Source organism: Arctopsyche grandis, chromosome 9, assembly GCF_051622035.1.
Source record: "Arctopsyche grandis isolate Sample6627 chromosome 9, ASM5162203v2, whole genome shotgun sequence".
Classification (NCBI taxonomy): Eukaryota; Metazoa; Arthropoda; class Insecta; order Trichoptera; family Hydropsychidae; genus Arctopsyche; species Arctopsyche grandis.
In genome coordinates, this window is record NC_135363.1 from 6,309,058 (window position 1) to 6,453,236 (window position 144,179).

General features: G+C 34.1%; 3 protein-coding genes and 3 non-coding genes across 7 annotated transcripts; 5 read left to right on the forward strand and 1 right to left on the reverse strand.

The window, feature by feature from the left end:
• The first annotated feature begins 1,235 nt into the window (after window positions 1-1,235).
• LOC143917462 (beta-hexosaminidase subunit beta-like) lies at window positions 1,236-10,451 on the forward strand. The gene is made up of 10 exons (XM_077439035.1): window positions 1,236-1,357; window positions 1,436-1,651; window positions 4,947-5,169; window positions 5,252-5,367; window positions 6,007-6,215; window positions 6,433-6,545; window positions 7,868-8,072; window positions 9,538-9,754; window positions 9,835-10,031; window positions 10,105-10,451. Exons 2-10 carry the CDS (start codon window positions 1,457-1,459, stop codon window positions 10,262-10,264), a joined length of 1,635 nt encoding a protein of 544 aa, XP_077295161.1. The 5' UTR covers window positions 1,236-1,357; window positions 1,436-1,456; the 3' UTR covers window positions 10,265-10,451.
• A 2,554-nt stretch (window positions 10,452-13,005) lies between these two features.
• LOC143916515 (neuronal acetylcholine receptor subunit beta-3-like) lies at window positions 13,006-18,785 on the forward strand. Its single transcript, XM_077437652.1, has 9 exons — window positions 13,006-13,115; window positions 13,187-13,353; window positions 13,429-13,473; window positions 13,547-13,656; window positions 16,307-16,511; window positions 16,587-16,761; window positions 16,835-16,987; window positions 18,101-18,267; window positions 18,344-18,785. Exons 1-9 carry the CDS (start codon window positions 13,055-13,057, stop codon window positions 18,509-18,511), a joined length of 1,251 nt encoding a protein of 416 aa, XP_077293778.1. The 5' UTR covers window positions 13,006-13,054; the 3' UTR covers window positions 18,512-18,785.
• TRNAL-UAA (transfer RNA leucine (anticodon UAA)) lies at window positions 15,749-15,832 on the reverse strand. Its single transcript has one exon. It is a non-coding gene; the product is annotated as a tRNA-Leu (tRNA).
• Window positions 18,003-18,074, forward strand: TRNAA-CGC (transfer RNA alanine (anticodon CGC)). Its single transcript has one exon. It is a non-coding gene; the product is annotated as a tRNA-Ala (tRNA).
• TRNAP-AGG (transfer RNA proline (anticodon AGG)) lies at window positions 18,618-18,689 on the forward strand. Its single transcript has one exon. It is a non-coding gene; the product is annotated as a tRNA-Pro (tRNA).
• Window positions 18,786-21,603: 2,818 nt separating the features above from the next.
• LOC143917461 (angiogenic factor with G patch and FHA domains 1) lies at window positions 21,604-71,417 on the forward strand. 2 transcript variants are annotated; one of them, XM_077439033.1, is made up of 11 exons: window positions 21,604-21,997; window positions 22,072-22,302; window positions 22,379-22,546; window positions 22,749-23,145; window positions 24,549-24,715; window positions 24,782-24,910; window positions 24,987-25,092; window positions 25,177-25,399; window positions 25,474-25,573; window positions 70,757-70,956; window positions 71,069-71,417. In XM_077439033.1, exons 1-11 carry the CDS (start codon window positions 21,758-21,760, stop codon window positions 71,142-71,144), a joined length of 2,037 nt encoding a protein of 678 aa, XP_077295159.1. In that variant the 5' UTR covers window positions 21,604-21,757; the 3' UTR covers window positions 71,145-71,417. The 2 variants fall into 2 exon arrangements, with proteins under 2 accessions (XP_077295159.1, XP_077295160.1); XM_077439034.1 differs by lacking the exon at window positions 22,749-23,145 and adding an exon at window positions 22,619-22,697 and having other exon boundaries at window positions 21,641-21,997; window positions 71,069-71,150.
• Window positions 71,418-144,179: the final 72,762 nt, after the last annotated feature.

The following is a 144,179-nucleotide window of genomic DNA, read 5'->3' on the forward strand; positions in this document are numbered from 1 at the left end:
TGGATGTGAAACTTGGACACTGAACGCCAAAATTTGCTACACAAAATCCAATGCACTCGAGTATGGAACGTTGTATGCTTGGCATAAAGAGGGCAGGCTGGAAGCGGAATATGTGGGTGAGAAGTATGACAAGGGTAGTGGACATAGTGGATAGAGTAAAGAGATTAAAATGGCAATGGGTGGGCCACGTGGCTAGAAGAATGGACGAAAGACGGACAAAAGAAGCGCCAGAATGGTACCCGAGAGAATGCAAAAGGGTAAAAGGAAGACCACAGGAAAGATGGGTAGTAGTAAGTACAAAATAAACAACAACGCATGAACACATAAAGCGTACATGCGTTAGGAATTAATACCCGAAATATGCCGTGCGAATGCACGCACACCTCAGGTAAACATAAAATGTACTAGTGATTTTAGTGGTTAATAAGTGTACGCTGGCCAATAAGAGCGAAATCACACAGGGAAGAACGGCACGTCGCGTGCTTGGCTCCCCGCTGTGGGGGTTCTCCTACATTTCTTCAAATATTGGATACACCGTTATCGATCACTGTCAAGCAAGGATAAATACAAGGATAACATTTTACCGAAAACACTCCAGGGGGTGATTTTAGGATGGTGTGTGCTGGGCGTTCCATGAATATATGCAAGGCACGGCCCATTTTTTTCGCATGTTTAAAAGCAGGGCTTTTTTCCCACGTAACGCGGTGGAACGGCGTTCCGGCACCTTTTTGTATCGGAATTTTTATGTTTCAAATGGATATTCTATATAATATAATCTTTTTCAATAAAAAAACTAGACAATAAGTGAGTTCAGGCACCTTTTTTTTTCAAAAATAAGCCCTGCAATATCTAAAAAAAACCACGTGCCACGTGCATCGCTGTGTGTTTTCGCCCTAAGTCTGCTGATGACTTACACCCAGTCCACATTATCTTGAAGACATCTACTTGAATAAAATCGTACATATATGCCGCATATTTTTCGCATGTTTAAAAGTATCTAAAAAAAACCATATGTCGCGTTCCTTCCTGTGTGATTTTGCCCTAGCTGTAGCGTTTCACCTAAACTGATTAAACTATTGTATGTATGTAGTTCGATTAAATGTTTAAACAAAGTCACGTTGAATTGATATCAAGTCACCTAATTAATTTTTGATTTTTCATTGCAATGTATTTTCCTACAACAAAATCAATAGCCATTATTTTGTCACATAATGTTATCGTCCACATTGATTCAGATATTAATTAAAACAACGTGACGCTCGATAATACGACGAGAATCGACTGGCATACATTTGTATATATATATATAATCTGGATGTAAACTTTGCGTTTTATTTATTTATAAGACGTTGCTGTGGTAAGTCGCGTTTGCTCGTCGCGTAGCACAGATTTGTGATCTGAGCACATACTCATCGTTATTTTTTTTAAACTTCAGATATACACACTGTCTTCCAAGATGGCGAACTTTAGTAATATGGTTCGCTGCGTTTTTCTGTTGACGACCCTGTTCGTTCCTATAATATTGGGGTCGTTCATTGAGAAGCCAGGACCAAGATACCCACCCACCAAGGGAGAAGTGTGGCCCAAGCCACAAAATCAAGTCAAAATTGGCATCAGGATGGCTTTTGAAATGGAACAGTTTCAGTTTAAGGTAATTATTTCATTTCATTTTTTAGATGGATTTTATTTTCATATGTACATATGTTTGGCTTGTAAAATTCATATACTTATTGATACTACCTACTACATACGTATATAAAGTTTGTTTGTTAGGTATGCATGTCTATGGTTATTTATTTTAAATTGCCAAATTTTATAAATTATGTATCTAACTTAAATCATTTTTAAAACGGTTTTGTACATTTTTTTTTATTTTTACTTTTTTCCCGTGGATTTCGTTTGAAATGTCCGGGAAATTTTAAGTTTTGGGCCAAAATTAAAATTGAAATATATGTATGTACTTTTGAAATAGAAAATATCAAACATTGAAAATTAACCACATATTAAAGCCGGAAATTTACACACTACAAATTATCAAAATTACTACAGACTACAACTGTAAATTTTTGAAATATTAATAATAACAAAAATTAATTACTTACAATTTGAAAAAAATCAATTCTTGTATACATAATTGAGGAGTCATTTATTTTTATACATTAAAATATTTATAATTTACAATAAAATGTTTTCTAAAATTATAATATCAAACTTCTCGGTACTCTATTTTGCAACGGGTTCTTATTTTAGAAAAAAATATTATCCAATAACGATATACTTTTTTTTGACCAAGAACTATAAAAGAAACAATTTTTATGAATAGAACAAACGAAATATGGTTAGAACTGTTTATCTTGAAAAATAGCTGCTACTATAATCATTTTATATATCGATATGATCTCTTCAAATAATGATTAACTGAGTTACATTATATATACATAATAAAAATGCATTCATATTTTATAATAAGAGAAACACTAGTCGTTGGCCGTGGTATGATCTTTGACTAGTAAGATTTCAAAATTAAAAATAAGATCTCTGTAAAATTACTCAGTACTAACTGTATCCTCGACGGTGCTCCCGTTCACTACTTATTGATAGCAACATATAAATTTAAAACTAATTGACGTCAATATATTGTATAAATCCAAACGACTATTACATGGCCAATGATTGTAATCTTTTCCTATATAACCTTTTCAACAAAATTTAGTAATAATTTCGAAAGTTATGGCTGAAATATTTGGAGAAGCATCGCATATAAAAAGCATTCGACCCGCATGCGGCCCGCGAGCCGCAGTTTGTATCACACCAAAGTAAATTAATTTTGTTGTGATTATACAAGATATATTTATACAAATATAGTAAGATATATAAAGTATTTATGTAAAAATCATTTATCATAAAAGTTTTCCAGTATGCATATTATCGCAAGCATGTTTACTGTAATCGATATCGATCCACAGAACTGTGGAAATCGGTTAGCCTAACGGGAAATTGTGATATTACACGCAATACAAAATTATAAAAGTAGGAATTTTAACCATAATCTCACCGACAAACACAAGAAGTTTTCGATTTTCTTTTCTCCGCTCTTTAAATAAAATTGCAATATATTTCAATATAAATTTTGGGGTCACTGGGTTACCGTTTGACCTCTAAATTGAACTGTGAGTTTCGTACAACGACTCGAATTACCGAGTGTTTAATATATAATTCGAAACCGGACACAAACACCCGACACAATTTAGTGTATCAAAAAGTATTTCAACCCTAAAGTGACTCGAACTATTAACCGATGTTGTTTCTAAGCGCAATCACATATAATTTTCACTTTCAATTATCGCTTATGGAGATTGGTTATCATTGATTGATCGTTCTTAAAAACAAACCGATCAATTACCTAATTGTGTGCTATCTGATGTGATTGATTTTTGATTTATGGAGTCGACCCCCCAAAGTGATAGTTTTATCTATTATATTGTATACAGATTGATTATTTTTCGTTTATTATATAATCAGTAAAAAATATAAAAATGTATCTTATGTATAGTGCGATATAGCGTTTAAATATTATCTTATTGAATGAATCTTATAGAGTAAGTACACAAAGTTCTGATGATAGTGTAAGGTCAATAGATCACTGGGTAATCATAAAATTGATTATTCATTTGAATTCCACTATTATGATATTAGCTATGTATTTATTTAAAAATGAAAAAAAAAACGAGGGAAAGATTAGTGACGCAATAAAAAGCGTATGAAATAATAATTGCAACATTATTAATATGATTTTATTTTAAATGAATGAAAAAATCATTTTGCTTATTACTTGATTTGTTGAGTTTAATTTTTTTATCTTTAAAATCTCCGTACTTATGTATATATTATACTTTTTATGTATGTATATAGTATACTTTTTTGTATTGTCTGTACACATTTGCTCAAATATTATGCACGAAGGCGGATCGTACGGCACAGCATGTCTAGATAGACTCTAGCTGTGAGGGGCGTAGTCTCATGTCATTGATAATTCGTATGATCTTATTATTTAAACAGACATGGTTATTACCCTTATTAATTACTGTCACACCTATGTCAATACAAGGATAAAATATCACCGAAAACACTCAAGGGGGTGAATTTTGGCCTGGATCGCCATAGCATAGATTGTGCCTGCTAGCAGTTTCTTTACATGTGCAAAACTATCTAAAATAAACACATCTGTGTGTCTGCGCCCTTATGCTAATTTCTTCTTTGGACTTTGTTTTACCGATTAGTTGAATTCAGATGCATAACTGTTTACTTTTGTTTTTTTAAATGAATATAAATTTATTGTACAATTGAGTTGTCTTAATAAATATGTAGTAGAAAGTATTAACATTGGCAAAAGTTTTATCCAAGTTCTTAAAATGGTCAACAGGACATTGAAGTGTTATAACGGAAGTCGCGTACTGCACTCCCACAGCACTTGCATTCAACTTAATGTGTTCTTTAACTGTTCTTTTATTGGATTTTATAATAAAATTTTATATTTTTTTTAAATATAAGTATTAAATTTACATTAAAAACTTCTAAAATTTTATTGAAATCACCTCGAATTCTTCAAAAAAGTCATATTCTATTGTAATTGGTTGAAAAAATATCTTATTTTTAAATGAATATATCAATAATTCGTTTGTGAAGATGATATTCTGCACTTTAAAACACTTAAATATTATCGAATAGAAAATTCGGTAATATTTAGAACACGTGTTTGTACGTCGAACCATTACCATTTACGATAGTGTTGCCTCGTTTGAAGATATACACATATTATTTAAATAATTGCATAATAATTTAAACCAATTTGTCAATTCTACACTTACAACACTAATTGTATACACTCGATTACAAAACGATAAATAGTAAACGATATGCATGTAACGTATGTATGCATTGTTTAGATCGTTGGCAATAATTCTCCACTCATAGACGAAGCAATCGAAAGATACAGCTTCATTTTGAGTCTGCAAAGTGGTAGGAAGCACCAGAGGAAGCCATCCAATCGTAGAATGAAGAATGAGAGGAGAACTCGTTTGGCTGATGATGATCTTGTTATGAAAGTCCTCAACATCAACATGACAGGACAAGATGAAGCATGGCCCAGTTTGCAGATGGACGAATCATGTAAGTATTTTCTTCTTCTAAAACTACTCGAAACTTTCTCGATGAGTTTTGTTGAACCAACTGCTTTTTTCGATACTTTCAGACTGGCTGAACATTGATGATGTAACAGGAAACCTGATTAGTGCATCTCCTTGGGGAATTTTGAGAGGCTTAGAAACGTTTTCTCAGGCAATATACAGAGGAAGTCCTCTCAGTAAGGTCTGTACTGAAATTACCTACATAGTTTACTAGTGCATAAAAATATATTTTTAAAACCAAATTCAAATTGAAACAACAGAAAATTTGCTACATTTATGCTTTGTTCTAGTATTATTCATACGTATGATCAGAAATAATTTTCAATGACCTTTATGTGACATGCTTAGCTTTTACGATAACAATAATATTACCCAAAAGAGCATTAAAAACATTAAATATCATTCTTCATATGCAGATTGCAATGTTTTTGTTTACAATATCTACAAATTAAAAAGAATAGCTTTTAAAAATAGATATGTTTGTATCGAACTCAATAAGTTTTTGTTCAAATTTATGCATTTAAGATAAATAAAACTTAATTTTACTTTTGGGGGTTCAGAGGGGGCCATTTCTCTTTTCTAGATATTCGATTATTCGATCCAATTTGATCCAAATCGATCATTCATTACTGATAGTTTAGACCAAAAGAAACTGCAATAAGTTTAAACATGTCGATTAGAAGCTTCTTCAAGAAAAAAAATTGGTTTTATAAAAAACAACCACAAACTAGTCAATTTTTGCTCCCCCTTGGAAAAAGTTGAAATGATGTCTCTAATTTGTACAATACAAACTTACTTACATATTAAAACACTATTTTAGGACCTATTCATCAATCAAACTTTGATCTACGACTTCCCTCGATTTCCTCACCGTGGTCTACTTCTCGACACATCTAGACATTATACATCAGTCACCAAGATAATAAAGATGTTGGATGGAATGGCGTATAATAAGTTGAACGTTTTCCATTGGCATATTGTTGATGATCAAAGCTTTCCATATGTCAGTGCCAAATTCCCAACCATGAGGTAAGTTCCATGTCAAACTGTCAAACTGTACAAATCAAATCTGAAAGATACTAATACTGAAATACATAATGTAATAAGATTTTGATATAAAAAGTCTCATTTCGATGTTGGGATGTCTGACATCTCCAACCAATCCAAACGAGACTTTCAATTTTAAGTTCAAATCTTAGACATTTCCTGAATTTAATTTATTTTAATACAATCAATAATATTTCAGTCAGCTGGGCTCTTTCACTCCAGATCTCATTTACACTCCAGCCGATGTGCAAAGAATCATCCAATATGCCAGGAGACGAGGTATCAGAGTGATGCCTGAATATGATACACCCGGTAAGTGCATCAAATATTTATTTATTTATTTTAAACAGACCATTGTGGCATAACAGGAATTCCTAAAGCACCACAATGGTCAAAAAATATAACACAAAAAAGAAAAAAAACAAAATAACAATTAAACATAAACATAAATACATCCATACATAAACATAGAAAATAGCATTTAATAATAACAGATAAAGTAAAAATATCAAATAAAATATAGCATAAGGAATGCCTTGCACCTACAGCCAGTTTCAATAAATATGTAAGAAACAACTACAAATACAAAACATCCCTGTAAGGCCCAAATGGAAGAGAGTTAATCAAAATTTCACTCATAAATCACAATCAATCATGAAAACAATGATGAGCGCAGACTACCAGATAAATGGGTTAGAGTAATATCCGACAATTTACGCTCACTAAGGTGGAAAATATCACATTCAGTCTCGGCAGCAACGATTTCATTAAGAAGTCGGATAGCTCTTGGAATAGGAGCCATTCGAAAAAGGACTGTGCGGGCAGGAGGTACAGCCAGCAAATGATGATGTCTACCACGCACATAGTGATTAGGGACATAAAGTCCCAACTGCTCCAGCAACAACGGGCATGACGTATTACCACGTAAGAGCAGGAGAACGAAACGAATTAATGAGAAGTTTCTCCGAAGTTCAAGGGAATTATACCCAAGCATGCCCAAAAGGAAAGGAGTGGGGTAGAGATATGGGTAATACCCATATTCTTTCCTATATAGGAAACGAAGAAATGCTTTTTGCACTTTCTCAATCATCAGAGAGTAATTTGCTTCATGCGGATTCCACACAATCGCATTATACTCTAGCTTACTTCTCACAAGCGAATTGAAAAGCAAGCGAGAAGATAAAGGATTGGAGAATAATCTTGCATATCTCAAAACAAATCCAAGTCGACGAAAGAAAACGTCAGCGACTTTCTTGATATGGTTGTGAAAGGTGAGCTGAGGATCAAAAGTGATACCCAAATCGACAATAGATTCCACACGCTTCAACAAGACGGATCTAATGGAATATCCGTGACAATAGAGCGAATGTGCACGTCCATAGCTCATAATTGCACATTTGTTTAAATTAAGTTCAAGGCCTAAACTAGAACTGAACTCCAAGACAGCGTTAATATCAGCTTGAAGGAGAGAGGCTTGCCTCTCATCCTTGACAGCAAAAAATAATTTAACGTCGTCAGCAAACAAGAGACATGATGCATTACATAAAACTCTAGGGAGGTTATGGGTTAAATATATAGACACGTACTATGAAAAAGAGTCAAAGTTAATATTTTGTATAATTTTTTGATTTAAGGACACACAAGATCGTGGGGAGTTGCTTATCCGTCCCTTCTCACCCAGTGCTACACAGACGATAAACCCAATGGTGATTACGGTCCAATGAATCCTGCCAATCAAGATCTGTATCCTTTCATGAAAGATCTGCTTACTGAAATTGTCGACGTTTTCCCCGACAAATATGTGCATTTGGGTGGAGACGAGGTTGAATTTGATTGCTGGTAATTATATCAATTGCTAAAAGTGTTTGAGATAAAACAAAATTCCACCATAATAGTGCCATTTACGTATCCTTATGGCATTGATGAGGATACGTAATGCATATAATATAGCAAAGGTCGTTTCATTCACAAAGGCCTACCCCCACTCCCAGTAAAAGATGCGCAGTTTCAATGATCAGTACACGAATCTAGCATGCGCGTCTTTTCCGTGGAGTGCGGATGAGCCTTCATAAAATGAAACGACCTCTACCACTTTAATGAAGATACTTAACGCACGAATCAATAGAATCAAGCTGACATACATTTTGTGGTAGTTTCAGCCTAAAGTCAGTTTCGGCTTAGTGCGATTACATTATAAATCTTAAACAGATTATAGACATCCAGCCGTATGATATTTCAGGTTAATGGCATAAAATAGTCCAGTGCTAAAAATCTCCAATTATAATAATTGAAAGCTACATATGTCCAGAGTGACTTAAATTTTCGGTTAAAATAATTAGAAATTAACTACATATCGATTCCTTGTCTGCATATTCCAGTATTATTATGCAAGTACATAAAAATAATAAGGATTTAATTTGTGAAGAGACACTTGGTACAGGACATGATAAGACTCGGTTCGGTGATTATTGGTCACAAAGCGCTCGCCCAAAAGTCACTAAAATCTCTATAACGGAACATCTGGAATCCGGAAAGTCCATCATACTAACACGAACTTGAGTGCCAAATATTCCATATTCGCGATTTTCATAGCAAAAATTGTCTTTTGGACGATCGCCATGTGACTAATAATCCAATTACTATAAGACTCGTGTAGCGCTTTAAACCATTTTTTTACTCGACGTGTCGAAACTAAGTGCGAAAACACACGTGGTACGTGTTTTTTTAGATACTTTAAAACATGCGAAAAAAAGCAGCACCCCTAACCCATATACATAGTACACAGTCCAAAAAAACACCCCCTGGAGTGTTTTCGGTGATATTTTATCCTTGTATATATCCTTGCTTGAAAGTGATCGATAGCTGTGAATCCCATATTGTATGAAAGAGAAACTTCGCCCAAATTCGGTTTGGGGAACACCCACTGTCTCAGCGGGGAGCTAAGTATGTACATGACGTTCCGTACCACTCAGTGTGTCTTTCGCCCCAACTGTCACTTGGTCGCGGTATATTACGCAGTAGTTACGAGTTCATAGATTGATTGAATAAAATAAAATATACATACATATGTATTTATGTATGTACATATATACGTAAATCCACAGCGTAGTATACTGATAGAGCTATTGCATACCAGTAGATAAGTAGATCGTGGGTTCAAGCCCCGACCAAGAAAACTGCTGGCGGGGTTTTATGGTTATTAAAAAAACACATATCGATCGTCTTCTGTTAGAAATTTTAAGGATATTTATGTAAGCCTTTTTACCACATGGATTTCTAATGTCATAAATTTGAATGTTTACAGGAAAAGCAATCCTGAAATCAATGCATATATGGCCGCCATGAACATTACCACTTTCACCGGATTGGAAGAGGTATATATTCAGAAAATTGTGGACATGGTTAGAGATTTGGGAGCTTATTCTCTCGTCTGGCAGGAAGTATTCTTGAATGGAGTAAAATTACCACCAGGCACTGTAGTTCATGCTTGGACCGGCAACCAACAAATATTGATGTACAATGTTAGTAAATCTTGTCCAATTATAATACTCCATAATCTTAACAAGTAATACAATATAAATTTAAAAACTTTTATTACTAGATTACTTCTAAAGGATTCCCCGCATTGTTGAGCACGTGCTGGTATCTTGACCATCTTTCCAATGGAGGAGATTGGCAGAAGTTTTACAATTGCGATCCCCACAACTTCCCAGGAAATGAAGAGCAGAAAAAATTAGTCATGGGTGGTGAAGCTTGCATGTGGGGAGAAGTTATCGACGACAACAACGTTTTGCAAAGGTATTTCATGATGAAATACTATGTAAATAGACAATTTAATACAAATGATACTTACGTTTCTTAAATTTTGAAGGATATTCCCAAGAGTCAGTGCTACTGCTGAAAAATTATGGTCAGCTGCTGAGGTAAATGACATGGAGGAGGCCAGGTTCCGATTGGAGGAGCACTATTGTCGAATGAACAAGAGAGGAATTCCAGCACAGCCTCCCAGTGGTCCTGGTTTTTGCGTATAAAATATGACTATGGTACAATAAGATAAACGCAGCTGGGCAGTTTCGTGTCTATTCGAAATTTAGACTCGTACGTTTGAACATTGATTGCATTCAAATTTGTATCCAGTTTGTGATTATGCTGTTAATGTAATATATAATTTTATGTAGTATAAATAAAAAACAATTAAAATTAATATCTTTGTATATATATATTTGCCTTATCTTTACTTTTACCAAAATATTATTGTAGTTGAAGAATTGTTCTAATGACGATGAAATATAGATATTTAACGGAATGTAGAGTCTTTGTATGACTTTCAATAATGAGAAGTGGTTGAAAGAGGGTCCTATGGGTGAGAAATATTGGGATATCAAAATATTAAACTTTCAATAGGGTCATTGAATGTTGAATCACGTGTATATTAATTATTATCGCACATATGTACACACCAATACGTACATATGTATGTATTATATAATTAATATGGAGGTTCACTAGTGTTTTCCAAACTTTTGACGTTAATTAACTCTTTTTACAATAGAATTTACAGATGTTTGGTATTGTTTATGTTTATAATAGGCAATAGATTTAATTTAATTTTAAATATAAATATTCTTCTAACTAATAAATGTCTATTTGTTGGTTTGAATTATTACAATTTGGTTGACAATTACTTTTAACGTCTAAAAAATATAAATTTCCATTAATATAAACTAAATATGTCCGTACTAGCTAGAGGTTGTGATTTCTCGACTTTTTTTGATTCTCGAGATTCGAGAATCTCCTTTTCTCGGAATATTTGAATCCCGAGATTTGAGAATCTTATTTTCTCGGAATATTTGAATTTCGAGATTTGAGAATCTTATTTTCTCGAAATATTTGAATCTCGAGAATTCGAGATTTTCTTTTTTTGTTTCTCGAGATTCTCGAGAATTCTTAAGAAAGTATATATTTTTTTAATGTAGTGAATTGATTTTTTTAGCATATAAACTGGACTACATACAAAAATCAAAATTACACAAACACTACATATGTATATTATATCAGGGGTTTACAACTTTATTAAAGACATGACGAAAGAAAGATAAAGAGAGATACAATAGAACATTGAATAGAAAAAAAATAATAATACAAATAATAATTATAAAAGAAGGCATGAAAAGAAAATAAAAATATACAAAAGTAATTTAAAATAGTAAAAATAATATGTAAAAAAGAATTTTATAAAATTCCCAGTGTTGCTACCCGGCTTTGCCCGTGTTTTTGTGACCGGACAAATAATAAAAATACTGAGCATCTATGCATATTAAAATACTGACTATAAATTGATAAATATCTAAGGAACAAATACTCGAATAAATAAATAATGAATCAAAAATCTTTGTTTTATGTGTGTTAAGTGGGGTAATATTGTCAGTGAAAATATATTTTCACTAGCGTTTTAGTGATATCATAACCGAATAATTTCGCACTAGTGACTAGTACCTACATGCACATACATATATGTAACTTAAAAATGGTGCGATTTCGTTGTAACATGTTTATATGTACTTATATGATGACCGAATAATAACTTACCGGACAAATAATAAAAATACTGACCATCTATACATATTACAATACTTCACAAAATTATTTACGAGTTAACAAGTATACAAATCAGTCAGTTTATTGAGCAAAAACATGTAGTGATAAATTAAGAATATTCTCGATATTTTCGAGATTCTAATAAACGATTTCTCGAGATACGAGAATCTCGAATTTTCATAATAAAATATTCTCGAGAAATGAGAATCTCGAAATTTTACAATAAAATATTCTCGAGAAACGAGAATCAAAATTTCTCGAGAAATCTCGAGATGAGATTTCTCGATCACAACCTCTAGTACTAGCTGAACCCTACATGCATTGCAATGCCATAATAACGCATGCAATTCCTGTTCCCGTTCCCGTTCTCGTTCCGGTTCCCGCTCCCGCTCCCGTTCTCGTTCCCATTCTCGTTCCCGTTCCCATTTGTCGGAAAAACGCAAGCAGCGAACACATTTGAAATTATTGCATTGCAATGACACTCATTCCCGTTTTTCCCGTTTCCGTTCCCGTTTTTTCCCGTTTTTTTCACAGTAATCTTCCCGGACATGCATACAACAAATCCTGAAAGTTCCATCGTAATCGGTTCTGTGGTTTAGGAGCCTATTCGAGACACACACACAGACATTCATATATACATATACATATATATAGATTCCATAAATAAATTATTAATATCAACAACTTAACAAAATATTTTATATTAAAATTTTATTAATGTAAATATTTAAAAATACGAAATACGAACTGAAAACTAACAAAAAATAAAAGTCAAATTTTACCGACCGCTATTAGCATGAACAATGTGGTATTTCTTGACTAAAATACACTACGAAACTGAAACGAAATGTAATTGACCATCGCAGGTCGAGTGGGGGGAGGGGGGGGGGTGAATGCGATAGCATGTACATTTTACGTAAGACTCATGCTGGATCGATTCGACTTTAGAGTTATTAGCATCTCGAATTTGTTGAATATTAAAAAAATGCTACCTACATAACGCATTTTACGAAAATTTGCTGTTTATTTAAAATTTTGTCTATTGTCCATATACATATATTAATTTAAAATTATAATAAAAAAAATTGAGAAACCGAAACATCATCTTATCATAAGTGGGCGTAAAGTATCACGTTTCAGGGGGTGTTTTATTATATCAAAAATCTAAACGGAGCAGTTGTCCCACATGTAACTATTACTGTTTAGATATTGAACGTGTAAACATGTGGAATACTTTGAACGTTTCATTTGTCTTATTGCTTGGATTGTATTTAATGAGCAATGGTATGTATTTATATTTTTTTTGTATAATATTTTAAACGCTTGAGTCAGTATAACGCTGTTTCATAATTTAGTGGCAACGGCAGAAGAATGCGGAGACGTCGATTCGTCTTTTGAGATATCTCTGCAAAAGAAACTCTTGTGCAAATATGACAGTACAAATCGACCTGTAAAAAATCACAACACAGCAGTTAACGTCACTATAAGGATGCTCCTCAGAGGCTTGAGATATTCAGCAGCGGTGAGTTATTGAGTCACTGAAAATACCGAGATAAATTTGTATATTGTTTATTATTATAATATTTAATAATTTCAGTGGGCTCATTCGGAAGTTATCAATATTGAAAGTTGGATGAGTTTGGTGAGATACTGTTCCATTTCTTGTTGCTAAAATGTATTTATTTGAGTTGAATTTGAGATTGTTTTGTTTATAGAAATGGATAGATGAATATATGACTTGGAACCCTGACGAATTTGGTGGCTTAACTACTGTTTTGATTCAAAGCTCCAGATTATGGACACCAGATTTCTCAGTGTTTAATGGGTTTGTACATATCATTATGTTTATATTAATGTATCGCGTCTTTAGAGAACAATAGTCATTTGTCTACTACCAGACGCGTAATTACTATACCGCACGGGCATGCGGTACATGCAGGCCTTTTTCTTTCAAATAAAAATCTAGAAAGTCGTATACATTTTCTAAAAATGATTCGTATGACTAATAGTAAGCACTAGTTAAAAGTATATACTCAAAATTTAATACGCAACACTTGGCGTGTCGAATTTTCACGATTTTGTACTCGCGTCATTTAATAGGTTTCCATTATGGTATAGTAATAATGATTGTTTGCAATGATCTATAAAAAAGATGTTAAAAAAACACAGATAAAGTAAAAAAAACAATGGTTAGTAAAATATTTTCGTTTCATTTGTGCATTGTGAATCTCCAGTTTTCAGAAATGCTAGAGACACGTTCTCGAATTTGATATCGTTTGGGATTTTTGGATAGTTATTTTATTTTAAATGAACTATTCGATAACGTGATGTACTGGTGATTTTTTTCCAAACATAATTTTTGAATTGCTTTTCTAGTGTGCGAATAAAATTGAATGTAAACAAATAAACCAATTGTAATATAAAAGTAATTACAACAATTCAAAATGGATAGTTTGGAAAAACACCGAGTGGAGCACAGAAAATCAAAATGAAACAATAACATGAAGCATTTAATAACAATATTTCTAAAACTTGACCAATTTTTAGTGAGAAAACCAACATTTTAATTATCAAACTAAAATCAATTTAATTTTAATAAAAAAATACGTATCTACTTTGGTATGCGATCTACCTTCACGTTTTTACTTTAATATACGGTCTTACTGTCTCAGTTTTCGCGTGTGGCAGTGAGACTAATAATACCGACCCTAACAACCTAATCTTGAATGAATAGGGCCAACCCTAACTTAATCTAACCTAACCTGACCTTTAAATAAATAGGTTTTGGCTGCTAAGATATGTTTTTTTTTGTGAAAACATTGATGAAATTAAACTTAAAAAAAACATATCTTAGCAGCCAACATCTATTTATTTAAGGGTCCAACTAGGCAGTGGTGTCACCCCAATGGTTTCCACGGGTTTCCGGAAACCCGTTATTTAATCCAAAAATTCATATAATTTTTGTCAAAAACTATACAATTCTTAAAAATTTAATAAACTTTCATGCAATAGTGCCTTGGACGAAAAAAAAATTATAATATATTTATATTTTCAAAATAATTTTAATAATTATAATTATAATTTCAAAATAATTGGGGTGACACTACTGGCCCTAGTCATTTAAGATTAGGTTGTTAGTGTCGGTATTTTCTTCGCTGCTGACGATATTTTGATAGCTTCGACAACATTATGGGGCGGCAGGAAAAAATGAAAAATTATAATAAACAGGTCGTTGCTACGATACAAATAAAAATTTCAGTAACCGATACTAAGTTTCAGTTCGATAGGACTAACTATGTTCAAAAAATCCCCAAAATACACAGACACACACACACACATTTTTTTCTAGATCATGAAAACGTGATCAGTGATCGATTCTGAGTTCGAATCAGTCAAAATCTCGAGTTCGAATTTTCGCATGATCACAAAACGTCATCTATTGTTACTACGTACATAGATAAAGTAAAAAATAGTCCACTGCGATTCAAAGGTAGATCGCATGCTAAGGTAGAACGCATACTAAAGTAGCACCAAAAATCTTAAAGGGGGGCCTTTTCTTAACATTTGCATATGGCCCAATTTTTACATACCTCCTTTATTCTAGTTACGCCACTGTCTACTACATACATACATATGTATTTGGCAAAATTAAGTTATTAAAACGGCTTTGTTCCCTTTCATATTCTATTAGCCGATATTACAATGTACAAAAGTTCGAATTTTTATTTGTTTCTATTAATTGGGTCTTGTCAACATATCATTATTGCCTTTCAAAGATAGGATGTGAAATTCAAAATAATTGTGTAAATAAATATATATTTGTTTATTTTTATTTATTGCTGATGCTAAATATATGATTCTAAAAGTAGATAACATAAAATAAATATATTTAAATAAGTAAAAAAGAAAAAAAAGTTTGTCAGGTGTGGGGTTCGAACCCACGCTCCCTATCGGGAACCAGAGCTTAAATCTGGCGCCTTAGACCGCTCGGCCAACCTGACTAACGGTCAGATTGTTGATTTTAGGATTCATAAGCTCAATTTGCTATCTTCAAATAATAAACTCAAGGTTGATTACATAAAATGCGCTTTCAATGCTTCAAATGAAAAATATTTAAAAATAAAACAATTTGGAATAATATTGTTACATACACTCCAACTCCCTATTCCCGAATTTACTAAAAGTAGAATTATTATTTTTTTTGGATTATTATAATTTATAAATCATAAGTCAAATTATTGTTCATATGTTTCGTTTAATTGTGGCTCACATTTTGAATCTAATAATTGATGTCTATTGTTACGCGTCATATTATGTATTTCTTCATAGAAAATATATTGAGACATCTATGAACAAAAAAAAGTACTATCATAATTAAAATTATTTAATAAATACACAATATTTTTGTTTTTGTATACATATTTATATGCTATCAATTATTAATTATACAATATTATTTTAACATGGAATTTCAGTCCAAAAGGCAAAGCAGCTGCTTTTAGTTACCCTTGCCAAGTGACGAATAAGGGACTTGTGACTTGTATACCTCAGTTGTCATATACAGGATTTTGCAGCATGAATTACAAAAATTGGCCTTATGATCGTCAAAACTGCTCACTGCTCTTTGGAAGTTGGATGCACAAAGGCGAACAAGTCAATTACACAATGTCTAAAGAGCCGGTAGCTATCCGATCAATGCATTTCATTTGTACATGATCTAACTTCACATTTTCATGTACATATTCTTGATTACAGATCAGCTTGGTCGATTATCGCGCTAATAAATATTGGAAACTGATATCTGTGAACGCGACCAGGAATCCTGGAATATATAAAAATTTAAATGACACATATCCTTCATTCAAATTTTCTTTTTTGATAGAAAGACACACTGCTGTGATCGTTAACACTTTGATTGTCCCTGCTTTGGGTTGGTCTTTAGTTTAATCTATAAATATTCAACTCGGTTTTTGCATTGATTTAATTATATATTTCTTTTTCAGTTATGGTTTCTGTGACTGTAATATCGCTGTGCTTAAATATTGCCTCAACAGAACGGTTCGTTTTGATGTTATTCAACATAGCTTGTCATTTCTTTTACATGCTTTTTATTAAAAGTGAAGTTCCTGGTAATGGCGATGACTTACCAGATGCAAGTAAGTGATAATTTATATATAATTTGTGGCAATTTGTACAAAAACTTTATATTTTCACTATTTTACAAGCTTTTTATGAGCTTCATTCTGTTATTTCATGTATATTTTATTAGTGTGCGGTTTTATTTGATCACCGTTCTAATAATAGTATTTGTTTTAAAAAGGTTATATAGTAATTATTAAGAATTACATTTTGATATTTTAGTAGTTGATTTTGATTTTTAAATGCTTTTTATTATTACGAAATTATGTTCACAATACATCTTATATCTATTTTAATAGCTACTGATCTACTGAATATTTTCTATTTTACAATTTAATTTAATTTGCTTTGTAATCATAGTATTATATTATTCTAATGTTAATCTACAGCATAATAGGAAAAATAGCTCAAAAACCCTTTTACAATCCTTATAAATTTTCATAATACATCTAATACATAATATTAATTAAAGACTCACTAAAGTCGATGACCTAAAGCAGATTGTGTTTAGGTAATCTGTGTTTATACCTGAAGGGTATAGATATTTTGTTGTAATCATTGAGACTCTTCACAAGTGTGTTCGTATAGTTATTAGTGATTCTGTCATCGAATCTACTGGTTAATTTGTTAGTAATGTCTGTAACAAACGGAATATTATATATGGCATACAGTTTTTTCAAGTTAGTATATATGGGTGTATTATAAATTATTTTTAGGGATTTATTTTGTATTACTTGGAGCTTGGAAAGATTCGATTAGTAATTAGTAATTCGATTAGCTTGGAAAGATTAGTATTCGAGGCGTTATTCCATACAGGTGAAGCATAGGTTAATAATGGTAATATGAGCGCGCGATATAATTTTATTTTATTTTGAGTTGATAAAGAACTATGGCGATTAAATATTGGATATATTGAAGATATACCCCGCATCGCCTTGATAAATTTAATAGTATGTGAAGAAAAATGTTTATAATATCAATTGAAAATCGTACTTGTATTAATCTATGTTATTTGGGTCACTCGAGGTATTCGGGGGTGTAACTCAGTGGTAGAGTGTCTGCTTCGCATGCTGAAAGTCCTGGGTTCAAATCCCAGCTCCTCCATAATCTCTTTTTGCTTTTTTTTTCAGTGGTTTACTTCAGGGATTCCACGATACTGTCTTGTATAGTTTTATTTCATTGCATTATATTGAGAAATTTAGTTGTTTACACGAAAACCGTACCAGTCTGGGTCAACAGAGTAACCGGCCTTATGAACACAGGTGCTGGAAAGATCGTTTTTCACGAGTTTGATCCGGTCAGTATAATTTTCCAAAATGCGTACTGTGCATTAATTTTCAATTTTATATTATAATTAACGTTTTTTGTTACAGGCTGACAGTGCAACTATTGTTGAAGACGCAGAAGATTTGTCATCAAAGAATGAAAATAACACGTCGATAAACAGAGAGTGGAAACGTCTGGCGCTTTTCTTCAATAGAATATTTTTTCTGGTCGTCGTTCTTACATATTTTATATTAATTTTAAGATATCTTTTATAAACAAATATATATATATATATGTCTGTATGTGAGTATAAAATATAAAACTTTGTTTTAATTCTGAATTTTTTAAATCTACATATATTTTAGGATAAATTCGGCCAAAGGCTCGTTGGTCTAGGGGTATGATTTTCGCTTAGGGTGCGAGAGGTCCCGGGTTCAAATCCCGGACGAGCCCAAAGTCTCTTTTTTTTTGTCCAATTTAATTCATTAAAAATATAAAATAAATGCATTTTATTGTCACATTGACGTATTGAAAAAACATACATAACTTCATCAAAAATAATTCTATGAAATGTTTTTTTAATCTGAATCAGTGACATCTTTTAAATTATGAAAAAGTATTCATTAAATATATGTAGAAAAATGGGTTTTAAATTTTAAATAAAAATAGTATGCATATATTTACTTGCAGTGTTTTTTCAACGTTTGCAAATTAATTTGTTTTGTAATTAAATAATTCATGTATGTATGTGTTATCGTCAAAGTGTATTATTATTTCATCTGACGTTTTTGGTAATTCATTATCGAATACAAATTAGCTAGTTTATATTTATTTATTTATTTATTTAACATATTAGCCAAAGTGACATTACAGAGATCTCCAACGCGTCACTGTGGCCGGTCATTCAGTAATAATAACATCATAACAGTAATAATAACTTATAAAAATAACAATATTGACACAACATCATTAAAATCATAAAATCATAAAAAAAAAAACATAGATAAAGTAATAACAATCATTCATATTTATAATAGGCAAAATCAACCACTGGCATTCCTCAACAACCACTCAACCAGATTAGTATATTTTATATTGAAGAGGTCAATTTCACCAGAAATCCGGTTGAGCAGATATATAGCCCTAGATATAGGAGCCGTTGTCAACATATTTGTGCGAGCCACAGGAGGAACAAACAAATCACGATATCTCAAGTCCCTGAATTTGCTAGGTGCATTAAACCTAAATTCATTTAGAACCTGAGGATTGTGAATTATCCCATTCAACAGCTTAAAAAAGTGCCTTCCCAGTAACATATTCCGACGAGACTCCAATGAGTTGAAACCTAACGCCCCTAATAGGAATGCACTAGGATATAGCCAAGGATAATAACCATACTGTTTCAAATAAAGATATCTGAGAAACCGTTTTTGGATTCTCTCAATCTTCAATGAATGAGTTATATGGGTATATGTTATATATGTTTCTACAGGCGAAAATACAGTTTCATCGGCGCTCGCCAGTAATTATGAATTAGCTTTGGCAGTTGAGTTTTGACAGTTAATTTTTTTTATTAAAAAACTTACTGATTATTACGAATTATGAGAAAGAGTTGCATATTACAATAACCCTAAGGGCCGGGTCGCACCGTGCAACTTTGTCGGCCGACTAGTTGCGCGACACGAAAAAATGTATGGAAATGTGTGCGACAAACAAGTTGACGGGTGTAGCATGTCTCATCTACCTGCATGCATTGGTCTGATCGCCCTCAACCAAGTCGCTCGCAAGTCGCACGGTGCGGCCCGGCCCTAAGAATGTGTTCAAAACAAAAAAAATGTGACTTTCGACTGAAATTATTAGTCAAGTGACGTTTTCACGAAAAGCAGTACTGTGAATAAAATACATCAAAATCAGACCACATCGAAAGCCTAGGTTCTGTGAATTATATATTAAAAAAGTAAATGTTACATGTTGAATTTTGACTAATTCTGACCAGCATCGGTAAAAATTACACAATGCATTCAAAAACACACAATAAACAACATGGGATACATTATTATAAGTAAATTGATCCGATTGTATTCCGTGCGTTGTAGCGTATTTATAGAGACGTACCGCGTAATATTGACAACAATTATTTATTCTGTTATTATTACAATTCTCCGACTACAACTGTCTGCAAAATATAATGTTTAATAAAAATATGCACATAATTTTGTAAAAAAGCATTTAATCACAACGGTAAATATACATAGACATTGATTGTATGGATCTAACTAAAACAATCCACTTCATCATCATTTACACCCATTCACTTGGATGATAGATCTACAGCCATCATTGTTGGATGAAGGCCTCTACAACACGCTCGTCTCTGTTTTGCGCAAATCCCATCCATCTTACTCCACTCATTTTCCTAATTTCGTCTATCCATGTTCCTCGTGGCCTTTCTTTTACCCTTTCGCATTATCTCGGGTACCATTCTAGTACTTATTTTGTCCACCTTTCATCCATTCCATTTCATTTCAATTTCTTCACTCTATCCACTATGTATGTATATTCATTACCTTTGTCGTACTTCTCACCCACGTGTTCTGCTTTCTATCTTTCTTCGTTAAGCCGAGTATACGAGGAAATTGTGTAGTATCTTAGCGTTCAATGTCCAAGTTTCACATCGATTGTTCGGTGATTATTGGTCAAAGCGCTCGTCCAATTCTTGTGCCTCCATAAACTACTCATTGACATTCACCGAATGGACATACAGGTAAGCAAAACAATCACAAAACAAATATGGAAGATTCTTATTTAGCTACCAAATTGACGAAAAAAAATATTATATAAAATTTAAGAAAAAAAATCTTTCTATTGATTTCGGGAGTGCACTCTAGATTCTGATTAGTACGCTGGTCGTTCGAAACTACTGCGTAACTTAGAGGGAGCGTTGCTAATGACTACAATGTTCTATTTTAAAGTTGCACAATACAATGTTCTATTTAAAGTAAATGGTTCGGTGATTATTGGTCACAAAGCACTCGCCCAAAAGTCACTAAAATCTGTATAACGGAACATCTGGTAGCCGAAAAGTCCATTATACTAACGATAACTATCATACTAACGAGAACTCGATTGCCAAATATTCCATATACGCGATTTTCATGGCAAAAATTGTTTTTTGGGCGATCGTAATGTGACTAATAATCTAATTACCGAATCAAAGTGATGTTGCTGAAAATAAAGAAAATAGCTTTCCATGTTTAAAATCCAAGTTAATAATCAAAATGGGAATTGGAATCGGGCTAGATTTTTAAAATAATCCAAATAACGAATGAGCTCAAAATTTTATATCAAATAATGGTCGTAAATTTTTGATTTACGATTGGGATAAAATTCGTTTGACACTTTTTTGACAGTTGACAGTTGTAGTGTTGGCTGTAGAATGTCGGAATCGAGTGATTTATTTTTTTAAATAACTTAAATAGTTCAAAGCCATTTTAATTGCATACATTTAAATCAATTGTGAAATGGAGAAGGGCGATATAAATAGTTCAAAGGTTGACGGTATTCAACCTAACCTAAAAAAAGAAAAATGCAAAAGATCTCAAGGCGAGAAAACACAACAAAAAACCAAATACACTATTAATAAATTAACAAAAGAACTTGTATATAAACCACACATATTAAAGTTTATTCTATATTTACAAAAATGTCTCCGACGAAGAAAGCGATCCCTCAAATCATTGAAATTGAAATATAAAAACATGGTAAAACGACATATCAATTTTACATGATCATAAAATATGACGTATTCATACAAATCTATTTTATTTTTTATTAGATTTCTTTTAATATTACATCGAGTGATGCGTCAACTCAGACAGAGTCAACATCAGCGAACGAAATTGATGTAAATCTTTCGTGGAAAGTTAGTGACAACGTTGAAAATAGCGTCAGCTTAGCTGACCAAGTTAAAGAGGCTGCCGAGAATGCTCTTCAACAGACGGGTATGGTTTATGAAGAAACATCTGGAATGTATTATGATTACAATACCGGTTACTATTACAACGCTGTAAGTTGATTTATTTTGTTATGAACAATATTTCAAATGAAATTTGCTTTTATTAAATTGTGTATTGTATCGACAGGCGACTGGCCTCTACTATCACAATAGTACGGGATGCTACTATTACTATGATAAAGATCAAAATACATATACGTTTCATTCTCAAGCTGATGTAAGCGATTTTCCCAATCAGCAGGACGAAGCTAACTATAACCTTTCTAAAAAATCTAAATCTAAAAAGGCTAAGAAGGTATGTTGTGTTCATTACGTTGTATTTTTGAGATATTTATGCATATTTGTGCATATGTTTATTTATTTATAGGTGGGGTTATGTGAATCTTTTGAGGACATTTCTAATAGTATAGCAGCTATGTCTCTTCACGGCTGTCGTAATGCTTTAGGTATGTTCCTTTGTTAGTTCCTCATATTACCATTATTATTTACCGTTACAGGAGAAGCTGAAATCGAAAGAGGACTGCGATAAAAGTGTCGATCCGATCGAACCGAAGGCCGATGAAGAATTGCACAAGCGAACCAGGTCGAAGGACGATTGCGATGCGAATTGTAATAAAAAGCTTAAGCCCAATCAAGAGTGCGATGACAGCACCAAAGATAAAGAGATTTCTATGGAGGATGGAACTAAGTCGATCGAAAACACGTCAACAAAAGTTGATATCTTTTGTGATGGCGACGAGAGTCAGAGTTTGAACGTAGAAAGTTCTCTAGACGTCGATTCTGTGAATGCGAATAGTAATAATGACGAGTCTGATAATAATAGCAAAGCATATGTGAAAAGCGAAGGTGAATACAGTACTTCGGACGAGGAGTCGGATTCGTCCAGTTCAAACGGTGAATATTTGATGACGTAGAACAATCGATACACATTGATGTAATGTCGGTTCTTTTAATATATAAGAGTGCATTGAATTTGTGATCTAATTGTTTTGTATTCGTTATTTTTATCAGGGTTGTGGAGTCTTTTTAGAACCTATAGAATTATTCTCTATTTGTACCAAGTGCTATAATACACTTTGGTCGTCATGTTGTCTATTTTAAATTTGAGTCAATTATGATTGTGGTACTTTTCAGGTTGACAAAAACATATAATGAAATATTCTACTTATATTTCTTCTTTCCATTAAATCTCCGTGATTTTATTTATTTAGTATTTGATATGATTTACATATATGATCTGTTTCATATTGAGTCTAAATCTGTTGATGGATGTTTTTAAACACTTCGATAGCCTAGTTTTCATCATCATCATTCGCATCCATTTGCCATCCGCTACTAGTTGAAGACCTCTCCAACACACTTCTCTGTTTTGAGCAACTCTCATCCATCTCATCCCACAAATTTTTCTGATTTCATCCAACCATCTCCCTTATGGCCTTCCTTAACCCCTTTTAAATTCCCTCGGGTACTATTCGAGCATTTCTTTCGTCCATCTATCGTCCGTTCTTCTAGCTACGTGACCCGCTCACTGCCATTTCAATTTATTTACTCTCACCATTACATCAACCACCTTTGTCATACTTCTAAGCCATGTATTCAGTTTTCTATCTCTCTTCGTTATGCCCAGCATACAGCGTTCCATACTTCGTTAAGTGCACCGGACCTTATGCAGCATTTTGGGGTTCAATGCCCAAGTTTCGCAGCCATACGTCTAGTTTTAATCATTATATATATACAGTCCAAGTGTTCTCTCCACTTCGTTCATGAACATACTAGTTAGTTCATATATGTATGTACGAACTGTTGGTTTTAGTTTAAGTGCACAGTCAAAATCTTCAAATACACTCCCCTGGTGTCGCATGAAACTTTTTGCTGTCACAACTTTTGAGCTGTTAAAACCTTCGAGATGTCAAAACGCCAAATATTTAAAAGGGAAATCCTATGGAAACCGCATTAAAACGTTGCTATAATTTAAGTTTTCGCTAATTTTTAAATTGGAACCCAGGGTAAGTATACATACATAGAGAATGATACAAATGATTGAAAATACTTAAACTTCTGCCTAATAGTTTGTGCATGAATAAACTATGTAGTTCTTCTGTGTACACTACATATGACTGACCAGATTTGTTTGTGTATGAACAAACTAGTATGCTCATGAGCGAATGAAATGTACACTTGGACTCGTAACATATGCATATCTAATTATGTATAGTCTGTGTTTATTATTCATTTACTTTTAAATACTTGAATGTGTATCGAAACATTGTAAAATATGAATTTTATTACATTTGCAGAAAGCATCGCACCTCATCATCCACCTTGCATAAGAATCATCGTCAGCGAATCTTCTGTGGGGACATTAAAAGTCGGCTCTTTATTTATTTTGACGAAAGAAGGCGGCACCCTCGGTAGGGAAGGAACTAGTCATGCCATATTGATTCCGGAGGAAAATGTTTCTAGAGTATGTTTGAATCATACTATTATATAATATTTGAATTTAACGACTGTTAATGATGTGAAATTTCAGCATCATCTTACTTTCTCGTACGACGAAGACCTCTCATCGTATTATATAAAAGACGTCGGATCCCGGAACGGTACTATACTAAACGGCGTAAGGATATCGGAGACAAAAACAGAAAGCGATCTAGTTAAAGTAAACGCTTATTAACATTTGTACTAAATCTCAATGTATTTAAAATGCAATTTTTGATGTTTTTTCTACATTTCAGATTGTACACGGCAGTACGCTTCAGCTCGGAAGTACAAAACTCCTTTGCCATATACATAAAGGCAATGACACTTGCGGTCATTGCGAACCCGGTTTATTAATCAAAGGTATTGAAAGCACAGCTACATATAATAATTGCTACTTGTTGAACAACTCGTTCCTCATGCTGCGATTATGTTTTATTTGTTTAGAAACTGTCGCCGCTCCGAAAATTTACAAGACTATGAACATAAAAGCGTTGCATAAGCAAGAGCTACGCCGGTTGAGAGAGAAGTACAAAGTGAATCCTGGAAAGCCTGACGGCACCGACGAGAAGCTGATGCCGGAAGGTTACGAAGATAAAGCCCGGTTGCGACGTGAGAAAGTTGGATCGTCGCATCACGGAGCCAAAACTGAACAAGCCAGCTTGGACACGTACTTATTTCATAAGATTAATCTCGTACTTGGATTGATTTGCATATGTATAACCTTATGCTGTTAAATTCCAGGACGATAGCATCCACCAATAAAGGCTTCAAACTGCTGCAGAAAATGGGCTGGTCTGTTGGAGACGGCCTTGGAAAGACAGCTCAAGGAAATACAGATCCTGTAAGTATATATTATACTATATACCTTGTATAACTTGAACATTTAACGCCAAGATTTGCTACACAACGTTGAATGCACTCAAAGATGTATGGAACGATGTATGCTAACGAGGAAAGACAGGAAATGGAATATGTGGGTGAGAAGTATAACAAGAGTAGTGGATAGAGTGAATTGAGTGAAATGGCAATGAGTGAGCCAAGTGGCTAGAAAAATGGACGAAAGGTGGACAAAAGAAGTGCTAGAATGGTACCCGAGAGAATGCAAAAGGGTAAAAGGAAGATGGTGATGAGTCGAAATTAGGAAAATGTGTGGGGTGAGATGGATGAGAGTTGCACAAAACAGAGACGAGTGGAAACGTGTTGGAGAGGCCTTAATCTAGAAGTGGATGGTGAATGGCTGTAGATGATACCTTGATAGAGTATACATACATATATTGCAAAAGTCTATGGCTCATTTTAATTGACTCGGCAAATCTTTGCTGACTAATAGTAGGTTTGTTGGGGGTAAAATCTATCATACCCATTTTAAGCCCAACATATTGTATATCAATTGGTGTAAATGTCTTCATTAGTATGGCCGACCTCCATTGTCGGCCACGGCTGAAACTCTGTCGTGTCATTTACGCCTTTTTGTCTCCGGTCGGTTCGCCGGTGGCACCTGCTATTTCACCGGACGCGGTCGCAATCATTTATTTGTTTCGCCTTGTAATCAGCGGTCGGAACAGACGTACAAATGACGCCATTAAACCACCGTAACTGCATCTTGAACTTGGCCACCTCGAGCTCTCTCGACCAGCTGCGATTTAGAAGCTATCGTCGCCGTGTAATTGGCTCTGTGGCAATTTCAGCGGAGTTCTCCTCTCGCTAAAACCACCACCTCTGGACAAATTGCTTCTGCGAACCTCGGCAAGAGATGTGCACTGCGAAATTGTCGATAGAAGTCTTTGAAGTTCTCGCACTGCTTCAAAGTTGGCATTGCTTTATATGAGACACGGTACTGATGAAGTTATTAATTGAGCATTCGCCGAGTTTCCAGCCGGATGTATGATATTAAATGTGTTTCCCTAACGATCTACTATTACATATATCTTGAACATTGTGATAATAGTGTCGTCATTTATATCTGTGACTCGTTTTTCAGTTTTCAATTATGGTGGTCAATCTATAGCAACAAAACATTGTTTAGTAAAAAATACATAAAATTATTCATTAATTCAGAAGGCTTTGCGCCTGTCGCAGATATAGTACCTGCAAATAGGCAATAATTCGCAGATATAGTACCTGCAAATAGGCAATAATTCGCAGATATAGTACCTGCAAATAGCCACAACCTACATATTTTTAAATATTGTAAGACGCAAAACATTATGGACTCACGCCACTTTCAAATATAACGGCTCATATGTCAAATGCTACCTACAGCCGCTAGCGCAATTATAATGGCAAGGACACATTCAAAAGTGCGGTACGGCACGCCTATGTAGACACTAGCTGTGATAGGCGTTTTTTTAATGCATTATTAAAGGTATATTTATATCGAATTAAAAAAAAGTGATAACAATTTGTGAATTAAAACAGAAATAGTGTTTTTCGAACTAAAAATTGGACTTCCGCCACTTTCAAATATAACGGCTAATATGTATGTATGTAGGTTGTCAGTGATCGATGACGGTGATTCCCATTTTTGAAGGAATGTGAGAGAAACTTGAAATAATAAAATCGTACGAATTAATAATTACATGAAGTCACGCCTATCACAGCTGGAGTGTAACTAGGCGTGCCGTGCCGCCGACATATCCAGTTAAAAAAGTGATTTGTGAAATACGTCAAACAGAAGTATTTTTGAAACTAAAAATGTTGTGTTTTTGAAACTAAAAATTGGACTTGCGCCACTTTCAAATATAACGACTCATATGTAGCTAGCTACCACTGTCTCATTCTCTGACGTAAGACTACCAGACTGTATTCGTTGTAAGGGGTGGCGGCCTTATGTTGAGGATTGTATAGATTGGATTCATTCATCTTTAAAACGGCCTTAAAAGTATTTTTTTGCCAAAAATATTTTTTGTGAAATCGTATTTTTTTATGTTGTCTCATTTATTTATTTAATTGTAATATTATTATTGTACTGAATATACTTCCATACATATATTTATTCATTCAGTACAATCTACAAACTGTTTCGTTTTCTGCAAAAACCGAAACGCGTACAAGACATGTGATATTCAAAGTCAACAATATTTTTAAATTATTGTCAGTGCAAAACATAATTAGAATAAGGGTACGATTTAAGGTCTGTTCATACCTATCCAGCACGATCCGTATCCTGCAGGTGTCATGCAAGCGCGGATAGTATTCTTTGGTACATTATATGGACGTATTCATACTCCATTCGCGCATGCGCATTTACGCATTCTTGCGCGTCCATATAGAATGAACAGACCTTAAAACGACACGTAAAAAAACGCGGTGTAAAACTTAGGGTGAAAACACACCGAGTGGTATGGGACGTCACGTTTTTGGTTTGCCGCTGTGACCGTAAACAGTGGGTTTTCCCCAAACCGAATTCGGGTGTAATTGCACGTGCAGAATGCGTATGTTTGTGAGGTCCATATCCATATGCAACCGACAAGTTTCTTCTACATTTCTTCAAACACGGGATTCACCGTTATCGATCACTGTCAAGCAAGGATAAAATATCACCGAAAACACTCCAGGGGGTGATTTTTGGGACTGTGTACCATGTATATGGGTTAGGCGTGCTAAAAAAATACGTACCGCGTACTATTTAGTGTGTTTTCGCCCTTACTTGACTGATGCAGTGTGACTGCTGTCACCTAAGAGGGCTGGATACCCGAAACCTTAATTTTTTTTCCGTTCCTTTCTTCGATATATATATTGAGTGAATGCGACAATATGTATACCTATATATCAATATATATATTGAGTGAATGCGACAGTTGCGCTTCGACCAGATAATACCTATTTTAAATCGACAAAATCGAGGTTTCGTATTCTCCAGTTTTCTCCTACGAAACTGGACCAATTTAAAAAAAAAATTCATCATCGGTACGAGAAAGATATTTTCTATATTTGTGTCTTCGTATTTTTTTAAAAATCAACCGTTAAATTAGCACGTTGGTCTCTTTTCGTGGGGGTAAAAACGAGACGATTTTATAGATGTTTGGTGGCTCCTAGCTCCTATAAAAAATAACTAATCAAAAAAATAAAAAGATATAAACATGCCTATGGTGGATATCTATAGCACATTAAATAATAATTTCTCTAGTGCTATAATTTAGGAAGGGAGAATTGTAATACGTTTGTATGGACAAGGCGCTGGTGCCCAGCCCTCTTAAGAGGGCTGTACACCCGAAACCTTAATTTTGTTACCGTTCCTTTCTTCGATATATATATTGAGTGTATGTATATATTGAGTGAATGCGACAATATATATCAATATATATATTGAGTGAATGCGACAGTTGTGCTTCGACCAGATAAAACGTGTTTTAAATTGACAAAATCGAGGTTTCGTATTCTACTATTTTCTCCTCCAAAACTGGATCAATTTTTAAAAAAATTTCATCATCGGTATGAGAAAGATATTTTCTGTGCATCTATCGGCGTATTTTTTTTTAAATCGACCGTTAAATAACCACGCTAGACTCTTTTCGTGGGTGTAAAAAAGAGGCGATTTTATAAATGTTTGGCGGCTCCTAGCTCCTATAAAAAATAATTAATCAAAAAAATAAAACGATAGATGCACCCCAATGGTGGATATCCATAGCATATTAAAAAATAATTTCTCTAGTGCCATAATTGAGGTAGGGAGAAGTATAGTACGTTTGTATGGACAAGGCGCTGCTGTCCAGCCCTCTTAATGGCTCGATGAAATTTTGCTGTACAGTAGCAGCCCAACGAGACCGATTCATAGGAAGGTTAACTTGCGGTCTTTAGCCATCTCCGAAGACCTCAATAAAAAAAAATAATGGTACTTAAGACAACTCATTGAAGCATCCCTTTTTTCCCCACCGGCGCTGTTAACTTGATTACCTGCCAAGCCTTCGCCGATTACTTAATTGAGCTTTCGAACATCTGATCGACGACCAGTTCTCGACCTTCGGCTTCTGCATCAGGAGCGAAACGGTTCCGGGAAGTGCACCGACAAAAATGTCGATGCATTCGAATTATGTACACAGATACAATCCTACATATCTCCAATTGACGGATGCCGACGACCCTGGCGAGGCTGGTTAATTGTGGGAGCGGATGCTACTATTATCCTTAGACACCGTGGACTTGGACGTTTATCGTGTTATAATGTTGATATATACCGATATACAAATAAAAATAATTGACGATGCACTTTGATGTCGATCCGGCACTTATTCAGTTAACGTAACGATTGCCGGATCTGTTTCGTGATTTAGATATCTGTCTATTGGGTTATGGGTTTTTAGTGGACGTTGAGAAAGCCCGCATGTGTGTGTGTGTGTGTGCGTGTACGTTTGCTCTGTCGTCGGGGTGTGTGCTTTTGTCGAGTGAAGTTCACCAGGGTGTGTCCTTTGAAGCGTTTCCTTTCAAGTTCGAGGTCGTCGAAAACTTTGCAGACTTGACAAACAGCTCGACCCAGAACCTGGTGGGTTTAATTTTCCTAATTTGATGTGCGGTGTTGCCTTTTTAGGTGGTGTTGCATATTATAGTCTGGTTTGGTCGGACGTTTGTGGCTTAAAACAGCTTAATTGATAGGATGAAAATAAGTAAAAATTGTCTTTTCGGCGATCGCAATGTGACTAATAATCTAATTACCCTTGCATTTACAGCAAGCACCAATATATAGGTATAATATAAGAACCAGCCGTAAATGCGAAACATTCCTGCGAGGCCTGAATGGAAGAGGGAAGATCAAAATTCCACTCATACATCATATGCAATTATAAAAATATAGATGAGTGCAGGCTACCAGACAGATAGGTTAAAATAATCTCCGATAATCTACGCTTGCTAAGGTGGAAAATATCAGATTCAGGCTCAGCAGCAACGATTTCATTGAGAAGGCGGATAGCTCTTGGAGTAGGAGCCATTCGATAAAGAACTTTGCGAGCAGGAGGTACAACCATCAAATGATGATTTTTATACGCACATAATTATTAGGGACATGCAGTCCTAACTGCTCCACCATGACGTATTATCACGTATAACCTGTAGAACAAAACGAGTTAATGAGAAGTTTCTCAGAAGTTCAATACTCAAGCATGCTCAAAAAGAAAGGAGTAGGGTAGATATATGGGTATACCTATTCTCTTACCTATATAGGAAACGCTTTTTGCACTTTCTCAACCATCAGAGAGTAATTTGCTTCATGCGGATTCCACACAATCGCATTATACTCTAGCTTACTTCTCACAAGCGAATTGAAAAGCAAGCGAGAATACAAAGGGTTGGAAAATAACCTAGCATATCTCAAGACAAATCCAAGTCGACGAAAGGAAACGTTTTTGCAATTTCTCAATTATTTTGTATGTACTTGGTAATAACATATGTATGTACTTGGTAAGGATAAAGAGTTCAAATTTTGAATTGGAGTCGTTTTAAATGGTTTCTTAGAGCAATCACTTTTGTAGTAGAAGAGGATACTGATCTCGTAGTAGTACATTATTGTTATAAACATCATAATTTGATGGTTGTACCTCCTGCCCGCACAGTTCTTTGTCGGATGGCCTCCTATTCCAAGACCTATCTGAATTCTTAATGAAATCGTTGCTGCCGTGCCTGAAAGTGACATTTTCCACCTCGGTGTTATTAGAGATTATTTTACCTATTTGTCTGGTAGCTATTGTTATAGTTGGATGTGATGTTTGGGTGGAATTGGTACTGGTTATGAATGTAAGATATTCCCTACTAAGTATTCTGTTTATTTGAATTTTTTATTGCGCTTTTTTCTTTTATTAATTTTTATATGTTGTTTTTTCTCAATCACATTTTTTTGCTTTTGCTTTTTTAAACTTTTATTTTGTATATTTTTCTTGTTTTCTTATGTAGACCAATGTGGCACATTATGTTCTTCCTGTAATGCCACACTGGTCCAAAACTATAAACTATAAATCAATAATTGGATGTGACTTTTTTATCTAGACCTTATCTACGTTTCTAGGTTGTTTATTGCCTCAACACGAATTCATGAACATTTTTATATAGTCCTTTGCGAAAAAATACTCTTTTTTTTAAGTAAGCTAAGAGTAATGGGGATTATAGAGGAAGCAGTTCGTCTGTCGCAGAGATAGGTCTCTATGATATTAATTGATACGCTTGGTAATTGGTTTTGGAGAATTTTCGTCAAAATTTTTGTCGTATTTTGAGTTCACTTTGAAAATAAACTAGTTGTTTTACCCGGCTTCGCTCAGTATTTGTAATATAAACAGCTTAAACATGGCGAATCTAATAGTAAATATTCATTTGGTTTTTTATTAAATTTATTTGAATCGACAATAATATAATTTTCAACCAATTGAATTGTCATCATAGAAACTTTGTTTTGTTTACGAAATTCCCAACCAAATACACTTACATATATACATATTTACATATATACAAAGTCTCTTTCGAAATTATATATTAGAGACTAGTAACAAAATATATATATGTAATTGACAGTAATAAAGCTAAAGATTTATCAATTGATCTGCTACCTACTACCAAGTATGTAATTTGTAGGTTTTATTATCATTACGATAGATTGCCCAACAGATCACTGTACTTACATGTAAGGATATGTCTCAATGACATTCACGGTTTTACATACGTCCTTACGCATATAATATGTATACATTTATTATGATTTAACTTTTTGTCGTTTTTGCAACCGGTCTTGGTCTCCGGTTCCTGATGATTATTGGTCTGGACAACCGACCGGTTTCCTAAGAACCGTATTTCTCGCAATATGCACTCGTCGTATCATTGATAATTGCACATATTGAATCTGACTGCCTCGGGTTTTTCGTATTTGCATAATTTCAAAGATGCGTCGCATCCGCTCGTCGTTTTGCATCATTAGTGAGCAAAAATGACTCGGAAGCCTCGCAGAAAAATAAAGACTGTCATTTCTTTTTTTCCGCTGAGTTTTAACTATCGAGTAAGTTGGATTGAAATCGTAAATAGTGCTCTAATGAAGGATTTTGTTCAAATGCAGTTCGTCAGCACTTGATGGTGAAGAAACTGTTGTATAATGTGAAAATTGTTACGTCAAACTGAAAGCTGAAGGTTGAATCTACATATACGTACGCAAGTTGCCATGTAAATTTGTTTTGATTTTGACATAATTTTGAGTGTCATTCATATTCAAATCATTACTTCGATGGTGAAGGTTATCTACGTATGACAACCTTTCAATAATTGAAAAGTAGGATTTTAATTCAGAACTTTAAGCTTCTATCGACTATGCTACATACATATGTATAGCAGTATAGTTACATACATATGTATGTATGTGTATGAGGATTCTGGAGTCTGATCTTCCAGTCCACTGACAGTAATCAATAGTATCCAGAATGTGCTTATATTATTTACATTTTACCATGATGCCATTACGGGTTTTACCCCCGAGCGATACTTGGTATTAAACTTGTACATATATAAATTTATAGATTGTAAATTTGAAATCATATTCAAATAGTGGTGACCACTAGTGGGTTTCAATAATGAAATCAGATCAATTGGCAAACTCTGATAGGAAACGGTCGACTTAGAGTCACCAGTATCCAAATCAGACCAGGAGCATTGCAGAAATACTCAAAATAAATACTCGTCATTCGAGGTCAATCCCGGGTTTGAACCTGGGAACCTCTCGGTGGTTAAAATTAACACAACCACCGAGGTATACTACTGGCTAGGCTATTATATATATGCACATGTGTCTAAGGATAGCCCTTTTTTTACAAGGTTTTACTTAGTTTCACTTCGTTTGTTAGTCTGACAAATTTCTTACACTCTTCCGATCGCTTTGAAACTTTGCCATTTTGCAAGGTTTGGCTGCCGATAGAGATTTAAATTCGATGGTGAATTAAATATAATAATATAATCTTAATAAACAACATTTACGAATCCAAAAATTTTAGAGAAGGTGACAAGCTCACCCACTGCCAATAGCCGGTAGCCATGTTTATTTGAATTTCCACCCCCCCCCCCCCCCACTGGTTTTGTCAGCTTTTAATTATTTAAACGCCTATAAATTTATCATTTTCACACTACTATATCTTATAAAATTTGCATTATCTCTCATATATATTTTTTCTTCACTAACACGTTCTATCTATTCACTAAGTACACATATTATTTTGCTAATTTACACTTAAAATTAGATACTATTCACTTGATACGCCTTAGCTTTATTTGCATACAATACTGATACGTTAAATATCATGGGCTTAAATCTAGAAATTTTTGACATAGAATCATGAACTTTTAATTTGATAGTTTTCAGTTGGCAATGGAATGCTTGAGATTTTTTTGAAAAAAGACGATATAGTGTGAAATATTTCACTCACTTTCTGAATCATAATTATTGGCTAATTTAAGAATATCTTATGTCTTCCATCTATGATACAATATAAATTAATCAATTAATCTATAATATACGGGTCTACGTGACGAGACAGAATGTTAAACGACAGAAAACGCAAATATCGGAAGGCAAAGATCGAAAATCAAAAGATCTTAAGTCGAAAGATAAAAAAAAAAATGGTGCATGGTAAACGGTACATACTCACTTAATTTGCGCGAGCAGGATACAACAGGAACATGCTTTTCCTCCCGTATTCTGCGCGCGCACATTAATACGGGAGGAAAAGCCTGTTCCTCTTGTTCCTGTTGTATCCTGCTCGCGCAAATTAAGTGAGTATGTACGTGATTATGTACCGTTTACCATGCACCATTTTTTTTTTTGATCTTTCGACTTGAGATCTTTCGATTTTCGATCTTTGCCTTCCGATATTTGCGTTTTCTGTCGTTTAACATTCTGTCTCGTCACGGAGACCGATAATATACATATATAAGTTCGCTTACCAGGTCACTAATAAATAAAGCAACGTTCAGTTTGACGGACAGAAAGGAGTTTATGAACACATACGTACTTTATTGCAAATATAATATTGCCTGTAAAAGAAAAATTTGTTTGATTTAGTAATTTTAAAGTGCAAATAAATAAATTCCATTGATAATAATTTTTCTCATGTGCAATATATTTGTTTAATGTTGGAATAATTTACAATCAACGGTCGTATGTCTGCTCCAGGAAGCACTCGAGTGCTGAGATGAGGGAGCAAAGAGCTCCCGTTTCTCGAGAGCATTTGTGGTGACCCTGTTGCTGTGTTACTTTGTCTAGCAATTATTTGTCCGGCGACCGCGGCAGACTTTACACGCCCTCTACGATTTGTCTTATCCCCCTGGGTAATGAAGGGGCGGAGACCCTCATGGGGGCCTTGCCGCGGTTCCTGTGAGTGGCCTCCGCCCCCGCACTTGTTTTTCTTGTTTGCGGGAACTTTCGTGGGAGGTTTGCGGACAAATAGCCCCGCCGACGTTTTTCTAATGGGATGAATGTTTCTCCCTCTCTCTCTCTCACTGTCTTTATTATTAATTTTATGATGTCCAAAATGGTCTGCGGGCTTAATCCGTGGGTAGATATTCCCATCCCCTTTGTGGAGTGTGTGTAAAATTTGCTCCGAGATTAATCTGCCATACCGATTTAATTATACATAGCTGCATCCGCGCATATTCATCATTCTTCGTTTTCATCGCTTGTATAGGCTTTTGAATCAAGCATTTGTATATAATATGTTTAAAGCTTTAGGAGAGAATGAGTGAAATATATATTTTTTATAGTGAACTATGTATGTAATTGCAATCTTATATGCTTCACGAATTCAAAAGATTTACCTTTTGGAGCTCGTACATATATATGTATGTATACATACGGAAAGTTACTTTGAAAATGAAGATGATGTTTAGAGTGGAAGCTGATTCAAAATCTGAATTTAGTGTAATTTTTATTTTATTTTATTTTTATTTTACATATATACCAGGAAGGCCTTACAGGAAAATCCCAATGCGCCTTCCTGGCCAATTACAAATACAAATGCAGCATTTTTTTTATTATAAGTCGTTGAATTGCGAGACACTGAAAAAACTCGCAAATTAACGAGACATCTATGAATTGTACATAAATTCTTATTGTACATCCATCAAATTTCAAATAGTGGTGACATAGTAGGTAGGAAGGATTTTTAGCCAATTTTTTTTCCAGGAACCGTTTCAACAATGAAATCAGAGAAAATTGGCAAACTCTGATAGGAAACGATCAACCTGATGTCACAAATCCAGGTCTGACCAACAGCATACTCTGAAAAATTCATTTTCATTCAGGGATAGAACCCGGCACCTTCTTGACGGTAAGCAGAAGCTTAACGTCCGAGCTATGCTGCTATAATTCCTAGTTCCCTAATTAAAGGTCCAGCTTTAAATACTCAGCTAAACTTGTGCAGTATTTGTATATAATTTGTAGGTATGTATTACTGCATAATGCAAATTTTGGGTTTTTACAATATGTTCATTTGAGCTATTAAGCGAGTCATATCGCCTCGCGCTAGTGTGCACTTTTCTTCCGGGTTTGGTGCATCCGCTCTAAAATCGCCAGATTAACAGAACGGCAGCTTTAAACGTAATTCTCGTTTTCTAGACTGATAGCTTTGCACATCAGATGACGAGTAGCCTTTCGATGTGCACATATGCAATTATTAAAATTGAGTTGGATCTTTCTGGCGAGTTTAATAAGGCAAGGTTCGGAACTTATCGAATCTTCCCTTATTAAACTCGCCTGAAAGATCCAACTCAATTTTAATAATTACCATTTTAATAATTGCATCTGTGCACATCGAAAGGTTACCCGTCATCTGATGTGCAATCTATCATTCGATAAGACGAGAATTGCATTTAAAGCAGCCGTCCGTTAGTCTGTCGTTCAATTTGTCTGGCGATTTTAGAGCGGATGTACCGCATCATTTTCTTCCATGCCGCGTTGCATCACGTCGAGTCCCTCCAACATGCACGCGATATTAATGTTCATCATGATTAAGCGCACAGACACACATAGTAGTATGTGGTACATTTTTTTAGATAGTTTTGTACTAAAGCTAGCACGCCTGATATATGCTGTGACAATCCAGACCACAATTCACCCTCTGGAATGCTTTCGGTGATATTTTATCCTTGTATTGACATAATTTGACAGTGATCCGTAACAGTGATTTATATATTTGAAGATTGTAGGAGGAACTTGTCGAAATAATGAGATCGTACGAATTAGCAATGACGTGAGGATACGCCCATCACAGCTGAAGTCTAATTAGGCATGCTGTGCCGTACTACTAATTGTGATTAGGGCAAGGGCAAATAATACAAGTTCCAACAATGTATGTAAAGCAAAGCTTGTAAAAAAAGATTTTTGACCAAGTTAAGAATAGCTAAACCACATTGCCAACAAGTCCATTGGCCTGAAAAACGCCGATAGGCGTTGTATTTTGAGCATGTACAAAGTAAACAAGAATACTACCCGCTAAGCCTTTCCAGGTAGCATTGAAAAAATGCATTGAACATGCGTCGTGTAATCCGTATCAATGTTTATAAAGACTGTTTTACATCGGAATTTCTGAATTTATAACTATAGTAGAATTTCCCGATGGAAAACTGTTGAGTATTTTACATTGTGGCTTGGCATTTAGATTATGAGCATTACATTTTAACAACAATGAAGAAGATGGAACTAGTTTTGGAAAAATACATTCGTTAATAGACTTATTTTGTTTATTTTATATTGTTGCAAGATATATTAGAGAGTCTAAACACACCTTTACAAAACTCGAAATTCTCAGCGGTAGTTATGTTTGGGTTTGTTTGGACTAGCTACAATTTTTATTATACCTGCTTTCTATTGAAAATTTCCCACCTTTACAAAATTCGAAATCCTCGGCGGTAGCTATCTAGGGTAATGATCTAGGATTTGTTTGGATTATCTACAATTTTTATACCGGCTTTCTATTGGATGTCTAAATAATTCTAGTTGGCAAAATTTTCAGCGTGGCGGGCTTTCAACAGAAAATACGTCAGCACATAATACATGTCTATCCTGCCGAAAATCAATTATTTTCAAATCTATTGGAATGAAATCAATTTTGTAGCATATTGGGTCAGCCCAAAGTGTCCTCAGACCTTTCAGAGTACACAGGGTGGAAATAGGTCGTTCGAAGGCCGGCGTTTTGCTAATAAAATTAAATTTTAACCTAATTTGTCTCGATCCCCCCCCCCCTCCACCCACTGCCCCCTCTCAGCCGGCTTTCGTCGGCCATTGTTAACCCTTTGCGGTCCGACAGCGGCGGCTCGTAACTTTAAACCGGGCCAGACAGATGTAATAATTTCGAATTTTATCACCGGCAATATTTGATCGAGCTGTGGCGATTCGTGCTTTCAGCGTCTGGTCGACGCGATTCGGATCGTTCGTTTCGCCGAATTTACTGTAACGACCCAGCCTCCGGAACGATCTGAGTCGTTACGCCGAAATTATTGGGTCGTAATCCGTATCGGCATCGTCCTTCCTCTCGAAACGGGGTTTCGGACCCCTGACGGTGTGCAGAAGTCGCCAAGCGAGGGGTGGCGCTAATTTCCCTTCCACGAAAATATCTAGGTCAAATTTTGAAGATTTATCGCGGTCTGTGTCCAATATACCGATATCTACATATAAAGTTCAATGCAAATTTTCATTTTCATTGTCTATGTATATGTAGATGTTATTCAACGCAATATCGATACCAATAACACTTTTCGACACGAAAAATGGTTCAGAAACGAGATATGACTTTTTTTTATAGATCTATGCCCAGTAAACACGAATTTGGTAATAAAAATGTCGATTGGCTCGAGATTCGGAGATATATGTGTTTTTTAAATAGCGCGATTTTACTATATGTTGTTGTTCGGTCGATGTCTCAAAATCTGTCAATTTCCTGTTCAAAATGAATATTGAAATCTATAGTCGGGTATTTTATCTTCTATTTGTAGCACTTTTCAGCTTTCAAATCGTTTTAAGTAGTCGTCCAGTTCACATCAAAAGTAAAAAGTACATATTTTCCCTCGGGATTTTTTCCCACTTAATAGAAAATATTTTTTTCATCCAAAGATAAAAAGTCAGGTCTGTAAGGGTTAAATCATACTTTGGAACGTAGAAATGTATTTTTTACGACGCACCCCTTTTCTAAATTATACAAAATCTAATTAAAATAAATTTCTTGTAGTTCATTCTAGGAATACAAGAAATATAGGGTGTATAGCATTGAAAACCACATAGTTATTACGAAAAACGTAAAAATGGTGGCACTTGCATACCCCACTTCGGTGAGGGAGGGTTAACGTAGGTTGGGGTTATCTATCTCTTTCATCATAATGTATTTTTGCCTGTGTTTTTCTTTTAAAAGACATTCCCTTCTTTGTTGTTTTTTTTTTATAATTTGTAATTATTATTATTATTATCCGCTATTATATAGCTTATTATTTTTATTTATTATTGTTTGCTTTTTCGTGGAACCGTATATGTTGTGTCTCTGTTTATCGCTCGCGTCTTGTGTTTTGGCGTGCGCCTTCTGTCTTGTGTCTTTGTGCGCCTCTTGTATCCTTATTTAGACATAAATTAAATTATAAAATTTTCGAATCCCAACAATATTTCAATCTTAAACAAACGCCTTACCGATCAGTCTTGTTATTTAGATTTAGATTTATTTTATTTACATACATATATACAAATATACCAGGAAGGCTTAACAGGTAAACCCCAAATGCGCCTTCCTGGTCCACATAATTATTACATAGATGCATGTAAATCTAAACAATATCTGACATCTATGGTCAGATACTACAAACATCGTATTAATACGATAAATAACGATGAATAACTTTCATGTAACAATACGAATTTTATATTCGATAAACAACCACAGAAACATCTATGGTGAGCAATATGGCGAAACCTAAGATATAACAATAACTAAAGGTTCGCAACAGAAAATTGGGAAGGAAACGCCAATTTTACAGGAATCGTTTCAATGAAAATCAGAAAAATTGGCAAATTCTGATAAGAAACGATCGACCTTGACAAACCAAGGTCTCGCCAATAACGAGACTTAGCGGGAATCGAACTCGTAACATCAAGTACGAGATAATTCAACATTCACCACTAGACCACGCTACTGGTTAGGAAAATGGGTATGAAAATTATGTATGTAGTATGTATGTACATATGTATGTATGTCGGTCGTATATTAAGCAAGTGTATACTTTTTGTCTCGGTCGAGCACAATGTGATTTCTTCCTAGAAGCTTAAAGCGCGGGTTTGACTTTGCTCCAAGTCCTGAAGGATACGCCAAGGTTGTCCGGGATGTCCCTTTCACCATATCCGTCTGTGTTTATCCACAACACACACACGAAGTTGGCGCTCGCACTTTATTTATTATTAAAATTTAAATTGGATTAATATTAAATATGCTCTGGGGGGCATGTGTGGGGACGCCCTTTTACAACAATGGAGAGTTTAGTTGCGTCACGAACCGCCACTGTGTCACATTACTATATAATAATAGTTATATCGGGGGAAAGTTTGCTTCTACGCTTCAGAGGTCTAATTAAATAAAACAACGTTTGCTGTAACCGAGCGGGGAGTTTAATTTGAATGTGTGTTCATATTTGATCTTTAAAAGCTTTTTATTGTTCATATAAATATATACATATCAAAAACCTAATAACAATTCATTTTATACAAATACACTCAGTTTTACTATTTAAAGTTGATAACCTAAAGCATATAACGTTTTGGTAATTTGTGTTTATACTTGAAGGGTATATAGACATAGTGTATTCACCGAGACTCTTCACAAGTTTATTAATATGGTTGTTAGTGATTTTTTTTCATAGAATTTTTTGTTTAGTTTTTTAGTAATATCTAAGGACGGAGACACATATGTATATGGACGTGGCACGTGTTTTTTTTTTAATAGTTTTGCACATGTAAAAAATGCTAGCACGCATAATCTACACTATGACAAAAATCCTTGTATTGACATAGGCTTGAGAGTGATCGTTGACGGTGATTCCCATATTTGAAGAAATTTAAATTTCTTCAAATATGGGAATAAAACCCCTACTGTGCGAGACACGATTTTTCACCACGGGAGGCCAAGAACGCGCCCGTGCCGTTCGATTCAGTGTGTTTGCGCCTTAACAGTATGTTCATATTGGCAGCTACTTAACAGTGCCAAATTAGTGATATAACTCAGGAATAAAAAAACTTTATTTATGTAGTACGAGCTGAATTGCATGGTGTTGCTCTGGTGGATGAAACGAAATGAAGTAAACGAAAGAGATATCTCGTCTTTTTCATTCTTAAAATTCTTATTCTACGGACTGTCACTAGCCCGTTTGAGAAACATTGATGTAATACACATTCGTATACTTACCCTAACTTGTAAGTTTTGTAAGTTTTACATGGTAAGTTTTTATTTTATTTTATTTACATATATGAATATACCAGGAAAGCCTAGCAGGTAAACCCCAACGTGCCTTCTTAGTCAATTACAAATATTGCAGCATTTTTTATCACATTAATCGCTGAATTTCGAGATGCTGAAAAACACGTAGTTAACTATTAATTAATTAATTATTTAATTAATCCATAGACACATCTATGGATTGAGACTTGTACATAAATTTTTACATATTATAAATCAAATTCAGATATTGGTGACATAGTGGATAGGAAGGTTTTAACCAATTTGATGAAGGAATCGTTTCAACAATGAAAGCAGATAAATTCGCAAACTCTGATAGGAAACGATCGACTTGGAGCCACAAATATTGAAGTCTGACCAGCAGCATTATTAGCACGGGATCGAACTCGGTAACCTCTCGGTGCTTAACATAAACGCAACCACCGAGCCATACTGTTATCTTTTGACATTATAACCTTAAGTTTTATGTTAGCTTTTAGAAAAATTTTAAATTCAGTTTTATTTAACAATTTTAAAAGCATAACTAAAAATAAGATCGAAAAGGTAAAGTGGATTTACGAGGATTTCATGTTAGTGTACGATTTGTATACATATATGTATGTATATATCAGTGGTGTGCCGTGGAAATCTCTTCGTGACGTCTTACCGAGTCCCCTTGTGTCCTGCTCGCGCACACGTAAGTAAGGCTGAGCGACAAAAACAGATAGATTTCTATGACCCGCTTCTCATAAGTTTGTTTATTTCAAAATGATTATAGTAGTTATATTGCAAACCTAGAGTTATTGTTACATGAAGATTTCTCTCCATAGATGTCTCTGTGGATGAATGATTATTGAATCTAAAAAATCTTATTGTTATATGGAAAATGTTATTGATCGTATTGTTTACGATGTTTGTAATCTCTGACCATAGATGTCAGGTATTGTTTCGATTTACATGGGTATGCATGTAATAATTATGTATTTAATATATGTAATATACAATTTCTCGCGTCTTAATCTATGTAGCACACTCGCCGCTTTGGAGCAATCTGTTAGGCGAGTTGGCATGATTAAAAAATGTAGTATTAGCATTTGAGAATAATTTGAAAATGTTCTTTTGAGAATAATTTGAAAAGTTTATTTTATACTTAAACAGTTTCAATCTGGTACATTCTATTGCCGCCCTTCAGTTATAACTGTTCAGGATTTATCTACTTTCGTGACCAGATTTTAATTTTCTTCAATGACTGATCTATTTCCGTTTTATGCTTGTGATTTTATCTCATGAAATTATGAAGGGTGCAGAAGGGGGAGGGGAGGGATGGTTCATAACTTTTCATGACTCAATTTCGAACTGCATGCGTTTGAATTTTAATCGCGCCAAGTATGCAAGGAAAATTTATCTACTGTTGTTTTTTTCTTTGAATAGTTATTTGTTTTTGAACATGTTACAGATAATTTATTATGTGAATATGTATGTCTTTAAATTTAATTTAAATACAATTTATATGGTACAAGCATTTACGATTAGATACAAATGCGACAGACAACTCAAATAAGATCTATTATGGCAATAGTACACACAAACATACATACAATGATGGAGCGAAATCAATTGTGGGCGATTAGTGTTTTTTCTTTTGTTGTCTAGACTTCATGTCTGGCCTGCAACGCTATCGATGACTGTAATTATTTTTTAGCACTATTTTTCATTAACAGTTTCCGTGTCAAGTTCTAGACTGCCATAAATAGCCCTGTGTGACAGCATATACATATGTATATATATATATATATATATATATATATATATATATATATATATATATATATATATATACATATGTACGTATGTACATATGAATTAAATTAAGACCATACATACAAATTGTTTTCCTCAATGATATAGAATTTGCTTACTCAACTATATGTATATTTGGTTTAGTTAAAAAAAAATATGATTATATCAAAAAAAATCACTGGGCCTGGTATGGATAACATTTGTTTGTAAATTTAAGGAAGTTTAATTACAAAATATGTGGACGCATTTTCTATTTATAAGGCTTTTATATGTTTTTCACTATTTCGAAATAGTGAAAACGAACGAACGAACAGATCTAATCTTCGACATGTGGGATTACAAAATGGGATGACTTTAAAATCTATATATACATACATACATAATATTGAATGTCTGTTTGTCTGTTTGTCTATTTGTCTGTCTATCTGTCTGTCTCGTATAGGCTCCTAAACCACTCAACCGATTACGATGGAACTTTCCGGGTTTTGTTGTATACATGTCCGGGAAGCTTACTGGGAAAAAAAACCTCTTAATAATAATATTCGTAATTAAGATTTTACCGACGCGAAAGTTTGAAGCGCCATTGTGTAGTCTAGTAAATGTGTTCGTTGGTAACCACGTTACCAGTTGGTTTATGAAGACACGCCGTTGAAGAGACGTTGTTGAGCTCAAACCATCATTTGAAACGGGAACGGGAATTGCATGCCTTATTTTGGCATTGCAACCTATTTCCATGTTCATCTAGTGGTTTATAAAATCTAGTATGATAAAAGGTTCGTAAAATATCGCAGTATAAATATATCAAATCAAGCTAGAGAGAGCCGTATCCGAGATGTCAGGAGTGACGTGTTTGGCCGTAACACGTACGTATGTACGTACATATATCAGAATTATAAAATTAACATTTTAACATTCATTATATAACCTATTAGATAAGTAATATATATATATATATATATATATATATATATATATATATATATATATATATATATATATATATATATATATATATATATATATATATATATATATATATATATATATATATATATATATATATATATGTAATGAGAGCCTATAATGCAAATTAAATAAGATATAGTGTGAAAACGATAAAGTTATAGGCGCTTAAACAATTAAAATCCGAGAAGACGAGTGGGTGGCGGAAAGTAAAACATATAAGGCAACTAGCTATTAAACGCCATCGTGATAAATTGGATGTGTTTATTACAAGGGGTGTCACCCTAAAGGTTTCCAACTTTTGATTTTTAACTACGGGTTTCCGGAAACCTGTTATTGAATCTAAAAATCCATATAATTTTTGTCAAAAATTATGCAAATCTTGAGAATTTAATGAACTTTCATGTAATAGTGCTGTTCCGACTTTATATATCGATGTGTGGCACACAGTCTCATTAACTAATTTGTCGATTGGCGTCACTGATAGATCGAAGCGGAAGCCACTCGGGCAACCGGTCAGGTAGTCAGCATTCGGGCGGCGGACGAGAACGTTGTGTTTCTCGAACGCTTTGCGGATTCAAATTCCACATGTATTATTTTACATATCAATAAACTTCATCTAAACCATTAACGAAGTCTTTTCCAAGTGCCTTGGATGAAAAAAAATGGATGCTATATATTTATATATTTTCTTATATTTATATATTTTCAAAATAATTTCATTGAAAAAAAAATTTGAATTATTACGAATATTTTTCACCATCGAACTATAAAAATCGATTGAAATTTTCATCGTTGACCAAACCGCGCAAAATGGCAAAACAATCGGAAGACTAAGAATTTTAGTTCAATCGTTTGTGAAAGCATACATAAAAAAGCCTTGTTAAAAATCACAAGAGGTGCCATTATCTTCTTTGCTCGATTAATGAAATTACAATTTCTACACATTTCATAAAATCGGCAAATATTTTGCCTATTATTGCCTAATATTCGGCTTAATTCCTGAAAAAAGCAAACTGGTTTGTTCACGAATGGCATTTTTTTTTATTTCACGATATAACTAAATTCATGATGATATCACTCACGGATTATTATACAGTGTCGGGTATATAAGGAAATGTTCAATCGCAAATCATACTATTATCCGGGTCTTTAAGTGTTGCCTTTGGCTATAATTTAGGCACAATATTACATCGAGAATTGGCAATGCGACCCGTGGATAAAATTAAAAATTATAATACACATGAGAAGGTAAAATTTTAGCGTGTGTGTGTGATTCGGTGAAAATTAGCATATATGGCCGGCGAGCGGTCATAACTTGGCGCAAAATAAACGCAAACGTTCAATAAAATCGGGAATTGCGACGATTAGACGGGAACCCTAAAACAGGACGCTTTACGATCGGGACACTCGTTTATCGCGGATTTTCAACATAAGTTTCGCATTTGATGCGTGCAAATGGCGCATAAAACACGCTGCTAATTGGTCGTGTGTGCGAGGAAAATTTTCGAATGGTGGTTTTGTTCGTTTTCCAATTTTATTAATGTACGCGCCAGTTTTGGGTTTTACCCTGGCTGTGTCCAGACTTTTGATTGGTTTTGGTGAGTCAGGTCAAAGAGGTCTACTGAAAATAAAAAGTTTAAGGGCCATTGAAAAATCGTCTAAATTTTGATTCGAACAGATCATCAAATTTACTGAGCACATCATCCATGTTAGAAAAAGTGAATGAGTGAAAAAGTAATTGTTATAACCGGAGGAATCCCGGGCCCTGGGAAAAATAATTATGGGCTTTATGACGAACTAAAAAAGCCCTTTAGTTATAACTGTTCGACTGACCAGCAACATATGTATGAGCCGAGCCGTTATATTTGAAAGTGGCGGAAGTACAATTTTCCGTTCAAAAAACACTATTTCTGTTTGAATCATTTTTTGTGTGAAAAGAATCCATCCAACGCCGATCACTGGTCATCACTAGTGAGCGGAACGGAAGCGTGCTGTTCATTGTTAATTGTTGGCCGTGATATGTTAAAGGTTTGCCGAACCATTTTTTTTGCACTATAGCTTTTTAAAAATACCCAAAACGCCCAATTCCTGGAAAAAGCACGCTCCCTATCCGCCCTTTAGTCATCAATATATGTACAGTGGATAGTGAGTGGGGCAATATTTTTTGAATTATGGTTATTGGTAACTTTGTGGAAAACCTTTTTTTGCAATCTTGTATTCAACACTGTTGGAACGTGTATTGTGAATCTATTCCTCTAATCACCATCCGCCCTATAGCCATCACTAGTCACCGGACCCAGATGGTGCCGCGTATTGTTCAAAGGTTGTAAATGCATTGTTAAAGGTTTGCCGAACCTTTTTTACAAAGGATTTACAACAATGGAACAATGCATAGCACTGTGACTATCCTACCTCTAGTCATCACGTCGATCTGACAGATATTTATTAAAATTATCTAGCTTCATGTCGGATACATTTGTTTCCTTTAATGAGAGCTAACACCCGTATTTCGGTAAGATATTGTTGCGTAGGGGTGGGGGATCCAAATGAAAGGCCAATTGTCAAACTTCAACGTTTTCCAAAATTTTGAGTCGTTACATTTCTTTATTACGATTATTTTTCTCCATTGAACTATCAGACGCAATTTTAATTTCTATCGGCGATCAAATCGCTCAAAATGGCAAAGTTTCAAAGCGATCGGAAGAATGTAGGAATCATTAGCGAAGTGATACATATAAAAGCCTTGTAAAGAATGCGTTTTTCTGCATTTATTCTATCGGGTTTGGTGCAAACGATCGAAAAGCGCCAGGCAGATTGAACCGCAGATTAACTGGATGGCTACTTTAAACGCAATTCTCGACTTCACGAATAAAAAATTGCACATCAGATGACGAGTAACCTGTCGATGTGCACAGATGCAATTATTAAAATTGAGTTGGATCTTTCTGGTGAGTTTTTAATAATTTAATAAGGAAAAATTCGAAACTAAAGTATCAGAAGCACAGAACGTATACAGGGTAGGTGTATGTCGGGACTTCGGGTAGATTTCGCTTAGTGTAAGTGCGAGCAGTGCGCACGCATAAGGTACACGTGTCGTTAATCTGTGGTTCAGTCTGTCTGGTGCTTTTCGATCGTTTGCACCGCATCGATTCTATCATAGTCTGAAAAACACGCACGGCTTTTCCATTGTATAAGAAAATCTTTTTATAACAACTAGATTTATATTCTTCAAATGCATTATCGACTGAATCATTTCATCAGACTAACAATAAAAGCATCAAATTGCGCACTAATTCACCTTTTTGCAGTCGTTGTATAAAAACGCGTGATGAATTGACGTTTAAATCGCTCGATTTCCGGTTTTTCCTTTGCAAAGTGTTCACATTACATGTGAGCAGAGTTACATACATACCATGCATCGGTATTCGTGTCGAAAAACGAAAACGGCAAAACTCGATTTTGATTTATGGCCGATTGTTGCGGTCGAAACCTGCATTATTTTAATAGGCGAATTTGCATAAGCTTAGGTACGTATGTTTGTGTGTGTGTGTGCGATTCGACTTGCATTCTTTTCGATGCACTTTTTTTTCCAGCCGGTTTTGTTTGTTCGCGGTGATGCAATGTGTTATGTACGAGAGGGACGACGATCAATCATGGCCATGCACCAGACACGATTATGCATTCGTTTTTTTACTTATTTTTATAATTATTTTTACCATGTGCACGTATAATATGTATGACTATTTTAATTGCTCTGTAAATGTTTTATTTTTTTTTATTTATTTGAATTGTATGTTAACGCATATGATATTGGATTGTAGGGATACATACATACGATTATGAATCTTTTTTTTAATTAATTATAATTTTGAATAGTTTGTGAGTAGGCTTATAGATGTCACTGATTAAATTATTTATGTTAATTACAATATAACATTGTAATTTTTCGGTTTTATTTTTGGTTAGTTCTATAGTATAAAAAGTTATAATTATTATAACTATTATTTGAAGTTTGACTTTTAACTCGGAGACCTTCAAACTGTTCAAATTTTAATAATGGATTAAATTTTCATGGTCAACACGAAGTCTCCCTTTTTGATGTCTCTTTCTTTGACATAATATTTTATGTGGGTGAGGGCCTTATGTTGAGGGTTTAAGAGTCAAATTTATTTTAAGAAGGTTTTATTTTTTATGCAAATTTGCGTCTTCAAAAAGACGAATTTTTGACGGTTCAAATCGTAATTTTTTTTAAAAATATAATAAAGTATATACATATATAATTAATATGTTGCCGCTAGTGAATTTTCTTTTGCGTTATTTAAAAATATTTTGTAAAGGCAGATCAAAAGTGGTGTTGGTGTTGGTGTTGTACATATTTTCCAAAAGTATCAATTTTTTTAGTTCCCATTTTCTAAAATTAACCTCAATCTTTCAGAATAATAATAACAGCGTCACCATTTTTTAAAATATGAAATTAAATTTTTTATTGCGCTTATTTATTTATATACATATGTATTTTAGAATATAAAATTAACTATAATGACAGGTTGCCCTAAAGTGCCATTTTTTCTCAGAAATATGTAAATAAAATTCAATAAAAAATAATACAAGAAGTAATAATAAAAATAATAATAATAATAAAATTAATACAAAACAATATTAATAAAATTAATATAAAATAATAATAGCCAGCAGCATAGCTCGGTCTATAAGCTTCTGCCTAACACTGAGAGGCGCCGGGTTCGATCCCATGAGCTGACCTTGATTGAAAAGAATTTTTCTGAGTATATCTGTAGTGCTGCTGGTCAGACCTGGATATTTGTGACTCCTGATCGATCGTTTCCTATCAGAGTTTGCCAATTTTCTCTGATTTCATTGTTGAAACGGTTCTCGATTAAAAATTGGCTAAAATCATTCCTACCTACTATGTCACCACTTTTTGAGTATGATTAATGTACATTAAAATTTATGTGCAATTCATAGATGTCTCGTTAATTTGCGAGTTTTTAGTGACTCGTAATTCAGCGACTTTTATAAAAAAATGTTGTATTGTTTGTAATTGGCCAGGAAGGCGCATTGGGGTTTACCTGTAAGGCCTTCCTGGTATAAAATGTAATAAAAATAAAAATAAAAATAAAATAAAATACTAACACAAATTAAAAATTGAAATTTTGAACCATTAAATTTATGTAAGTAGCTACCATGGTGGTAAATTAGTATTATTGTTATTTTTGCTATTATTTTATTTAATTGTTATCATTATTGTTACTGTTATCATTATTATTACTTTTTTGTGCTAGTTTTATTTATATCTTATTTTGTATCTATTATATATGGGAAAATTTTTATAGATGGTTTAATTTTAAAAAGTATATACATATATATTTCAAGCATGCTTGTTATATTAACTGTTAATTATTTTAAATAAATAAATAAAATTAACTTTTACTTAGTTGCAATCATCCACCATAGTAACCAAATTATATAATTGAGTATTTTTAGGCTGAAATATTTTTAAAAAGAAAAACTAATACAAACCTTGTAAATAAAAAAAGAGCTCTTACTAACAACCTAAAACTGGGAGCGTCTACTCTCTCTCTCTCCTTTTTGTAAATGCAAATTTTCTTACTTTAACCTCTCCATTATGATGATCTTAAACATACAATGTTGGATAATTGCAATACCCACACATATTTCATACGAATTAAATTTTGACATTGAAGACACCTTGTCCATATGATTTATATATATAGAAGCTTAATTATTATCCTTCAAAGCAGACTATGTACATTATTAGCACTACCAGATAATCTACTTACGGTACAGAGAGTTGCTTAAAGATTTTTTGCCAATATTGAAACTCGCATAATCTATTATAAGCGAATTGTGTGTGTGCATGCATAAAGAGTTGGCTCACAACCTCGTCTATGGATTATACATATATATGTATATATATACTATAATAACAGTCTGGAGAGAGAGAGATATGAACCCAGCGTCTGGTCTAGTCTGAAACTTGTTTTTCGTCTTTCAGTGCAGAATTGTGATTAATGTTCCACCACCTCCGCTCCAGTTTCAAAAGGTTCCCGGTCTAAGAAACCCGACAAAAACCCAAACCACTGGTAGATTATTCGCGTACACGTCTTTTCGCACACTGTCTCGATTATAAAGAACCCATTATCGCTAATTAAGCTCGGTCTTCGAGTCTCGGCTCTGAAATAAACAATGAACTTAAAAAAAAGATACAGGCATGGGACTTTCAGTCAGTCGTAATTTTGATCGAATCGTCTGATAGTTTGGACTTCGCATAATTTCCGTACGTTTCGGGTCGTTAAGGCTTCCACTTCGTTAGGGGTTTAATTGGTTTTCGAGGGCCAAATGAAGACTAATTTTTGGCATAAATGTCGGTTTTGTCGCTTTCAGGTCGCCGTGTAATTGTTTTTTAATCGTTAAGGGGGGAACCGTTTAGGATTGTTGTAAATTGATTATAAATCATTGTTGATTTGTTTTCAATTTTAAGATACTGTAAATATTTAGGGCCTGTTTAATTTTTGTCTGTTTTTTAAGCCTTTTTTTTATTCAGGTACGTGTCTGTTCGTTTAAAATACCTATTGAATCATTTTAATTTTATTCGTTTCCAATTGGTTCTCTAAGTGTTTTTTAAATTCAATTCTCAAGGTGTCTAAGTTTTATATAAATGCTCATATTGTGATGGTTTTTTTTATCGCAAAGCCTTATACACACACGGTATGTCTTAAAACTTATATATGTTCATACGTATCCTGCTCGCGCACACGTAAGTTAGTCTGTGCGACTAAAACAGGGAAATTTTCAATGTTTGTAATTAGCCAGGAAGGCGCATTAAGGTTAACATGTTCCTGGTATATATGTATGTAAAAAAAAGTATAATGTAAATATGTAGTTGCATAGACCAAGAATGATGCTTTGGATTCTAAGACATTTCATCGCACGAACATTTCATAGTGGGGCCAACTCGCCAACAGATTCCAAGTATTTTTTAATTAAATCACACGGCAATAAAAATGTCGAACAAATTATATAATTAATTGTTTTGTTGATAAAAGAAAGCTATGTATTTAGAAATTAATTTTATTAAAATAGAGTAACTACATATGTATATGAATATGTATGATTCGAAAAATTATTACTCCAAATATTTGAATAGCGGTTTCAATATAAATTTCAAAAAGTACAGTCAACATATTTATTTATTTTTATTTTCCGCTATATGTAAATATAGCGGAAAATAATCTGTTTATTTAAAACACTATTTTTTTTCGGTTTAATTTGGATCAATTATATTACTTAGTGGTAACGTCCAATTTAGGTTATTTAGTGCCATTTTTTTTTACTAATTGAATCTGTCTGGTAAATTTGATGGTCTGAGCCTTTTTATCCTGGAGCCATCCATCTGCTCGTTTAGTAGGTCGATCGCCAGCCTATTCAAATGTTCAATTAACCCTTCAGTGGTTAACGGTTTCCATTTTTATTATTAACGAATCACGGGCGTTTACCAGCATTCTTAGAATTTTGGACTTCGGAAATTTCGACTGGAATCGTTCTAGGATGTCTATGTTTGAGATTGATGCAGTACCCCACAGCCAGCAGCATGGCTCGGTTTTTGGGACGTTACCTAGCACCGAGAGGTCGCAGGGTTCGATCCCATGAGTTGACATCGATTGAAAAGAATTTATTCCGAGTATATTATCTGTAATGCTGCTGGTAAGACTTGGATATTTGTGACTTCAAGTCGATCGTTTCCTATCAGAGTTTGTCAATTTTTCTGATTTCATTGTTGAAACGATTAATCCATTAAAAAAAATGGCTAAAAACCACCCTACCCACTATGTCACCACTATTTGAGTATGATTTATGTACAAGTTTAAAATTCATAGATGACTTTTTGATTTAGAGTTTTTCAGTGTCTCATAATTGGCCAGAAAGGCACATTGATGTTCTCCTGGTACGAATTCATTTTTCGAGTCTTCATCAACAAAAGGGGTCTATGACGTAAGGGCCACCGGCTAAAATGTATGCAGGTGTGCAGATGATCGTATGAAACGACATGTTTAATATAATTGCAATTTTGTCCCTTTCATGTCCTTGAGAAATTATAAGCTAGTGTGTACCAGAGAAATGTTATAATAATAATAGAAGTGGCTTTAGGCGTCATATTTTTGTCAAGTGAGGAATGTCCACCGACCTTTTCAAATAATTTTGACGTCAGTCGTATTTGATGCTTGTTGCTCGACGTACATATGTATATATGTATATGTCCGATAAAAACTTTTGTTTGTTTATATTACTCGCAAGATGGGCAAGTGCATCGTTAAAAATTGCACAATGTATTCAAAAACTCACAATAAACACTTACTTAAGTGAAATGATCATTTAAGTAACATATTATTCAATTAACATCGTAGTTTGACCGTTTTTAAAAGTGTCATGGCGATCGCCCGCATTCTACGTAAAATTTCAGGGGTGGCACCAGAGAAATGTAAAAAATATTTTTAAATAAATATAAAAACATTTCTCTTGGTGGCGCCGAATATTAATAACCAATTATTTAAGTTTAATTAATATAAACATCGTTCATTTTATATTATATATATTTTTGTTGAAACTATACATTACACGTTAGTTTAAGAGTTCCCAAGGACAGACAAATACAAAAAAGTGGATAAAAATAATCCGCCAACTGAGAAAAGAAACAGATTGGCCACCAACGCCCAACACCACCATATACTCAAATTATAAATATATATATCAAAATAAAACTTTAATTTCTGTAGTGAATATGTGATGACCCGGTGACCGTCACCGCAGCGAAAGTCGAAAAAAGTATTTTAAAAACATACCTCTTCTATAATTTATATATAAAATTATTATTTTGAATAAAAATACCTATAATTTTATTTTACCACCGCCATCTATGTTTAAAACTAAAAACTGGATTAACGTCAGGCAATTTTCAGAAATTAAAATTTCAAACGCGTCTAAAACGATTTTTTTCTCCATCGTAATGGCGGAGGATACATTTACTTATATTGATGACCAAAATGAGCAATTTGGCAAAGTATGAAAACGATCGGATAAAAGGCAATTTTTTTCCTGATTTGTAATCGTAAGTGAAGCTAAAAAGGATGTATGTAAAAAATGTTCATTTACCATGCATACATATGAAGAGCGGGTAGTATATATATCAGTGGCGTGCGGTAAAACTCTGTCTCCCCCATAGATATATAATACACATAGATCCGCCCTCACGTTTTATACTGGTCTCCCTTTTGGCGCATTCAAAATACATTGCGCATGCACAGTTTCTCTCAGTAGGTAGGTAGGTACCGCTGCGTCGTAGGGAAAAAAACCTTTTTTTTCCCAACCAACCCCCTGCTAGTTAAACCCCCCGCACCCCTCAGTTACTGAAGACAAGATCTCCGACCAAAATCACACGTCAGGGCCCGTCTAGTCTATTATACATCAATGCTCTCCCCCCGTCGTACAGCATCACTTAATTTGCGCGAGCAGGATACAAGTGGAACAAGAGGAACAGGCTATTTCTCCCGTATCCTGCCCGCGCACATTAAACAAGGCTGTACGACAAAAATAAAGATAATTTCACCGCACGCCACCGATATATATATATATATATATATATATATATATATATATATATATATATATATATATATATATATATATATATATATCTAATCTATAATTTGGAAAGAGACTTTGTATGTATGTAAATATCCTTGGTCGTCGTCGTCGTCGTCTTCGTCGTCTTCGTCGTCCGTAGATCGGTGACGTCATCGAACACGTGATTCGATTTTTTTTTTTTTTCGATCCATGGGCGCCGATTTTTTTTTTCGTTTCAATGGATTCACCCCCGCGGGGGCGCAAGGCGAGTAGTTTCATGGGGCCCCGCCAGGGGCGCCACAAGGGGCGCAGCCCCGTGGGGCTCAAAAGGGGGCGCCACAAGGGGCGCAGCCCCGTGGGGCCCCGAAGGGGGCCCGGGGGGCCCAGCCTCATGGGGCGCAGCCCCATGGGGCTCAAAAGGGGGCGCCACAAGGGGCGCAGCCCCGTGAAGCCCCGAAGGGGGCGCGGGGGGCCCAGCCTCATGGGGCGCAGCCCCATGGGGCTCAAAAGGGGGCGCCACAAGGGGCGCAGCCCCGTGGGGCCCCGAAGGGGGCCCGGGGGGCCCAGCCTCATGGGGCGCAGCCCCATGAGGCTCAAAAGGGGGCGCCACAAGGGGCGCAGCCCCGTGGGGCCCCGAAGGGGGCCCGGGGGCCCAGCCTCATGGGGCGCAGCCCCATGGGGCTCAAAAGGGGGCGCCACAAGGGGCGCAGCCCCGTGGGGCCCCGAAGGGGGCCCGGGGGGCCCAGCCTCATGGGGCGCAGCCCCTTGGGGCTCAAAAGGGGGCGCCACAAGGGGCGCAGCCCCGTGGGGCCCAGCCTCATGGGGCGCAAGCCCTAATAGGCATTAACTAAGGGGGGCGAAGCCCTAGACGGCAATTAATCATGGGGGCGCGGAGGGGCGAAGCCCTAAAAGGCAACTGATCATGGGGGCGAAGCCTTAGACGGCATTTAATCATGGGGGCGCGGAGGGGCGAAGCCCTAAAAGGCATTAACTAAGGGGGGCGAAGCCCTAAACGGCAATTAATCTTGGGGGCGCGGGGGGCGAAGCCCTAAAAGGCAACTGATCATGGGGGCGAAGCCTTAGACGGCATTTAATCATGGGGGCGCGGAGGGGCGAAGCCCTAAAAGGCATTAACTAAGGAGGGCGAAGCCCTAAACGGCAATTAATCTTGGGGGCGCGGGGGGCGAAGCCCTAAAAGGCAACTGATCATGGGAGCGAAGCCTTAGACGGCATTTAATCATGGGGGCGCGGAGGGGCGAAGCCCTAAAAGGCATTAACTAAGGGGGGCGAAGCCCTAAACGGCAATTAATCTTGGGGGCGCGGGGGGCGAAGCCCTAAAAGGCAACTGATCATGGGAGCGAAGCCTTAGACGGCATTTAATCATGGGGGCGCGGAGGGGCGAAGCCCTAAAAGGCATTAACTAAGGGGGGCGAAGCCCTAAACGGCAATTAATCTTGGGGGCGCGGGGGGCGAAGCCCTAAAAGGCATTAACTAAGGGGGGCGAAGCCCTAGACGGCATTTAATCATGGGGGTGCGGAGGGGCGAAGCCCTAAAAGGCATTAACTAAGGGGGGCGAAGCCCTAAACGGCAATTGCTCATGGGGCGTGGAGGGGCGAAGCCCTAGAAGGCAAAGGCTCAGGGGGGCGCCGAGGGCGAAGCCCTAGAAGGCAAAAAAAAATTTTGATTTTTTTTTTTGATTTTTTAAATTTTTTTTTTTAAATTTTTTTTAATTTTTTTTTTATTTTTTTTTTATTTTTTTTTTATTTTTTTTTTTAATTTTTAAATTTTTTTTTAATTTTTTTTTTTTTTAATTAAATTAGCTTAGTCATGTTTAAGCGGTTTATATTATAAACACTGAGCGAAGCCGGGTAATACAGCTAGTATATTATATATACATAGTACCGTTTACCGTTTAATATTATATATTCATAGTAAGATCTTTCGATTTTCGATCTTTGCTTTCTGATATTTACTTTTCGATCTTTCGACTTTCCAACCGTGAACCAGACCCGTGATGACCCTGATTATATTCTGTGTGTTGTAGCGTAGTTATGGAGACGTGCCGTAGACGTATTATTGGGGTTTGGTGCATCCGCTCTAAAATCGCCAGATAAACGAACGACAGATTAACAGAACGGCAAAAAAAAATGTACCACATACTACTCTGTGTGTCTGTGCGCTTAATCATGATGAACATTAATATTGCGTGCATGTTGGAGGGACTTGACGTGATGCAACGCGGCATGGAAGAAAAGGATGCGGTACATCCGCTCTAAAATCGCCAGACAAATTGAACGACAGACTAACGGACGGCTGCTTTAAATGCAATTCTCGTCTTATCGAATGATAGATTGCACATCAGATGACGGGTAACCTTTCGATGTGCACAGATGCAATTATTAAAATGGTAATTATTAAAATTGAGTTGGATCTTTCAGGCGAGTTTAATAAGGGAAGATTCGATAAGTTCCGAACCTTGCCTTATTAAACTCGCCAGAAAGATCCAACTCAATTTTAATAATTGCATATGTGCACATCGAAAGGCTACTCGTCATCTGATGTGCAAATCTATCAGTCTAGAAAACGAGAATTACGTTTAAAGCTGCCGTTCTGTTAATCTGGCGATTTTAGAGCGGATGCACCAAACCCGGAAGAAAAGTGCACACTAGCGCGAGGCGATATGACTCGCTTAATAGCTCAAATGAACATATTGTAAAAACCCAACTCGGAACTTATCGAATCTTGTCTTATTAAACTCGCCTGAAAGATCCAACTCAATTTTAATAATTACCATTTTAATAATTGCATCTGTGCACATCGAAAGGTTACCCGTCATCTGATGTGCAATCTATCATTCGAGAACACGAGAATTGCATTTAAAGCAGCCGTCCGTTAATCCGTCGTTCAATTTGTCTGGCGATTTTAGAGCGGATGCACCGCATCCGTATTATCGAGACCATTTATTTATTCGTAAAGGCACTTATATTATTATAACATTTCTCTGGTGTGTACGTATGTTTAAAAACAGCTGGTGAATTCACTTCTGATTTTGTCTTTAATTACATAGTTGGAGTTAATTAAATTAGGCAACGTTTAGAGACGCATTCGACGGTGCACCGGTGTGGTGCATCCGTTCGATCGGTTCGGTTCGGTTCGGTTCGGCCCGGTCCGGTTCCGGGCGCGCGCTAGCTAATTGCCGCGGCCGCCCGCAAGATTTATGACTTTATTATAAATATAATATATTTATGTATTATTTATGGTGTCGGCGGCGGCTGCGGCAATCGCCAGTCTGATTAATGGCTGCTCTCCCCCCTCCCCCCTCCTCCGGCCCGCTCTCCACCCACAATCTCATCCACCCCCACCTCCCTCTGCCGGGCCCCATAATAATAATGTGCTGAAAAAAAGATAATAATAAAAACAACCCGCGCCGCGTTTACGGTTCGACATTCCTGACTTGTGCCGGTCAGACTAATTGATTGTCTGGTGTCAGAATCGGCGGGATTTCGGACACACCGGCTGCTGCACTGCCCGACGAAGGCAGGCATCTTCAACCCGTCGTCAACCCCTGACTGCCATCGAAAACGTATTGATGATGTGTCTCTTCGACTTCGAAAGTAACTGCCTGCATCTTAGTCACACTATACCGCCTCCTGGAGCTTAGAAATGAAAATGAATCAAATTAGTATTAAATTTATTAATTTTTTTATTTTTTATTTTTTTATTTAATTTACACCAAGAAGGCCTATTAGGTAAACCCAATGCACCTTCCTGGTCAAAGACAATTATATAAACATATATGTACACCATCCATATATACACAAATTCTTACACGTATACACAAATACACATACATACATTCATAAATATAAAAATACACATATATACATATACATACATACACACCTACACATATATATATATATATATATATATATATATATATATATATATATATATATTCACATATACATACATACACATATACATATACATATACACATACACATACATTACATACATCCATAAACATACAAACATTATACATGCATATACACATAAACACATAAATACACATAAATAAAGATAAATTACTCATATATATATATATATATATATATATATATATATATATATATATATATATATATATATATATATATATATATATATATATATATATATATATATATATATATATATATATATATATAAATAAAAAATAGCATACATATATAAATAAAGATAAAACCAACATACATACACATTATGCTAAATAATAAAATTACAAAATGAAAACAACATGTGTAAATATGTATGTAGCTAGAAGTCATTTAAAATATGCTGCCTGACAGAACTGTATGATGAAGTAAAAACATCAAGGCTCCCAGAAAGCAGGTTAAATAGTCGAATGGCTCTTGGAAGGGGTGAGTCATCAAGCACATTAGTTCTGGCCCGAATAGGCAGGAATACAGTTCTGGAGCGAGATTCTCTCAGTTTCTCAGGTACTCTAAGTTTAAGATTACACAGAACTTCAGGAAGATGACATTCACCCTACATTAAATACATATCATTGACGTAAGCCATTACTAGAGATCGGATTTCAGTTGTTGTAAAATTGGAAATTAGTATAATATTAGTGCCAAGGAAATATCTCGGTTGATATACACAAGCAGGGGCGGTTGATGACTTTAAAAACAGATGGGACACCGGGAAGCTAAAGTCGCCTTTTTTTCTATCAAATTATGATTTTTTTTTATGAAATTATCGACTTTGTTCTTTATATATTCTAAAAAAGCAAAAATGTAATTTATAAAAAAATATAAAATTTTAATAATGACGGACTTGATTTCCACATATATTGATGACCAAACCTAGCAAAATGGGGACGATTGAAAACGATCGGAAGAGTGTGGAAAAAAACCTAAATTTTGTCAGACGAAAATCAAAAGTGAAGTAATATAAGAAGAGGAGCGTAAAAATGAAAGAGTTTTTTGATTGATTTTGGAACATATTTTGATTGACAATTTAATCAAACCTTGCAAAATAAAGTTTGAAATGTCGAATAACATTGACGGTCTCGTGTATTTTTCGAATCTTATATGAAGTATAGACGAACGGGTGAAGGCGTATTCTGCCCCAAAGAGACCTTTACGCAGGTAATCAAAAGCGATTCTCTGTAAACGGAAATACAGATCATTTTTCGACCTTGACTGTCCACACAGTACCACTCGCAAGTGCCAGAGCAGCAGGCAATCCCAGGCTGGCGACCACGGGACCACGGCAGATAAACGACTGCCCCGAACTGAATTACAAACAAAAATATTGCTAGGTGGGCAGGATAAATAAACACTTGTTGATTTTTGATGAGTCACACCAACAATATACAAAATTTATTATTTATTTTGGTTAAGAGAGTGTGTGTGTGTGTGTGACAGTGTCCCGGTTGCCATTACGACTTGCCCCTAAGTGACACCTATGGCATTAAACTTGTTCATATATAAATTTAAAGATTATAAATTTGAAATCATATTCAAATAGTGGTGGGTAGCATGGTTTTGCCAATTTGATGAGTTTCAACACTAAAATTTGATAAATTTGCAAACTCTGGTAAGAAATGATAGACTTGGAGTCACAAAATTCTAAGTATGACCAGTGGCACTACTAAAATACTTCCGAATAAATTATTTTCAATCAAGGATTTGAACCCAGGAACTTCTCGGCGTTAACATTAACGCAACTACCGAACTATAAAGCAGTATTTTTTAATTTAATTTAAATTTAAAAGCGGAATTTCGCTTGTTATTTGGCATTGACTTTCAAAGGTGAATGCTTTGATTTAAAACAAGGTGCAGTCCGATGCTGTCGCAATGACACACACTACTATCGAATCCGTCAGATTGGTGTAACGAGTCCTAAGACTTAGTCCACTTTATTAATGTGTAATGCATTGGTCAATATACCTTGTTTTGTGATTAATATTTATCTTATTGTGTTTGCACATGTCTGCCTGATTTTTATTCGATTCATACAAATTATTATTTTCTATACTTAGGTATGTTCTTCTCTTATAATAATTTCTAAATAACTTCTTTTCGCACAAATTAGAACGTGTTACGAAACGCTGCATCAAATTCTTCCGAGCCGTTGATTTTAAGTGGCTTCTCTTTATCCGTCCCTTGAGAATTACCTCACAAACCATTTCTTACCTTATATGCATATACATACATATGTACATATATAGATTCTGCGTAAGAAAGTTCCACTTCTGTATTGTGTAGTAAAAAAATACATACATACATACATGACCGATATTTTTTTAATTCAGCCGAGTCCGCCTTGTTACATTTACAATGTAAATCGAATATGACGGAATGCTTCACATGCGTACATTGTATGCGGTATGCACGTTGAATGTGCGGGCCCTAGTTGCAGCGCACCTGTCCGACTGCATCAGCAGGTGCAATCTGCATCGCGGTTCTCTCTCTCCCTTACCTGTGAACGGTTACATACTTCTCGTCGTGACTCACCTGGTCTCCAGACGGACAAACAACCCGTCTGGCCGAGTGCAAACCAACAGATGATGCATCCGATCCTCGAAAACCCTCCCATACAATACCATACTACATATGTATGTATGTATGTATATACGCGTCCTTAGAGCACAATGGTGATATGTCCACAAGGCTCGATCAATCGGCACTTAAAATCAAAAAGATTGATTATTAAAATAATCATCTTTCATTACTTTATTCCGAATGTAAATGTTTTTCGTAGCTAGAGGCTAGGTTTGTTAGGTAATTCTCAAGACAAGAAAAGGAAGTAGGTGTGGGGATTTGCTGGAGCCTTCCCAGGGTACCACTCTAGCTCATCGCTGCAGATTAATGGAGGTGTAACGTTTTGTAACACATAAAACCAGCAGAATAGACTAGTGGATAGCATATAGTGGTCACGGGCTTAAATCCCACTGGTTTCTGCTATCCAGACCTTGGATTTGTGACTCCAGGTCGATCGTTTACCAACTTATCTGATTTTCATTTAAATGGTTCCAACAAATTGGCAAACTTACCCATTTTCTCGCAAATTTCGCCGAATTGTATAAAATGCTGCAAATTTACAAATCGGACCATTAATGTATCTGCGAATGTTAATTTATATATATTTATTGAATTTCGCTGAATTGTTTTAAAATGTTCCAAATTCATAAATTTGACGATAGATGTATATGTGGGTGTTATTTGATATGTATTTAATTTGTATAATACTTGTATCAAATCTACAATGTTTCTGGCCAGGAAGGCGCATTGGGGTTACCTGTTAGGCATTCCTGGTATAGATTAAACATAAATAAATTAAAATCAGAGGTTATGACTAGTGGCCGGACCCACAGCGCGCCGTTTATTGTTCAATTGTTGTAAATGCTTTGTTAAAGGTTCGCTCAACCTTTTTTTTTGTACATAGAGCCAAACCGCCCCGATTCCTGGAAAAAGCATGGTCTCTATCCGCAGTCTAGTTATGACATCTACAGTTTATATTTGATATTGTAGCGTGACGTGTTGAGAAATTTTCGAGATCCGAGTTAAAGATGCAGCGGGTAATGGTAGAGGTCGTTTATTGTTGTTGATCCGTCGACCAGCTAGCTCTGAATGAAGCACGGAACAAAACCGCCGAGTGTTTATACACAGCGTGTGTCTCAGAACAGAGCGGCCATTAGTTGATGGGTCGCGAGACCTTATTGGTTGTTGTATACAGCTTGTTCATTCGTTGAGGCCTTTTTGGCGCGAACGTGCGATCAGGCGATTGTAAACCAGTGGTGTAAGAGCATCACTTACCTCATTTCTACGTTAAAATATGATATCCTTGTAAAGGTGCATACGAAAAAGTCTCTCGTAGGGTGTGTAGTTACGAAATTCGTCGTAGCTATGTAGATATGCTACGACAGATTACGAAAGTTGAATTTTTCGATTTTGATTTTGAAAATCTTTTATCAAATAAAAAAATTTACTTGTGGAGTAAATTTTTTGGAGTTGTCAGGAAAGTTTCTCGCAGGGCTTTCAGCTTCGAATTTTGTTTTGTACGGCTAGAGACGCTATGACAAACTCTACGAGAGACAAACATATCGGAAGAAAAATCAATTATGTTGCAAAAAAATGTGACTTTATTTTGAAAAGTTATCAGTCAGTTTTTAATGAAACTGAATTACGAACACAATTTGGTTAAATCGTGGACTTATCACTACTGTGGTCCAAGGGCGCGATATTATGTACGTAGAAGATTGATCGTCGCTCTTCGAATGATGTATTGCACGGTGAAAATTCTAGAAAATTCTCAATGACCCACTTTTGGGTTTGGGGAGGGATTTTTTTTATGTTTCGTCTCGGTTTTTGTCTCGTTTTGTGAGCTCGATTGGTCCGTCGACGAATTGATTTATCTCGAACGGTTGACGTGCAATACATCAAATTTCTTCGTTTGTTCGTTTTGCGATGCGAAAGATAGAATCCGAACACTCGAGTGGTATGTGTCTGTGTACAATGTATATTATTATACAATTATTATTATTGTTGTTTTTGTGTTCGATTTTATATTACTAGGAAAAACTTGCGGAAAGATTGTCGGGTAAAAAATTCGGATTTAATAATAAGAGGTTTTTTTTGTTTAATAAAGGATAATAAAATAATGGATAGTGTGCTAGATGTTGTCTGCATCTTAAGCTGATTTTATAGCGTCATATAAACCAGAAGATTTCAACCTTTTTTGTCTGGCCGTTTAAAAGGCGGTGTGTAATAAACGTTTTTTGGCAGCTTTTGTTTCTTTATAATAATGTATGTAGTTGCTTAACACCTGTGGTCGTCAAAATGTGTTTATTCTTTAAATGTACTGTGTATTAACGTGTGGCATTAATTGGCACATGTATTTTAACTAATTTTGTTTAGAAAATTACATATTGTACAAACAAGCTCTAATTTTCCTTTTCAATTTAATACTTATATTTGAAGTGAAGATATTGTCACTTAAAACGATTTTTAAAACAGACATACAAACACACATATTACTTTAAAAAATACTTCATCTGCGGCGTATTTTATTTTAATCGTCTCCCTTTTACCCTTAAGCAAAAAACTTATAGTTTTCCAGATTTTACAAATTTTGCAACTCTCCCCTCCTCTCCTCTAGTAGCTACTAACTTTGTTGTAATATATAAATTGTCACAAGTTATACCAATCTGATATATACCAATGTACATACATATATCATCCCATATACTTATGCATTCCATGCTATGGGGTAGCTAGTTTTTGCCGCCCCCCCCCCAATTTTCCCTCCATAAATGATGTAAAATTGAAAATTTGTGTATTTCGTGTGTGTTTGACAATACATTTGTACACTGATGTTTTTGTAGCTTTACGCGAAACACGTCCGAACGCGCGCACGCATCGCGCCCGTCTCTCCCTACTCTAGTAGGGAGAGACGGGTGCGTTGAAAATCCATTAGTTGAAAATCCATTAGTCAATGGTCTGTTTTATTTAGTTAATGGTTATGAAAGTAAACATGCTGAATGGAATATATGTAGTTTACATAAATCCTGTATATAACAATTTTTATTTGTTTATTACTTCTGAAATTTTTCATTTATTTTTTTAAATTTAGTTCCGAAAAATGTGTCAAACACAATATCAGACACAGCGTAGTGCACTGATACTGCAAATAGTACATGTGACAAAGCCACAGCGCAGCTCACTGGAAGGGCTATTGTTTGCTGGTAGGGAGGTCGTGGGTTTAAGTCCCGACCAAGATCTCAAGATCATAAGACCTCACTGCTGGTGACGTCTTATGTATAATATATTTAAAAAATACAGATCGACCGTCTCCTGTTAGAAATTTCCAATTTTTCCAACTTAATTGTTGTGTCGCATCCAATAAATCGGTATCCTCCTGTAAAATACATATGTAACATAAACTATAAACAGAAAGTCGATGTCTGGACCAGACAGTCTGGTACACACTGCAGCAATATTCAACAATGAACTATTTGTTTCTGTCTTATAATTTCTGGAGAACTGTGTGTAGAAGGGAGACAAAACATGTTTATTAGGCATCAATCAATTTATCTTGAATTAATAATTTTCTCACACTCAGAATGATTCAACAGTAATGAATCATTTATGTGTATATTATTTGTATTTTTTTAATTTAGATAATTATGGTAGCTTTTGTTGCTATTCGTTGGTTTATATTATATTGTCATTTTTTTTTAAATTAAAATTTTTATGACTGCTTTTGTTCCTATTAATAAAATAGCTGAATATAGATTTTATTCCTATTAATATGTTCATGTTAATGTATTTTTTTTAAATTTAGATGTTTATGAGTGCTTTTGTACCTATTTAAGAAATTAATTTTATTTAATATAAATTAAAAATTGTTTGATCTGATTTTTCTTTGGGAGGGGGGGGGGGGTGTCCCGGTTTGACTTGCATGAAATCTGACAACCTTATTAACACTATGGTGGCCGATGTTAACGATGTTAACGTTATGTCACAGTGAAATTATATTTCAAGTGAAAATATATTTTCACTGACGTTTCAGTGAAATTATTTATACTGAAATTTAAGATTAGATTATTAAGTTTGGTATTATTTAAGGGGTAAGATAGGTTAGGTTAAGTAAGGGTTGGCCCTATTCATTTAAGATTGGGTCGCTAGGGTTAAATTTATAGAGTTCAACGTTGTAAATTCATTGTTTGATACATTTTCACTGCTTGAATTGGTGAAAATATATTTTCTCTTGAAATATGCTTTCACTGTAACATATATAAAAGGCTTATTTCGGCTTATTACACTGATGATTGATCGTACATACGTTGCACCGACCATGCGCATGCGCATTCTCAGTCTGTACAAACGTGTCGCAATGACATCGTGCAATTTTTTAAACAGTGCTGACTTGTTATCAAGTACACCTGGTTACTATAAGTTGAGGGTATAACCAGTGGCGGCTCGTCCATACGCACTGCGGTACTGCAGAACCCCCAAGGAAATTGAGAAAAAATTAATATTATTATATACATAAATGTATGTATATTATATGAAAATATCAATATTATTTAAGCGTGTATTAAGCTCGCCCGCACACCGATACATCCAATAATGATCATACATCGCGGTACTAATATCAGAAAGTGAGGCATCATTTATGATTTTGTGCAGTACGGTTTTCGATGGAATATGCCGAGTGGACGAAGAAGGGGCGCGGGGGCAGCTAGAAGCTTGTTCCGTACTGCACTCCCAACAGTACACATTTCTTTTTGCGTTCGTGTGCGCGCCGCACGCTTGACACGCTTCTGACTTTTCTTCATTTCTTCTGCACCTTTTGTCTTTTCTTCTACACCTCTTACACTTCCTTCTTACACGTCACTTTAAGTATTTAAGATGGTATCAAAATCAAGAGAAGCTGCAATCTAGTAATATCGATGCATTTTCAATTAAAGAAAACTTAAAAAGTTAAAAACTACCTCTGAGCCAGAACGGTGTTCTTCATCAATAAATAGAATAAAGACATACATACATATATAAGAAACACAATGGTTCAAGAAAGATTGACGGCTTTGTCTATGCTATCAATTGAAAAAAAAAATGATTATGAACAGTGAAAAATTTAACGAAAAGGTGACAGAAGAATCAATTTTTTAATGAAATAAAATACATATAATATTTAATTTTGATAATTTTGTAAAATATAATCCAAATAAACATTTTTTTTATTTTTAATCAACCGCAGCACCCCCAGATATCTTATCCACGAGCCGCCACTGGGTATAACACAATTTCATACAACCCAAGTACATATACATGCATATATAAAGAAAGCTTAAAGATCGATTCGGTGATCATATTTATGAGTGAGACCCAACAGTTTTGGATTACTAGCTCATCTACGCATGCAGTTGCACAAGAGTTACACTGGCGATGATTGCGACGTTGATTCGGTTGGTCTGCGGCACTTGTCGAATTGTTTTTAAATGTTGTTGACCTTGAGATTGGCAATTACGCTCGTCTGCTTCTGCGGCTGCTGATGCTGCTGCCAGGGCTCGTTTAGTGGTCTCGAAGTCGAAGATCATGTGGCTAATGAAGCAGACGTTGCGGCGCCAGTCTCGTCGTATCAACAAATCCCAATCTACTATACACTATTACATACGTACATAAATATGGATGCAATAGCCATGCAGACGTCAAACCCCACACGATGTCAGCGACATGCTGCATATGCACAAATACCACTGATATTATATTGCTATATTTATAGTATTGTTATACATATGTATGTATTCTCGAATTGTCCATTTGTCCAAATTAGGTCGTTCGTTGCCGAATTGAAAGTTTCGTTTCAGCTTTTGAAATTTTATGGTGGGTGGTTCGTTTGGGTGGTCTGACTGCGCTTGCTAGTTCTCGCTGAAACGGTTAAAACGTTTTTTTTTTCATATATACATATGTACACAATTTCATGAGTTCATGAGCACGTTTGTTTTAGCCCTAATTGGCAACAAGATATCATGCTTTCGTAAAGTAATGGCTAAACCGTTGGAACCGTTTTTAATGAAAATCAGATAAATTGGCAAATTAAATGGGAAACGATCGGCAGTAACCAGTGGGACATCTAACTAGCCAGCAGTGTGGGGTAATGGTAGCGTGTATGTTTAGCACCAAGTGATTAGTGGGTTCGATCCGCCATACTGCTGGTGGTTAGATTTGGGGGTATTTGTGACTCCAAATCGATCGTTTATTATCAGAGTTTGCCAATTTTATCTGATCATTGTATGTTTACTTGAGGTGTGCGTGCATTCGCACGGCACATCTCAGGTTTTGTTTCCTACCGCATGCGCGCTTTATGTGTTCATGCGTTGTTGTTAATTTTGTACTTGGTTATGTACAGTGTGGTTTTTTTATTAGAACAGTGATGTGCGGTTGTTCTTGTGCGATATTCATGAACAACCGTCTCGTTCTCCGACGAAAGGGTCTCTTGGACTGTATTCGTCGAGGGGGGGTGGTGGCCTCATGTTGAGGGCTTTAAGGGTCAAATTCCGTGACCTTTAAAGCGGGCTTAGTATCTGATCATTGTTGAAACGGTTCCTCAAAATTGGCAAAAAATCATCTTTCCTGTTGTCACAAATGTTATGTATTTATTGTGTGTACAATTTGTAAAAATTATGTACAATTCTAAAATCCATAGATGTCTCAATGGATTAATTCTGTAATTAATTAATTAATTGTTATTTCGTGCTCTTCAGCTTCTGGAAATACATACAGTTATTTATGTAATAATAAAATGCTGCATTGTTTGTAATTAATTGTCCAGGAAGGTGCATTGGGGTCTTTCTGTCAAGCCTTCCTGGTATATCTCTATGTAAAAGTAAAATAAAATAAATATATGCCAGCAGTATGGCTCAGTGGTTGCGTTTATGTTTAGCACTAAGAGACTATTGGGCTCGATTCCGGGCTAATTTCAATACTGCTGGTTAGACTTGGATATTTGTGACTCCAAGTTGATCGTTTCTTATCATTTTTTGCAAATTTTATCTGATTACTAGCTGAACCCGGCATGCGTTGCAATGCCACAACATCGCATGCAATTCCCGTTCCCGAGCTTAAGTCGTGGACTTTCTGAATTATACATCTTTCGTTTATTTTACCCTAACAACGCAGGTGGAGACGCGAAAACATTTGAAATTATTGCGTTGCAATGCCACTCATTCCCGTTTTTCCCGTTTTCGTTCTTGTTTTTACAGAAACCATCGCAGACATACATACAATAACTCCTGTAAGTTTCATCGCAATCGGTTGAATGGTATAAGAACGCATACGTGACAGACAAACATTGATTTTTATATACATACATATATATATGTAGATTGTTGAAACGGTTTCTTAAAATTGGCAAAAATAAATCATTCTACCTGCTGTCACAAATCTTCTGTATTTAATGTATGTACAATTTGTAAAAAAATATGTGCATGTCTTAATCCATAGATGTCTCAATGGATTAATTAATTGTTAATTTTGTGTTCCTCAGTTTCTCGAAATACAGTGATTTATGTCATAAAAATGCTACATTCTTTGTAATTAATTGTCTAAGAAAGCGCATTGGGGTCTTCCTGTCAAGCCTTCCTGTTATATACATATCCATGTAAAATAAAATAAAAAATATAATAATATTAAATTGAAAAAATAAAACAATAAATTTGGTTTTCTTGGTACTTGTAAAACATTTTATATTCAACTTAATTTTTCTACTCAAAGTATCAAAACTGATTTTAGAATATTATAAATTATGTTATTGTATAAGTCAAATTTTCAGCTATCTGCTTTGTTTAAATGAAACGTTACGATGAATGTTTGAAAAACACTAGCTTATAGATAGATAGATATATTACATGATAAGTTCATTGTAAACTTGAGATCAGAGTTCGTCAGTGTACACAATGAATGCCCTATGCTAGTTGATGAGTTGCACTTAGCCAATTAGCGAAATGACCACATACGAGACTCTTCGAGTTTCGCAATTTAATTTGTACACATAATATCTTTTAATTTGAAAATTGCCGAAAACTCAGCGGCGGCGGGCAGATTAGATTAAATCTCTGAATATTTTTCGCATTCTGGAGACGCGGTCCTTTCGCCAGAATCGGCGTAAACCATTGCATCGGTCGTTGCGTACAAACCTTGAATTTTTATCAGCTGCAGGTTAATGAAATCGCTCGATTTATGTTATCACCGCTTTCGGACAGTTTATGTGACTTAGTTCAAAATTTAACTGTTGGAAATACGTACATATTGTCGTATCGCGTACATATGTTTCGTAGATTTATGTACGTGAGTGCTGTGAATGCTCATGCACGTTTTAAGGTCTATTCATACTATTGAGCACTCCACTAAACCTCAATGCGCCTTATGCAGTGGTTATTATTACTCAGATCGAGCGTATCCTGTTAGAATTTGGTCACCGATAGAAATTTAAATCGCTTCTGATAGTTCGATGGTGAAAAATAATCATAATAAAGACATGTAACGACTCAAACATGTTGAAGACTTTGACGTTTGATGGCGAGTAGCCTTATATGTATGTTTGACTTTACGCCACCCACTCGTTTTGTCAGATTTTAATTGTTTTAACGCTTATAACTTTATCTATTTCACACAATATCTTATACAATTAGCATTATAGGCTTTCATAATCTCCCATATATATTTTTACTTCACTAATTCTAGCTTGATTCTTGTAAAATATTCAATAAACCAATATCATCCCTCTAAGTTTCTCGCAAATTCGAGTTATTATTTGTTGAATCTTAAAATGCTACCTACATAATTTATTTCTCGCAAAATTTGTTGTGTATCAAAATTTTTGGTGATTGTCCATAAATGTTTCTATTGTATTCTATGTACTGTTGTTTGAAAAAATTGTTAGTACAAAAATAATCTAACCTTGGTGTAATTCCTGTCATAGCACATCTGATGTATGTAAGTAATAAAAATAAAAATATATGTACATATATTTAACCAGCAGAATAGACTAGTGGCTAGCATATAATACTTTGAACGAAGTGGTCACGGGTTCAAATCCCACTGGTTTCTGCTGTTTCTGTCCAGATCTTAGACTAACGCTTTCAAACCATGTGGTTCAATTCCTGTCCAGTGCTGCTGGCCAGATCTTGGATATGTGACTCCAGACCGATTGTTTCATATCAGAGTTACTAAATTATGTGATTTTCGTTGAAACGGTTCCAAAAAATTGGCGACCTTACCCATTTTCTCGCAAAATCTCGAGTTTTCAGCAATCTCGAATTTCGATGAATTGTATAAAATGCTGCAAATTTAAAAATTTGACCATAAATATCTCTGTGGATGTTAATTAATATGCATTTACTGTTAATTGATATGAGTTGTTTAAAAATCCTGCAAATTTAAAAATTTGACCATATATGTATGTCTCTGTTAATTGATATGTGTTTACTTTCTATAATACTAATAATACTTGTATAAAATGAACAATATTTCTGGCCAGAAAGACGCATTAGGGGTTCTTTGACGCATTGACGCATCTGTTAGACCTTTCTAGTATAAATTAAAAATAAATAAATAAATATTTGTTTGTAGGATTTTTGAACGTGCAGAACTAGCGGTTAGCGAACGTGCCTAGTGTGTATGGGTGGTGTGTTTGTGTACTATCTAGCATGTAACCGTATATGTACCACTTGTCCTTTAGCATGCCTGACGTAAATATGTATAACTAATGTTGATTTCAACGGGTAGTTTCGGAATGGAATTGATACATGAATTGGAATAAAGTTATATGCTATAAACAAATATAATGTAAGGTAATTTATAGGCGCTCGCGCACGTAATAGTGTGTCACACGTCGCTCGGCCTGCCGTCGCATATGCCTGTGGTCGCTCGGCCTGACGTCACATGACGCTCCACCCCCCCCCCCACTTCCCCGCGTTTCCTCGACCACTTGACTCTGATTGGCTGTCTCCACGCGTCCGCCACAAACATATCCACACACATCGCGTCCGTTTTTATATATCTATATATTATTAACGCTGTTTGGTCTAATCTGCGTGCACCATTTAGAATCCCCGCATCCTGATCCTACATGTACTATATGTACTATATCTACACTGAAATTGTATAGACTTAGCTATAATATGTACATCTGCGCAGTGGGGTATCCTCTGAAGCGTTTTATATTATAGTTCGGCCGGATTTTCCTCGAAATTTATCATTCACCATTAAACTTTTAATTGTAATGTATTTTTTACACAATTCTCACACATCTTATATTACGTTTTAAGACTTTTAATTTGTTTTGCTTTTATTTTCACGAAATTGTTTTCATTTGTCTCCGTCGATCGTAGAGACGGGTCAGCGTCGTCCATATAAAATGTTAACAAGGATCGTTTGCCGCTTTAAAAATTTCGACATGACGTCTCGCAGCCGCTTATCTCTCATCTGGCGCATACACATGCATACTTGCATATTCTTAAAATTGTCTCGTCCTCTTCAGACGGGAAAAAAGTCAAATTCGGCGACGGGTCGTTAAAATGCAGCGACAGCCTGGGACGCGACCAATGTAAAGCGAAAGTCTCATTTACGACAATTGATTTCATTTTTTATTTATTTCAGGTGAAGCTCTTGTCCAACGTGGGTACTTCGGGGCTGGGAGCTGTAAACTTGGAAACATTATCTAATCTGAGCCAGTCTGGTGTCAGTAATTCTCGTCGACAGGGGATCTGGTTGGCCGCTCAGAAACGTTACGACAAGGCGACCACTTCCTCGTTCTTCAACCTGGATGAAAGCGACGATGAAAATCCTGATGATAAGAAGTAAATTATGCGACGTGTATAGTTAGCGATATGTGTATTTTTTTTGAATAAAATATTCGATGAAGCATCCCGATTGAATGTATTCATATATACCTGTTTATCTCACAATCAGATCCGTCTTCGAGGATCCCAATCCTGGCGATTTTCACGGAATCGATGCAGTTTTTGAATTTTCAATCAGATCTTAATTCAGTGAATTATATTCAGTGACTCTCAACCATCAAATCACTCTAGTATCTCTATTTTTGTTTTTTTTTCTATACGTGTACATAACTCAAAACTAAGAAATGTACATGTGAAAAGGAATCTGTAATATATAGGTAAGTTTTGTATGGGCGTATACTTCTAACATAAAAAAATATAAGCATTTGGTTAAAAATAGAAATTTATGTTATGTACATATGTTGATCGCAAACTACTATCGTCCAGTGTCTTTGAACAAGTAGTACATACATACATTCATTTACGTTTTATTATTATTATATTTTTTTATCCAGCAAATTTTTATAATAATACCTCATGTAATGGTACAATTGCACGGATATGCCATCTTGACGATTGCACAGATTTGTTCTCTAACTCTATCAGTACCTTTAGGGCTAAGGTGAGGAAACAAAACTGTGGTTGAGTCATTGTTTTATTTATATTTACTTTGTTTTTGTAATTTTTTTTTATTATATAAACATTTATCATATAAACACTAGTGTTTATATTATAATTATTTTTTTTATTATATAAACACTAGTGTTGTACCCGATGATATATCATCGCATGGGTGTTGGCATATTAAGTTTTTAAATAAAAAAATAAATAAAAAAAAAGTGTCGTCGGTCATGTGTTCGATCTCCACGCGGTCGAATTTTTTTCAAATAACTTTCAAATATATTTAATTTAATTGTTTAATATGAAAAAAAGTTAATAACTACCTACCTACCTACATGAAAACAATATAAAACACCAATAGAAAAATTAATTATTTAAATAAATTTTCAATAGATGGCGGATAATTCTCTGCCAAGAGGAAACATTGGTAACCAACAGTATATAAAGAAGTTTTTTTCTTTTGTTATTGTATTCGTTTTGGCAGTGCTTTAGCTGTGACGTACACATGTATGTCGAATCGAAACGACTATTATAGTACGGCCAGCGTTATCTCAGACAGACACACAGAGTAGGGATATTATATATGTATATGACGCGGTGCTCACTTTAATAGGAATTGAAATATTTTCTTTTATGATTATATATTTTTTTCGCTCTATTTATCTTTTATTGTATTTAATTATAAAAAAATAAAATTGGCTTCACTCTGTTGGTTCGGTGACATTCTTGCCCGTCAAAAAATTGTGATCTGATTCAGATCGTTTTGATATTTTATCAAAATACGGGGGTTAGCAAACAGTGAAGTACATAACTTATTGTTTCCAACATGAAACTTAAGTTTCATTAAGAATCATCAACGAACTCATCAAAATTTATATCGGAATCTTGTGTCAGATCGAAGCGATGACAGCTAGCTATCTACACGTGGCTTTTTACCGTCCTTTTGCCACTCAATTAAACAGTGGTAAAAGTTACTTTTTTCTTTCTCATTTACTTTCAATTCAATATTACAAGCTTTTATACTTTCACATATTTATTTTTTAATTCACTAATAAATTAATTCCTACACGACCCTTCCTTACCAATATATTTTTTTAAATATTAGCTCATATTCTTCATTATTTATTTTATTTTATTTAATTCATAAAACATGAACACTCGCCTTTACAGATCGCTCCAAAGCGACGAGTGCACTTATACAGTCAATCAATATAAAATGCATTTTATACAATGCGAATTTATACAAACATCCACAGTGTCATCTAATGAAAAATTTTTGCAGCATTTTATAATAAAATTGGCGAACATCAAGACGCTGTATAACTTGATATTAGTAAAAGAGATAGGAAGGAGATGCCAATTATTACAGGACTGCTTCAATGAAAATCAGAAAAATTGTAAAACAGTCATAAGAGAGATGGACTTGGAGTCACAAACCAAGGTATGGCCAGCAGCGGGACTCTAATGGGACACGAACCTGTGACTACTCTGCCCGAAAGCATACTATGCTAATCACTAGTCCACGCCGCCGGACATAAGTCATATTACATAAGTTTTTCGTCTTTTAATAGCTGCAAAAATTTTCTTTGCCTATTCCGCCTTTGTCTTATTCAACCTGACCGTTTTCAGATTTCAATAATCAAAACGGTTGACCTTGAAAATAGCATACAATGAAAAAAACGCTACGCTCAAAGCAGAGTATGCAGAAAATGTTTGGCCACAACCTTGGCTGTTTTAAAACATTAACGATCTTCGTCACACATGGACCCTTAACAGGGTTGCCAAATTTCCAAAATCACAGATCGGGACATTCACTATTTCGGACGATCAAAAAAAAGTAAAAAGAAGTTTAAGAATTAATGAAGATATTAAAATAAAAATATTTTTAATTAAATTATAATATATGTAAATAAGTATATAAGTATGTATATATATACATATGTATGTAGATGAGAAAATATAACAAATAGTCCCTTAATGCTCCATAGAAATCAAAGTAATTAAAGTATATTGGATACAATTACAGGAATTACATTTTGGTTTAAGTGCGAAAATTTATACAATCAAAACAATTTTATTAAAAGTTTTTTTTTCCTAGCAATAGCTAAAGCCAAAAGGCTTGTTTCAAAATATGTTCGCCAGCTTTGCTTGATAAAATTTTTCTTAAGTTATTACAAATGCATTAATTCAGCTTCTACGGTTTTTAATAATAATCTATTCCTCTCCTTTCTCCAGGTTGCACTCATAAGACTAAATATTTTTTCGCAAATTGCAATGGAATGTAGAATTGAGATGGGGCCTACAATTTTATACAAATTATTGCAAGCGGAATGACCCTTTAAAAATATTATCCATTTTTCATACATTGTTTTTTTATGGTAAAAAATCTTCTATAGACGGTCAACATTACACATAATAAATAATTTTGCTCATTTCGATTTTCATGTTTGGTTTTAAGAGGGCTGTACACTCGAAACCTTAATTTTGTTACCGTTCCTTTCTTCGATATATATATTGAGTGTACATATGTACATATATATTGATTGAATGCGATAATATATATCAATATATATATATATATATTGAGTGAATGCGACAGTTGCGCTTCGACCAGATAAAACGTATTTTAAATTGACAAAATCGAGGTTTCGTATTTTCTCCTCGAAAACTGGACCAATTTTAAAAAAAATTTAATCATCGGTATGAGAAAGATACTTTCTGTGCATATATCGGCGTATTTTTTTTTAAATCGATCGTTAAATAAGCACGCTGGACTCGTTTCGTGGGTGTAAAAAAGACGCGATTTTATAGATGTTTGGCGGCTCCTACCTAGCTCCTATAAAAAATAATTAATCAAAGAAATAAATCGATAGATGCACCCCAATGGTGGATATCCATAGCATATTAAAAAATAATTTCTCTAGTGCCATAACTGAGGAAGGGAGAAGTATAGTACGTTTGTATGGACAAGGCGCTGCTGTCCAGCCCTCTTAAGGACAAGACTTAAATGAATTTAAATGTGTTACTTTTGAAATTTACCATTTCTATTTACGTACGATTGACAATTTTGTGATCATTCGAAAATTCGAACTCGAGATTTTGACTGATTCGCACACGGAATCGATTACTGATCACTAGAGGTAGGATAGTCACAGTGCTATCTATTGTTGCATTGTTGTAAATCCTTTGTAAAAAAGGTTCGGCAAACCTTTAACAATGCATTTACAACCTTTGAACAATACGCGGCACCTTCTGGGTCCGGTTACTACTGATCACGTTGTCTGTGTGTGGCTGTGTGCGTGGCTGTGTATTTTGGGGATTTTTTGAACATCGTTAGTCCTACCGAACTGAAACCTAGTATCGGTCACTGAAATTCTTATCGACACGACGTTAATTTTTTTTAAATTTTTAAGTTGACCGGAAATGCTACCTCCCTTGATAGGTGTCCTCTATTTTTTAACTTTTTGAATTCAATTATCTCTCAAACCGCTAACTGAATCGGACTGAAATTTTTTTACATGTAATATAAATTATAATATTTATAACCTAATATTTTTACCTGAACAGGAAGTAGTACTTTTACTCTAGTCTTATTATATTTGTCTAGTATTTGTCTGTTGAACTCGGGACAGTCCCGCTCAAATAGGGACGTCTGGCAACCCTGGCCCTTAAGTACATATGTACATATAATAACGAACTGCATATATCGTACCCAGCAGACATCTAGTCTATCTCATCCTGACGATGGAATGCCACAATGGTACTCCAATGGCATGGTCGTGGTATTTAGTTTTTAGACCTTGAACTTAAACTGAAAGCGTTGACCGCAGAGACGGCCCCGTAATACGTATTATACTACTTTTCTAGGAAATGCAAGCGGAAGGTAGCCTTCTTAGGACTCGCTGCATTATAGCACGCTTTCATCGCAGAGAACGGACCAGACCAGAATACTGAACCAACCACCTATTATTATTTATTATATTGCGAGTAATAATAATAAATATTATAGATGCGTGACCAATCGATCGTATCCTGTGAATAGAGTCGCGTTTTACGTATGGCGAATCGTCGATTCTGTGAAATCTCGCGGGTAGTACGCGGTCTCCGAGATGTTCAGTAGTGTTCACTACACTCAGGTATGTGCCGGTCAACGACCTATTTGATTTTTTTATTCAGGAAAGTTCCGAGAAATGATTCGCCTGATTTTTATTCTATAATATTATTTTGAAATGATTAATGAGCTTAAGTCGTTAATGCAGATGAGATGTTCCGTGAATTGTTTCGCATGTATGTATGGTTTGATTTCTAAGGATGCTGATCGCATCTCGAAAATAACTGAGCGACGGAGTCATAAAGAGCTGTCCGATTGAAATCATGTGGAGGTTTGAGTCCCAGTTCATATTTACAGCCATCTCATGACGATCTCAATGACACATGTAGAGAGGTCGCGGGTTCAAATCCCGGCCGATTTCTCGATGACTACAGCTGCGGGGAATATCTGGATGGTTATTAAATCTAAATCGACGTCTCTTGTTAGAGTTTATTTATCTTAAGTTAGAATTTATCTTGCTTTATTGTTGTGAGGATTTCAATTAACACATTGTATGCGGGAAACGGATATTACAGTCTTTAGCGTCTTGTTGCTTGACAGCGGGAGACTGTGATCTCTGTTAGTACCCATGCTCTCCGACTGTGATTTTCGTGGACAGGACTAGGTAACCAACATTTTTTTATACATTGAATTGAAAATCTAAAAATATATTTTAGTGCATATATTGCTATAAAATTCTAATCAGTGGTGTAGTGCTAAATGAAAAAGTACCAGGTCGGTGTTTAATTTTTACGACCCCCTTCCCCTGCTTTTTTCATTATTTAAAAAATAAGTATCCTAATATTGGTAGTACAAATATTTAAAAAAAATCAAATCAGAGTAAATGAGAGTGAAAAAAGTATCTGTTAAACTGCTTAGCATGTGAGTTGTGAAGGAGTGGTAGGGAGACGTGTTTGGATAGATAGCTGTCATAGCTTCAATTTGACACAAGATTCCGATGTAATTTTTAATGATTAAATTCATCTAGCTTCATTTCGAAGACATTAGCAATGTTAGCTAGCCCCCATATGTCGGTATGATGTCAAAAGGACCTGAAGAGAGGAAGTGGTTCAAAATCAGTTCACAATTTTTTAACAGGATGGAATGTCACTGAGCTAAGTAATATTAATCTTAAGTATATACATACATAGGTATCTTATTTTTCCTATATTTGGAGTCTACGACTCTATTTTGGACAATGACTCCTGGTCTGACTACAATTCCAACACCAACTTCAACTCCATTGAGACTGACAACGACCAGAAAAATTCTATTCGAATATATTACGTAAAATAAAATTTAATTTGTGCCCCCCCCTTTCTTAAAAAAAATTACAGTCGCCGAGGACGTACATATGTACGTGCAAAAACTAAATAAAAATAATACGTCTATTGCACTGTAGAGGCTATCAAACGTTCACTGTGTTTTTATTACATAATGAATACGGAAATTTAAATTTTCAGCACATGTATTTTAAGATACATACATATAATACATGTAAAACGATTGATTTATGTAATACAAGGAAAATCGAGTGTTTTATACGACCAAAGCTCTAAAGAAGAAGTGTATATGTACATAATTACCCATTTATTACTTCGAAGAACAATGTATCTAATTGAAAAATTCCTTTTCCACTGATGCCAACCAAATTGCACACTCGTTCTTAGAACTGCAATGTAATGGATACGATTAGGGATTGCAATTTACCGTAAAATTTCATAAACTGGTAAACGGTAAATTATTTTTTCTATTACTGGTATACCGGTATTTACCGGTAAATGAAAAAAAATCGCGGATTTGATAACTATGTGGTTACTCTTCCTGAAAACGTCAATCTATGTAGATTGAATCGTAAATAATTAGATATAAATGTCAGGTGAATAATTTCATATAAATGTATTATATTTAAGTAAATTCGTAATAATAAATAAATTTTATTTTTTATTTTTAACCAATCTATTTGAAAGGTTCATACTTGAAACAACCGTCCGATCGCATTTATTACCATTTGTTTAGTCCGTGTTGCCAGTGAATTTATCAATTTGAAATTGCCACATTTAATACTGAAAATTCCAAAAAACCTAAAGGCCAAATAACACAGAAAAGCACATGAATAATTTTAGATACTTTTAAACATGCGAAAAAAATGCAGCACACCTAGCACATATTCAAGGCCGTCACTCCGTCCCAAAGTCACCCCTTGGAGTGTTTTCGGCGATATTTTGTCCTTGTATTAATATAAAAGTGACAGTGATTGATAGCGGCAAATCCCATATTTGAAGAAATGTAGAAGAAATTTGTCGATATAATAAGATCGTACGAATTAATTTATTTATTATTAAATAGCAAATAGCTAATGAATTATATCAAAATTAACAATTTTAAACTAAAACCAAGAACTATAATATAATGTAGTTAACAGAACTATTAGTAACCCTAAAATGCTATAATATAATTCCAAACTTACATATCCGTCTAGTTACAGAGCCGTCTAGTTTCAAAACCAGATAGATCCATTTTTTTCAATTTTCATTTTATGTTATTTTTGTTAGGTCAAAATACGGATCCATATGTTGGCAAGTAGGAAAGTTCAAAGCAATTTACATCCTATTGAATTACTTAGCTAAAGTCAAGGTTTGTTTCAAAATCAGATAAGTCTCGAAGTTTGCAACAAAACCAGATAGATCGCCCAGTGGAGATTCCTTCGTGAGCCGCAAACTTATGCAAAAATTCATATAAATCAGATATAGTTTGTTTAAAAACAAGATAGATCCACAAAGTTGGTTGCAAAACCAGATACATTACTAAACTTGGTTGCAAAACCAGATAGATCCAAAATTATTTTTTTTTTTTTCAAAAACTAGTTATTGGTCAAAAGTGAAAATACAGTCAAGGATGTAAACATCTATGACCAGTTTATATAAAATATTTAAAAAAATCAAAATTAAAATTAAGCTAGTTTTAATTAATTAATTAATTATAAGTTTTTCCTTGTTCCTGAAAAGTTTCTAAAAACTGACTTATCTGGTTTTGAAACTAGACGGCTCATATATATTTACGACATCTTCTACAGAGGTATCCACTAACATCCCCAAGAAAGCACCAATGTTAGTAGCACCTCTAATGCTCTCAGGACGAGCATTGTATATTTGAGCATCTCTGTGGAAAACACGTGCAGTTTTTGCTTCCTTATATTTACCTATAATTTATTCCTATTTAGGATTAAATTATAATTTATTCCTAGTTTACCTATAATTTATTCCTAGTTTTAGAATTAAAGATGAACTGGGAACGCCCTTTCTTGACCGCGTGCCGTTTCGTTCATCATGTGTTTTTGCCCTTATCCACAATACGCCATCTGCATCGATTTTTAATGAAATATTATGCAATGATATGCCTGTATATGTACTGATTTCACGATCTGTACTGAATTCGCGAAATTTTGCCGATTTACCGGTAAACTAGTATAGTTGGTACTGGTATACGGTATTGCAAATCCCTAGACGATTCGCTCGATTTCCTCGTTTTATTTTCTCGCGATCTGGGAGCAGGTAGCTGGGACACATGTACGTAGATTTAGGAGTGTGGTCGCATTGTTTTTACCATTTGAGAAGCTGTGGTGTTGTCGGTATGCGGGTGTGAGGAAACGCGTTTGTTACGCAACGACCGAATTGTGATGCGTAATTGCGGGGGCCGCGACCGTCTAGCCGCCGTCTGCCGCCGGTCTAGCCTCAGTCTAGCCAGGGGCTCTCAAATGTAGGCTCGTAGAGGCACATTCAATACATCCAAATATTTTGGGTAAAAGTCGGAATTCTCGACAGGGCGGACCCTCTAGGCTCGGAAGCCAGGCTTTGCGAATACTTTAGTATTGACGTGCCCTGAATCAACTCGACTTTTACCTGATGAAATACTCCGGCATATACTGCCTGGTTCGCATATAATTTCGGACGGTTGGGCAACGTACTGAAATATTCCACATATTGCGAATGGAATATACACGCATTCGTTTGTGGTTCAATACAAATTCATCGAAATATGAATCAAAACGGGCACGCGCTGTGCCAAATTGACGCCTCATCTTTCTTTTCACACGCATCCACATATCTTCTACATTTTGTGTATGTTTTTCACTATCATTTGGATCCACGAAATTATAACCACTTTTACCGGAATTCGGAATATTTCCGTACGCTGCCCAACCGTTCGAAATTATATGCGAACCGGGCAGTACATGTTGGAGTATTTCATAAGGTAAAAGTCGAGTTAATTCAGGGCACGGCAATACTAAAGCAACCAATGACAGGAAGGAGCGAGTCAACCGAGCCGAGAGGGTCCGCCCTGTCGAGAATTCCGACTTTTACCATATTTTGTATATTCTATACACTCATATGTCTCGTTTATCCGCCTATTTGCTCGGTGAGCTGTGTCCAAATTAGGACTTCCTGAAACAAGGCTCCCAGGTTGGGATTTTTGGTGGGGCCCTCTACCTACAGCTATTATGAAATTGTGAATCAACATATTTAAGATTTTATTAATTCAATAAATTTTTCTAAAATAATATTATGCCGCTCTTGTAATTTCGTGAGTGATTTTTTTACGGAAAAGGTTTTTTTTTAAATAATCTTTAAATACATAATTAATTTCCATAATTCAATATGTAAAATAAAATAATATTAAATTAATTATACAAAATAATTTATTCAATAAATTAATTTATAACAAAGAAATAAATAAATAAATATTTAAACAATTAAATAAATAAATTAGTATTCAAACAATTTAAAAATATATTTCCTCAAGAATGTTGAAGTGTAGGGTGGCCAGATTTGCGAAATTATAATACGAAGCAATTTGGTGAAGTAATAATTTGTGTTTTCGTGTATCTTTACGTATCCTCTTATATCTCCGTGTGTAATGATTAGTACACGATTTTATACTTGAGGTACCAAATATTGTTATCGCCACCAAACTCAACATCCACTAAAATCATGATCCATTCTCATCTTCCGCTATTTTTCTAGTAAGCAGCGGGATCCTACTCGAGCTAAAAAAGGTTCCCAGAATAGTTTCATCATATGTATGACTTTTTTGAAATACAGGACATTATTTTTACTTACATACATGAATCGTGAGATTCGAAACATGATGACGAAAATGCCATATAAATAAACGGCAGGCGAATTAAATATATAACTGACGTTAAATTTATACATACAAATAGGATAAATAACATAAGTCCCGGATTTGATCCTTGAGGGACTCCAAAGCGGGTGAAATACATATTCGAACAATATGCCAATATACTAATGACGCAATGAAGTTTTCTTGGTAAAATTTTTTCTCCAATAGTTTCTTGTTGCCTTTGCGAGAGAGCGCAATAATTTCATAGTAAATTTGATCTCCTTTTTACAAGGTTTTTTCCTTTACTGATAATAAAAAGGGGTATGTTCAAAATGGACTTCATCAGGAATCAACCATATTTAGTCAAAATGGTTAGAATTTCCCATACCTTTGATTCATTTCCTTAGTATTTATGGTTGTGTAAGATATAAACCATACAATATACAACTATAAAACACAAAATCAAACTCACATGAACTCAAATACATACATATACTCTTTGAATACAAAATATATCCATTTACAGAACGCCTCCATATACGTAAGGATGTCATAAAATTGAACACATTTACAATCTGCAATATCCTTAAAGTCTGACAGTATCAATTGGCACGTCATTTGCATTTATATCAAGCAAGTCACCTGTATATGGATCGAATTTTATTATGCTGCCCTACGCCTACCCACGAGTTCAAATGCAGTTTCTCCATGACGAGACAGTTGAGCACACCTGTGCGGTATGTAGGATGATCGTGATGATGACGGTCATCCTGGCCGAGAAGAGCCGCCCCCACCTGAGACTTAGTGACTAAGACCCAACGATGTGTCCTCGCCATATACAGGAATAAGGACAGCTCTCATGTGGTATACGTAGGCTACAAATCACCCTTATCATTGCCCTTTGTTTGCGTATAAATTAACGAGTTCGAATTGAGTGTTCATTCAATATGTCATGTGTGTTTTATTTTATACTATTTTTGAATATGATTATGTATGCAAAGTATTCAATGAACGGCTTGCACGAATAAAGCCACGTGAATCCATTACGGTTGTTTATGTCTTGTATGTTATTATTTAAATTGTGTTTATTCAATTAGTCGTTTCAGTAATAGATTGGCAAGATTTGTTTCAAGCACGCGTCAAAGTATGTATTTGGTTCTGTCAAATTTAGAATTTGGTTAAGGGTTACAATTCAATCTGTTTTATTGTATGTAAAATGTCTTGAAGTATTTTTTTGTTTATATTATCTTCTAGAAAGGGCAGAGAGGAAACTAGAAAATGATAGTAATTCGGTGGGTAGCGTGAATAGTCATTCTTCATGACTGACAACTACTGAAATTACAATATTTAATAGAAGATTTGATTCAAATAATGTTCAGTATTCAGAAGGATCTCATGATAATTTTTTTTATAATTTTCCTCGTCTAAATATCAGATATCTTGAGATTTAAGATGAAAAACTTGATGAATATCGAAGGAAGTTATGAGACTATTTCTACTATTTCATTATATATTCATTATATATTTTCCATTTTTATTTATTTTACAAACCCATTTTTACATCCATATGTATACCTTATACATATATACCAGGAAGGTAAGGCATATACAATAAGAAATAACAGGTAAAACTTAATGCGCCTTCATGGCCAATTAATAACAATGCAGCATTTTTATTACATTTTTATTAAGTCGCTGAATTACGAGACACTGAAAACTCGCAAATGAACAAGACATCTATGAATTGTACATAAATTTTATTGTACATTAATCATACTCAAATAGTGGTGACATACATACTAGGTAGGAAGGTTTTTAGCCAATTTTAATCGGGAACCGTTTCAACAATGAAATCAGAGAAAATTGGCAAACTCTGATAGGAAACGATCGACCTGGAGTCACAAATATCCAGGTCTGACTAGCAGCACTTCAGATATACTCAGAAAAATTCTTTTCAATCGAAATCAGCTCATGGGATCGAACCCGGCGCCTCTCGGTGTTAGGCAGAAGCTCAACGACCGAGATATTCATATTATACATGTAAATCAAAATTATTATTCAATAAATAGCTGGAATGCGAATACTCAAGTTTGTCTCACCTGTATCATCAGGTTCGGCTCATCTGGGTCGAGGTCAGCCTCGGAGACATCCGGGCTTTGTGTCTGAGAAAAAACAAAAAACGCAAAAAAGCAATAACGAAACACAAAAATGGCCGAATAATCGCACGGTAGACGACCTCTCCTCTCGACACAGTGCGAATTCCGCGAATAGTTCGAATCGATTTTTTTCGCCTATCTTAAATGCGCTATTACGTGGGCAAAACGTTAGAATTCAAATATAGCGTCGATTTACTAAAAAAAAAAACACACTCACACTCACAAAATCAGGTCAACAACGGCGATTTTCGGCAAATCGATGACCGTTTGTTTTGCAAGGTCAAAAATCTACGCAATTTGCCGCGGAATGTGTTTGTAATTTTTTTCAGCTTATTTTATTATTCGATATAAAATCGTACGACGAGTAATAAACGTCGATTCGTACGCGAAGTTTCCAGTACGTGAAATTTTATCGAAGTGCCCATTTTTGGATAACCGAAGTCAAACTTTTATTGTGTGCTCATATTCCACATATATGTAAGTCCAAACTTTCATTCTACATAGACATATTAGATAGAATACAGCAATAAAATTAGATGTGCGCGATTGCTGACGCACGTCGAAGGGGTTATTCAGACATTGTACGATTAGTTGAATATGATAATAGATTTTAGTATCAGTCTTTTAAGGCTATAGTTTTATATTTATATTTTTATTATGTATATACGATATGTTTGGAATATTCCCAATTTAGAAAGTTTTGAAAATAAGTGAAATGATATTTTCTTAAACTTTCTTTTATAATCTACATACAAATTTTCCTGGATTAAACAGTCTTCATTAAAAGTTCTTCGTTTCTTATGGAAACGAGCTTATTATCCTTATTGCATCCACGCCATCAAACACTATGGGGTCACCACAGATTCATGTCAATTTTTTTATGGTTGAGAGTCTGGAATGGTTTACGACAAGATGAAGATTAAAGCAAGGAAGCTCTACCTTATGAACTAGAAACTTGTGTGGAAAAAAGTATGATGATTATGCAAGGTATGTAGATAGGAATAGAATATGACTGGAAAAAGCGTGACGTATACTTGAAGTTTGAAATGAGAATGTGCAAAATATGTAGTTGGTTGAATTGATGGAAATTGAATGGGGAAAATACTTAAATATTAGTTGAGAATACATACATATATAGCACTTTAGACAGAGTGAACGATGATCGAATGATTTTAAGAATATATGAGTAGAAGATGATTGGAAAAAGCGTTACATATTATAGTGGATATAGTTAAAAGTTTGAAACGAGAATTGGCAAGATATGTATTTTAAAGAATTGATGGAAAATGAATCGGGAAAATACTGGAATAGCACGTTAAACAGAGTGAACTATGATAGAATGCTTTTAAGAACATATGTATGTACATATGTATATGAAACAGTGGATGAAGATTGTGGAGGATATGATATCGATGATCGAATGCTTTTAAGAACATATGTATATGAAACAGTCTATTTTATTTTATTGTATTTTATATACGGTCGCAAGGACCATTGAACAATAATAATATAGAACATATGTACATATGTACATAATAATAATACATAGAACAATAAAACAAAAAAAAAACAATATTAATATAAGAAAAGAAAAGAAAAAATATGATTTTTAAAACTAATTGAATAAATAAATGAAAGAATTAAACAAATAAAATAAAATGCATTTAGCATTTGTATAAATTAGAAAAATAATGATGCAACAATTTTTTAAACTATGTTTACTAATATTAAAAAAATCAAATTGGCTAAATTCGTTTCCCAGTTTATGAAGTCGGGGTAACGTTGAATTTTTTTTAGTGGTATAATTTTTGAAGTGGAATAAATAGCTGCATCTGGTAAATCTCCCCGGTGTATGAAAATTTATAAATAAGTTCATCAGTCGATGAAGATTGTAGATGATATAGTGATCGAATGATTTTAATAACATACATATGTATGTATAATACATATGTGAAATGGTCGATGAAGATTGTGAAAGATAAGTAGGAATAGAACACTCAGTGATGATTCTTCATCTACCGAGTCCAATGACTAAGATGAGCCTCGTTTTTATTTCCTCCACGTCATCAACCATTAAAAATTGTCATATATTGATATGTAAATTCATAAATTTCATTTCATTTTCAAGTTTTTAGTTGGCGAACTGGCTTACGAGAAGATGCAGAATAAATCAAGGAAGATCTGAAAATCAATCAGATGAACGAATTATGGAACAGTGGATGAGGGTTATACACGGTAGATAGGAATAGATGTTTGAAAAAATAAACGTTTAAAAAGTATTACAGCAGATAAAGTAAAAAGTTTGAAGCAAGAATTGGCAAGATACATATTTATATAATTAAATTTGATAGCATTAACTGGAAAGACATCCGAGATAAAAGCAAAGAAGACATAGTAGACGATGATCGAATGAATATACTCGTATGTAAGAAACAGTCAAAATAGTCGATGTATGTAGATTGATAGAAATAGTAGACGAGATTATATGCTATGAACTCATGACGAAAGATGGAAAATGATGTTGATGTGTGTATATATGTATATGTATATATGTACATGTATCTATATTACTACGAATTACAAAAACTCTCATAAATTGATAAAATTCATGTTTCAGAGATTGCATGTTTCAGAATTAGTTCTTCAGATGGAAATTTGTAAAATTTTAAAAATAGATCCAACCGACTCTCAATGACGTACTATTTTATAAATTATACATACATCTAATTGAATGGTTTTTTTATATCTTGTGTTGCAATTAAAGGGGTCATTGAAACCGGAGGAGCAAACACGTTGAAAACGATCGTATCCTGTTCTTTGCACGTGTCTCGAGTTAAACTAGCAAGCTAGACAAATATACGGCCGGCCGAAAATCACTAGCTAATTATCGAGATTTATTTTTCAAACCGTCGAGAATCGCATAAAACTATAATATTATCGCCTTTTAAAAAGCTCCTATGGAATTTTAACTGATTTAACGTCAGTCGTTAATTATTTATGAAGGATGGCGTAATAAACCCATGTGTATACACACATATGTATAATATGTAAGTAAATAATAAATTTGAAAGTGAGAATTTTGTTCAAGTCCTTATATGGCGATTTATTATTTTCTTCTCATACGGCATGTATGTATCAGATGTATACAATATATTATACATATTATGTACAGAATGCAAATTTTCTTATACAGTATATTCTCGATTATCCGGGCGCCGATTACCCAGTTTGCAGATTATCGGTGCTTGAAGAGTATTAATTAATTTTTTTCTTATATGATTATGAGACGCATCGATTGATTGCGACCTTAAATACGCGTGTTTTTTGAAACAAACGATGTCACACAGAAATGCATTTCGTTCCCTTTTTAAATGTCTTTTACTTTTGCGTTAATTCTTTCAGTCGCTTTTGATCAGCGAAGAAGTAACAAGTGCGTGTATTAAGAACAGATTTTTTCGTAACATACGTATGTTTAATTATTTACAATTGACTGTCACGAACAAACAAACATATATACTAATTCTCTTTCGAAATTATATGTATACCAGAATCCGGCGGCCCCCCCCCGGCACCCTTCGGGGCCTTCGCCCCTGGCGTGAAGGTGTCTTCGCCCTCGGCGCCTTCGCCCCCGACATTTGGAAAATTTACAGTTATACCAGGAAGGCCTTACAGGTAAATCCCAATGCGCCTTCCTGGCCAATTACAAATTACAATTACAAATAAAAAATGCAGCATTTTTATTACAAGTCGTTGAATTGCGAGACACTGAAAAACTCGCAAATTAACGAGACATCTATGAATTGCACATAAATTTTATTGTACATTAATCATACTCAAATAGTGGTGACATACATACTAGGTAGGAAGATTTATAGCTAATTTTAATCGGGAACCGTTTCAACAATGAAATCAGAGAAAATTGGCAAACTCTGATAGGAAACGATCAACCTGGAGTCACAAATCCAGGTCTGACCAACAGCATACTCTGAAAAATTCATTTTCATTCAGGGATTTGAACCCGGCACCTTCTTGACGCTAAGCGGAAGCTTAACGACCGAGCTATGCTGCTGGCTGAATAGATAATAAAAAAAAATAATAACATTTAAGAGTAGTATAATCAATGATAGTAGTAAAAAATAATATTCATAATAACCTAGATTACATTTATAATAATAAACCAATTATAATAATAATTCAAATTAAGTAAAATAAAAAGATGGAATACAAGTACGGTAAAGTGTAGCTTAAAGTTGAACATTTACACGAAATCAAGTGAAAAAGCAAGTTCAGTCATTGAGACATTTTTGTAATCTTGCAAGTGAATCATTTACGTGCGCTTCACGTCAGTGGTGGGGGGCGTGACTCAGCCGAGTAAACCTCTTGTAAATCTGTTGGCTTTTATAGATATTTTAAGTAATCTTAAGCACTGCATCTTGACCAATTGTTGGTCACCCCCGTCAAGGTTTAATCTATGAAAATAAGAATGCATTTTAGCGACGCACATAAATCTGACGTGATTTGCAATGTCAAGTGTATAAATTATGGCGCATGCGCGGTGTCATGTTCAGTGACAGCTCGATGGCAAAACCACTCTTGTACCCACTCGCCATATACGATATGACAGGACAAATTAGACAGCGAGAACAAAAATGTTACACTTTTCGATTTATTTATGTCCCATGTAAGCGAATTCACTTCGTGCCCTGTGTGGGTGCGTACTACATATGTAAGTATGTATGGAACGTTAAAAAATACGGTGTACCAAAATGGGTGATTCGTTTTTGAAAATTTGTAACACTAAAAATAAAAATGTTGAAGCCATGAAATTTGCACTAAAATAAACTTCAACTGTCACTCTTTTTGATGATATAATAGTCTCGTATAATAAGAAATTTTTCTATGATGTAATTGATGTCTGAAAAAAGATGACTTTAAATAGGGCTGTCCCGGTGTCTCGAACAAATCACTCGGGACACCCAAATGTCCCGGTTTACTATTTTTTAAATTCCTATAAAATATATATTTGCCTCTGTCTTATACTTTCTGGAGAACTATGTGTAGAAGGGAGACAAAAAATGTGTATCAGGAATCAATCAATTTATCTTGAATCGATAATTAATTTTCACACACTTAGAATGATTCATCAGTGATTAATCATTTATATTTATGTGTATATTATTTGTATTTTTTTAAATTTAGATGTTTATGGTTGATTTTGTTCCTATTTAATTAATTAATATAATTTAATTATTTAATATAAATTAAACATTATTTGATCCAATATTTTTGAAGGGGGGGGGGGTGTCCCGGTTTGACTTGCATGCAATCTGACAACCCTACTTTATAATATAATATTGTTGGATTAAGGCTATTTTTTTATTATATTTTTTATTTATTTACCCACTCCTATTATTTTTAATCATAAACTATTGTGAACATCATATATAAGATTGAGCCGCAGGTAATTTTAAAATTTGCATGTGAGTAAACTTTAATTTAAAAATATGTACTTGTTATTTACATATTTTTTTAATAATGACTAATTAAACCCCAGGAATTTTTGTAAAATGGCTGTATTTTTAGTTCAATTACACTTTAAATTTAATTAATTATTTATGAATTGTTGTGGGATTTTGTTTTCTAACCTTGAAGTATGCATGTATGAATGATTACGTTGGCATGCATGAGTAGAATGAATGATGAGGTTGGTAGCATGTAATGTGTCGGAACAGTTTAGTCCGTTGTGGCTTTCAGATTAACAAACAATGATTTAAACCACCCAACAAGACTCGCCTTAACCGATTATTATATGATTATTTTCAAATATACATAAAAATTGTAATATAAAACGGTCAACTCATCAAATAATTGATTTCTTTCAGAAAGAAATCATTTATTTATGCAATTAAATAAATACTAAATAACAAGTGTCTACATACAGAACTTAATACGAATTTTTAAGAACTTATAAGTAGTCTTCGGTCGTTCGAGTGGAGCCCTAGGGGGCGCAGATGCCGGATTCTGGTATACATATAAATTTCGTATATATAATTTTTTTTATAAGAGACTTACTATACATATATGTTTGCTTGTTCGTGACAGTCAATTTAATAAAAAAACAAATGAGTATTCAAATAAATTTATATAAAATAAAACTATTCAAATAAATTTAACCAAACGTTTACTATTAGATTAGCCATGTTTAAGCGGTTTATATTACAAATACCGAGCGAAGCCGGGTAAAACCTCTAGTAACTTATAAAATAACTTAAGTATCATAAGTATATTGGTTGATTACGTGATACCACTTTGTGTTCATATTCGAACTCTTACTATTTAAAGATTTATGTGTTTGTTTGTCATACAAATCTACAGTTTTCAATTTTTTCATAAAAACATCAGTTAGTTAAATATTTTTTCAACCTCGAGTGATTCCGAGCAATTCGGTAAGTGTTTGAATACGTATAAAATATTAAACAGAGAAAATTGAGTCATATGTTGGTTATTTTTCAATTCAATAGATTTGCATTCCTTTTAATTCACCCAACATATAGGGATATCATATGGATTTTTATTATTTCGATTTTATTACACATCTGTGTGTTTTATAGCAATATTCGCTTTACGGGGGTCGTAAATATATTTCCTTTGTGTCCGGAAATTGTATTCAAGTACATTTTTCATGTACATATACATTTTTATGTACATATACATACATGTATATATACATATTTGTACATATGTATGTATATATACGGGCTTTCATTCGCTTTTGCGTAAGAATGTACACTTTTATGGCTTCTTATTATGGAAATGTAGGGGAAATGTTTTCGCGGTTTCACGGCATTACGGTTTTAGCACGTTCATTCCTACGGTCCTCAATCGGCGGAATTGTTTCGTTTCGTGTAATTTATGATGCCACTTGGAACGACCACGTTTCGAGATGAAAAACCGCATCCATCGGCGAAAACATCATTACGTATGCCGCAAGTGATCCCTTCTCTAGATTCGTAACGTGATTGTACGTTTAACGAGGATTTTATAGCCCCTAACTGACGATGTTACACAATGATCAGGGAAAGAGGTGGAGGAAAAGGCTGTATAATTGATATGTAACAATTTGCAAAACTGCGGTTGTTCCGCGAAACTCTTAGAATCGTCTCGAAAAGTTATATAATGTAGAATTTGTACTGTAACGTGACATTGGTGGATGCAAAAGTTGTATGGCAAGCTATTAAAGTGAAGTTTAACAACATTACAGATATGATCTAAAGTTGCAAATGTTACATGTATTTGTAGAAAGAGCTTTGAAATGTAGGACACTTAAAAGCGTAGACACACTGAATCTTACGGCACGGCATGCCTAGAAGACCCAAGCTGCGATGGGCGTATCCTCATGTAATTGGTTATTCGTAAAATTTTATTATTTTATAAAATTGAGCACGAGCTTATGGAATAATCTAATATGTAGTTGTAAAACAGTTTTTACTTCGATATGAGACATAAAAGCAGATGTTTCTTATCTACAGCTGGCTGCTTTTAGTCAAATCGCAAGAATCTCTACAAAAATCATAATTGACAAACAAAAACCTAAAGGCGCAAACACACTGAATCGTACGCCATGTACGTGTTCGTGGCTTCCAGCTGTGAAGGGCGTTTCTTCAGGTCGCTGTTAATTAAATCGATCTTATTATTTTGACAAATTACTCATATAATTCTTCAAATATGGGAACAACTGTTATCGATCACTGTCAACCTATGTCAAAACAAGAATAAAATATCACCGAAAACACTGCAGGGGGCCATTTTTGGCCTGATTTCAATGGGTGCAGTGGATTTAATTTAGGCATATATCAGGTGTGCTAGCGTTTTTTTACATGTGCAAAATGGCCATTATATATCAAAATGGCCATTAATGGTTAAATCAGTGCTTCCCAATTACTTTCATGTCACGACCCCCTAAATCTGAAAGAATTAATTCCCGGCCCCAAAAAAAATTTTTTTTCTAGTTAAAAGGTTTATTTGGCAGTGATTATTACAATTATAATACACATATTTATATTCAGCACAAAATTATAGGAACTTGCTTAAAAACATTTTTTTTAAATAAAAACTATACACATGAAACAATTTAATGCGATAGATGAGGTCGCATGTTTTTACATAACAAATCGATATCGGGTTCAATGTCAGAATCTTCCAAAGTCTCCGTGAAAAGGCATGACCTTTGCTTATTTTTTAATATAAGTAATGACGAAAATGCAGTTTCGCATAGGTACGTAGTCGCGAAAGGAATAAGAGTTACCAGGGCTTCTTTTCCAATAGCAGGATATTCTTGCTGTCGCCTTAACCAAAATTTTGAAATACTTTTATTGTTTAATTCCACTTCAAGCAAATTATTTGATCTGATATCGATCAACTCTTCTTGGGCTGTCCACGTAATATGATCATATTTTAAGGACTTGGCAAATGGTGTTATTATCCAATTGTTCCTTTCATCCTCATTCAAGTTTGGGAAATATTGCCTTAAATATATACATTCCCTAAATATGTAATGTGGAAAAATATTCATAAATTAATATTTGTACTTTCTATTGAATATTTTCGCGGCCCCCGCGAGAAATCCTACGGCCCCCCAGGGGGTCGCGACCCCCCAATTTGGGAAGCACTGGTTTAATCCATTGGATAGTATGACCGTGTTCAGTTAATATAAAAATGGTCTGTAATTCATTAATTCATTGTATGCACAATCACATGAATAGTTCGATTTAAGATAACTGGAAAACTTGAAAGCTGAAATCAAAACATTGTGCGATTTGAACATTCTTATAAAACAATACATAAAATATTGTTACAAAAGGGATTCCAGCTAAAAAACTATATCTTAAAAACATGATCAGTGATCGATTCTGAGTTCAAATCAGTCAAAATATCGAGTTCGAATTTTCTCATGATCACAAAACTTCATCTATTGTTACTACGCACATATATAAAGTAATAAAATGCAACTATCTAATTATTTCACATTATTAAACAAAACATATACGGAAATACGAAAATAAGTCTTAGAACAGTGGTGTTTGGACCATACTGAGATACCAGAATCAGAGAATTCAGCATGTCGTGTGTCTCACAAGTTTTTTACTGACCGTTTATTGTTTTTTATTGAACATTTATTGTTTTTTACTGATCACTTTTATTAATAATTACTGACCACGTTTATATTTAATTACTGACCATTTATGTCTTTAATTAGCCGACCAAAAAGTTTGTTGCTTTTAAAAACTCCTATTCGACTCTCGTTCTAAGAGGTTTGAAAACCTGTGCAATTATTTTAAGTAAAACTCTCCTCACATAATAGTAGCAGCTGCAGAATGGTAAATTTTTAAAGTACATTTATATATTTATATACATATGTATTTACAGGGCTTTCTTTTTGAAAAAAAAAGGTGCTGGAACTCACTTTTTGTCAAGTTTTTTATTAGAAAAAATTGTATTCAAATTATATTACATAGAATATGCGTTTGAAACATAAAAAATGCTGAGACAAAAAGGTGCCGGAACGCTGTTCCGCCGGGTTACATGGTCCTAAAAGTCCTGTGTATGTATGTATTTGTGTACATACATAGTAACATATGTAGATAATTAAATTTTCATGGCAATAAAGTTGCATCACATTCATATATATTTGGTGGATAATATATAATAATAAATCTTGAAATTAGAATTTTTCGAATATTAAGTTGTTCCAATGAAAAATACTATTTACATACATATCTATAGTTATTCTTATAATTACAGTAAAGAGTAATTAAGTAATGTAGTATATAACATATTTGATTTAATAGCATACTATTAACATTGCAGAATACGTTGAAAACATCAAAACTGATTGTTGGATAATTCTATATGTTTAAGAATAAGCAATTGAAATTGCGGTTTGATTAAGACGTTGAACAAATTAACTAGGCCATGACTGAAATTTTATTAAAATAGTTTCTACTCATATTGTAAAGCAATTGATGAAAAGAAAAGTAAATTTTTTCAACAGATATTTTACATAACATTGGAATTATTTAAAGATACGACACACTTTCTATCTTTATTATTACAGTCTATACTTAATCCTCAATAATTAATTTCGCCCATCAACGGCCATAAGATTTTATTTTTTAGTATCGAAATTTCAAGACGAGGAAATAATAAAAGTCGTTAGAGCGAGGATTGAATTTTCAATGCTCGAACAATTTCGTTTTTAGTGAACAATGAAACACTTTAAAGTTTCGGCAGTTCGTAGCAAGAATTATTTTGTTCAAGGTCTTTTAAATTAATTAAACGGTGACAATACGCCACCAGTGAAACTTCGGTCCCTTTTCTATGATTTAAATTTGATTAAAATCTGTTTTATAAAGATGTGCTGTATACGGTGTGGGATCAGATCCGGATTTGTTAGCCGTGGTATTTAGTTTGGGTGATGTTTTTCAATTTGGAATTGAAACGATGCTTTGAGGGATGGTCACCCTTTCGCCGTTGAACTTTATATGAGGAAAGCTCCAAAAAATCCTCAGTCCTCTTTCACGGCCTAACTCTGACAACGATTCAATTTCCATTTCAATAAAAGCCACTTTGCGAATGGTTAATAGGCTCCTGGAAGCGGAAAACTTTAAGACTGGCAAACTTAAACTTTAAACCGGAGACGAGGTCTCGAATTTTATTTGCGACGTAATAATTGAACACCCACCCCTCCACCCCTCGAACCGACTCCCAAAAAACGTTAAATTTTATCGTCGTGTCCTTCAATTAGGACCTCACTTCCTAGACAATAGACGGGCGGAAAATTCTCGACGCGCCCTTTGTTTCGGTTCCGGGGAAATTTTCGAGACACTAATTCGACTAGCTTTTCTTTTTTTTTAACTTGAGGTAATTGGACGTCCTTGGTGATTTGTTTCTTTGGCCTTTTAGCGAGTTTGTCAAATTGGAACTACTATGTTGAAAGCTCTACGTGACTCGAAGCCAAGGACCTCTGGCCCTATGCTAATTTAGCAGCTGAAAACTTTTCTTTGACAAAACGAAGTGGGAAATCGCTATTGGTGAAAATCAAATTTAGTTATCGAATTCGACGTTAGATTTTAAGGGTTAGTTTGAAAGCACTAAAAAAATAGTGAAAGACTTTCTCATTGAATTACAATTTGATCAAAATATATTATATACTAGCTGTATTACCCAGCTTCGCCCGGTATTTGTAATATAAACCGCTTAAACATGAAAAATATAATAGTAAACATGTTATTAAATTTATTTGAATACTCATTTGTTTTTTTTATTAAATTGACTGTCACGAACAAACAAACATACATATATAGTAAGTCTCTTATAAAAAATTATATGTACATATAGGAAATTATATGTATACGAAATTATATGTATACCAGAATCCAGCGCCTGCGCCCCCAGTGGCTGCGCCCCCCTAGAGTTTCGCCCTCGGCGTCTGCGCCCCCTAGGGCTCGGCTCCCGGCGTTTACGCCCCCGGTGGCTGCGCCCCCAGCGCGAAGGCGGCTTCGCCTTCGCGCCTTTGCCCCCGGGGACTTCGAATCCTTTGAATCGAAAAAAATCAAATCGGCGCCTATGAATCGAAAAAAAAATCGGATGTGTCGTCTACGAACGAAGGTCACATACATACATACAAAGTCTCTTTCGAAATTATATATTAGATAAGTACACATATTCCTAATATCACCTTCTATTATATAAATTTGTTTCTATGTAGTTTTGTAAGTATGTATGTAAAACTAATAAATTTAGTATATAATCTCACGGTAATGTAACTTACACACATAGACCGTAGACGAGTTTTGGAAAGGCTCAGAGCCCTTTAAAATTGCAACTTTCATTCATTTAAGTAATGCCAACAAAGTTCGGAATTCAATCTTGCCAGGCAACGCCGGCTGATATGTTTAGTAATATGAATAAAATATATTGTAGTAGATACAAAACCGAATATTGAATGGTTAAATTTCCACTCAATTGCGAAGATTTTTCAGAATAATTAAGATGCAAAATTAGCGAATCCTATTTGCATTGATTATAAAATTTTAATACGTACGTACGTACGTATATAATCAATGCAAAAAATGATTAAATCATTCATTTTTATTTTTCGGTACGTTACGAGAGAATCTTAAGTTTCCAAATGGCGATCTTATCTTGTTCGAAAATCTACAAGCTAAGCAAAATTATGCAATTTAAAACTCATAAGCATTAAAACAGCTTCTTTTTTTTTAAACTTTATCGCAAATCTGAGCGATGTCGGGTATTTAATTTTTTTTTAATTTATGATATAAAATAATACAACACAAGAATTTCGAAATTATTACCTGTCGTACACATTGTAAGCGAAAATTCATATAAATGTCAATTAAAATTCAATATAAGTAATTTCAGCAGCATTTATGAAGGCCATAACAAAATAAATCGATTTTTCATTGCTTTTTTACGACAGGCCTTATTCCTACAATTTATATTAACATACTAAATTGCGAGACGTTTATGTGAGTTTGGAAATTAACAATATATGCGAAATATCAATAGGTGTTATCAATTGTGAGAAATAACGTGAATGTCATAAAGATATAATATAATTTTTTTTAAAGTGCTGTTGGACAATCAGTTGGGCAATCTATCTACAATAATCACGACGATTTATCAAACCTACACATCACTTGATATTTGGTGGGTTTTTGACTGTTTTCTGGCGTCCACATAATTTAATTAAATTAAGCCAAAAATATGTTTAGAATATAATTTAGCAATACAATTAAATTTTAATCGAATAAGTTCAAAACAACACTTGTTTGTTGATTTCTTTCAGCTATTGATTTTTAAAAGGGCGGACGCCTGAAAATTTTAATTATCTTACGATTAAAATACGCCTATAATAATTCGTCGGATGTAAATACCTTCCGTACTTAATTTTAGCGCCCACGCCTTTGAAAACACTGAAAAATTGAAAGTTTTCCAATTAATTTCGATCAATTTATGCGAATATTTTTATGTGCGTGAATAAAATTGAAGAAATATCAGCCGTTGAATTTAAATTCGAGGTTGAATTTTTAATTGGAATTAAAAATGAATTGAAAATTTTGGAGGAAATAACACAACCCTTCGGTTATATTTATTTCTGAACCCGGCATAGGTTGCAATGCCACAATAACGCATGCAATTCCCGTTCCCGTTTCCAAGTGTGTTTCAATGTGTAAACGTTTCAGTTTCAAATTAATCCTTAATAATGTAATTTAACAGTAGTGATAATTTGTCGGAAAATGCAGGTGGCGAAAACATTTGAAATTATTCAATTGTTTGTTTATTTTACCCTAACAACGCTGGTGGCGACACTTTTGAAATTATTGTATTGCAATGCCACTCATTCCTGTTTTTCCGTTTTTGGGCGACACAATAATATAGATAACTCATCGCAATCGGTTGAATGGTATAGAAACGCATACGTGACAGACAAACATTGATTTTTATATATATATATATATACATAGATTACTACAATTTAGCCATAGTGTCATTATACATAGATATACTCCAGGGCGTTATTATACATAGCTATGCATATACATATGTATAGATAGAAAAACCATTAAATGATACAGACATAAAAATAAAATTTCGAAATATAATAAAATATAAATGAAAATAAACAGTATAAAAAACATGAAATGAAATGCGAGTTCTCAAATTAAACAATCCCTCGACCAGATAAGCATATTTTAAATTGAACAAATCCAAGTAAACAGAAATATGGTTGAGCGGCTTTATGTTATTTCCAACAGGCGACGAAACTATCAAATTGGTACGTGCGCCAGGAGAAGAGAACAAATTGCGGCATCTTTTTTTTATACATAACTAGTTGTTTTACCCGGCTTCGCTCAGTATTTGTAATATAAACAGCTTAAACATGGCGAATCTACATAATAGTAAATATTCATTTGTTTTTTTATTAAATTTATTTGAATCGAAAAAAATGTAATATTCAACCAATTGAATTGTCGTCATAGAAACTTTGTTTTGTTTACGAAGTTTCCAACCAAAGATACAAATTTACAGTCTCTTTCGAAATTATATATTAGATAAATAATAATAGTTTGAAAATCAGAATCAAAAAATATATAAATGTAAAAAAATTAAATAAAAGTTTAAATTTTAATAAACTTTCTTTTGTATTTATTGATACGTCTTGTAATTCATAGCTGCAGACATGAATCAGAAAATCCACATTCTTATGTATTTCATACTTTGATTTGATGTCGCCCCCGAATAGGATACTCGTGCCAGTCGCAAACTTATAGTTAATAATACATAGTTTATAGTTTAAAAACATAGGAGTGGATAGTTAAAAAAACCTCTTCATCCAACACTATTTTAAATTAAAAATCATCTTTTTTAGAGGAAAAATTGGAGGCGGCAAACTCAAACTCAAACCCCGGGCGGCAGATATCCTAGCCACTGAAACGAATATACGTACTTCAAAGTGACACTAAATAATAACCAGTATGAATTAGCGTCGACGAAAAGGTGTTAAACATGTATAGGTTTAGTCTTTCGCAGTCTCCGGTCCAGACGGCCGGTTTATTCGCATGGTCGTTAATTATGTACGATATCCGACGGAGGCACCGGCAGCCGGTTTCCCGTCCGGTTATTCTTCAATAACTAATTCGGATATGGCGGCCGCTCTTCCGTCAAATTTAATATCTACATACATTTTCACGGTCCAGATGCCACCCCCCTGATATTATTTGGATTTAATTATCGCATGTAAATTTTATCGGTATTTATAATGCGGATTGTCAGAACTTAGTATGTATAGGTACATATGTATATATCTAAAAGGAGAAATTTTTTACTTAAACTGAAATAATAAATAAAACCCTCTATCATATGTGTATTTTATAACTGAGTGAAGCTAATAAAAGCTTGTTAAAAAGGTATCATTTGTTCTCAACCACAAATTAATTCTATAAGATAAGCTATTGAAGTTTTTTTTTATAAATTACTAGCTGAACCCGGCATGCGTTGCAATGCCAGAATAAGGCATGCAATTCCCGTTCCCGTTCCCGTTCCCATCCCCGTTCCCGTTCCGGCTCCCGTTCCTGTTTCCGCTCCCGTTCTCGTTCCCGCTCCCGTTCTCGTTCCCGTTGCGTTCCCGTTCCCGTTCCCATTTCAAGTGATGGTTAGAGATCAAATAATGTCTCTTCAAAGACGTGTCTTCATAAACCAACTGGTAACGTGGTTACCAATGAACACATTTCCTTGACTACACAATGGCACTTCAAACTTTCGCGTTGGTAAAATCGTAATTACAAATATTATTATCAAGAGGCTTTTTCCCGTTTTTTTTTCACAGTAATCTTCCCGGACATGCATACAACAAATCCTGAAAGTTCCATCGTAATCAGTTGAGTGTTTTAGGAGCCTATACGAGACAGACAGACAAACAGTTGTGATTACAGAAAACAGAAATGTGAGTACATTTTTATTTTATTTTACATAGATATATGTATATACCAGGAAGGCTTGACAGGAAGACCTCAATGCGCCTTCCTGGACAATTAATAACAAACAATGCAGCATTTTATCTAATATATATATATATATATATATATATATATATATATATATATATATATATATATATATATATATATATATATATATATATATATATATATATATATATATATATATATATATATATATATATATATATATATATATATATTCGCTTGGTAAATGGAAATGAAATGAAAATCATGAAAAATCTTCATTTCTTTTTTATTTGAATCGAAAAAAAATTATAATTTTTAACGACCGACCAATCACAAATGTATTTGACCAATCCAGCCAATCAGAAAAGAATTACAGACGCCGTTTCGGTATTGGTTATGTGTATAATTATTTTTTTCATGCGATAATTCCTTTCTGTTAAATTTTGTTGGTGTTTTTGACAGTAGCTTTTCAGACGGTTTCAAATTTAGCCTATCCATCAAAATCATAATCCATTTTTTCAGTTCCAGTAGTCGAATAGGAAACCAATTGAGATAAAAAAAACCTTTTCAAGGCAGCTCGGTTAAGATATTTACAGTTTACGACAGATTTTGATGCAAAACATCAAATGCATATACATATATAATATGTATGTAAGTTTTCGTAAATTGGAAATTTTTCTAGCAATTCATTCATGAAAATTATTGCAGACAGTACTATAATTTTATTTTAAATTTAATTTCAACTGTTTTAATTGATTTTTTGTCAAAAAGCGTAGGAATGTCAACAAAGGTCAAAATTGTCATGACGTTGTCGTATTATACAATTCTGCGTCACCTGAATGACTGCTGTAATATACACATTGAGCTTAATGATCCAAGACCGACCCACTTCTTATTGCAATGCAGTTACATCTAATATATAATTTCAAAAGAGACTTTGTATGTAACTATGTATTGTTGGTTCGTAGAAAAACAAATGAATATTCAAATAAATTTAATAAAATGTTTACTATTAGATTTGCCATGTTCAAGCGGTTTATATTACTATTACCGAGCGAAGCCGGGTAAAAACACTAGCAGCTTATAATCGAAGCCTACGACTGCAAATAGTATATGTGACAAAGCTTCAGTGGAAAGGTCTTGGGTTCAAGTCCCGGCCAAATACGCTGCTGGCGAGATCTTGTGGTTATTAAAAAACGCAGATCGAAGGTCTCCTGTTCGAATTTTGTTGTGACGGATCCCATAAATATATATCCTCCCCCCTACTTTCTCGCAAATTCAGGTATTAGAATCTCGAATTTGTCGAATCTTACAAAATATGCTACCGACACAATGTATTTCTCGCAAATTTGCTGTGTATCAACAAATTTGTTGATTGTCCATATGTACTGCTGTGTTTGAAAATCGTTAGTAATTATTTACAAATCATAATTTAAACAAATGTGTTCCCCTGGGGTAATTTCTGTCATGGCACATATGATAGAAATGTATGTAATAAAAACATGTCAGGTTTGTTATGATATATGTATGTAGTCCGCTATGCTCGAAGTAGAGTGTGCATTAAAAACATAATAATGATAATGTGAGTTTGTTGGTTTTTTTTTATGGTGGGGTATCTACAAATGTTCGTATAGTATGGTGTCGGAAGTGCAGCGTGAATGCAGCCGGCAGACAGCGATGTGCATAATGGATGCAGTTCTTGGGTCCCGGCAGCTACAGCCTCCGGGCGGGAAGTGGGTCAGACGGTCGCTGCACATTCATGTTAAATCCCATCCCATTTGGGGCTCTATCCATTATTTTTACTTTCTCTGAATTTGAAGAAGTACATACATACATACATAAATACATATGAACGTTTTTGATTTTTAAATTTTATAAATTGTATACTTTTACTGTACAACACATCATAAAGGTAAAAACACGAAGAAATCTAGACACTTTTTTATTTTATTGTTTTGTACATGCGAAGCCTTTATAACGCAACTGCCGCTCGAGCTAGTACGTTTAGATAAAAAAAATATTGAGAATGAAAACCAATCCTTATTAACGCGGTGATATAAAAAACTGGCCAAATAAACGCATAATAGTGTTGCGTAGGGGTGGGTGGAGGATCCAAGTATGTAAAAGGCTAAAGTCGCTTCACAGCATTTATTGGTGATTCAGGAGATACATGCACCGCCAGTGCTTCTTCCAGAATGCCTTGATATCGCCTAAGTACCCGTTTATAAAGGACATGTCTCTCCATGCATATTCGACGTCCGGTTACTTCCCTATTGTTTAGGCACGTACCCGGATATGTTATTCCCACGGCACTCAGTCCCACGCTATCGCTGTCAGTTCTGAGAAGGGACCGGGTGCCGTTTCTAAGCCAATTCGGTGGTCATTGTTTAGCCTACTTGCACTTAGCCTGGAGATAATCCTCGAAACTAATTATATCGGCGGCTCCTTTTAGCATATGCTACAATAGCATGAAAAAAAAATGTGTAAAAAATATAAATGTATATATTTTTGACTTTTGAAATTCGATAGATAATTAATTATAAGCATTTTAAAGCAATGAAATATCACAATCAATTGGAAAAACATCTGATTATTGATTCCAATATTCATTTTGAACACAGCAATACTTGATTTTGAGTTAAAAGCCACAAAATCCAAAAAACTGTAAAAATTGCGCATTTTTTTAAACGCTCATATCTCGTAAACGAGAGCGAACCAATTGTCATATTCGAATTTAATGGGCCAAACTTAGTAAAGATTGATTAGTCTCCGCTCTGGTAACTCAAAAATGTTGATTTTTTGTTGCTAAGTGTAATCAACCAGCAGAATAGACTAGTGATTAGCATATAATGCTTTGAACAAAATGGTCATGGGCTCAAATCCCACTGGTTTCTGCTGGCCAGACCTTGGATTTGAGACTCCGGGTTGATAGTTTCCTATCAGAGTTTGCCAATTTATCTGATTTTCATTGAAACGGTTCCAAAAAATTGGCAACCCTACCCATTTTCTTGCAAATCTCGACTTTTCAGCAATCTAGAATTTCACTAAATTGTATAAAATGTTGCAAATTTACAAATTTGACCATAAATGTCTCTGTGGATATTAATTGATATGTATTTATTTTGTATAATAATACTTGTATTAAAATGTATGTACAATATTTCTGGCCAGGAAGGCGCAATTGGGCTACCTGTTAGGCTTTCCTGGTATAAATTAAAAAAATAAAATATTAAAAATAACGTTGGTTAACTATTTGAAAAAAATGTAGGAGAAACTTGTCGAAATAATAAAATCGTAACAATTAAAAATGACACGATCTTACCACTATAATTGCACTAGCGTCTGTTACGCAATGAATGTACTGTCCTTACTTCATTACTTATCTTTGTGTTTACATAGGTTGACAGTGATCGATAACGGTTATTCCCATATTTGAATAATTGTAAGAGAAACTCATTGAAATAATAAGATCATACGAATTAATAGTGACATGAACATACGCCTCTCACCACTGCAGTCTACCTACGCGGCCCGTGCCGCACTTTTGAGTGATTTCTTAGCATAAGTCTATTATGCGGATGATATAGTGCTCTCAGCGCAGTCTTCTTCAGAACTGTCTTCAGACTCTTTATAGTCTGTATTTTATAGACTAGTTACTTTATTTATTTATTTATTTATTTAAAGTTTGGACCGTTGTAGCATTACAGGAATTCCTAATGCGCCACAATGGTCAAAAATATAACAGAAAAGACAAGACTTTATAGTTCATATACTTTATCGTTTATATACTAGTATTTATGGTTTATTGTAAATGTGGGTAGTATGTAATTAATATGTTTTTTAATAAAAAGTAATATACAACAGTTAAACACATTTTCTATTAGATTCCATCAAACTTTCCAAAAAGTTGTGGTCGTTATGGCAAACGACCACTTTTCCTTATTGTTTATAGAGGCAGTAAAAACCATTCCGAAAATCAGCCAACCGACCGGAAGAACCATTATCGGCTTATACATAGTTCATACTACATATATCTATTATGAGAAATATGTATAATATAACAAATCCGAGCTGAAAACGTTTACCTTGGGATTTCCAGAGAAAGTTCTCCACTGAGTGACCACTTCATAAAATGGATATTAATAATTGTAAGGTAGAAAAACGCGTGTGTATACACAATATATGTACATATATATTTCGTTTCCCGGAACGCAATAAACGACCAATTTTCGAAATAACACCTTCTCATATCGACAACGGCTGTAGAGCACGTTTTAAGTATAGACTAGCCAGTGAACCATACCCAGACAGTCGGTTCTAACTAACTAACAGTTAATGCTTAATTAATTAGCCCTGGGTCTGGGCCCTGGTCCGGAGAGCTACACCCTGTCTGCGGCTCACAATAGAAGACTCAATACCGATTTTTGCTTTTGATATGCCATTGAATGGGTTGAAAATTGTCGGGAAATCGGTTTGGATGTTATTGAAGTGTATTATAAATATGATAATAAAATATTATACTGCACTGCATGTCAACAGCACCGCACGGTGAAAATAAAAAATAGTGTGGCCAGAACACTATCCCAATAAACATATTTCAATATAAAATACTCAATGTATTAACAGTGGGAAAAAATCCCAATGAAAATACGTACTTTTGACTTTTGATTTGAACTGGACTACTACTTAGAGAGATTTGAAAGCTGAAAAGTATTACAAATGAAAGATAAAATACCCGACTATAGAATCCAATATTCATTTTTAACAGAATATATAGAACAATACCAAGATATATAAAAAAACCCGCGCGATTTAAAAAACATGTATATTTCCGAATCTCGAGCCAATCAACATTTTTTATTACCAGATTCGTATTCACTGGGCATAGATCTATAAGAAAAGTCATATCTCGTCTCTGAACCAAAAAAAAGTCGTTATTTGTCGAACAGTGTAACTAATTATATGTATTTTAGAGCAATAAAAATTTAAAATCAATTGAAAAAACATCTGAATATTGATGGTACAGCAATACTAGATTTGAATTATTGAATGCAAAGTCAAAAATCTGAAAAAATTGCACATCTTTTTAATCTCTTATCTTGCAAGTCAACAAAAATTATTGTCATATTCAAATTTAGTTAATATTGATTAGCCTCTGTTCCGGTAAGTAAAAATGTGATTTTTTTTGTTGCTCAGTATAATTACTTCTAGTATGAACTTAACCAAGCTCAATCCATATATAAATTATAAAAAAATCCATCAACAATCGTTCAACAAACGTTCGTTCAACATTTATCAAATTTGTAGGCGCATTTAGCCAGAATCAATTTCGAACGTGTTTTTACAAATCAAAAAGGTCTTCGTTGATAATTTTCAATCATCCCAATGACATCATGATCCCGTCATCACAAATATATATATATATACATATATGAATTCACATCCGATCGATTCCCTAATTCGTTTCGCTACATTTGATATTTCGATCGACGGTTCCGATTGTCTCGACTTCCGCGCATTGTTTTAGATTTACGATCCGTTCTGGAAATCTTCTGGCACACACACTTAACATGCTGAAGCTGAAAAGATCTTCGGCAGCAAATACATAAATAATACAATAATAAAAACGACAAAAACAAAACAAAAAAGGCAAGGACCTGATTCACTTCTCACGACCGGGACGAATATGTGTCTGAGCCAGACAATCGTCTGTCTGATGGACCGAGTAATTTGCCCGGTCAGGTGTGCTAAACTCATCAAAAAAAGCACACAACAGCGACAGCTTCGATTGAAATTTTAAAATTTTACATATGCACTTTGGTTTATGGTCAAAGATGACCTTAGTGATGCGCGAATGACTCGCGAAAGCATTTGAACGTTCACAGTTCGCAGAATTTGCGTATTTGAACTCTTTATATGCACACCTATAAACTTTTCTCAGAATCGAACGTACCTCATTAATATATGCAATAGTTCTATCATTTTATATTATCCATGCCGTGCGAATATCAATGATTTTTTACAGTACGATTATCTTAATGCCAACCAAACGAGCAACTTAAGAGGGCTGGACAGCACCGCCTTGTCCATACAAACGTACTATACTTCTCCCTTCCTCAATTATGGCACTAGAGAAATTATTTTTTAATATGCTATGGATATCCACCATTGCTTATTTTACGGTCGATTTAAAAAAAAAATAAGCGCACAGTTGCATAGAAAATATCTTTCTTATACCGATGATGATTTGTTTTTAAAAATTGGTCCAGTTCCGGAGGAGAAAACTGGAGAATACGAAACCTTGATTTTGTCGATTTAAAATACGTTTTATCTGGTCGAAGCGCAACTGTCGCATTGACTCAATATATATATTGATATATATTGTCGCATTCACTCAATATATACATACACTCAATATATATATCGAAGAAAGGAACGGTAACAAAATTAAGGTTTCGGGTGTACAGCCCTCTTAATAAGCATCGCTTGAATTATCTGGAGTTGGAAGATGATTCAAAAGTATAAAATATGAACTATTTTATAGAGGATTTTGTGGACAGATTGAGGCTTGTATGTTTGGCTTACAAACGAATCTTAAAAATCTCTATAAAAGCCATAAATGATTTATATATATACATATATAGAATGATCGAAAAAATGTAGAATTTGGTAAAGATTGCTTTTACCAATATTTTGGAATTTAGTTTGTAGACTGTTCATCAAAAGACTATTCATATATATTATCAATAACTATTCATCGAAATGACAGTTCATCGAGGGACAATTCATATAACTGATGAGGAGATGTTATAAATAAGTACATAGGCATAAACTGAAGTAAAGTTTAAGTGTGATACGATTGATGATCGAACTATCTTTAACGTATTTATTTGTTGAAAAATCAACAGGCCTCAGATGTGGAAATTCATAAAAATAAATATAACAAAATAACATCTGAGCCCAATTTTAGATGTTTACAAAATACATAATATATCTAGTACATATAGACAAACAAATGAAAAATAAAAACTAAAATATGACTAAATAGGACAATGCATCAAGGTATACATCAAGAAACGTGATATAGGTTAGGTACTGAATAAAACTAAGTCAAAATCTCAAGATCGAATTGTGTGATTGAGCCGTTGATAAAAGTGGACTAATTCCACTTTTCTTCATTTCTAGAAATATTTCGCAAAATATTAAATATTTTTTTTTTGAAACTGAAAATTGGACTTGTCGCATTTCATCTATTGATACTTCGTATATCTGTATGTAGATAAAGTTAAAAGTTTTCACTGCGTTGTGCAATTTAAAAAAAAGGTCCAATACCTCTGCCTCACCTGTTGTATTATAAGATACACAAACAGATAGATTTAAAGGACAGACTTCGACAGGAAAAAATGAAATGGTCGCATTCACTTTCCCTTGAATGGTTGGCGACTAATCGAAATAATAAGTTCGACAAAGGTCGCCAGTATTTTTCACATTTTATGCGACAAACGAAACTGTCGACTGATAACGCTTTCCCGGTCGACAATAAAACCACCGCCTCTCAACTGTTCGGTTGCCACTCTTTATTTTTTCATTTCACGCTTTGTTTCGTTTATCTCCGAAGGTAAATAATGCACTTTATTGCCCGCAAGATGTCATGAAAAGAAGGGCTATTGTGAATCGGTTCCTTTTCACGTTCCCGAAGCACATGAGAACGATTCGACGAGATGAAATTATACCGGAAAATAAACCACCTTGACCTATATATTATTGTACACAGGGCTGAATAGAGGAGGGGAAGATGGGATGAGTTCCTGAGTATTTAAAGGGGCATGATTTTGGAGAAAATCATAGTGAGAATAGATTTTTATTTTATTTTTTTCATTATTATCCCCAACGCCCATATAAATAATATATATAGATAATAATATTATTGAAAAATAATAATAATAAATGATAATAATAATAATAAGAACAATCAATCAATTTAATGTCCATTTAAGGCGGTCGGTGGAGTAGCTTCATCCATCGAACATATAGTGAAGAATGCAAATGAGAATATGCAGCAGCAAGAAGACAATTAGAAGACAATAAGAGATAAAAATGACCACTGACACGAAAGCCATGTGAAACGTAAAGGAGCTATGTAAAAATATACGAAGACCTCAATGGACTCAAAGTGAGGCACATTCCCTTCCACAAACATTATTACAGCAAGTGTGATAGAGATAGTTTATTATTCTTGATCCGTCGGCCTGACAGCTCCGAATGAAGTACCTAATAATCACTTAATAATCATATCCATCGGGTACTCTCCAGACAGAGAGATCTTTGGTCGATGGGTTGCAATACCTTATTGGCTGTTGTATGCAGGGCTGAAGAGAGGGGGGGGGGAGCTGGGGTAAAGTTCCAGGGCCCGGACTACTTGAAGGGCCCGTGTCGGGACGCCCGACTGACCGATTTTGATATTTTTTTATTATTCTATGTAAAAATACATGCATTTATTTAATGCTAATTGTTTATTATTTTTCGATCCACGCATTCTTTGTATCCATGTGAAATCGCCCCCTCCCCCTCCATGTGAAATAATTCCCCTCTCCACAAAATCTCCCGAACTTTTGTTTTTACAGGGCCCGAGTTTGCTCTTGACGATCTTAGTTTAGTAACGAGAACTAAGTTTTCTCGCTCTTGATGGTTTTAGTTTAAAAAATCTAAAATTCACAATAAATGACTATTTTATCACAATAAATATTTATTATATTTTTTTGTTTGTTATGTAAGCTTTAAGCAGTTATCAGAAACATTTTTCGAACCATACCCGAATAGGAAAAACATTCGTGAACTTTTTTTACGAGCCGCATGCGGCTCCGGAGCCAACGTTACCCAACCATTAGTACTTACTTTAAATTGTATGTATTTCATAAACTGTGGTATAGTTTTGAAATTATTCATTATTTTGAAATACATATTTGAGTTGTCTTAAAAAAGTAGACGCTATTTATTTCATGTTTCATTTTAGCGAATAAGATATTACGAAAGTGTTAAATAAATGACATTCAATACAATATGAGCTATTTCGAAAATTTGAATAATTTTTTCTCAATAACCAGTTGAACGATTTTTATTAAAATTTTCGTTTCCCCTATTTATGGCTTAACATTTCTAATGGAATGAATCTCAACATTGGCAAAACTTATTTTAGAGGGCAAAATCACCTTTGTATGTGTGGCTTACTGGCATGTGTGCAGGAAACAGGCCAAATGACTTTTAGCTGAATTATGTATGTATGTATATATATATTATGTATGTACATATATATTGTAAATAAATAGTCCTCCCTAAATCTAAAAAATACATACATATATTACACATTCCTCGTAGGGAACTTATCTCGATTGCGATTTTTGCCCATTTTTTTAACTCTGTCGTTTTGAAGGAAACAAACAAAAAAAAAAACACGACCTTGAAACGACAGGTGAGTTAGAGAATTTCTATTCTGTCAATCGGAGAAGTGTGCGATACACTTCGTTAATTTATTGAGCATTCCTCCTTCGAAACAACCTTTTCGTGCCGACGGCGCCTAAAGATTTATGCGTCTGCGTTCGTGTCGCATTTTTTCGTCTCCTCAATCAAAACACGTAAATTATTATTTTTATATTATAATTCGAACTTTGAGAATAACGGGCGAGCTTCACATTTTCATTTTTATATACATATATTTATTTTAGCATTCGTTTTTATTCCGACACTTACATTGCATCGGCACGACACATACAAATCGTAGGGCCTAAACTCATTTATATGGGGATACATAAAATATATATAATTTACTTGATAAATCGCGTGCCAACACCTGACTCCGTGTTCAGGCGGTCGTTGAAATCGGTTCTGACAGGAGACAGCCCACTGCAACTTTGTTGTAGGACTCGTTCGCAATGTAAAGTCATCTCAAAACGAGGAGATCCTATTCAAATCTATTTTAATTCGACCGGTGAACCTCCATGAATTAAAAATTGAAAAAAAAGGCACAGCTTGTATATTGTATGTAAACAAGAAGATATTTTTTCCCATTAATTATATATTCGAAATTATAAAGTAAGCTTACAAATGATTTATGCATATAAATATGTATGTATGTACTCAATCAATGACTGAATCAAATATGCAGCAGTATGGCTCGGTGATTGCGTTTATGTTAAGCACCGACAGGCTACCGGGTTCGATCCCATGCTAATCTTTAATGCTGCTGGTCAGACTTGGATATTTGTGACTCCAAGTCTATCATTTCCTATCAGAGTTTGCCAATTTATCTGATTTCATTGTTGAAACGGTTCCTCCATTAAATTGGCAAAAACTTTCCTACCCACTATGTCACCAATATCTGAATTTGATTAATGTACAATATGTAATAATTTATGTACAAATACTAAATCCATAGATGTCTCTATGGATTAATTCATTAATTACTTTCGTGCTCTTCAGCATCTCTTGTACTTTCCGATTTAGTGGCCAAAAATTAAAAACTGTATTTTGTTTGTTGATCTGTAGGTTCATGATATTTATATTATTTTTATTTTATTACAGACAAATCCAATTATTCGTACATATGTACTATCGATTCCAAATAATTTTACAAATACAATTTATTTGTAATTATTTATTTATTTAAAGATTGGACCATTGTAGCATTACAGGAATTCCTAATGCGCCACAATGGTCAAAAATATAACAGAAAAGAAATAAATAATAACTAATTATCTATATATACATATATAAAATTGAATGTCTGTGTGTGTGTGTGTGTGTGTGTGTGTCTCGAATAGGCTCCTAAACCACTAAACCGATTACGATGGAACTTTCAAGATTTGTTGTATGCATGTCCGGGAAGATTACTGTGAAAAAAAACGGGGAAAAACCTCTTAATATTAATATTCGTAACTACGATTTTACTGACGCGAAAGTAAAGCTATCCTGCCTTAAACGCATCACGCCACGAGTGTGACAATAATCGCGCCACGCCTACCTCGCACTCGAATGTAATGACCATTCAGGGCTGTACCACAAACACACAGCCGATGGCCCACGTCAACAAATATATCTATGTCTGTGGAATGGGAACGAGAATGGGAAAGGGAACGGCAATGGAAATTTCACACGTTATTGTGGCATTGCAACGCATTTCGGGTTCAGCTAGTAATTATACATATTATATATAAAATTGTATTCAATATTTATGTATGGTCAAAAAATTGTATTCAGCTATGGTCAAATTAAATTTGTATACATTTTTTTACAGAGTAGGGTGGGTATTTCAACTAAAATTTGGGAAAAACGGGAACAGGTTGACAATATGGTGGAACCGTTTCAACAATGAAATCAGATATATTGGAAAACGATACGAAATGATTGACTTGGAGTCACATAATCCAAAGTCTGGCCAGCAGCAGCGGGCCATGGGTTGAACCGATGACCCCTCAGTAGAATGCTTTATAATGAGATTTAAATGAGAATGTAGATTTAAACCATCCAATGATTAAATTTTCCAATATATATATATATATATATATATATATGTATATATATATATATATACATATATATATATATATATATATATATATATATATATATATATATATATATATATATATATATATACATATATATATATATATATATATATACATATATACATAGGTAGAAAAAAACTAATTAAAAAAATTTATCTCCTTCGACGACAATCGTTAGCAATTTGATTTAGATGCACATTTGATTTCAATATCAACTCACTGACTGGCTTCGAGTTAAGGTTTAAATAAAATAAAATTGAGATCGTACGTACGCTTTTGAGTCGACTCTACTTTGGTAATTTGTCTTGCAACAATGTTGCTTGAGTGTGGCTCTCTTACATGTTAAACGCCGAGTATTATACTTATTATTTATATGAAATAAAACGAACGAGTGTATAAATACCCGGAAATAAAAGCGAAACTACGACAGGGAGCCACTTTAGCACTCGTTTATCTATAATATCACTTACATGAGTATAAATCATGGCGCGATTATTATTACTAATTACATTTATGATTCATGTGCGTTTCTAAATTGAATATAAATCATGCCAGATTTGGTTTATTGTATAAATTATAATTTCATTATCACTTCGCTTTAAGTATCAGGTTTCGCTGAGGCTATATAATTTTTAATAATTATCCTGTTACTGAGCTTAAAGTTACGCATACATTTTGAAGGGCTATCATTTTTGATAAAACGACATGATTATAGTTCCAGTAATTATAATATTATGAATTAATTCAAATGTCCGATTATATGAAATTATAAGTACAGTGATATATGTACATATATATGTATTAGTAGATTTTTATATACAATAATATTTGCCATTTTATATATAAGGGGAGGGGGGGGGGCTATAGGGTTTCCGCTTCCTCCATAATATAAAAAAGTACATATTTAGAATTGAAATATAAAATCAAATTTACAACTTCGGCCTTTAACCCTTGGGTGAATATTTTTCAATAAAAAAAACACTTAAAAAAGTATGAAAACGTGAATTTGTTTTTGATAATTCGCAATATGATTCATAAAATTTTTGTATAAAACTATGTTAGAGCAATTCAAATGATTAATTAATTTGCTAATTTAGTTAAAAAAAGTCATAAAAATAATGAAAAGTCGATTATTCTGTTCAATATGATATTCTAGTTTTATGAATTCACTGGATACATATTTATATTAAATGCACCTAATATTTACATATTGTATTATATATACAATCAGGGTCACCGAGAGGAATCCCAGTTCTTGGGATAAATAATTCCAGACCCCAATTTACAGTCAAATTTCATAAACCGGTAAACGGTATATTATTTTTTCTGCTACCAATATACCGGAATTTACCGGTAAATGAAAAAAAATAAGTTCGTGGATTGGATGGTTACTCTTCCTAAAAACATTAACCTAGATTGAATCGTAAGTAATTAAAAATAAATCTCAGGTGAATAATGTCATATAAATGCATTGAAGTAAATTCGTAATAATAATTCAATTATTTTTATTTTATATTTTTAACCAATGATATTTATTTATTTAAAGTTTGGACCATTTGAAAGTTTCGATCATAATTGAAACCGTCTGGTCGCATTTATTACGACTTGGTTGGTCTGTGTTGCCAGTGAATTTATCAGATTGAAATTGCCACATCCAATACTGAAAATTCCAGACAACCTTATCCACAATACGCCATTTGCATCGATTTTTAATGTAATATTATACAATAATATGCCTGTATATGTACTTATGTAATTCGCGATAAAGTAGTTTACGGTAAATACTGGTAAATTTTAAAATTTACCGGTATTTACCGATGACGAATTGTTTCCGGTTAACTGGTTAACCGGTATTGCAATCCATATTACCGGAATTGCAATCCCTATTACGGCATTGCAATCCCTATTAGCAGATTAACAAAATGGCATATAGATTTATGTTAATACATAAAAAAAAAATCATCGGCTAGTATCGTATAACTCATGTCATACGATACTAGCCGATGATTTTTTTTTAGTATTCCGCTCTCGCTGATGTTGATATCAAAATTAGACTTTACGCAATTCGATTACAAGGCAGGAAGAAATGCGACTGCAGTTAGAGGGTTAAAAACGAATCTCCATACGTTTACGATTTGGAAAACTATGTTAATTTGCATATATCTATTTCTATTTATATATGTATATAAATGTGTCCCATTTAAAATTTCTAAAAGAAGTCTTACATAGTACTTAGTTTTACGTATAAACACACATCGGCTCCATTATTTTTTTATTTTATTTTGGACCCCAAACGTTCATATGTATGTAGTTATTTAAATATTCATTATTGTTACATTGTATGAGAACGTTGGGTATAATTAAAAAATTCCATTATGCAAACGTCGTATTATACAAGGAAATATGAGATGAAATGTTTGGACACTGTGACCGCAGATTAAGGTTGTCACTTCATATGCTCATGCATGCGAAATTAATTTTGATTTAATTACTTAAAAATATATTTTAAATATGCAAAAACTAAACGTTCGATGTACTTTTTCATAATAACATATCACAGGTTACATTTTAATATTGGAATTTTGAGGTAACTGATGAAGCCGTCGCAATGATTAATTCTCACACATTTAGGAAGGCTTTAGAAATGTCTATAGGTGGGTGGCAATGTTTCCGTTGATTCGGACGCCTCTGTATTGAACGAAAAAATGAATAGAACCGCCTACGTTGCCGGGTGGGAGTGTATTTGTTATACACCGACATACCGATAAAGTGATGGAGGAGAAGAAAATTTGCAGGACCGCCCACGCTGCTTTGTAGGAGCGAACAGAGGGCGATAAGGGAAAGTGAAATGGGAAGTAATATATTAGCTTTTTATAAGATTCAACAAATTCGAGATGATAATAACTCGAATTTCAGGGGAAAGATACCGATTTATTGGAGCCGTTTAGAATATTAAGCAAAAACAATCGGAAAATTCTAACATGAGGCGGTCTATTTGTGTTTTTTTTTTGAACTCACGACCTTAAATAGCCAGTAGCGTGACTTGGTGTTTGAGTTGTTATTGAGCACCAAGAGGTCACTGGGTTCGACCCCACAGGCTGACCTTGGTTGAAAAGGAGTATAATCTTTAATGCTGCTAGTCAGACTTGGATATTTGTGACTCCAAATCGATCGTTTCTTATCAGAGTTGGCCAATCATTGTTGAAACGGTTCCTCAAAATTGGCAAGAAATCATCTTTCCTGTTGTCACAAATCTTCTGTATTTATTGTATGTACAATTTGTAAAAATTATGTAGAAATCTAAAATCCATAGATGTCTCAATGGATTAATTCTGTAATTAATTAATTAATTAATTGTTATTTCGTGTTATTCAGATTCTGGAAATTCAGTGATTTATTTAATAATAAAAATGCTGCATTGTTTGTAATTAATTGTCCAGGAAAGCACATTGCGGTTGGACAGACTTGTGTTTATTACTTTTATGACCTATTTCCCCCTCCATTCACTGAAATGCTCTATAAGTTGCAATGCTCACGCACAGTCAGACAGACACGTAAGAGACACGTAGAAGTGGTCAACCAAGACACTTCTCTTAGACGAACCGTTCACATCACTGAGCAGTTCGGAAGTATAGACACGTGAAATCAGTCACTCGAGACCCACTCATACACACGGCTAAAAATAATTTATAATACACCCATATATACTAACCTGAAAAAACTGCATGCCATATATAATATTCCGTTTGTTACAGACATTACTAACAAACTAACCAGTAGATTCTATGACAGAATCACTAATAACCATACTAACACACTTGTGAAGAGTCTCGGTGATTACAACAAAATGTCTATACCCTTCAGGTATAAACACAGATTACCTAAACACAATCTGCTTTAGGTCATCGACTTTAGAGAGTCTTTAATTAATATTATGTATTAGATGTATTATGAACATTTATTAGGATTGTAAATAGGTTTTTGAGCTCTTTTTCCTATTATGCTTTAGATTAACATTAGAATAATATAATACTGTGATTAATAACCAAATTAAATTTAATTGTAAAATAGAAAATGATCAGTAGATCAGTAGCTATTAAAATAGATATAAGATGGATTGTGAACATAATTTCGTAATAATAAAAAGCATTTAAAAATCAAAAAAAAAAAAAATACACACGGCAGTCGTCGGCACGCACCTTATGGAGCACTAAAGGAAAGTGTATTTTAAATTACAATAAATGTAACTGACAAATAGACAAAGACAAATTTCATTTGAACATGCTGGATCCCGAACATAATCCTCATACAATTTCAAACATGGTCCTTTGAACATGGTTCTTCAATCTCAAACAGGGGTCTTCCTGTCAAGCTTTCCTGGTATATATATATATATGTAAAAATAAATAAACTATGACGGTCCCTTGGTATATGCATATTTGTCATTTCGAGCAATGTGACATTGAAACAATTGACTTCGGGCAATATACCAGAGACTCCATGCTACTTCAACAATTTAGCCATGATTAACTGAGATGAGATGCATCCATCCTCGAGTAGTTATGACGAAACTCAATAGTATTGAAACGAAATACGAGAAAGTGACAGCCCTGCCACCAGCAACCCACTCGGTTTATGCGTCTGTCAAAACGCGTCTGGGATTTGAACTCAAGTCCCTGTAATTACGCTGTCTAGGAAGCGTGAGACGACGTCCGGTCAACGGGACAGACGTCAGTCAGAACGTCAGTCCATCTCCTCAGAGATCCAAGAGACCCGGAGCCAGCCCTCGAACCACTCGAGGCAATGCGTGGATAAACTCCCGCACCGGATATTATTATACATGAAAAAAAATCATGTACGCGTATACGATTTTCCGTTCGAGAAAAGTAGCCATTGTATGTAAGTGTCCGAAGTACAATGGCGTACACGCTCTCCGAGGGATTTCCTAGAAAGGGTCGTTTTCCATACCGGTATAAGCATTAGTGTAATCGTTTCGAAACGTAAATAATGAGAGTACCATTAATTTTAATGTGAAGGCAGTGCTGTGGAGGTCCGCGAGGGCCAACCGGAGGACTGATTGCCGAGACTTAAATGCGAGCTCGTTGTCTACCTACGCGCATAATTCCTCGAACTACAAAACGGAAAAATATATATATTATAATACAAAGTTCTAAATGACTCGACTTCATACTAACGAGCTACTTCTCGTGGAATGCTTCTTACTTAGTAGTGGGATTCTTCTCAGTAGCGCCTTTGAAGTGAAACTCCTATACTTAAGGGAGTATGTAGGTTGGATTCAAGGGACTGTCACGAAGTGTTTGCATCAAACAAATAACACTTTGAGTGAACTAAAAATATATATGAAAGATAATGAGAACCTATAAAGCAAATTTTATAAAATACTAGCTGAAACCGGCATGCGTTGCAATGCCACAATAACGCGTGCAATTCCCGTTCCCGTTCCAACGAACATTCAATTTTATATATAGGTATAGATATATTTGTTGATTTGGGCCATCCGCTGTGTGTTTGTGGTACAACCCTGAATGGTTAGTACATTCAAGTGCGAGGTAGGCGTGGCGCGATTATTGTCACACTCGAGGGCGGGATAGCTTTACTTTCGCGTAAGTAAAATCGTAATTACCAATATTATTATTAAGAGCTTTTTCCTGTTTTTTTCACAATAATCTTCCCAGACATGCATACAATAAATCCTGAAAGTACCATCGTAATCGGTTCAGTGGTTTTAAGAGCATATTCGAGACACACAGCAAACGTTCATTTTTATATACATATATATTCCTGTTCCCGTTCCCGTTCTCGTTCCGGTTCCCATTTGTCGGTAAAACGCATGCAGCGAATGCGTTGGTCGCAACATTTGAAATTATAGCGTTGCAATGAGACTCATTCCCGTTTTTGGGCGATTTTTTTTTCGCAGTAATCTTCCTGGACATGCATACAATAAATCCTGAAAGTTCCATCGTAATCGGTTCAGTGGCTTAGGAGCCTATTCGAGACACACACTCAGACATTCATTTTTATATATACAAATAGATTGAAAAAATAAAAAGTTATAGGCGTTTAAACGATTAAAATCTGACAACGAGATGGCAGGGCGAAAATTAATAAGAATAGGCTAAAACTACCGATGTGAATGATGAATGTGACGTCACCGTGTAATACGATGCAGTATTTTCAAACGTGTCTATTACGATTATTTTTCACCATCGTAATGGCGGATGATATGTACTTCCACTTACATATATTGATGACCAAAGCAAGCAAAATAGCAAAGTATGAAAACGATCGGATAAGAGCCAAAATTTTTACTGAATTTTAATCGTAAGGCGAAGTAAGACGAGATTTGTAATAAAAATTACAATCAACACACTCTAGTAACAGTAGCGTAATGAATGTGCAATTTTAAAAGTTCAATGTTTGTATGAGTTGCAGTATAGATTTGTCGCTCTGTTTTTACTTTTTACTTTATCTATGTATGTACTGTCACGTTCCAATGAAAGATTAAATAATATGCTGATGTGTTGACTGCTACTCTCGGAGTCTCAATGGTATTGACTACCACTCTCGGAGTCTCGGTGGTGATGACTATCACTCTCGAAGTCTTGATAGTGGTGACTTACTTAAATTCTAACAGTAATGAATTTATATACTCTTCTTTAAAACAATGAAGTGTTGAAGACACGTGTTGTACAATTTAATGTGTGCCACAAATCAATGGTGTGTCTTATCCCTACTGGTTAGTCGACTATATTGATAAGCGAGGTACATATGTAACAGTACGTAGTAACAATATATTAAGTTTTGTGATCATGCGAAAATTTGAACTCAAGATTTTGACTGATTCGAACTTAGAATTGATCACTGATAACGTTTTCATGATCTAGAAAAAATGTGTGTCTGTGAATTTTGGGGATTTTTTGAACACCGTTAGTACTAGAAGAAATGTGTGTGTATTTTTTGAACACCATTCGTCCTATTGAACTGAAACTTAGTATCGGTTACTGAAATTCTTATTGATACGACGTCAATTTTTTTCAAAATTTTAAGTTGACCGGAAATATATAGTACCTCCCCTTATACATAGATGTCCTTTTTTTTTTTTTTTTTGAAAAATTTTAGATTCAATTATCTCCAAAACCGCTAACTGAATTGGGCTGAATTTTTTTTACATTTTATAGAAATTATAAATTTTAAAACCGTATTATTTTTACCTCAACTGAAAGTAGTACTGTTACTCTGGAGAATCGAGGTTTTTTATGTTTTTCTCTGAAACCTTTAATACCAATATATGTTTAATAATATGTATAATACTAATATAAGTTTAATACCAATATATGTGCATATGTATGTATGTATGTACATATAACATTTGGTGAGCACCCGTCAACCAGAAGTGGTAGTATGTACATATACTCTTGTTTGATTTTTCTTCCACTATTTTTTCGACCCTTTATACAAGTGTGCACTTCACGAGAAAATTCATGTATAATCCTTGTATCAATGTGAAAAAACAATCATTTAGTTTAATAAACCAGAAGTGGGATTTTTCCTTTTAGAAAAGTCAAAATATTGTGACCACGCGATTTTTTCCACACCACAGAACGTATCAAGCTGAAAATTTATATTTGTATTCTTAATGTACTAACTTAGGGGTTGATAAGGCTTTGGTTAGAATGTGTAAACCGGAAGTGTCATTATTTTATTTTGACCTTTTACAATTTGTATCTATATTATTGAAATTTAAAATTTATAACGAAGTCAAGTAATTATACTTTTTTTTAACCAAACCCGACTGCTGGAAGTAGAACTTTTGTCTTTTGTAAGCTTCCCTACATTTGTGTCATTATCGAATTTTGTTTTTTATACATCATATATTCCTCAAATACATAGATAAAGTCATGGGTTAGTTTTAATTTTCATAAATTGGGTGTAACGTTCGTAAATTTATTTAAAAACACATGTGATATGTGCATACAATTGGCTACGGAATTATATTAAATTGCATTCGGAATTCGCCAAGTTTACAACCACAATTACACAGACAATGTAGTCAAAACGATAGAATTTCACATTGGACAGACAGAGTTGACCCAGACAGAGCTAATAGGCAACGTCTGGGTACGCCGATGCAGAATGCACAAATGCATTCCCACAGCTATGTGCAACAACCGCTTTTTACGACGTCTGACAAAATGAAGTATTTTACAAAGCAACAGAGAGATGTCACGATGTAATTATTTTCAAAATTAAAAAATATAATACCCACGTACATACATTGTACATATAAACAGTACTAGAATTATTATGATATATTTTATGCATTTATTATATACATACATACGTAGAATTACAAATGCTCTACGCCGAAGGCGTAACAAACTAGTAGAAAAACTTTCTAAGCATTATTCATAAGCTTCCGAGAAGAATTGAGGAGTCTTTTCATTTAAGGGTAATTTGCTTTTCCTGGAAAACCAATTGTTGAATATATGTATAATACAAGTCTATTCTCCCCGCATGATTTATTCATGGCAAATGTCATAAATATTGAACATTAAAAATAATAAATAATCATATGCGCTACGGATGTTCTCTAAATCGCTTTAAGGAACACGCTTGAATAAATGAATCCAGATATACATATGTACGTATGTATATACATACATATATTGTAATTCCTGGTAAATATTTAAAACTAATAAACACATAAATTATACGACGATATATACAATTTTTTTTAAATATTTGTTTATTATATCTACAATAAGATTGACGATTAATTTAAATTTAATATTAAACTGGTGTCAATTCAAATTATAGATGAAAACGTGTAGTAAATTGGACTCAAACAAGTTGTAATTATTTTTAAGTTGAAATATTTCAGGAAATAATCCAAACATCTTGAAATTATTAAGAAAACTAAACATTAAAACCATTTCAGAATATTTTTTTAAGTTATTTATTTTGGATTTTAAGACACAATCTATACCTATTCATGAACAAGATACCTTCAAGTATTATTCAATTAAAATTTCCTGAAGAAAATATCCTTATATGTGCATTCATAGAAGACTTTTGCAACATAAAACTGTCTATAGAAAAATAAAATGTCCATAGAAAACTAAAAATGTCTATAGAAAACGGGTACGAATTTATGGAATTAGACAATACATACCTACATACATACATATGTAGTATATATTAAATTAAAATTTCTTCTTATCTTATATGTAATAGAAAATCTGATATTATAATTTTATTTCAAAAATATTTAAGCTGATTTCATACATTCTACAAAATGATCAATGATTTCATTAACTTTTATATACAATGTAGGTACATATATACGATTTTTTAATGCATAATATATGCATGTCATTTGATTATTGTTAAAAAAACTAATAAAAAAATTTACGTCAGTAGACTAGTCTTACAGCCTTGGATCATAATTACAGTAAAAAAATGGTATCACATTGTTCGCTTATACCCGCGACAAATTACAAATTAATTTTTTTACTGCTATTAAATTTAACCTTTATAATCATCTAAAGAGGAAAATATAATCAATTAATCCTACATTCGATGTTTAAACCTAACACAAGTTTCGAACCCGTCCCATTACAGAACCATAAAAACGCTTCTTCGACTTTTATATGCTCATTCATGATTCTGAAGTGAGTCGAAGAAAAAAATACAATACCATTAATTGAATTGAGCCAAATTGATACAGACGGTTCCGACAATAATAAAACAACAACAAAAATCAAACATGAGTCTATTGCTAATGTGCGTTTTTTTTTTTGCAAGGCGACTGCACCGACCCACAAAGCCAAGAAACAGCCGTTAGTCATTTCGATCGCATTTGCATTTTGTAACCGCAATTATAGAGTAGTCGCTGTATACATCTGTAGGTATGAAAATAATGATAATAATGACGGCAGCAGAGGTTGGAGGGGGAAAAAATCGATTCGTAGGAGTGTAACGATCTGATATAGTCTCGAATAATGAGAATGCAACGGACGGATTGATGCTGTGCGATTTCGAAACGCGATGGAATGCGATCGAGGGAAGTGTCTGTCTGTCTGTCTGTCCGTATGTATCGAAGAACCAGACGTTCTCGACCCACTCCGTGCTCGGTGGACTGGGTCGTAAAATGTTCAAAATTGCACGTCACGACTCAAGTTTAATGTTTAAATAAAAAAATAAAAGTCTAGAGGTACCTATTTGACCCGTTGCCAGTGCGGTTTTAATTCTTTTTACACGTGTCGTTTCTGTTATGAATGCAGTGGTGTCATCCAATATCCGTGACAATGAGTTGTATCATCATATCATATATATAAAGACGGTAATCTGTGTGTGTGTAGGTGTGTATGTGTGTGTGTGTCCTAACTCTCGCCGAACATAATGAACGAATCGATAAAAATCGATTAATTCATTTTTCGACGAGACGACTTTGTCGCGACTCGAACCGATCACCCCAAATAGCCTGAATATGGGTCTAAATTGAGCTAATGGTCTCGGACATCACGCCAAATCCAATTTTTCATTTCGCCTTTTTTTTTAAACATTAATTGAAATATTCCTTCTCGCCATATAAAAATACGTAATTTTAATAATTTCATTTAGCGAGGTTTTGAACCATTTTTTTATGTATTTATTTTCAATTAAATTATAAATATAATTTAAATTTAAATTATTTATATTTTGACGATATTCGAGAAAAACATTGATTTCATTCACCGCGGGCGCCGGGAATCGAACCTCGGACCCTCCGATCCAAACGCATTGGCGCTCACGAGCTCGCGTCGCATGCCATATCCCCGCCCAGAATAAGTGTTGTAAATACACATCATATGTATATGCACGTAATTTGTTATGTGTAATAATAATATTCAACGTTACGAGGTCAATGACCGTTTGTGTATAATCGGAAAATATTACATTTTGTTAACGTTAACTTTAAGAATTGAAAATTATTACAAATAAAGAATTGAAAACTATCTATGAGAGTCTACGAAAATAACGGTTCCGGTTCCGGATTTTTATTTTAGTTTTATACGGGTATATAATAATTTTATACCCATGCGATGATATTTCATCGGGCTATTCACTAGTACATATATAATATCGCTAATCTGTGTGTCTGTCTGTCCGTGTATCGGAGATAACGCTCGCCGTTACTATAATAGTCGTTTCGTTTCGACATGCATATGTATGCCAAAAAAACGTACGAATATAATCATTATTTCCATTATTTATTATTTATTAATAGTTTTGGACCATTGTGGCATTACAGGATGAACCTAATGCGCCACAATGGCCTATATTTGATAAAGATATAAAAACAAGTAAAATTAGTAAAAAGCAGAAAACATGGTAAAATAAAATAATAAAAAAAAGTAACAAAAGGAAAATAATACATCAGAAAAAAAAGTGTAAAAATCAAAAATAAAATCCATAAATCCCATTCTTTGTTTACATTGAACAAAATTAAAATAGTACATAAAAATGTACAAAGGAGAAAGAAAAAGTAATATAAAAATAAAAAGTAAAAGTAAAATTAATCATATATATAATATCGTGATTCTGTGGGTCTGTCTGTGTATCTGAGATAACGCTTGCTGTACTATAATAGTCGTTTCGTTTCGACATACATACATATGTACGTCATACATATGTATGCCAACAAAACATACGCATACGTAGGTACGTATTTGTTGAAATTGGTTTTTTTAAAAAATTAGTAACATTGTTCTATTTCTGGCAAAATTTGAGCTTTCAGCATCTGGAATTTGCTGATTTATGAAAAAATTCCGAAATATTTGTCAAATTTATCCATAGATGTCTCTATGATGCTCTGTGAAATTGCTCTATAAATCGTTTATCGATGTTTGGCCAGGAAGGCGCATTGGGGTTTACCTGTTAGGCCTTTCTGGTATATGTACATACATACAAAATACATAAAACATACATAAAATACACATAAAACAAATCAAAAAATCAACAATCGAAAATGTCCGAAATCCAAAAATACCCAATTAAATATTTGGGTATTTGGCCAATTAAATACTGGCTTTCATCTTTTCTCAAAAATATTTATTGTTTAATAATTACTCTAAAGGCGTTGATAGAAAGTGAAAGGTTACTTGTGAACATTTTCACATTTTTTTTTCAATTTCATCGGGCAACGCCGTTTAGCATCTACTACATTAAGATGAATTTTTATTTACTTGTCTTTTCGCTATGTAAATTTATGGTTGTCTATTTAAAACCAACAAACTTGGTGATCTATTTCATGGCACTCTTAAGATTAAATATTACCTACAGAAATTTCTTTAAAAATTTTCAAAATCCGTTTTAGACCAAGTAATGCCAGGTAATTCGGCTATTTCTAAAAATATACATACAATAATAATATATTTTATTATAGATGATAGGAAGAATAAAGCAGTCCCTATCGTCCATTTAAATAAATATATACATATGTATATAGATAGTGAGATTAAAATACAGACAATAAAAAGTAAAACATGTATGCATAATTAATAAAATGTATTTCATAAAATAAATTTTATACAATAGAAAATATCACAATATTGTATATACGTATTTATATATGTATGTATGTATGTACGATTTTAAGTTTTTGATTTTAAACATTGGCGACTGTTGACCGTTAAATAAATATTGAAATAACAATGGCCGATTCATCAAATATTAAATTATTGGCAGATCAATATTTAGAATCGATGCAATTAAATAGATATTGAAAATCGCCCACTTAAAACCAAATATTAGTATGCACACTGTATAAATATTAAATAATTTATCCACAGAGCCACTCAGATTCAAAAAAATTCATATAAATAGAAAGAAAATCAAGTATTATATTGCATCACGGATAAACAAAGCCTTATTTGATTTTTTGACTTTTTAAAAGGTTTTTACTGTTCATATGTAGTTTATTCATAATACATCTTGGACATATTCTAGTCGTTACTGGTCTAGTGATCATTGTCTATATTATATTTTTTCTTATTGTTATTTGTTAATTTTTAATGTCAAATATTTCAAATAACAAAATTTTTATTATAATTAGTATACACTTTAATTAAATCAATCTCAAAGAAAGTAATACAAAGGAGTGGAATCGCATGAATTAATTAAGGCCAATTAATGAAAATAAAATTCGATCGTTAAAAACGATTTTTTGTATTGAATGTGGCAACAATACCATTGTTGAAACAAGGACTGATTTACATACAAGCGATAAATTGAATATAGGCTACGAAAATGATCAATAAAGTTCACTGAAGTGAGTTCGTTGATTGCAAACAAAACTTTTACGGTTCATATGCTTCACATGCAATTGTAATAAATCAAATATCGAGATGAATTACATAACTTATGATGCACCTGGAATAATGCTTTCAATAATAACCACTCAAAGCTCTAAGGAATCCAAAAAAAATCACAAAAAATCATTATACTTACAATGGAGACCCTCGAATGGACTTAGTGGCCGGTAACGGCACCCAGCCACTTCCTGCTAGAGTTCTTAGAACTGACAGCGCGAGACCGTGGGACTGCATATCTGGTACGTGACTATAACAATAGGTAAACAAACGTGTCAAGGAAGATGCACTGACCGATCTGCCCTTTATAAGCAGGTACTTAGGCCATACCAAGGCATTCTGGACGGAGCACTGGCAGTGGGTGGATCTCCTTAATCACCTAATAAATGCTGTGAAGCGACTTTGGCCTTTTATTTGGATCTTCCATCCACCCCTATGCAACAATACCACTACGGGTTACCTCTGAGCGACACCTATACTATAGTATTAATTTTTTACATATATAAATTTATAGATTATATCAGTTAAATCGGCAAACTCTGGTATGAAACGATCGACCTGGAGTTACAAATATTCAAATCTGATCAGCAGCACTGCAGAAATACTCCGAATATATTCTCTTCAATTCAAGCCAGGGCTTGAATCTAGGAACCTTTCGGTGGTTAGCATTAATGCAACCCCAGCATTCCCCATAAACAGGAACTCTAAAAACTCAAATTTTTCCACCTTACATTGGTCCAGAATATCTACGTTATTTAACTATAAACACTAACAAGAAAAATAATGTGCAAAATACTTATTAATCATTGGACCAGTAAGTATAACTATTTTTAATTTATTTTACATATATAAATATTTATATACATATATCAAATTGGAAAAAATCATCTGAATTTGATTTATGTACAATATGTAAAAAATTATGTACAAGTCTAAATCCATAGAAATTTCTATGGATTGATTAAATAATTAATTAATTGTTAATTTCGTGTTCTTAAGCCTCTCGAAATACAGCAATTTATGTAATAAAAATGCTCTAATGTTTATAATTAATTGTCTTGGAAGGCGAGTCTACCTGTTAAGGCTTCCTGCCTCCTGGTATATATCTATGTAAAATAAATAAATATAAAAAATGCAGCATTTTTATTACAAGTCGTTGAATTACGAGACACTGAAAACTCGCAAATTAACGAGACATCCATGAATTGTAAATAAATTTTATTGTACATTAATCATACTCAGATAGTGGTGAAATAGTAGGTAGTAAGGTTTTCTGGCCAATTTTAATCGGGAACCTTTTCAACAATGAAATCAGAAAAATTGGCAAACTCTGATAGGAAACGATCGACCTGGAGTCACAAATATCCAAGTCTGACCAGCAGCACTACAGATGTATTCTTTTCAATCAAGGTCAGCTCATGGGATCGAACCCGGCGCCTCTCGCTGATAGGCAGAAGCTTTACGATCGAGCTATGCTGCTGGCTAGATATAATATCTAACGATTCTTTAGAATAATCAATTTGAAACAAATTGTGTTTTTATTTTGATTATTGAAGAATGTAATACAATTGTATGAGAATTTGCGTTTTGGCGTTAAATAGACCGAAAAAATAGTATACAGATTAGTCATTCGCGGGTCACGGGGCTACCGATCGCTGAACCTTCGCCGCGATAAGACACTGATATCGAAAGAATGTGACCCACAAAGTGGATCGACCAAAACAAAACACAACGAAATCAATTTGAATTTTAATCGTTTCGTCGAAATCGAGCCGGTGCGGCGAAAGAGTGACGAGATTAATTAGCCGATCGGATGTAATTGATGATCGCGGGGGTCGGTCCGTCCGTCTGAATGTCGGCAAAAAGTCGCTGATGACATCATGATTGTGTTTTCCGTCTGTCTGGGCTCGTCTAGTCGCCAGTCTGGTCCGTCGTCAACAACACCGAGTGGTTCCAGCGTTGGACTTTGGCTCGATTGCACTGTTACGACAGTTATGTCACTGTTATAACAGTTGTAACACTGTCAAGGACGTTGCGCGAAAGTCAACATGACAGTGTTATGCATTTCGGTATGTTTCCGCATGTCGGATTGTTCATATGGCCACATATCGGGCTTTGCAAACCTTTTTGTGATGATTCTTGTGTCTGTCTAGTCGTGACAGTGCATATATAATATCTATGTACATATGTAAGCGGTAGCTGTGACTGAAAGTGTGTCGTTTTTAAATTCCATACTGCATACATATATCTTATCAATCATACTTGTGTGATTTAATAGAGCAAGGATGATGCAGTGTAATGATAGTACATAGTTAGACGGCCAAATGTATGTCACATGGGTTTGGTGCATCCGCTCTAAAATCGCCAGATTAACAGAGCGGCAGCTTTAAACGTAATTCTCGTTTTCTCGAATGATAGATTGCACATCAGATGACGACTTTTGATCTTCCCACATAAATATTTTCGAGTGACGTCACTTGACAAATTGACTAATAGCGTTCAGTGATTCTTGCGTATATATTTTGAGAAAATTTTTAAAAAGTCTCCGAAGCCCTATTTACGCAAACGATTGAATGCGTAAAAATCAATATTTGGCGTCAGCATACAAGGAAAATACTTTAACTACATACATATAATTTATCTGTTAGTATTAAATGCTATTTTTTATGTTTATGTATGGATGTATTTATGTTTATGTTCAAATGTATTTTGTTTATGTATAATTGATGAGTATATTATTTTCGTTATGTATTAATTTATGTTTAATTGTTATTTTGTTTTTTTTGTGTTATATTTTTTGACCATTGTGGCGCTTTAGGAATTCCTGTTATGCCACAATGGTCTGTTTAGAATAAATAAATAATACCTACACAAAATTTAAATGTATTATTTAGATTACACAATTTAATTTATCAAAAAAATTCAAACAAAAATGAAAGTTTGTATGTAGTATGTAGTTTGAATGTTTGTATGTATTTTTTTACTAACCGCTTCTTAGTTCAGAATTGATTTTTAGGGTTTGGTGCATCCGCTCTAAAATCGCCAGATTAACAGAACGGCAGCTTTAAACGTAATTCTCGTTTTGTCGAATGATAGATTGCACATCAGATGACGAGTAACCTTTCGATGTGCACAGATGCAATTATTAAAATTGAGTTGGATCTTTCTGGCAAGTTTAATAAGGCAAGATTCGGAACTTATCGAATCTTGCCTTATTAAACTCGCCTGCAAGATCCAACTCAATTTTAATAATTACCATTTAAATAATTGCATCTGTGCACATCGAAAGGTTACCCGTCATCTGATGTGCAATCTATCATTCGAGAAGATGAGATTTGCATTTAAAGCAGCCGTCCGTTAATCTGTCGTTCAATTCGTCTGGCGATTTTAGAGCGGATGCACCGCATCCATGTCACATACAAATGTATGAAGTCACAGGTTGTCCAAGGCGACACCTATGATCAAACTTTTGTACTTAACCCTCCCTCACCGAAGTGGGGTATGAAAGTGCCCCAATTTTTACGTTTTTCGTAATAACTATGTGGTTTTCAAAGCTATACACCCTATATTTCTTGTATTCCTAGAATGAACTACAAGAAAATTATTTTAATAGATTTTGTATGATTTAAAAAAGGGGTACATCGTAAAAAAATAAATTTATACGTTTCTACGTTCCAAAGTATAGCTTTGAAAGCGGTAGCGATAAGTCATGTTTTTGACTGTTCGCTTGCATATTCTTGTTGATCGATGAATCAATGCGAGAGAATTGAGACAGCTATATTTTGGTAAGCTATTGTTTTCGTCGCTTTTGGCGCGTGGCTAGTGAGTCATGCAGTCGCCTGTTGGCCTTATCTGCATATGTGCGTTTGCGTGTTGATGCTTGTCATTATTTTTTAATACAAAAATTGTCAAAAACATGCTATAGGACTAAAACTTTTTTTATGTTGATGTATAAAATGATTAATAAGATATATATTGAACCCATTTGTATTGAGAAAAGCTGCATTTTGATTAAAAAATACTGGGGTCTTATTCGACCTCGGTTCGGGACACTCATTTGATCTCGACGCTCCGTCCTTCAAAGGCTAATTACCAAATACTGTTATTACTAGAGGTAGGATAGTCGCAGTGCTATCCATTGTTCGGCAAACCTTTAACAATGCATTTACAACCTTTGAACAATACACGGCCCCCTCAGGCTCCGGTGACTAGTTATTACACATAACATAAGTTGAAGACACTGTGCGACAATCCCTGACAGCAGCTCTTTCACTGCTGAAGCCGCTTTAGCGGCTCCGTCATATGTAGATGTTCCTCTTCCCAATTACATCATCAACGTCATTGCCTAGTCTTGCAAATATTCCATTAATGACAGCCAAACTGAACTCTAGTGAATTTTCGGAGACAAATTTAAAATTGAATATGAAGTTTCGTGATTTTATGAAAATTCGACTCGAGATTTTGACTTTTAAATTTTGTTCCAAAAGCTTGAGTCAACCGGAAGTGGTACCTCCACTTACGTGTATGTTGGTTTCCTCTTTTAGATTTTTTTCTTTTGGGTTCATTTCGTTCAGTTATTCATTATTTTAACTTTTCTCAATCTTCTAACGTACATACATATGTATGTATGTATGTAGATATTTTATTTATTTATTTAATATACTTGGGGGAGGCGACATATGTACTATTATCGGTTGCTAATTTTTATTTAGCAAATCAGCAATGCTGTAGACTTAATGGTCCTGCTCTTCAGCAAGGATGAATACCAATTTAATTGATAACCGATACTAAAAACTCCAATAATTACTTAGTATTGTTTTGATTTTTAATTTTCCTTTATTATTATTTTTTAATCCCCTTATCCAGTATTGAGTGTTGTGGAAGGACCTTTTTTACAATATATCTTGACCCTACTTTTACTGTAATATTTCGCAGATTGGTTGATTATACATATGCATAATATTTTTTAATTTGGGCTGAACGCGTCACAAAACTTTGCAATGCTGAAACATATATAGAGAAGGACAAATTGAAAACCACTTCATTATCTCACTTCCTCTTTTCTCCGCTCGTGTTTTTTTTATTTTTTGGGTAAGGTGGAATGTAGGAGTTTGAGATGTGGAAGTTGGTGTTTTAGACGGACGCACGAACATCTCCATCCTCAAAGAGCTGGCAGTCTCAGAGAGACTCCACAACATGTAGAAAAAGGGTTCTTCCTCCTGCCATATGGCCAGGAGGAATGTGGAGAGTCTGGAGAAATTGGTAGTCACCGGGACGCTGGAGTGAAGACGAACAAGAGGAAGGTCTCCCAAGAGATGATCAAACGAAATAAAAAAACTGATGGAATCGTCCTTTAACGCTGCCTTCAACTTAGCACAGAACCAGGAGTGGAGGCGGATCTTTCATAAAATTCCAGACATCAATGTTCAGCATTGAGCAAACGAGGAAGAAGGAAGTTTGAGTCGTAAAATAGTTGTTAGAGGATCTGTAGTCGTAATAGGAGTTGGAGTTGGAATCTTAGTAAGATTAATGCTTGTTGCCAAGATCAAAATCAAAACCAGAAAAAAAACTAAAACAGCAAGTCCAAAATGAGAGTCGGTTCAAAGTTTGAGCTCAGTTACATCTACTCCACAGCCTTGGCTATATTACTGTGGTGAAGTGACTTTAGTATTCACGTTGAGTGCAAGGTCAAAGTTGTCTCGCGAAGAGGACGATGATTGCGCACAACCGGCCTAGCCATTGTTTAGGTCACAAAAGGTAATAAAAGTCGAAGGGCACACATATTTGTCAGTTGTCAGAAAGTTTCGGGATTGTGTCCTCTACCCTCTCCCCTTGGCCAAGGTCACATTGTTATGCCTTTGACGCGATTGACGCCGATATTAGGCGGATGTTTGGTCCGTCTCGTCGTATTCTGCGAATGTCATCACCTGCTGATTCATCTGACGCAGGTACCTAAAACGAAGACTAAAATTAAAACGAGGAAACGTATTTGTCTTCCAATGTCGTGTTTGTATTATATTACTTTGAACGAATGCAACAGATTCTCAATTGTTTTGTTTGGGAAGTTTGATATTTTCAATGATTATGAGTGTGCGTCTATCGCTGCTGGCAAAGATCTGGATGGATATTGAATTTCGTCTGTTAGAAATTGACAATTAATCTAACTTAATTGATGTGGCAGTTCAAATAAGCCAGCAGAATATCTCGGTCGTTAAGCTTCTGTCTAACACGGAGTTGACCTCGATTCAAAAAGAATTTATCTGAGTATATTTGTAGTGATTTGTGACTTCAGGTCGATGGTTTCCTATCAAAGTTTACCAATTTTCTCTGATTTCATTGTTGAAACGGTTTCCGATTAAAAATTGGCTAAAAATCTTTCCTACCTACTATGTTACCACTTTTTGAGTATGTTAATGTACAATAAAATTTATGTACAATTCATAGATGTCTCGTTAATTTGCGAGTTTTCAGTGTCTCGTAATTCAGCGACTTGTATAATAAAAATGCTGTATTATTTGTAATTGGCCAGGAAGGCGCATTGGGGTTTACCTGTAAGGCCTTCCTGGTGTAAAATGTAATAAAAATAAATAAAAATAAAATAAGCATCCCGTCCCACTCTCGCAAATGCGACCAGTCAAAATTTGTTGACTGTTACAAGCATACATTTGTTTATATCTTCATTTTATTATTTGTTTGGAAATAAAAACAGCTAGCCATAGATAGTGTCATTTTCGGGTCACATGTCATGACTAGACTGCGGGTAGGGACCGTGATTTTTCCAGGAATCGGGGCGGTTTGGCTCTATTTACAAAGCTAGAGTACAAAAAAAAGGTTCAGCGAACCTTTAACAAAGCATTTACAACAATTGAACAATAAACGGCGCACTGTGGGTCCGGCCACTAGTCACGACACTGGCTTATGTATATATAAAAAAAATAAGTAGTTCGGACCAATTCAGTTTTTATTTGGATTATGGATAGGGTGACCATATTATATTTCCCAGGACACAAACGGGATGCTCCGCAAAAAAATTGTCCCCCCCTTATATGTTAAAAAAAAATTTGCATGTCTAAAAATTTTATAATTTTTCCCTGAAATAACCAATTAATAAGGTCAAGGAATTAAATTTTTTTCAGAATTAATAGAAACAAGATAAAAAAAAGTATATAATATAATATTTGATGTTCAAGCGCCACAGGCTTATTTTTTGCTGATACATGTAAAATTAACAAATAAAATAACTACAAAGTTTCCAAAAAGATATGCTCGGTTTCTTTTAATTGCAAAAATTATGTGCAACTGAAATTTTTGACTTCTTTTGTTAAGTAATATACATAGTTTTTACCAGAACGTACATTTCTTTAAAAAAAAATGAAAAAATATATATAATATAATATTGTATTTTACAGTTATATAAAAATAGTGATGATGAAAAAAATCGCACAAACCGATTTTTTTTCAAAACAATTCTTCACATCTGTGAAAGTACAAAACGGGAAAATTATTTTTTACGAAAACAACGGGACGAATGCAAGGGACGTAAAGCGGGACTGTTCCGGCCAAAATGGTCACCCTAATTATGGAGTGACAAACAAATCTTTTACTCTAGCTATGATTGCTACTACGATGTAGACTATACATAATTTGCCTTTTATTACATATCTTTTACTAATTTTGACATAAAACTACGAACTTGACTCCAATTTCAGTTTCGATTAATTTTTAACCAATTCTGATTCCGATACAATTGTAGCTTCGTTTTTTTTAATCTAAAATTGACTATTTTTGGATATTTTTGAGTCTCGCATTCTTAGTGTTATAGCAGACGGTTGGAATTTATTTATAAAATGTAATAAAAATTTGAAAAAAAAATTTCACCTCTAAAGCTCTGCTAAGAAAACTTCAACAAAAACAATACGATCGAATAGAATCATATTATTTTTAAATTATTGATTGATTAGTCAATATCTTTATAACTTTTGACGGTGGAATACATACTCGTACATGTGTTCCGAACGAAATAAAAATTTCGAAAGGTCATTTTTTTTCATCTTCGTGAGTCGTTTTGTTTAAATTTCAATATTTGAACGTCATGAAAGAGCGCATCAAATATAAATTTGATTGTAAAAAGAAAACAGTTTGAAGTTTTAACCCAGACGGTGCTAATAGGTTCTGTCTGGGACTGCTGTTTCCATTGTCGAATGCAGTCAAATTGCATTCAAAGTCGTAATATTCGTAAAAAAATTAATACAAATCGCAAGTTTGTTTGTTCATCTTTTTTTGCAAAAGCATCGCGCTAAAAGTTACATTTAAAACATATGCATTTCATTGTGAAAATATTTTTAGTAAAAAAAATGGTAGATCTTTGATACACATGAGATGAGTATACATACATATTCTATACTATTTTATGTATTCATATTTTTGTCAATATTATTATGAATTATTATCATTATTATCCCAATTATTATCCTTTTCTTAATTTTTGCTTTTGCTTTTTGTTCTATCTATTTATTTTTTGTTTTTCTCCCCCTCTTGTTTTATTATCTAGGCCATTGTCGCGCATTAGGTTCTTCCTGTAATCCCAAAATGGTCCAAAACTTTTAAATAAAAATAAATAAATACTTAAAATAAGTCATTGTAATAGGAAATAAATTTGTACAAACTCATACACCCCAAACTACCACATTTAGGGCCAAAACACACTGAGTGGTACGGGACGTCACGTTCTTTGGCTCACCGCTGTGACCGTTTCACAGTGGTGGTTCCCCGAACCAAATTTGGGTGTAGTTGCACGTGCAGAGTGCATTTGTTTGGGAGCTCGCATGTGTATGCATATCCATATGCAACCGAGATCAGACAAGTTTCTCCTACATTTCTTCAAATATGGGATTCACCGTTATCGATCACTCTCAAGCAAGGATAAATGCAAGGATAAAATAACACCGAAAACACTCCAGGGGGTGATTTTTTGGGACTGTACCATGTATGTATATGAGATAGGGGTACTGCGTTTTTTTCGCATGTTTGAAAGTATCTAAAAAAAAACAAGTACCACGTACCACTCAGTGTGTTTTCACCCTTAACCTCCGTATGAACTTCCGTGCTGTTTCAAAGGCAATTAACTATACACTAAGCCTCATTTAAACTCAAATGAAAAGATGAATAAGAAAAGTTAAGAAATATAGGAGAAACTTGCCGATATAATAAAATCGTACGGATTAACATGACCTAAAGAAGCGCCCTTCCCATCTGGAAACTACGAGCACGTGCATGGCATATGTTTCAGTATGTTTGCGCATTTATACTGTTACGGTTCAGGATCCAAATGAAAAACCAAATTCGCTTCACAGCATTTATTCAACGATCCAAGAGGTCCATACGGATCCACCGCTCACTCCAGAATAATCTGATCTACCGTGTGTACCTCCTTATTATAGCTTCCCCGATACATGAATGTGTCTATTGTCTAGGCATGTAGTCTACCTTGGGGAGTCGCACGCACTCGCCCCGGTCTATGAGAACTCCAGCGTATCCTTTGTTCGGGCACTTACTTACTTCCCGTTAGTCTAATCCGGGGTCTCTATTGTTCACCCACGAATGCAGTTAGATAGTGGATACACTCTCTCATGTTCCCACGTTACAATATTAACGGCCACAACACTAGTATATGTAATATGTGTATAGCAAGCGTTTTGCCCGTTGACATTCAACGTGTCGATTTTGGAAGGAATTTACATTCACGAACATATATAATATAGGTACATGTACATATGTATACGAATTAAAAATACTTTCAGACTGTTTTTATAAAGAGATTAAATAATTAAAATACGACCAAGTTTGTACAAAATTTCGCAATAAAAATTTCCACACATCGGTAATGATTTTAAGTGAACTTTTTTTAAAATTTTTGAATTAAAATTAATTTAAATAAAAGATTTAACCAATTTTCGATCGTATAAAGCGATTTTAATGCGGCGTACGACCGGTGAGGACGTTTTCTACATTTTCGCCTTAATTTAAGTCGGCCTCGGCAAAGCATGTCGCATAATCAGGCGAGATTAAATTATAATTAGCATTCGAAATTAATATGCGAACGCGTCGTTTCGAAAGACGCGAGAGTGGACCAAGTTCTCGCTGGATAAAACGATGGAAATTCACACCGGTTCGAGGGATAGACTTGGCCCACTTTTGCGCGGCTTGAACGCCAAATAATGCATATGTGTTTTTCCTTTTTTTTGGACATACATACATAAGAGTGCGGAAACTTTTCGAGCCGGTTTTAAATAATCGCTTCGCAGAATTGTCAATATTCGTCCCATTGAAATCTTTATTACGGACAGACAGACGGACAAAAACTGAGTGCATGATGTTCGTGACGCTTTTTTGCTGTCGTTTGTTTAACTTTTTTTTTTGTTTTTCTTAGTCTTTCCTTCTGCCAAACACAGATGAGGAGCGTGAAAAATTCGCTTAACTACACCGTGTATTTCGAATTTGCACGCGTGTCGCGTTAATAAAGCTAAAACGATAAAGTCGTTTGTTAATTGAGATTGTTTAGTCGCTAAACTTAAGTGTACTGTTTGTGAAAATGGAAGGATTGAACGGTTATAGTGAAAATACTTCATTGAATTTTAGTTAAAAATGTTTAAATTCACGTATGACACGTGAATTTAAACATTTCGAATGACTCGAATAAATTGGCAAATTATAAAAAAAAAAAAGATCAAACACATATTTTTTATTTTAAATTACACACAACTAAGATGAACGTTTGTTTATTTGGACGCTATGCAAATCTACAGTTTTCAATCATATGGTAGTCTAACTTGGCTAAGTGCACAGATATTGTATATCCAGTTTTGAATTTGTATCGAATTTTAAGTTTAATTCATGTTTTTATTTTCAAGGTAATGTATGTATGTATGTGGTATACATAAATTACCTTGCAAAGAATTAAGAATTGTAAAAAGGTTTTTGAGCTATTTTTCCTATTATGTTGTACATTAACACTAGAATAATATAATACTATGATTACTAACAAAATTAAATTAAAATTGTAAAATAGAAAATGATCAATACATCAGTAGCTTTTAAAATAGATATAAGATGTATTTTGAACATAATTTAGTAATAATAAAAAGCATTTAAAAATCAAAAAAACCTTGCAAGGAAAAACCTAAATTATTTCAGCATCTCCAAACTAAAATTCGATACAAATTCAAAAATAGACATACAATATCTGTGCAATAAGGCATCGATATATACCTATAAATATGTACATACATACATATACATACATATATGCAGATCGCACGCTATATATTTTTTATCAATTTTTAACTTTTAGCCACCTGAGCAACGCCAGGTAATTTAATTTAAATCACAATTTAATTTCACTGTGAAGTGTATATGAATATATGTACATACATATACACAAAAATTAAAAATAATAATAATTAATAATCAATTGGATAATTTATAGAATATATTGGAATTTTATTACAATTCAATAATAACATATATATATATATATATATATATATATATATATATATATATATATATATATATATATATATATATATATATATATATATATATATATATATATATATATATATATATATATATATATATATGTATGTATATATATATATATATGTATGTATAATTTGACATTAAATTTATTATGTACATATACATACATATATTTTAATATAGCTATTTCATTGTAATATCACAATGGATTTTTTCTCTTTATATACATCTATTATAAATGAATATAATTGTATGTAATTATTTAGTATAAAAAGTCTGTCTAGAATTTTGTCATATTCTAATTCGATAACGTCAAATTTTCATTGTGCATAAAAAGTGAACTTTAAACGTGTACATTGACCTTATGTATGTGTTTATAGATAGCTTTTGAATCAATTAAATAATCATTTTACATAAATAAACGTCCTCGGTTTGCTTTTTTATGGTTTTTTATGTACAAGTAGACACAATAAGGTATGCACCGAATTAAGCGACACCTATGATGTTAAACTTGTACATTTATAAATTTATAGATTATAAATTTGAAATCATATTCAAATAGTGGTGACAAATATGTAACAGGTAGGATGGTTTTGCCAATTCGATGAGGAACCGTTTCAATAATGAAATCAGATGAATTGCAAAAAACTCTGATAGGAAACGATTGACTTGGAGTCACAAATATCCAAGTTTCCCCAGCAGCACTACAGAAATAAATGCAGTCGAAGTCAAGCTTGAATCCGGGAACCTCTCGGTGGTCAATCAATTAATTATATTTACATTAATATTTAAAATTTTAACTGGCACGAATAAAGTATGTATGTGCATATATGTATATCTAAATATGTTGATATACATACACTTATAAATTATAAACCGCAAGCATATGTACTACTTGCAACAATCAAAAAATTCAGCCTAGCCAAATTTGCATGAGAAGAAGGCATGTCGATTTTATTGAATTTGTCACATCAACAAGTTAGATTGGATTTGATAACTAGAGGTAGGACCGGAAGCGTGCCGTTTATTGTTCAATTGTTGTAAATGCTTTGTAAAAAAGGTTCGGCAAACTTTTAACAATGCATTTACAACATTTGAACAATAAACGGCCCCCTCAGGGTCCGGGCTTTATTGATAACCACCAAGATCTCGCCAGCAATATTAACCAGTGAGCGATGTTGTGGCTATACGTGTTATACTGTGAACTAATACCCAATGGGAAAAATATATATCTATGTTGATCTGTTTTTTAAATTCAAATTTTGATTTTATATCTACATATATATGTATAGGTATATAATAACTTGTATTGGGTAGAAAGTTTGTTTTGGAGGATTAAACAATTAAATTTGAGGTGAGTTGCAGCCGGAGATACATATGTATACTCATTTATGCAGTTAAGAATAGGTTATTAATACTAAGATTGCTTTAATGATTTGCTTTAAGAATAGATTATCAATGAGTGATTGTCCATAAATGAGTTTATGTATTTACAGAAATGAACTTTTCAATCATCAGATAAATTAAATCAGCTGATAACTAAAAATAATTGTATGTGATGTATGTATGTAAGCTTATTGTAAAAAACTAAATGTATGTAAGCTCATTGTAAATCATATTAACAATTAGATACAACATAACTTCTTATTGAATACTTATCTCGCAGATAAAACCGACTGAGGAGATATACAGTGAAATGTCAGATTTGACATATTTGGCCAAAAATCAATATATATCGTGTATTACATTATATTAAGCTAGACGCCAAATTTGAAATTTATATATACATATGAGAGTTAAAACTATAAATATTTAAATATTAGAGATAACGAGAACCTATAGAGCAAATTTTATAAAATATAGAGTGAATTATAGGTGTTTAAACAATTAAAATCTGAAATAGCATATCAAGGCGAAAAGGTTGAAGATAGATTATGGTAGCCTTACGTACCGTCATAAACGTCACCGTATCCGAGATTCTGGATATTTGTTACGCATTGTATACGATATTTTATCTCCAACGTAATGGCAGACGATACATTTACGTATATTGATGACCAAAATGAGCAATATGGCAAAGTATGAAAACGTAAGAGATAATTATGACCCCTGACACGAAAGCCATGTGAAACGTAAAGGAGGTATGTAAAAATGAATGTCTATTTGTCTGTCTGTCTCGTATAGGTTCCTAAACTACTCAACCGATTACGATGGAACTTTCAGGATTTATTGTATGCATGTCTGGGAAGCTTACCGTGAAAAAAAATCGCCCAAAAACGGGAACGGGAATGAGTGGCATTGCAACGTAATAATTTCAATTGTATTCGCTGACTGCGTTTTCCCGACAGATGGGAACGGGAACGGGAGCGGAAACGGAAACGGGAACGGGAGCGCGAACGGGAACGGGAACGGGAACGGAACAAAGTCTCTTTCGAAATTATACCTATATATATGTATATGTACATATAAGATAAGAAGAGTTTAGTAAAAATGAATGACTGTTTGTCTCTCTGTCTCCTAAACCACTCAAACGATTACGATGTAACTTTCAGGATTTGTTGTATGCATGTCCGGGAAGCTTTCTGTGAAAAAAAAATGGGAAAAAACCTCTTAATAATAATATTCGTAATTATGATTTTACCGACGCGAAAGTGTGAAGCGCCATTGTGAAGTCAAGGAAATGTGTTTCTTTGAACCACGTTACCAATTGGTTTATGACGACATGGCGTTGAAGAGACGTTATTTGAGCTCCAACCATCACCTGAAATGGGAACGGGAATTGCATGCCTTATTCTGGCATATAATATCGCTATTATGTGTGTGTATGTACCTGTGTACTATAACGCTCGGCGTATTATAATATTTTATTTATTAAAAAAATTGCCCAAAAACGTGAACGGAAACGGGGAAAACGGGAATGAGTGGTATTGCAACGCAATAATAACAAATGATTTCGCGTCGCGACCTGCGTTGTTAGGGTGAAATAAACAAACAATTGAATAATTTCAAATGTGTTCGCTGCCTGCATTTTTCCGACAAATGAAAACGGGAACGGGAACGCAACGGGAACGGGAATTACTTGCGTTATTGTGGCATTGCAACGCATGCCGGGTACAGCTAGTTTTCAATAAAATTAGCTCGATGTATGAAATTGTGTTAAAAATCCTATTTCACCAATACAATTATAGTCAAATTGAATAAGCTTATGAAATGTATAACTACAGAATTGATATTGTGTATGTATGTATGTTGTTAATAGACGACAAGCAATATAAAGTACACTAACAACAGACACACGGACAAATTAAATCGTCCATAAATTCGAATGGTTCGGAACCCCTGATGGCGCTAGGTCAGTCTGCGGCGCGTCTAGACTCGTTCGACCCCACCCTTCACCACCCCTGGCCCACGACCAGAACCGTCTGAGCAACGAATCGTCAACCATCAATACGAGAGCCGACACGATCCCGGCAAATTTATATCGAAATCTTATTTTTTAAAAAACCATTTTAATATTATAAATAAGTCGCTTGGACGAAACAGTGTAGTGACAAAATCGCACAATTAGAGGTGCTAGTAACATTGGTGCTTTCTTGAGGGGTGTTAATGGATACCTCTGTGGAAGATGATGTAAGTTTAATAAAATGCTATGTTTGGAATTACAGTAACATGCAGAGAAATTACCCTATTTACAACCTATCGAATAATTATGGGCTATTATAAAGCAAAGGGAATAAAAACAACACCCTGGGGCACATTATGAGTTAAAAAAACTGTTGAAAATGTATGGTTTGAAGAAATTTCGGACGACATACTAAAAAAAGTCTTATTGTCCGTGCTGGCAGGTATGAATCCCATCATAAAACCTAGACGATTGTCTAGTAATTATTATATTACTATTTATTGTTGTCATATGTCCATTGACTTTGTATTTTAATTCATAGAAAAATATTTACTGTAATATTATTTTAGCTAGAGACATTTGAAATACATATAAGAAAAATTCCCTTACGAATATTATTATTAAGAGGTTTTTTCCCATTTTTTTTCACAGTAAGCTTCCCGGACATGCATACAACAAATCCTGAAAGTTACATCGTAATCGTTTGAGTGGTTTAGGAGACAGAGAGACAAACAGTCATTCATTTTTACTAAACTCTTCTTATCTTATATGTACATATACATATATATAGGTATAATTTCGAAAGAGACTTTGTTCCGTTCCCGTTCCCGTTCCCGTTTGCGGTACATGTTTTTTTAAAATTCGTATCTCGCCTTAATTTAAAAATATAAATAATTTTTTTTAATCGTAAAACATGTTAAATAGTTGAAATCAAATAATAAAACCAAAAAAACTTGTGTATAGCTTCATGTAATTAAAAAAAATCGAAAACATCGAACAATTGAAAGTGATTCGATTTCTCTGCACGTTACTGTATATTATATTATTTTAGGGTTACTAATGATAGTTTCGTTAATTTTGTTAATTATGTTATATTATAAGTGTAAGTTTTAGTTTAAAATTGTTAATTGTTAAATAATTCATTAGCAATTTGCTATTTGATAATAATAAATAAATAAATATCTTATATATAAACAAATATGAGCAAAAAAATAATTACGAAAACAAGTAATATAAATATTAAAAACAGGTCTAATGTATAAGAAAAATCCGATAGAACACCGTAGTGATAAAATAAGAATCGTTTATTTAATTTGAAAGTGTACGGCGCCACATTTAACATATGTAGATGATTATTGTTGATTATTAATAACATAGATGACTATTGGTAGAAGTGTGGTTTTTCTGGTTTCATCTACCCACCCCCCCTCGTTGCCTTCCTTGCACCATTTTAAATTATCTCAGGTACTATTAGAGCACTTAGGGCGAAATCACACAGTGGTGAATGTGGGACGTGGTTTTTTTTAGATAGTTTTAAACATATAGAAAAAATGTCGCGTTCGTGGGATGCGTACGTGGTATAGTCCTTTGAAAACGATACATTCAACCGTTCGTCGTTGAAATTGTGTGGTAGTATTTATCCATGCTTGACAGTGATCTATTACAAAACAACCCTTCGGAGTCTTCGGACCGTTTTGACGAACGACCCCTCGGACCGAATTTTACAGAAAATCCAAATAGGGGTGACATAGTATGTATGTAGGATGGCTTTTGCCAATTTGATGATGAACCGCCTCAACAATGAAATCAGATAAATTGGCAAACGCTGATAGGAAACGATCGACTTGGAGTACATATAGGCAGGGCCAACGAGAGGGGGGGGGGGGAGTCGGGGTAAAGTTTCAGGGCCGGGAATACTCGAGTGGCCCTGTATCGGGATATTTAACTAACCGATTTTGATATTTTATATTATTCTACATTTAAAATACATGTATTTATTTAATGCTAAATATTTATTACTTTTTGATCAACGGATTATTTGTGTCCATGTGAAATCGTACCTGTTATATCATACATTCTTATTTAATTATTTTAAAAAATAGCAACCAATATATAGGTGTTTTTCTAATAGTTCTGATAGATTTTTCGCATATTGAAAATATGTCAATAAGATATTTTTTTTAGTTTGCCATAGGGCCCGAAATTCCTCTCGATGGCCCTGAGTATACATAAATATGCATATGTCAGTGGCGTTCTCTTGTATTCTGCTCGCACATATGTAAGTCTGCGTGACAAAAATAGGGAAATTTTCAAAGCACGTCTCTGGTATATATGTATACATGTATAAGAAAATAAATAATTTTGAATTGAAATGATTTTATTCTTTATTCAACTCAATTTTTACAAGGTTTTTATTATGTAGTTTCACTTGTAAAACGTTAAGTGTTCCCTTCATTAAACTCTTCCGATCGTTTTGTAACTTTGCCATTTTGCGAGGTTTGGCCCCTGATAGAGATTTCAATTATTTCAGCTAATTTGATAGTTATTTTTTTTTTACATACATATATGTATACCAGGAATGCCTTACAGCAGCGGTTTCCAAACTGGGAGGCGCGCCTCCCAGGGGAGGCGCGGACTATTGCCAGGGGAAGCGCCAAAACTTTTTAGTAAAAAAATAATTTTCATACCATAATATCTACAAATAAATAAAACTTCATATCGTAGCTTAACAGTAAAAATTCAATGCATGAATGTTTATTTTTATTTTTCTTTCATTTTTATATATACATTTAATTCCTATAAAAAATTATCCGGAGAAGAAGATTTTAAAAATTGCGCCTTTGCATACGCTCTGTTTTAGCCAAAGATGCCCATTTAATTGCATATGTTCGATATGTCGCGGATAATAATATATTAGAAGATATATTATTTTGCAAACACATTCTTGGGAAGACCACATCCATTGAAATTTTTAATATAATAGACAGTTTTGTTGAAGAAAACGACATAAAGTGAAATAATTGCGTTGTGAACGACATACAATAATAATTGGACTGTGTACCGACGGAGCTCACTCAATGTCCGGACACAAAGCAGGTCTTAAAGCATTGATCAAAAAGAAAGCACCACATACAAAGCAGGTCTTAAAGCATTGATCAAAAAGAAAGCACCACATGCTATCTGGACACACTGTATGATTCTCAGAGCAGCTCTATTGTCAAAAAATATGAGCGAGGAACTGAACAGCATTTTTACAAAAGTATTAAAAATATAAACAACATTAAGAACAGTCCTTTGAGAGCAAGGCTGTTTGCAAAGCTGTGTGCTGATATGGAAGCTAATTATACCTCACTTTTGTATGACGAACGATAATTTTATTGTTAAACTTGCCTATTTGTTTGAAATTTTTGGAAAATTGAGCGGTTTAAATAAATAAATGCAGGGATCATAAATACACCCACTTCTTCAAAAAGACAAAGTAAAAGCTTTCATTAAAAAATTAAAGTTATGGAAATCAAATTTACAAAAGAATGGGTTGGATAGGTTTTCACTTTCCAAAGATTTCTGGGCCAATATTGCCACAGCCAATATTGAAGCCAGTAAAAATATTTTTACCGACCACTTGGATGTTTTAGTGCTGCATTTTTCCAATTATTTCAAAGACCTTGATTTCTCAAAGTTTTTGTGGATACAGAATCCATTTAACTACAATGAAGAAGACGAATTCGAGCTGACAACCATCGAAAAATAAAAATTGATAGAATTATCATGCGATAGCTCACTAAAACAAAAGTTTCAAAATGAAACCATAATGAAATTTTGGATGAATCCTAGTGGAGAGTATGAATCTTTGTATTGCAAAGAAATGCAAGTGCTGCTACCGTTCGTAACGTCTTATTTATGCGAAACGGGCTTTTCGGCACTAGCTGCAATGAAAACCAAATATCGAGCCAGGTTAATAGTCGAAAAGGAGTTACGAGTGGCACTCTCCATATTGCCCCCAAGATTTGATAAACTTTGTGCCAATAAACAACAACATCCTTTGCATTCAATTTTGATGTGTTAGATGTAGTTTAATTAGTAATTTAATATAAAAATAAATATATGTACGTGTTCGTATAAATTTATGTTATAGCAAAACCTTTTTATTATTCTGTCTATTGTAGAGTTCAGTATTTTATTTTTCAATAAAGGTTTATTATTTAAAACGTGTCTATATTATTATATCTATTAAAAAATAAAAGGTAGGGAGGCGCGGAAAAAAAAATTTCTTTTAGGGAGGCGTAGTAGCATAAAGTTTGGAAACCGCTGCCTTACAGGTAAACCCCAATGCGCCTTCCTGGCCAATTACAAATTACAATTACAATTACAATGCAGCATTTTTATTACAAGTCGTTGAATTACGAGACACTGAAAAACTCGCAAATTAACGAGACATCTATGAATTGTACATAAATTTTATTGTACATTAATCATACTTCAAATAGTGGTGACATAGTAGGTAGGAAGGATTTATAGCCAATTTTTACACGGGAATCGTTTCAACATTGAAATCAGAGAAAATTGGCAAACTCTGATAGGAAACGACCGACCTGTAGTCACAATATCCAAGTCTGACCAGCAGCACTACAGATGTACTCAGAAGAAATCTTTTCCAATCGAGGTCAGCTCATGGGATCGAACCCGGCGCCTCTCGGTGTTAAGCAGAAGCTCAACGACCGAGCTATGCTGCTGGCTATGTAAATATAATCGTAATAAACACGGTGTTGGTTCTTTGGCCAAGGCATTCTCGCCGCTTGTTTTTGACGTCTCTCTTTTCGATCTCATCTACATATGTATCTTTGTATCTGATTTTGACTTTTTGGATTGGTATTGAACTGAGAGCGTTTCTTCCGAACTGCGATATTTTACAAACCTTTTATATCATACTAGATTTTATAAGCCATTTTCATTATTTAAGTATATTTATTACATAATCTTATTACTTTCAGTCTATGAGCAACTATCAGTAATAAATTACATATAATTATCGGAATGAGTTTTATCCTTTTTAACAAACCTTTAGCTTTACATTTCACTTACGATTACAATTCAGGAAAAAATTTTCCTCTTATCCGATCGTTTTGATACTTTGCCATATTGCTCATTTTGGTCATCAATATAAGTAAATGGAGCCTTCCTCATTACGATAGAGATAAAATATCGTTTAAGACGCGTTTGAAGTTTGCAAATTCGAAATCTGGGTGACGTCTATGTAGTCTTTAGTTTAATACATAGATGGCGGTAGTAAAATAAATTTACTGGTATTTTTATTCAAAATAATAATTTATATATCTTAATATTATATACAAAACTAAAAAAGAGGTTTTTTCATTATTACTAACCTCTTCTTAGTTCAGAATCGATTTTGTCGTCTGACGAAGTGTGGGTTCTTATCCGTTCGTTTTCAAACTTTGCCATTTTGCTCGGTTTGGTCATCAATATAAGTGGAAATGACGCCCGTCATTACCATGGTGAAAAATAATCGTAATAGACACGTTTGAAAATACTGCATCGTCCACACTGTCCCATTTGTCCACACTGTTCTGATTGTTTTTCCAATCAGATTGAGCACTTTGTACAATACTCATGATCGGATCAATTTACGGAGAGAATTGGTGATTTCTTAATTAGGTTCTTTATATATTGTCTTAATTTTATTATAATTTATGAAAATGCTATATCTATATTTTCCCACATTTTGGTTAACCGGTTAATTCATTAGAAAAGTTTCCGAGTAACTATTTTCCGGTTAATTGGAAACTTTACATATATATGT

Excerpts from the sequence above, each read along its gene's own strand:
- LOC143917462 (XM_077439035.1), top strand. The coding sequence starts at position 1,457 with ATGGCGAACTTTAGTAATATGGTTCGCTGCGTTTTTCTGTTGACGACC. Across the intron at positions 8,073-9,537 it reads GAGGTTGAATTTGATTGCTG|GAAAAGCAATCCTGAAATCA; the intron begins GTAATTATATCA and ends GAATGTTTACAG. Across the intron at positions 10,032-10,104 it reads GACAACAACGTTTTGCAAAG|GATATTCCCAAGAGTCAGTG; the intron begins GTATTTCATGAT and ends TAAATTTTGAAG.
- LOC143916515 (XM_077437652.1), top strand. The coding sequence starts at position 13,055 with ATGTGGAATACTTTGAACGTTTCATTTGTCTTATTGCTTGGATTGTAT. Across the intron at positions 13,116-13,186 it reads ATTGTATTTAATGAGCAATG|TGGCAACGGCAGAAGAATGC; the intron begins GTATGTATTTAT and ends TTCATAATTTAG. Across the intron at positions 16,762-16,834 it reads TTTGATTGTCCCTGCTTTGG|TTATGGTTTCTGTGACTGTA; the intron begins GTTGGTCTTTAG and ends TTTCTTTTTCAG.
- LOC143917461 (XM_077439033.1), top strand. The coding sequence starts at position 21,758 with ATGGAGAAGGGCGATATAAATAGTTCAAAGGTTGACGGTATTCAACCT. Across the intron at positions 22,303-22,378 it reads CCGGTTACTATTACAACGCT|GCGACTGGCCTCTACTATCA; the intron begins GTAAGTTGATTT and ends TTGTATCGACAG. Across the intron at positions 70,957-71,068 it reads GAAAATCCTGATGATAAGAA|ATCCGTCTTCGAGGATCCCA; the intron begins GTAAATTATGCG and ends TCTCACAATCAG.